The sequence below is a fragment of the Doryrhamphus excisus genome, chromosome 19 (genome assembly GCF_030265055.1).
Source record: "Doryrhamphus excisus isolate RoL2022-K1 chromosome 19, RoL_Dexc_1.0, whole genome shotgun sequence".
Taxonomy (NCBI): Eukaryota; Metazoa; Chordata; class Actinopteri; order Syngnathiformes; family Syngnathidae; genus Doryrhamphus; species Doryrhamphus excisus.
The window spans coordinates 8,689,779-8,833,957 of record NC_080484.1 but is presented as its reverse complement, the minus strand read 5'-3'; the positions used below and the strand labels follow the sequence as shown (position 1 = coordinate 8,833,957).

The following is a 144,179-nucleotide window of genomic DNA, read 5'->3' as shown; positions in this document are numbered from 1 at the left end:
GCTCAGCAGTGAGACTCGACGTGTCAACGCCTGCACAGCAGATTAGCCAGCAGTGACTGACACTAAGCATTAAGGCGCTTCTGCTTATGCTAACAGCATTTAGCAACACCCCCTTTATCTGCCTTCTCTATAATACCCGCTGGTGCACATGTATGACATTGTGGGAATGCTTAGCAGATGAAGTCACTCACATTCTCTTTTGCTTTCCCAGAAGAAGAAGAAGACGAAGAAGAGGAGGAGGAGGATGATGACGATGAGGAGGAGGATGATGAGGAGGAAGATGAGGAAGAGGACGAGGAGGAGATTGATGTGGTGACGGTAGAAAAGAGGCGCTGCACAATCAGCAAACCCGTGGTCTTAAGCAGTGTCCCCAAAAGCCACGACCAGAGAGGCGCCACCTCCGGGTCGGGTGCGCCAGGCCGCTTTGTCAGTCGAGCCCCGCAGGAGCTCATCCTCAAAAGGAGCTCGGTGCACCAGCAGCAACACAACTACGCCGCACCGTCACCTTACACGTCAGACGACGACCCGGCGCCGCCTTCCAAAAAGCAGAAAACGTCAGACAGCTCGAGACAACCCACAAGAACCACCTCCTCATCCTCCTGCGCCTCTGTCGCATCAGGTCCACGCAGCAAACGCAGCTCCAGCGGGGACAGCAGCCCGCGAGGAGGATCCGACTCAGAGGACAGCGAACGCCGACGCAACCACAACATCCTGGAGCGGCAACGTCGTAACGACCTTCGTTCCAGCTTCCTGACGCTGCGCGACCATGTACCCGAGCTGGCGCGCAACGAGAAAGCGGCCAAGGTGCTCATCCTCAAGAAAGCCACCGAGTACGTCAGCTCCTTGGAAACGCAGGAGCTGAGGCTCCAGCAGGAGAAGGACAGGCTTCAGGCCCGCAGACAGCAGCTGATGCGCAGGCTGGAGCAGGCAAGGACTCGCTGACAACGCTGACACCCGCCATCCACCGCCAAAACAAAACTCACACACCTTCCCGTGGGTGACTCCGCCTCCCCCGCAGCCACCACCAAAACCGCCAGTCTGTAGATTGGTACACTGTTGTCGGCCTAAACACTTAAGCACAGACACACAAGGCCTGCATGTACACAAACATCTCAGAGGACGTTCATCACACACTAACTTGACGGGGAGGGCGGGGCTTAAAGGAGGGATACTCGGACTTTCACTGCCGCCACTTTTTTTGCACATTTGTTGACGTTAAGAATGTTTAGGGTTTACTTTTTCAATCCAGTCACATTGAGGAAAGATAAAGAACGAGGAAAGAAAAGAAAGAGGCTTTTTTTATAAATATATATATATATCATGTTTTTGGTATTATTTGTATCATTGGTTTTGTACTCACTGTGACACCAGCCGGGAGTCGGTTGTGATTCCTACAGGGACCGGTGTTCGAGGGCACTTTGTTTGGAGCGCTCAACTCACTAAGCGTGCACGTGCAAAGACGCCGTGCACACTTCTAACTTTGCCTTCACCACTGCAAAAGCGGACAAACAAAAAAAAAACAAAAACAAAGACTTCTACGGACCCAAGCGATGCCACTACAGGTTCTCTTTCTCTCCCCTCACTCCTCGATCACACTGGTGCTCAAACCAAGTCAGTGGATGTATAACTGTGCACCTTGCTAGCCGACACTTTTGTATATAACAACAGTGTACAGACAAAATACACTCAGATCTGCCTTGTTTTGTAATACATTTTGTCTTTGCTTTTTTTTTTATATAAATATATACATGTCAGGAAGCTGCCAATAATAACTAGACTGGAAGTTTATATACCTTTAAAAAGTACTGTAAGGCCTCAATTTTTGAGCGTCATGAACTTTGTAATATAACAATATATTGTTTTTCTTCCTTGTTTTTCTTTGTATTGTATCATATTACTAATTCTACACATCTTTTTAGTGTGAACCTGATACATACTAAATTTGATACTTATATTTTCGTATGAAAATGAGTTCTCAGTAGATATCACTTTATCTTTTTTCATCTTCTATCTCAGACTTTTGTACAGCAAATGTGTTCTATCATGTACCTGGACTCTTCTTTTTTTTTTTTTCCTAACTTCCTCTCTTTTTGTTTATATTTGTAACTATCGGGTGCATAGAATTGGGTTATACGAATATAAGATGTTTTTCTTCTCTCCTCTCCCGATTTTTAAAATGTACATTTACTAGTGCTGCAACTCATAGCACTTTGAAATACCTCATTTTGAAAAATAAATAGACATCAACAAACAAAGTCATGTGTTTATTTTGTTGCTCATCCTGACAAAGAAATAAAGATTTCTGCTTCTGTAGCCTCACACCCACCCACACACCCACCTACACACACTTCAAGTGTGTTGGAGCACACACACCCACACACACACACACACACACACTCCCTCTCGCGCTCTCCTTCGCTACGTACATTGTTCGGGCCGTTGCCATGGAAACTGGAGCAGCTGCTGAGTGGCAGACACAGAGTGAGTCTTTTATTTGTCTGTTCCGTCTGTGTATTTCTGCCTTGTGTGCATGAATACAAATGTGTGTCTACCTTTTGTACAACACCCCTCCAAAATCACCACCACCTCCCTGGTCTGTGTGTGGCCCCCGGGCGCCCCGATACCCTCGACCTTGCGCGCTGGAGGCCACAATGCCAGGACAAGGCTGGATACTGTTTACCAACATCAGCCACATGGCTGTGGCCTCCTCCCCTTCTCGTTCCTCCTCCCTCCGCACCGTCTATTGCCGGGCTTTAGCCCAAATATGTGCCACTCAGGGGCAAGGCCGGGCGTTCTCTGGAGATGGCTGAAAGAGAAATCTGTTGCCACGGTCTGAGTTGCCATTCAGCGGGACGGCATGCTCACAGAGGGGGAAAAGAAAGGGAGTCGGTGTGGAGGGAATTAAAAGCACATAAAAACACACATTGCTGATGACTTTGATTAATCCTTTTTTAGCAAACAAAGCCCCTTCCTCGCTTGACTTTCTTCTTCCTGCTCAAACAATATTAGCCAACTCTCTTAGATCCCCCCACATTCAGCATCCAGAGGTATGCGCGCTACGTAAGACGCACCATGAAGTCGGATGACTTTGTTTTGGACCTGAGACAGCTCAAAGACTGAGCCTCTCCGCGGGGGAGTGGAATTGGTGGATTACGTAACAGGGGTCTGGTGTCTGCGTGCACGCTTAGTGTGCATGTGTGCGTACGCTACAGGAGTCTGGTGTCTTTGCAAAGTAAAGTGTGCGCCTCCCCTCATGGGATGCCCTCCCACCGCCCTCCCCTTCCCTCGCCATCTGCCTGATGGCTTATCCTACTAGGTTACCGGATGAAAACAAATCCACGAACAATAACATCTCCGGTAAACATAAAAAAATGGCATATACTCACTTCCAATCTTGAGGTTAATTGTGAGTCTTAACAGGATTTAACAATGGCTGACCCATAGACAACAGTGACAAAAATACATTTCAAAAGATTATTTTTGAATAAGTTTCTACAGTCTTGGTCTTGGGGTGTCAGAAGTGGGGGAGTTAGCCATGAAGACTATATCCTTGGGACATGTAACTTTATGTAATAGACTCTGGAGAGAACAATAATTAAACCCAAAAGAGCTGGTTCAAAACTGGGTTGGGAGTACGACTCTTTTGTAACAAATGGTGTCAGAAGTGGGATGGTTAGCCATGAAGACTATACCCCTGGGACATGTTACTTTATGTAATAGACTCTGGAGAGAACAATATTTCAACCCAAAAGAGCTGGTTCAAACTTGGGTTGGGAGTACCACACTTTTCTAACAAATGGTGTCAGAAGTGGGGGAGTTAGCCATGAAGACTATATCCTTGGGACATGTAACTTTATGTAATAGACTATGGAGAGAACAATATTTCAACCCAAAAAAGCTGGTTCAAACCTGGGTTGGGAGTACTGCTACTTTGTAACAAATGGTGTCAGAAGTGGGATGGTTAGCCATGAAGACTATACCCTAGGGACATGTAACTTTATGTAATAGACTCTGGAGAGAACAATATTTCAACCCAAAAAAGTTGGTTAAAACCTGGGTTGGGAGTACTGCTACTTTGTAACAAATGGTGTCAGAAGTGGGATGGTTAGCCATGAAGACTATACCCTTGGGACATGTAACTTTATGTAATAGACTCTGGAGAGAACAATATTTCAACCCAAACCTGGGTTGGGAGTACTGCTACTTTGTAACAAATGGTGTCAGAAGTGGGATGGTTAGCCATGAAGACTGTATTACCAGGACGGATAACTTTTAGGGATGGACTCCGAAGAGCACAGGTTATTTAAACCAACAGACCCCAAGTTCAAACCTCGGTTGAGGGTATGGCTCCTGTGTGACAAATGCTGTCAGAAGTGGGATCATTAGCAGTGAAGATACACACGGTGGGCTCATTTTGAAAAACCCTGGCAACAGGTAGCTCTTGTTTTTTCAATAAAACAGCGGCAGTTCAAATCTGGACTGAGGGTACTCCTCGTTAAGAGTTAAAAGGGAATAGTTAGTTGCTATATTGGTAAAAGTCACCCTTGTGTGATGAACCTTGAAAATGGTGTCAGAAACGGGATTGTTATCTGTGTTGTGCCTATTTTGAAGGACGTTTGGGATATAATAAAAGGGCCTAGCCAAAGTCTTGATTAATTATAGAATCCACACATCGTATTTTGTCTCTCTGTGCCGTCTGAAATAAGTCTAATTTCACAGAGTTAAACAAACATATGGCGTGGCTTTTCCCTGATTAATACCCATTATCCTGCCTGGACTCCCTGACTGGCTGGCTGACTGACTGACTGACTGGTGGGATCGTCCAGACACACACACACACACACACACACACACACACACACACACACACGACACTTGTTAATGGGCTTACAAATCTCTTGACTGCTACACATTAAAGCTGTAACGGAGATAAGGTTGCATGCCTTTTGTTTTGTTGTGTCACTTCCGATGACGACACTTGCAACATTTTATTGTCTTGTCGGACAGGGGATATGCATTCAACATGTTAACCCACCCGCCCCCCCTTATGGAACAAACAATGGTATCTGTATGTGTGCATACACAACTGCGTGTGTGTGTAATGTGCCCAACCTCTGCACAAAAGCATGCCTGGGCTGTCACCCATTGCCAAGTACTCTGCCATGTGTGTGAAGGGAGGGGGTCACCATCTGTTGAGGGGTCCAGTGTGGTCGCAGGTGCTCGGAGACAGTGTGTGAGGGGCATTTGAGAGAGGGCATCATGGAACATGGATTTGTGTGTGTGTGTGTTTGGGGGGGTGGGGGGGGGGGTATAGGATGATGGTCACTTCTTCTTCCTGGGAGTCCATCGCCAACATATAGATTCCACACAAAGAGATGCCAAGCTTACAGTAATTGCAGAGCACATATAGTGGACCGAGAGGGGTGGGGGGTACAAGGGAGAAAAGGAGGCCTGAGTGTTTGATCAAAGTTTACCAAGTCTGAGGGCATTTGCATACAGATGGTACTGTAGCGTGGCCCCCCCCGGCATACCTTTCCCTCTCCTTATTTGTCTTTCTCTGTGTCCCATTCCCTCTCTCCCTCGCACACAAATGTAATAGGGTTTCATTGAACAATCCATGAATAGCCTTTCAAGAGTGTGCTCTGAGGAAGAAAACGGCCTTGGCCGCACAACACAGCGCCTGGAAAGAGAAAGCAAGGCCGGAGGGAGCGCGGCGAGGAAAGAAGGGGAAAAGAGGAGAGATATATAAAAAAAAAAGTGGTGATGATTAGGACAGGATTAGGGAAGGGAGAGAGAGGGCCGACAATGGGAAGAAAGAGGCGGAAAAAGCCACTGTGAAGTACTAATTATTAAAACAAATTCCAGCGAGGTTTACCTACACATATCTATGCTAATTCCCGCTCATTCACTCACCGAGCTTGTATTGATTTTCAATGGCATTGTCGCGCCGTGTCGCTCTTATGTAAGTAAGCCATACCTCTCTTTGAAACCTTCTTGACATGGACCTCGCTTGCTGTTCCAAACACGAGATGTTCGCCCAACAACGGTCGTGCTGAACCCGAGCTTGACCTCACCAACACAAAAAATATTAAAGAATTCTATAGAGTCTCAAGTTACCGCGTTATTTTAGCTTTTGAAAGTAGCCGTTGGATCGTTTGTAAAGTGAAAACAGTTGTACAACAGTCATTCAAAGATAAGCGATAAGACAGATGGGGTGATGAACCACAGCACACCAACGATTACAGACACAAAATGTCAAAGGAAGGATGGAAAGTCTAATAGTAAAAGCCTCAAAGTCAAGGTTGTTTTTTTTTTTTATCAAACTACAGGGGAAGTAACTAGAATAGCGTTTAAATATAGACCGAGAAACCATAGGCTTGCTGAGACCGGATGGATCCGTAGACCTCCACTGAAGAGTCAATGGTATGTTCCTAAGACAAGTGTTCCCACGAGTATTTAGGAGATGGAAAAGATGAAAACAAAACGGATCTCAAACATTTTGTCTATGAAAATAGTGTGTTAGCATTTTTAGCGTTAAGTATCCAAAAACGTGTGTCAACAATAAACATTTCTCCTGATGCGCTCGTCCTTTTGTACATCATCTCAACAATAACTGCCTCCATGACTATTATCTATGCTGACACCGCTTGGAGCGGCCTTTTATTGTAGCCAGCCTAAGGTACGCCTATGTGATAATCATGCCATGTAAACAGCATCTTGATACGCCACCAATATTATAAATAATATAACAATATTTAAAAGGAAAGGGCTTTGTGTGTACACCGAAACATTTCTAGATCTTGTTTGTACTTTTGTTGGGTGTAATATAGTTATTAGTTAATCTCACTGCTGCAGTAGACTGCACAAAATGCTTGTTGCTGTTGGGTGGCCTAAAAAAATATATAAAAATAAACAAATAATTTGCTTGTAAATATGATTTATACTTCCAGAAAGACTCGTTAAGGAAATGTCCATATTGACATAGACACACTATTCTAGTTAATATGATGACTATTCTCATAAAGATTATCAGAAGGTCCGGCAGTTTATATGGATGTGTAATAGCTTCTGACTGTGTGTGTGTGTACTTATTGTGTGTATTTGGAGTAATCACTGTGTATGTACATATGCATCGCGGTTGATTCATGAGTGCTGCTGCAGCGGAAACAGATAAAAAAAATGCTTTTGGGGTCCAATAAGCAAAACCATCCTTTATATGAGCACCATAGCAGTGCAGCTGGGAGTTCGAGACCCTTAACATCAATGATTTCAAAGCAGTCGATGTAAAAATGACTACGTTGTTGCTTCAAAGCCGTAAAACACTGTCATTCATGAAATAGATGCTCAATTTCCGACAGCCAATTGGCTTGTTTCATTAACTTCTAAGCAGAAAGAAGAAGAAAACATAATTACAAGTGACAAATGTGTTGTTTGACTGCAATTAAGCAAGTCATTCATGCGTACCGTGTACACCCTGAGGTGGTTTGCGGTCTAGAGCAGGAAGTATGGAGGTAGAAGGCCTTTTGTAGCCATTTAACATAACATGAATATGGTTGATAAGGAAATATTTAATCCCTAACACATACAAAAGTTGATATCTTGGTGTTTCTGTAGCTCTTCGGGGGTGACCTTACTTCTCGACAGTTATCTGTCAGTTTGATGGCAGGCTCGAGGATGGGCCAGGCCGAAGCCGAGGCCTTGGCTACACCATCAGAATCCTCAGCAGGTGCCTGGCTGACACATGTGGGACAGAGCCGAGTGGAAATCGGGTTAATGAATCGTAGAGCGAGGAAAACGGCGGGGTTGCTCGTCTTTCAATACCTCCCCGTCACTATCACTTGGACCGGCGCTCATCTGCAAGCCGCCGGGAGAGGACGAGACAGGCGGGTCAGTCGGTAGCAAGATTGGGGAACAATAGATGTGTACGGGACAAAGCGAGCACTCTGATGTGTCATGGTCGTTTTTTTTTTTTTCGGAGGTTCTTTTGTCCGTGTCGACTGGTTCTGATATTTAATAGCTTGTTTGATATTTTTACCCTGTCTAATGTCATCATCTCCTCCAACCGCTGTACATATGAGCCCGTGGCCCATGACCGCTCCATTACAGGCTTGTCTGCTCGCTGTCACTTGTCTGTGATGGATCAGGAAGCTCCAGACAGAACCACCAGTCTTCATTTTAATAATATTACTTCTTTCTGCCTCATAGAGTGAACGCAGACGCAAACGGCTGCTTCTTATTGGATTACGAAGGAACCCATCATCTATTCCCGGTCGGTGATGACGAGATTGAGCCAATTAGTGCCAAGAACCCAGACCCTTCATAATTGGGCCTATCTGAGAGGATAAAAATATATATTAGCATGTTTAATTGCAGGCTTATGTCAATATGTTTGGCAGCTGTTGAGTCAGACAATGGCATTGTGCACATATAAATTGGAGCACCCTAATCTAATCGGCCAACCTTGGTCAGGGATTAAGTCAGTGTTTCGGACATCAGCACACTGCCCGGATTACATACAGGGTTAATTATGGATGAATTCAATTTGCAGGGGACAATGGAGGAATATAGGTAATGGTATTCACAAGGCAACAAGGCTGTAGGACTCACCAAATCAGGCGTGACGCTGATTACTTTAATTGGTGGCAGTGGAGGACATGACGGCGCCATCCATCACACGTAGGTTTGATAGAGTTCACCAGAGAGATCGAACCCTCAAATGTCTTTATTTCTATTGAACGACTCACAATGTGATAGCATCGGCCAATGACCTATACACTAGATTAACTCAGACATACACACTAACTCAGACATACAACGTACCCGGTCATTAGCATAATGCAAATGTGCAATATTTCCATCACTGCCTCTGTTACTACCTCAATCATATTTATTTATTTAACAACCCAATACAATACACTCATATGTGACTTTACTCATCTGTATACACCAGTCATTATTTGCACTATGACCCATTTATCATTGCACTAAAATTAATATATCTGCAATACGTCTGCTCCTGCATATGCTCCTGTGCAATACTATGTGTATATTTTGGATATCTTGTATATATATTGTATATATCTTGTTAAATTGTCTTTTTTACTCTACTTTTATATAATTTCTTTTTTTAAAAAACTTGACAACTGCACTGAAAGGAGAAGCTCTCCAATCTCGTTGTACATCTTGTATAATGACAATAAAGGCCATTCCATTCCATTCCAGATTGTTGCGGGACAACGAGACAACTGAATTTAACCGACAATGCATTTTCACATATAAACAACATAAGCTGAACTCAAAGATGCAAAATCTTTTCTATCATGGCAGCATGATTATTGCACAGGTGTGCCGTAGACTGGCTACAATAAAAGGCTCCTCGAAAAACAACAATATGTAATACAGGCTTTAAAAAAAAGTGAAGCTCATCAGGGTCCACTTCGAGCTTCACTGGAAAGACACCAAGGTGTTCCCAGGCCAGCTGTGAGATATGCATAACCCCTCCAGCATGTCCTAGTTCTGCCCTGGGGCCTCCTCCTGGCTACACAAGCCCAGAACACCTCACCCGGGAGGCATTCGGGAGACATACGGACTCGATGCCCGAGCCACCTCAACTGGCTCCTCTCATTTGAGCCGCTTGTATCCATGATCTTGTATCCATCATGGCTGTATACATTTACTAGTAAATCAAATATTATAGAAATTTAGCATATTTACACTCCACTAAGAGAGACATCCTATCCCGTCAAAGCACATTACAGGTTGTCATCGTAAAGCTAAACCAACTTGGCGGTTGGAAACGTTGCATCAATAAGACAACGCCCACTCAAAATCCAATCTGGATGATTTACTGCGTGCGGCATCTAGTGCACACATTTCCTCTTTTGTCCCTCTGTCATTTGAATGTCTGGGAGTGATTCATGTGCGTCATCGGGATGGTCCCTTCTGTCTTTGCCGTAAAACTAAGATCTCAATACAGGAACACACAGAGGAGGGATGCCACTGATGCTCTGATGCGGTGTCATCCATCACTGATAATGGCCTAGGACAGCTGTGTGTTCTCTCTCTCCCCATCACACTACAAGCTTTAGGCAAGCCAATAGATGGGGGGGAGGGGTGTATTTAGTCTATCTCCGAGCAGTGTCCGGCAAACCCACATAGAAAACACCCGCCTGGGGCGAGACCCAGATAGCCAAAAGCGCCCGCCTGCATGTTTTGCCGCTATCTAACTTCCCCAGGAACCAGTGACGTACCCCTGACACACAAAACAACCTCAAGCAAATTCTATGCATGAATTTCTATGCATTTTCTCATTATCAGACATGTGAATAAATCCCCACACAGACGCGCTAAACTGTTTAGACTGGAGTTAATGAAGAGATAACAGCTGATGTGATTAGTTTCCACATGAACTGACTCAGACGGCCTTCTGTGTACATGAGTGGAAGTGGGCTCCGGCACACACCGCTGTCCTTGAAATACCTTATTTATGTTAACTAGGTTGCTTCACTATAGGCAAATTGAAATGTTATCGCGGGAATACAGAGTGGAGATTCCATGCCCTTAAACAGCTGATGATCTCCACTTGTAACAACCTTCTTGATGGGGAATCCATACAGCACATGGAAGGGGCTCAGGTACCTCTAAGGTTGGAGAAAATCTATTCTGGAATGCTGGTTGACTTTTTGTTGTGTCAGATCCAAGGCTGCTGGATAATATTATTCCACACTTTCGGTCATTTATCCGGCAAGACATAAGGCATTAGGTATATTTCAGTAAACGTGGAGTATATGTTGCATTGATGGGCCGAGTATCCCGATCTTTGGGAATGAAAATATGGTCACCCGATGTAACACGTAAAAATAAGTTAGCCACTTTCCCATCTATTTGTTTTAAACTGTCACAAGTATAAAACAGTGTAAAAAAAATCATATGCTACCTATGATAGTAAATGCGAGAAATGTAATATGGAAGTGGCAGGACTGGAACCGCACATTAACTGCTGTGTGCACACAATAAACCTTGCAATGCAACCTGCACTGAACACATTTGCTCGGGTGACTGTTTTTTCCCCCCACTGGAGTTGAACAGCTGTCGCCGTGTTAATATCCAAGAAGAAGCTGTGGTAATTCTACACTTGATCAAACCTACTTAAGATTTGTCGGATCGAAATATGATCGCTGCATAATCAAAACATGTAATAGTAGCATCTTCTACTTTCTGGTTCCACATTTTAAGCATCATGGAAACAAACAAAAAACATCTGATGGTAAGTGCTAGAAACGCAATATGGAAGTGGCAGGACTGGAACCGCACATTAACTGCTGTGTGAACACAATAAACCTTGCAATGCAACCTGCACTGAACACATTTGCTCTGGTGACTGACTATGTTTTTTTTTCTCCCACCGGAGTTGAACAGCTGTCACTGTGTTAATGTCCAAGAAGAAGCTGTGGTAATTCTACACTTGATCAAACCTACCTAAGATTTTTCAGATCGAAATATGATCACTGCATAATCAAAACATATAATAGTAGCATCTTCTACTTTCTGGTTCCGCATTTTAAGCATCATGGGAACAAACAAAAAACATAAACATAAAGCTAGTCTAGTACTAATCTATTTTAGATGTGCCTTCGTAACTACGTGTTAACATGAATGATTAGTAGTAGCAGCTACAACAGCCGTCATTACTTTAAAGTGTAATTTTAAGTTTTCTTTCACATACTTAGGTCATGCGTGCATACCCATAGCTGCTTCAAAATGGGCTCAGTAAACAATCCATTTCACACAAATGAAGGGTGAATGAATCTATTATGAAGGCCATCTATTCTGAAAACTGTAAAAGAGTGGCAAGCATAACCAAATAACATCACAATATATGGCGTCAAACCTTTTAAACAAGCACGGCCCTTTATTTGTATGAGTCATTACACGTATTGTCGCTCCGGTAAATCACCACAGATGGCAAGCTTATGTTATTCAATTAGCAGGTGATGGCTGCAACCCGATCCCCAACAAAACAGCAGCCCTGCACACTCCCTTCTATAAAAGACACCTGTCAGAAACAAGAGCTCCACCTTTTTTTTTTTTTAAAGGCGTCTGTAGAAATTCACTCTCCTTGTCTCATCCTCATTTAAGACGTGAGCACTTCAAAGCTGATGTGGTACAATGGCAGCAAGCAGGCCGCCTTCAAAAGAACAGCACAAGTTATGGCGGGGGCCGGCGAGCGAGAAGAATAGGCCAGTAAATCATAATAGGGAGGGAAATATAAAAGACGAGGCGAAGAGACGCAGTTCACCTGTTCGGTGTAACACAATCACTTAACGATCCTCAAGGCCAATTGTAAAGAGGGGAGCGCTCCTGGAGCTCGCAACCTGGCTTTGTGCGCTGCTGCAGATCATCTTCCCTCTCTCTCTCTCTCTTTCCAAAAAAAAAAAAAAAGGACCTTCTCTGTGTTCCACTTACACATACACACCCATCAAAATTACCCTTACTCCTCAAAGATTAAGATCAGTGTCATTCAACGGGTTTAGAGTATCAGCCTTTGATTTGGACCAGAGAAAGGAGTGAAGGGAGGGCACAATGGAGGGGATGTCCATTAGATATGGAAGATATTTGTTTACATTTGCCTGGATAGAATATATAATTAATTATTTCATTATAAGTACAATTAACTGAGAGATTTTTCTTGTCCTCATCAATTGTACAAGGCACTGATATGGGTCCCAGAAACTGATGAAACAAGAAAGTAATTATACTATTATTTTTCAGCAATTTGCATTACATTTTCCACAAACAGGAGTTGCAGCATATCTTCTTCATGAAATTCCTGAATAATAAAGACTTAAAGGCTAAAATGCCACTAAAACTGTGAAAAACTAGGCTGCACTGAATGCATCACTCAGGAGGAGACACGCAGGCACACGACAATGGAGGACAATGACATCCTCTATTTACTTCTTCTAAGACATTGACACACATGCAGCATCAAAGGAGAGTGCAGTGTCAGTAACAAAGGAGGTGAATGAGTGAGGAAGGCAAGTAAGCGAAGGGGACATATTTGATCCAAAAAGAGACTGAGGGCAGCATGTAAAACGACAACTGTATCAAAGATTGTGGATTATCAACAACAATGGCGGTGTAAGAGGGGTAGCCTGTATTTACATTACTTAACGTAAGTTAAGGGAACACATTTTATTCAAGAGGAGACTGAGGGCAGCAAGAAAAAAGGCTGCAGCATCCAAGTTGAGAATGTACATCCGGTAACAATGGAAGTGAACAAGGGTCTCCTATATTCACCTATAGTCAGGAAAGGGGACATATTTGATCCAAAAAGGAGACTGCGGGCAGCATGTCGACTGACACGGTGGAGGTGTAAGACGGGTATCCTGCATTCACAGTTGGTATAGTAAGGGAAAATGTTTTATGTAGGAGGAGACTGATGGCAGCATGAAAATAAAGGGGACATACTTCATCCAGGACTGCACGGCCTCACAGCTAGGAGACCTGAGTTCAATTCCACACTCGGCCATCTCTGAGTCGAGTATGCATGTTCTCCCCGTGCATGCATGGGTTTTCTACGGGGACTCCGGTTTCCTCCCATGTGAATGTTTTGTTTGTCTATATGTGCCCTGTGATTGGCTGGCGAATGAATGAACATACTTCATCCAAAAGGAGACTGAGGGCAGCATGTAAACTGACAGCTGCAGAATAAAGATTGTGGAATATCAACAAAAAGGGTGGTGTTAGACCTGATATCCTGTAGTTACATTACTTAAGGTAAGGTAACATCTTATCCAAGTGGAGACAGAGGGCAGCAGTAAAGCAGGGCACTGCATCAGATAATGTAGAGTATCAACAACAATGGAGGTGTATCCTTTAGTTACATTACTTAAGGCACGGTACTTGAACACATTTTATCCAAGATGAGACTGAGGGCAGTATGTAAATTGACAGCTGAATCAGAGTAAAGAATGTAGAGTATCCACAAAAAATGAGGTGTAAGAGGGGTATACTTTACTTACATTGCTTGAGTTACAGTAAAGGAACACATTTTATCCAAGATGAGACTGAGGGCAGTATGTAAACTGACAGCTGAATCAGAGTAAACAATGTAGAGTATCCACAAAAATGGAGGTGTAAGAGGGGTATCCTTTACTTACATTGCTTAAGTTACGGTAAAGGAACACATTTTATCCAAGAGGAGACTGGGGGCAGCAAGAAAACAGGCCATTGCATCAAAGTGGAGAATGTAGAGTATTGGCCATAGGGATGAGAATGAGGGTCTCCTGTTTTTACTTTAGAGGGTGACAATTTTATTCAGGATGAGACTGGGGGCAACAAGAAAACAAACTGCAGCAAAGTGGAGACTGTGGAGTCAAATACTGCTGTTTTCACAGCTTATTCACAGCAACAGGTTCATTCAGTGAATTTCTTAAACCCTGATGAGGAAATACTTTTTTTGGTATGAGAGCTGGAAAAACAACTTTCTCTAGAATGGTTGAGTGTCCAGTTCATAAAACGAGTTAAGTGTTTAAGTGCATTCCTGTTGAACGAGGATGCTAATAGTGGAACTAGACTGCAGTACTTGCTTATTTTCTATCTACCTATGTTTACTACCACCAGTTTTTGTTTTCTGCAGTACTCTTAGAACGTAATGCATAAAAGTCATCACTCAAAGTCCCCATGCTTTCCACGATACACTGAGCTGATGTCTCCTAACCCCCCAGTCTATTCATCTCACCTATATATGCTTAACCCTGCTGTCAGTTCAGGTAATGATGCCCAACAAACAAGTTATGTTCTATGTTGTCCGTCCTGTCTGCCTTCAAACAAAACCCTACTGACCTCTGTCTCTACCACAAGCATTGCTCTGTGTGTCTAGTCCCTGACCTCCGACCTGGCCCATAGGTAAGCTTAGCTTTTGGACAGCATTGACCCTTTTCTATAGATAGCTTTTTTTCCACCATTGAAGTCCCCCCCACCGCTATCTCAGCTCTCTTGCATCCCCCGCTTCCAATATCCCCACCCTCAGAATAACCAGGGTATGTGACGCTCTAAATGCCCCCCATTGTTGGTAGAATGGACCTTTTGTCCGCACCCCATGCATTTGCTGACTACGGACATCCAGTGAGCCTACTTTTTGAGAGGGCTGGAAACAAGAGGGTTAGCTAAGCCATGCAATACAACCCCCCCTTCAACACATACAGAACGTTTGAGGAATTTACTGATTCTAGAACTTTTTCTTTTAAATAGCTCAGCCCCATGCTGTTGGACACTTACAGCATTTTTCCACTGGAAGGTAAAATAATAACAGAAAAATAAACAAATGATAATTTGAATTTAGTCTGCGCCTTGCTGCAGCCTTGCACGCCACAGTGCAATGCATTGGTATGTTTTCTCATTGCCCTCAGTCTCTTCTTGAATAAAATGTTTTTCTTTACCTTACTTTCGGTAAACAACCGTTCATCTCCCCTATTGTTGATACTTCACAACTTCTAATGCACCAACACTCCTCCATTCTTGGTGCCCACAGTCTCCACTTGAATAAAATGTGTTCCCTTTCCTTACCCTTAAGCGAATACAGACAACCTTGATACACCTCCACTGTTGTTGTGCCACAGTCTCCACTTTGATACAGCGGTACTCCTCCATTCTTGGTGCCCGCGGTCTCCACTTGGATAAAATGAGTTCCCTTTCCTTACCCACATACAGGAGACCTGTACACAGCCAATGTTTTTTTTATATCCTAGAGTCTCTACTTTGATGCAGCAGTACTCATCCAGTCTTGTTGCCCGTAGTCTCCACTTGAATAAAACATGTTCCCTTTCCTTACTCACTTGGGCAAATACAGAAGAGCTTTGCACATGTTAATATCCCCAAGTTTTTGGACTGTGTGATCCAATTTTGATGGACTGTTACTACTCAATTCTTGTTCCCCGAAGTCTCCTCTAGAATAAAATGTGTTCCTTTTACCTTTTTGTTTACCTCCAATGTTGTTATCCCACAGTGGCCCATTTTTGTGTTGCCCATAGTTTCCTTGAGTAGAAATTCTCCCATTCCTGTATTTTCTGTGAGAATAAAGGAGCTCATGATCCTCCATTGTTGTTGATACTGTTAGTTCCCACTTTGATGCAGTGTCACAGTCTCACTACCTGAAGTAGGGAAGATGCTGTCTATTGTTAAAGTGGCATGGTTTCCAAGACCAATAGGGTCTTCAAGCTACATTGCTACTGTACATTATGCAAGCGTGTACAAATTGACTAAATCACAGTAAAGACAGCAAAAAAATTGAAGCGGCTAAGTACATACGTGATCTCTGAAAAGTGCCTTCAGCATAAGGTCAGAGGTTATGCATGTGAGAGCCTTTCAAGAGAAGACGGCGCATGGGAAAGAAAGATAGTAAAAAGATAGATGCATCCATGATGGTGGCTGTATTAATCAAAATCAGCTCACACAGCAGTTTGTGGACTGGTAATGAATCATTCCAGCATGCTGTTTTAATAGACTTCCATTAACATGCTTTTAAAAACGCTGCCTTTAAACGTTCCTCGACGCTGAGCTTGCATTAGTGCTGAATAGTATTTACTGGCCATCCTTTAAACATGTCCCTTTAAAATCCAATCTGCTAATGTATCCAAATCATGTGGCGGTGCCGGCCCATATATCTTTAATTGTACGTCGGTTGCACTGTTTAACAAGAGTCAGATATTTCTTTTACATGAAAAAAAAAAAGCTGCAGGCCAACACCTAATATCCTCCGCTGTCACAATGCTGCTGTTCCACCACCCGTGTTCATAAAACAGTACCCACTCTCTCCCCCCTTTCACTTTGATTGGGCTAATTGTGTTTCCTGCTGAACGCAGTAAAGAAAGCTAGGAAGTGCATATGCACATACCCTGCAGCGTGGACACCAAGTCAAATTCCCAGTCGTAGGCGTTTTGTTCTAACAAGAGGCCATTAGAGACAATAGATAGGCTCGTTCACTTTTTGAGAGTCCAATTTACACGCTAGTGCCATGTAGTATAAAGCCTTCTCCACTACTGACACCTCTCACTTTGGTTATGTGCTAGAAATAGCTCATTAGCTCTCCATAATGTTTATTTTCAGACTCCATACTTAATAATGTAATCTGTAATAAAGTGTCTGCAGTCAAACAGATTACTAAGTGAGGTACGGCGCACATTCGAGCAGAGGTCACCCTGTGATGATATACGGTAGTTAGAGTATTTTCCTATGTGAGAATGACTGCTGTGAAAAAGGTCTTTAAAACAACAAAGCCAGCAGTGGACATAGACTTGTGCATACTACTATAGATGACAGCGGTGCTCCATGAGGTTTCAATAAGGGCTCAAGTGCAAGTGTAGCACACGTCTCCAGGGGTTGCAACATCTGGCCCGGCCGGATCTAACAACTCGTCGGCGTTCACCCGTAGAGCCATCACCCGACCGCACTGTGGTTGCCTTTGTTATCACAGCCTGTCACACTCTCTCCTCTTCATCTCTCTCTTTCTCTTTGTCAATCTGGGCGAGCTCCTGTTGACCCTGGGGGGGGCCCTCCGTGCGGTGGGAGTGGGCCGTGCCGGACCACTTCAGAGAAGCAAAACCGCACTGAGCTTCCCCGTGTGCCATCGACGGGGGTTTATTTCTCTCTGTGTCTCTTTATCTGAAACCTCATCCCTCACTCGGTGTGGTGACCCGATCTGGCGAGCCGCGGCCCTGGCTGAGGCGGGGCATTCGCGGATGGGAGGGAAGTCATATGTTTGCAGTTTGAACCTACAGCCCCAATTAGAGGCAGCTGTTGCTTCGCTATCGCACCACAGCATCGAAGAGGAAGAGGAGAAAAAGGGGGGGTTGGATTTATGGTCTGCGTCTCCGTGGCGGCCCCTGTTTGATGTGCAGATAATTAGGAAGTGAATGACTTCCTGTGAGTTGCTGCTGGTAGGCGCAGTTCTTTGCGATAATACAACAAACAGAAGAAGAGGTGAGAGGGATGCATATAAAGTCTAAGTAGCATCGGTTGGTGGTCTTTTAGGTGACGGGTGGCCGGTCCAAATAAGGTTTCCCCGAACATGACTCGGCACGGAGATGAATGTAGTCAACATGTTGCCGTTGAGTGTGTCTTTTCCTTTTGACCTTTGACACCTATCTGTACAAGTCAGAAGGCCGGGTCATGGATTAGTTTGAGTAAAAAAAAAAGGTTCTCCTCGCATTCGGTGTGGAAGTGGTACATGTTGGGCTTCTTTGTACTTCTTCCCTGAAACACTTAAGTTTTACATAAATAAATTGGAGGCCGGCGGCACGGCGGTCGAGTGGTTAGCGCGCAGACCTCACAGCTAGGAGACCAGGGTTCAATTCCACCCTCGGCCATCTCTGTGTGGAGTTTGCATGTTCTCCCCGTGCATGCGTGGGTTTTCTCTGGGTACTCCAGGTTTCCTCCCACATTCCAAAAACATGCTAGGTTAATTGGCGACTCCATAGGTATGAATGTGAGTGTGAATGGATGTTTGTCTATATGTGCCCTGTGATTGGCTTGCCACCAGTCCAGGGTGTACCCCGCCTCTCGCCCAAAGACAGCTGGAATAGGCTCCAGCACCCAGGGAAAAAGCGGTAGAAAATGAATTAATGAATGAAATTGGAGGCTAACGGGTTAGCTTGGTAGCATGCTATGCTATGTTTTTACACTGAATAAGATTTCTCAAACGCGGTCTACACTAAAATACCTTTTACTTGTCCATAGCAACCTCTTCTTTTTCTCTTTGGGTTCATCACCACCTTACATGTCATTACAGTTCTGACCCCTTAAACCAGAAGTCATGACCCTCATTCATTGCCCCGCCCCCTTCAACTTCCCCAAAGGAAGCTCAGAATCCCAAAATCTGAGCCGCTTGAATTTAAATAAAAAAGTAAATGATTCCCGGGATTCCTCACAGTCAAGTGTTAAGTCAATAAAAGTTCCCTATGGACTCTGCTGGTCACTGTATGAGGAACAATAGAGGCAGATTGAGACGCTCTGTCTCCTTTGTTTCTCTCAAGCTTTTCCGGTGAATGAAACACAATAGGAAGGAATGCATTGGTTTCTGCTTGAGTGCTAAACCCAATCAGGATTATAACAATGTGCTTTAGAGGACCATAAGAGTCCTTAAGTATCCTCCCTAGCATCAGATTAGCCTGTTACCATCAACCCCCTCTGTGATGCAGCATTTTAAACAACAACATAGGAACAAACCCACCCCACCCCCCCATCACATCAGTCTGCTCATATGCGCATCCATCTGCTTCATCAGTTAGATGATTACAACTCAATGAGAGACTCAAGTTTGCATAAATGTGTTGTTTAAGACTCCTGTGGAGAGAAAGCAATAGCTGGGGAGAAACATAGAAACGTGGTTTTGTAAAGGTGAGCTGTGGAATGTCTGCCTGTCTGGCTCCAGGGTTCCCCCTGTGGTTGATGAGTGTAATTGCATTTTTACATGCCGTCAGTGTCGGCAATCCGTCAGATCATACTAATGCAAAAACAGAATTTTTTTGTTTTTTTATTTTATTAAAGTGATAGCGCTTTGCCTCTGTCATCCAATCAGGGCCTCTCTCACACTGATTTACACCATTCAGGGTTGGCATGGGGACAACCCAGGGTATTTTTCTTTATTTGTTCATGTTGCTGCACCTCCCTTGTTATCCTCTGGTGCCCCCATCACCTGCCCCCAGTTTTAGACCACTCCGACAACAGCGATGCTCCACATACAGTAAAGTAATCCCTCATTTATTGTGGTTAATTTGTAAATTTCTACATATTTTTTTATAGTTAGAGCACAGAAACCCTGTTTATGACTTAGAGCCCCGTAGAGACAAAATAACAACCCTATAGTCACTTGTATAATTCTTTGTTTATACAAATTTCCCCACTGAGGGACGAATAAAGGCATATCTTATATTACATTGGGCAGGCTATGTGATCATTGCAGGGACAGACATGGCTGCTGCTAGCCTATGCTGCTAGCTACTGAGCCTCTCATGTTTACTTATTCTAAACTCAAAAGTGTTTCAAATGGAGTGGGGGAAAAAAAAAACAAAGAAGCCAGAAACTTACCACTTCCACACAGAATGAGAGCTAATGCCATGTCTCATAACATTACAAATGTCTAGTAACCAGAATATCCAACCAGGACACAGCGATATATTAAGACATATATTATTATATAATATATATTATATTATATTATATTATATTATAATATATAATATTATTATATATTAAGGTGAAATATTCAGAAATGTACGATGAAAGTGGTGCTTTTCTGCATTGCGGATGAACAAAGAAGACCAGAAAATGAAACATTTAAATATGATACTGAATTTACATCAGTGTTCAGCAGGGCAATGAAGTGATGTAAAGGTGGTCGCTCCAACGGTTGAATATCAATAAGGGTCTTTAACGACCGCCTTTAAATCATCTGACATTCTTGCTTCCAGATTATGATGTCATTAAGGATGGAAGATAAGAGAGCTGGGTGATGCAACACATGCACACGCACACACCATCTATCACAGTCAAAATAAAACCCTCGTACCAAGGTCCCTCTCAGCTCCGACCGGGACAGGAGAGAAAAGCAAAAATATCCCCCCTTGATAACAAGTTGTTTTCATACAGGCGTCTAGGAGGGGTTGTGATAGCTTTTGTTGCGTTTCAGTTTGTTTTACTCTTGAGAAAAAGCAACGCGTCTGAGTTGTTATCTGTACATCCCATTACGACATGTGCTTTGTTGGCATGAGAAAAGCATGGCTCCCTGCTGGCCAAGGACAGAAAAAAAGAGGATTTGGGTTGGAAATATACCTCTAAAGTAGACAAAGTAGACATGTATTCCAAATAAAGAAGCACCTGTCAACATTGCAAACATTGACAGTGGTTAGTTTTAGCAATATTGGCTTTTGTTTTGTTTGTGACGAGGTCCGCGTCCAAATTTCACCTTGGGGTTGTAAATATGGTATTTGCAAAGACTGTAAAGTGCTGCAAAGGGGGAGTAAGGCGTCTTCCTGTAGCATAATATCACCCCAGGAACAACCACCAGCAGAGGCATGAGAATGAGCCCAGTTTATGGTTTCACTGACTGTACTACCGTATTTACCATAAAGTGCACCCAGTCTCAATTAGAATGTCTGTTTCTGTACTTACAATACAAATTAATATACAAATCCATCAAAATCCTCATCTACTGTATCAGAATTGAACAGCAGGGCAATTTTGCCATTAAACATGCTGGGTTCCCTCTCATCATTGTCAGGTGTCACTTTATGTACTTAATGTTCTCTGATTGGTTTATCGCTGCCAGCTTACGTATTATCCTACATATTACGTTTTACTAAGTAGCACAACATTTTTATAGATTTTTGGAACTCAGTGCACACACAAAGCGCATCAAATTATAAGGCGCACCAAAATTTTGCAGCGCATATAATACGGTTGGCTAAACATAGAATATGTAAATATTTAACTGTTTTGCTCCCATGAGATGCACAAAGAGGTGATGATCCAACTCTACAATACAATAGAGCATGTTTGGTGCAGTTTTAAGCTGAAAAATGGCCACAAAGTGGCAGAAGTGCATTTTATAAGAGCTCGGCCTGCATCTTTCCCCATTGAAGTCCATGCTCCGCAGCAACCGGGAAGCGAAAAGGCATATTGGCGTGTTGCGCCAAGGAGGTTACGCATTGATGGGGACATTTTAAGGCATGCACACACACGGTTCAGTTGCAAATGTGAACATTTTGAATAGTTCATGGTGTTATATTGGGCAAATAATTATTTTTATGTGAGATAACCATCTATTGTGTGGTTTATGTTGTGACAGAGTTGTTTAGACATTTTGGCTAAATATTTATGGATACATTTGTCTCAAAGTGAAAGTTATATTTGAAATGTATCTTTTCACAACAAAAACGTTTATCTCACGTTTTGTTGTTGAGAACGGAAAAAGGTCAAAACTAGATTTTTTTCATCTACAACAACACAATAATCTGTGTGCCTTGAAGAATCACTCAAAATCAATAATGGCCAGTATTGAGAGGGACACCTTTTGAAAAATGGCTAGGAGTGAATGAGTTAAGAGTGGCTAACTTCTTATTATCAGCCATGTTGTTTGGCCTAGAGACAGCGGCAATGAAGAAAAGACAGGAAGCAGAACTGAAGGTAGCAGAGATGAGGATGCTGAGGTTCTCATTGGAAGTGACCAGGATGGATAGGATCAGGAAGGAGTACATCAGAGGGACATTACATGTTAGAGGCCTTGGAGATAAAGTCCTTTAGGCCAGACTGAGATGGTTGGGACATGTCCAGAGGAGAGATAGTCAATATATTGGTAGAAGGATGCTGCCAGGTAGGAGGCGTAGAGGAATACCAAAGAGGAGGTTTAGGAAGTGACCAAAGAGAAAAAGAAGATGACATTCATGTTCAAACCTATTAGGCAACTCACCTTTACATGATGTTTGTTACTCATCTTTAAGGCTAAAATTGAGTGTTTAGTTGTGAAAACTATAATATTGAACCGGTTCCACTTATGAAAGTTAAGAATGTTAAATAAAGGTTTTATGATTTACATTTTCATCCTAGAATAAATAATTTTGTAATTCCAATACTACCAAAATGGCAAAGTGAACCTCAACAACAAACTTAAGTTGTATACCCACTTTGCATTTACTTTTAAACCATTTCTCCCTTTTACTTAAAAAAAAAAAGAAAAACTCACTGGCCTCTCCCCCCTCGGCCTCTTTTCTGTGCCGAGGGTCGCCGACAAAAGGAATTGTGCAAACGAGCCTTTAAAATCCCTAAATGGTTGTGGTCGGCCTACAATGGGCCAAAGAATGCGGCGCTGGACAAAGGCCTGCCCTTGCCCCGCCACACCAGCGCTGCAATGATGGATCCGAACGGACGCATGAACGTGGGCTGGATTTGGGGCCAGAGAGGCGCCACCTCGCCCCCCCCACTGGGCCGAGCAAAAGGGACAGGGCTCGGGGAGACACTGGAAGCCCAGTCAAGGGCCTCAATACAATCAGGAGCCGCTAACTAGCCTCGCCAGCCATAGGCCTTGATTGATATGGGAAAAGCATGCGTTACCTCTTCATACAGCGCCCTCCATCACTCTTTATCATCCTCAAAGCCTTGAAATTATTCAACTTTTCAAAGCCACAGTGAACAGTGTAGATGCGGGTAGCCATTAAATGTATGTAAAATCAGTTCATGTACGTAAAAAGGCTTAATCGTGTTTGATGAGCATCCAATATGCCTCACAGGGATGAATGTGTGTGATGAATGGCAGAGAAATATAAAGGAGAAATGATGAAATTAGAGATTAAAAGTATGACAAAAATGACAAAGCATTTTATTAGCAGGGCTTGCCCCCTCTTGGCGAATTGAACTAAAGAAAATGGTCATTTGCATGCTTGGAAGCTGTGGAAAATGTGATCTGACATCTCTGATTATTACAGTACAGGATGGTGCTTTGAGGAAAGGACCCTTACAAATGCTGTGTGGATGCTGGGAAATGCTCATACATGCGTCATCGCATATCATAGCATGACAGCAGCATGGAGGATGAAAGCAGCAAATGGGATTCAATGAGCAACACCTGTAGCTGCGGGTTGGAGGTATAGGAATGATTCAATCATTCCAATATTGTAAAAAAATGAGTTATTTAGAAGAATGTTTTTTATTATATACAATTTTGAAGTTATATTTGAAGATATTGGAATGTTAAACATATTTATTATTAGCACTGCACATGGTCAGCCAGAGCATGTCTGACATGACGTAGTGACAAAAAAGTTATCCTCCCTTTCTGTGTGGAAGTGGTAAGTTCTTGGCTCTTTACTTTTGTCATTATTCCCCACTCTGTTTGAAACCATCTGTTTTGACTAAATAAGCTGTAGGCTAACTTGTTGTGCAATGAGCTGTAAATAAAGAATAATAATTTTGACTAAATAAACTGTAGGCTAACTTGTTACGTGGGAAGCATACTATCCTTAAAGCGGCAATCCTGTACCCGTACATTAGAGTTGTGCAATGAGCTGTTAATAAAAAATAATAGGAGTGTAAAGGTGGCTATAGGGGTGTTATTTCATGTCTACAGGGCTCTAACAATGTTGAAAAAGCGCATTTAGAAACTCATAAACAGGTTTTCTATGCTTTAACTATGAAAATATACCATTTATAAAAAAAAATCCTAAAACTAATTAACTGCGGTAAATGAGGGGTGACTGTATATTATATTTTAGATACTTTATATTATTTAACACAAAATCAAAGACAAAAAAAGCATAACTGAACTAAAACTGGTATGTGTAGTGGCTGTATCTCTCCAAGCCACTGGTGTGTGTGAGTGACAAGAAGAAAAGCTTGCTTTAAGTGGGTTCACATGTATAAATTTCTCTATTATGAATATAAGACGACCAGTCTTTTTAGTAGGGATGGATACGGGTTTATCCGAACAGAAATAATGGCAGTAGGCCGCAATTTGACCGAATCTTGTTTTGCATCCTCAAATAACTAAAATCAAGATCTCATCACACAGGTTTCCACACCAGTGTTAAATAAGAATAATAATCTAATAAAGCCAATCCATACAGACCCAGTTGCATGCCGCTATTTCTACTTCACCAATTCCTGGTATTGTAATACCCTGGCTTGTATCCTAGGTGGTCGACATACAAAACAAAACACTTATTTTAGTTGACTTCATGTCCGTGAATAGATGAAATAAGACCGGTAGTCGTAGACAAAGCATGCAAAGCTCAAGGGTTGTTTCAAGGAATAAAGACTACTTTTCATGATAACGTAATTTATATCCACGATCCATCCACTGTGGGAACGTCTCTAAGGCATTGAATGAAAAGTGACACTGCACTTAAATCAAAATATGTTTTTAAAATTCGGTATTAGCGATCTATCAGGGAGCCTGTAACCAAAAGATATTAACAATAAATAAAAGGATTGTGTGTAATTACATCTACACACAACAACATTGCAGGGAAGAGCAGTCACCCTCATTCAGTTCACCCAGCGCTCAAAGAGCTCGCCACAATAGCATATGACTTCTTTTTTAGCCAAACAGGGCCTTGTGACGCTTTTACGAGTTTTCCTTCAATCAGACAGCTGAGTATTTGTATGTTTGTGTGTGTGTGTGGCTGAGCAAGGGCAGCGGAGTCGTAACATGGCACAAACAAAAAGGGCACTCTCTGTTGAGTGCATAGTAGCACCGTCAAGGCCAATGTAAAAATAATATATGTGGCTTTTCACTATGTTAAAAAGGATGTGCTGCTCAATTTAACGGCTTGCTACGTAGTTTATGTTGGGCCGTATTTCATTTAAATGAACATGGTAGATTTTGGATAAAAGACTTGCCATCGTGACTAGCACGGGACAATGCATCCATGCTGTGATGTATGGCGTTGTTATTATGGATGTACCGTTTATAGGGATGCACCCACATTTTTTCACGTCCCATCTCGATACCTGGATCTGCAGATACCGATACGTTAGCTTGAATTTGCAAACACGGCAAAAGAATCAACAATTCCGTTCTTTAGTAATCAGCAGTAGGACATAGCTAAGTTTCAGGAAAATATCAGTTCCCGACTAGAATAGAGACATAACTTTGGCAAATATAACATCGTAACAGTATTATAGTATATTTACAACTATAACACCAAGAACTAGTTACAATTTTCACATTTGGAACTGAACTGTGTGTGTGATAATGTGTTAATATAAGCTAGCTAACAATGCACATAGTTGGGATACACCCATTTTGACTGTGAAGCCCCCCAAAAAAACCTCTAAACAACATTGCAAGGTTTGATATCCATGCCGTGATCGCATTAAACGCGTACACTGATGATAAAATGTAATATTTGTAGTATCTTGCCATATTTTCATGATTTAAAAACACTACCCAAACTTCTTCCCTAAGGCACATTGATACACATACTTATGCTAGCTCTGTCAAGAACAACAGCAGCGACAACACTTACGATGTCCGCTCTCATTGGGATGGCTGTATCTTCCAGCACAGGACGTGTGCTCCAGTCCTCAGGTAAAAAAAAATGCTGACGGAAAAAATATCCTATTGTCGAGTCTTTTTAGCGAAATGGTGAGCTAGGTATCCACTCTTCTGTCTGTGAATGACTAGCAATTAGCGCCGAGTCATGGTAGTCCGCTACGATGATATTACCGCTTGTGTAAGTGGAACACTTCGTGTCCTTCAAAATATACCAGATAATTATTGTAGCATATTATCGGTAGCTATGACATTGATGTAAAGTACTGAGAAGGAGCATTCGCATAGCAGCCTGCTTTTTTGAATTAGCGTTAGCATGTCTATGTCAAGGGCTGCATGTCGGTCATCGGCCATCTCTGTGTGGAGTTTACATGTTCTCCCCGTGCGTGCGTGGGTTTTCTCCGGGTACTCCGGTTTCCTCCCACATTCCAAAAACATGCTAGGTTAATTGGCGACTCCAAATTGTCTGAATGTGAGTGTGAATGGTTGTTTGTCTATATGTGCCCTGTGATTGGCTGGTGACCAGTCCAGGGTGTAAGTCGCCTTTTGCCCGAAGGCAGCTGGGATAGGCTCCAGCACCCCGCGACCCTTGTGAGGATAAGCAGTAGAAAATAAATGAATGAACGAATGTCTGTCAGTCAACAAATGGCAGCATAATGAGAATACACCTAAGTAACTTTCACTGGCCTTCGCTTGCACTCAAAGCAGATGGAGCGTTTACTGTAAATGCAATCAGCGGCTTATCAATTAGACCTTTACAGTCCCTTTTTTTATATAAGGCTTTGTAGTTCCTCGCTTTCTCACGCCTACTCAAAGTATTCCCACGCAAACCCCATTCCCTTTCTTTACGGTGCCAATCATAAAAAGTTACAGCGTGCCGCTTCCTGTACTGTGATAAGATACGTTTTTATTGCGTGTTTGGAATTACTTGCATTTTCTGTTGCAGCGTAGGAATAAAGTAGCGTATCACAAGGAGGCATTTTTGAAAGTTGTGACTTTATATACTTCTCACTCCTTTTTAGTCAAGGGGGCCCAGTTTCTGAAATGTCGATGTAAATCCCCTATACATACCTCAGCTGCTCTGTATGCCGATTACATAACAAAACAAAACAGAACTAACGTTTTGATGCCTGGAAAACAATCGCCCTTGTTCTAGTTCGTGTTTGACAAATTTTTCCGCCAGATTAATGCGTTCCGTGTGGTGTTTTCCTTTTAATTCTCATAAACCGCAGCAGCCCCACCCTGCACTTGTTATACCGCTTTTGAGTGGGCGATGTTAGCGATACGTCTGATTCATACTCTTATTTGAAGTAGGATCATTTTTCCAGCTGTGCACATGCCATTCAAGCAGGTATCCCCCCGTCCTCATTACCTAGTAAGTACGCAAGTTTGGAGATGAGAGAGCAGGTTGATGGCAACCACATTTCACAAGGATGTAACACCAGCACTGATTGTTTGGTCATGCTTCCAGATCAGATTTCTCCTCTGCCAGTTTACTGTAAATCCAGTCAGGGTGAGTTGTTAGAACGAGACCCCATATCAGGTGCCTGGCATTCATCCAGCTAGCCGACGCAGGCGCCGTTAATCCCTCAAGTGGATGGATGGACGATAAGCAACCCGTTCTCACAAGATGTTATGAAAAGTTGAGTGTCTCGAAAGCAAATCCTGCCATTCTTAAAATACTTAAGGGTACATATACACAACTAAAAACTCTTCAATGACCTGCAAAAACAGCTAAAAAAACTGCAATATGCATGTCAGGCCAGTAGTTGGCGAGACCTGACCATGCTAAGTCAATACCCATCTTTATAAACTGACTTTTTATTAGAAAACCTTTCTACGACCCTGTAAAAACCTTTTATTTTAAACACTAGAGCCCTCTAGACATGATATAATATCCCTATGGTCACCTTTACACTCATATTACACAATATAGTAGACATCAAAAAATTAAATAAGCCATAACTAGGATTCATGCTAGTGTGTGCCGCTATTAATATAGAAGCTGAGTGGCATTACTGACACCTAGTGACCAGTGTAGAGTACTACATATTCACAACATATTTGAATGCATCTTCTGCATCCATTTTAGTTAATTTAGTAAATTTTCAAAAATGTGCATATTTTTGCACTAATAATAGGCCGGATTCAGCCACAAAACAGCATGATTTATTATAAGTATTAATATTATTAATATATATATTTTTCAGCATTTACACCCAAATTTCATGCCAAGTGTGTAAGTGTCTTTTTTACTGGAATGACAACTAAACACCTTAAATTGAGCCCTGAAACAATAAAGCATCAACGTTACAATGGTTTGTGTTAGGGATGGGTATAATAATCAATTAACACACATAAATGAATTCAGCTTAGCAGATTTGAAAGATGTTTTTTCTTTATTTTTCTCAAGCTGCTGCAACTTCACCGTCTTCTGGCACCCGCTGGGTTGAAAAGAGTTTGAAAACCGCAGGCTTGGTGGCTCATTCATTGACAGAATGGAATTGAATGGAGTGCACTTCTTGACTGCAACCAGCAGAGGCGCTGTTGAGTCGGTCAAGGATTTTTTTTTTTTTTCTGAAGTTCAATCCCATCTGAACACTGGAAATGCTTGTGTGCCAAAATTAATTCATGAAAGGCCAACCGCAGTACAGTGGTTGGCTCATGAGCACTTCTGCAGTAAATTACATTTACTTTGACCAGTCCCACTCCCATAAGTTCGTATGAACAATGAACATATTGTTGTCTCTATGTGGGGGGAAAAAACATTGCAAAAAAAACAAATGTGCATACCCCAAATTTGAATATTTTCCATTGCTTTCCATTCTAAGTTTTCCCCTACTCTACAAATAAGTGCTTCACACACCCACACACGCATACACACACAAGTAACCTTTGTCCAAAACTATAAATGTCACCTAGGAAAGGTTACAAGTGTGCACCATTATCCGCCCCATATTTGAGCAATTATTACCCCCGCTTAGCACATACACCCACACAGCTTTGACCTCAATGTTATAATAACTACTTTATTTGCTCACTTGTCGGCTCTCCGTTTCAGCCTTGGAACACTTTTTGAAAATTCCATTCAGGCTGGCTTAACAATTTCTATAAAAAGGGCCGGTAAAGAAATGAAATTATGACGGTGTCTCACAAATCCACTAATCAGGAACTTCCTAAAAGACAACATCATGTGTAGGCAGCTTATATCGCAGTAAAGATCAAATCTCAACCTAAATGACCTTGAAATAGCTGGCATCATGATCTGCACGAGCGCTGCTGGCACTGGAGAGATGCGGTTCATTGAGAGGAAAATGATTACAGCACGTGCTGGGACATTGTGAAGCACAGCATGGTCCCCTCTCTTGGGAAACCGGGCCACATGGATGTTTTCCAGCTTAATAACACACCTAAACACACCTTCAAGGTGAATGGTACCTTGCTAAGGAAGGTGAAAGCTAACACGGTGGCTACATAGGTTCTCCCATAAATGTATGAAAAATTATTTTTTTTCGGTAATTTTGGTCAAAGTCAAAAAAGTCAAAAACCATTAGATGTATTTCAAGAAAAAAATGCCTCTCAGCTAAGTAAGGAAGTTTATTATTCGTATAATCTTCAGCTTTTGCTTTATTTTCAAATATTTTTACCCAAAATATTTCAGTTTGTTTCCTAAATGATCTTCAAAAATATAATTTTTGTCATATTGTGACTTTATTCTCACAATTTTACAACTTTTTCTCTCAACCATAATATTACAATGTACCTTTTATTATTTCAACTCTATGCTGCTAAAATAACTTTTTTTCCTCATATTATTACAAGTTTATTCTCGGAAAAAATTGCAACTCTTTCTCTTGTTGGAATACAACTTTTGTCTTGTAATATTTTGACTTTATTTTCGTAGCTGTTTTTTCTGTTTTTTTCCAAATTTGTCAATTTTTTTTCTTATAATTCTGACTTTATTACCATATTTTGACATTATTATTGTAATAAAACTTTTTACACAAGGTAATTTACCAAAAAATATAACTTTATTCATTGATTAATTGATTGATTTCTTTCTCGTAATATATTTATTTTTTAATTTCAACCTTATGCGTCTAAAAGGATGTCATTTTTCCTTCTAATATGACACTATTGTCATAAAGTATAAACTTATCTTATCTTATTGAGACTTTTTCTTGTTGGAGTACATCAACAGTATTCATCAAATTACTGATGATTTTTCCTTTTTTTTTTTTATTTAAAATTACATTTTTAGCATGTGTGAAATTGGCCCTGGGGCCACACTTTGGATAGCCCTGCTCTGTTTGATTCTGACGGCTGATATATTAAATGATAAGTAATGTATTGTAACCTCTTGTTGTAATGAGGGGGTCGATCAGCCATGCCAAAACAACATCAGCAAATACAGCTGTCTTCTCTGCATGCAGCCACACACACACAGTCAGGACTGGTGTCACATTCACAGACAGTCAGAAAAGTGGCTGACAGTAATAATGAATTAGTGTACTGGTCTTAGAATTGAAATGAGTAGCATCAGGAAGTGTGTCTAGCATAGTTTCTAACGCAAGTAAAGTTTATATACATGGTATAGTGGTTGTATCATATACGATACAGGATCATGTGACTGTAACATGCTTGTCCTGTGACCAAGACTTGAAATTATTTATCCTCCGCTGCAGGCCATGATGGAGGCCTCCTACACGCTCTTAATGTTGGCCACACTCCTCGACAGAACAAGGAACAAAAAGCAACACAACACCCTAGTCATTCCGTGGACAAAAAGTCACGCCCGCGAGGCTGCGGCACAATAAATTAACGTCCGATTAAAAATGGCCGCCTCGCCTACAGAGCCGTCATGGCGTGGCACCACCGCGACATCACCAATCATGTGCTGAATGAGGAAAAGAACTCAAAACATTCTCAGAGATTGGTGGCGGTGGTGGTGGTGGGGGGGGGCTTAGGTTGTAGGGGTATGTATAGAGGTGGACATAGGGGCTCACATGAGGGGGGGTATAGGAGGAAGGGCCACCCTGATAGCCCAGTCAGAGTGGTGCAACGTGGGTACTGGAAGGATGGAAGGCAGAAGCTGGAAAGGGGGGGTGGGGGGGTCTCCCTCTTCAAAGCCTTTCCGCTGGTTCTGAGGCTCAGTGGATGGAGAATGTAGGTGGGGTGGGGGGGTGTGTAGGGTAAAGGAGAGAAAGGGAGAATTAGGGAGCCCTCTCTTTGTGTGCTGGCATTAAGGGGAGGGCGGTTAGACACTGAACGCCTCGGGAAGATTAACCGGCCCAAGCCTGGTCGGAAGCTAAAGGGTGGTTGGTTGGGTGGATGTGGGGGTATATAGTGGAAGGGGGGGTCCGCTTTGTCTCCGGGCCATGATGGGATGCTGGAGAAGAGTGATGGAATGTAAAAAATGGGCAGTGATGGATCTGTACCATGGAGTACACCAATGAACTGTCAATCATACAGAGAACTTCAAATATGGAGGAAAGCCAGAGTTGTATAGGGGGTGCGGATGAAAAAATAGAAAGGGAAGGCTGTTAAGGTGGAAAGGAAGGAAAAGTGTGTTGGGGGGGTGCTTTTCCTCAATACGGATTAGGGAAACTCTGCAGTGAAGCGGAGGGAGGGATCGGGGTGAGGAGGAAACTAAGGGAGGAGAGGGATAAAAGTTGGGGTGAGCACCGAGGGTGAGAATGAAGAATTGCCATTCGCTTCACTCACTTCAGTACACAGGAACAAAGCATGATGGGAGGTACTTGACATAACACTCTTCCAGGCCGTGTGTATGTGTGTGTGTGTGTATCTCATGTTCAGAAACCGTTCCTAACTAAACCTAACACCTAATTTATTGTGACTTATTGCTAATATATTAAAACACTATGGATGTTTATATAGTACAAAATGCTGTATCATATAGTATTATCGACTTACATATTGGAACACAGTGGAACCTATGGACAGCAATTCAAACCACATTTGGGGAGGGGGGGGGCTTCTTAACAAAATGCCTATTGATGTTCCAAAATATGACAAGTGATTTAAAAGAAAAAACAAACAAATGCATTTGCTTGGTTTGACTTAAATAAAAGCAGAAATAAATACATTTAAATTGACTTAAAAAGTGGAAAAGAATCCTAAAGATATTTTTTTAACAAAAAGAGTACAAATTAATAAAAAAATGAAAAAAATATATATTTTAAGTAAAAAAAACATTTACATTTTTTTAATGAGAAATACCTACACACATACTGACTGAAATACAAGTGTAAAAATATATATAAATAAAGATTTATAAAAATGTATAATGTAAATGTATATATATAAATATATAAAACATTTAAGTGTAAAAAAAATTAAAAAAAAACAAAAATGACTTAAATAAAAGTGTAAAAAAATGATAAAAATAATTGAGTTAAAAAATTTATGAATAAAATGAGTTAAGTCAAAATAAAAAATGACTCAAATAATAGCATAGTAGTAATAAATACAAATTTAAAGTGATTGAATTAAATATGTATAAAATAAAATAATTACAATTACTGAAATAAAAGTGTAATAAAACATGAATAAAAATGACTTGTGTAAAAACTAAACTAAGAAAAAAAAAAGTAAAAATAAAAAAAGTAAAAGTAAAAATGACAAATAAAAGTGGGCCGCGACTTAATGAGCACTGGAAAATGTGGGTTGAGGCCGTTTCAGAACTCCTGACCCAAAAGATTAACCTGACAACTGAAAAAAAAATGCAATGATTTCCATGGAAGTGTATGGAAGAGATACAAACACATCTCTGTCCTGGTTGCTCAGTACAAAATATGGCTAAGTAGGTGACAATAAGAACGAAGAATGAAAAGAACACCAGAAAATGAAGTGAGGAAAAGCAGTATAGAAAATGGATGGATGTTAAAATGCTACTGAAAACATGGAATCATTAAATGTTCCATTTTGCAAAAAAGTTTTAAAATCAGATGTGTCGCTCGTAAAAGCACAAAAAGTTTAACCTTATTTATTCTTTTTTCTAATATACTTAATATCCCAGTAGACTTAGACCTATTCAGATGAGGAAATGACCTCGTAAATTTTATCAGGGCTCCCTCCCAGCTCTGAAACCCTATGCTGTGCTTAAAAAAAAAAAAAAAAAAAAAGAAAGGTATGCAACATCTGTTCCAAGTAGCAATATCATCCCTTCCCACGGCGGATGACCCGGGGCTGAATTTCAGAGGCATCATTAGGAGCTCATTAATTACAGTGCTGATACAGATTATCTCCACAGGTGATCGCCCACCGGGGATTCACTTTCCTTAGAGCAGTAAAGACATACAGTATCTGCAGGTAAACTTTAATGAGGATGGCAATGACAAGCTATAGTGTGCCTGTAATGCGGAGGTATGCATTCACACATTAGGTGCGGGTGCTTGTGACACATTCTAAAAGTGTTTGGCTCCAAGCCCACAAACAGCAAGGGTTATTATTATTTGCAAGGGGACGTCTTGTCACAAGTGTCATTTTCTGCGGCAGCTTGTCCCCGAAAAATGGATACCCTCAAGGCCCTGCAAACAAAAACAATTTGGCAGCTGGTGATGGCTTTCAAATGGAATTCTCACTTTCCATTTCTCCTGTCCTGGTGCTGTGTTTACTGCACATCATTCAGTGTGGTGAAGGTGAAGTGGGTGTGGAGGGGATGGAGAAAAAAAAAAAATGGAGGCGAGCCATTGTGCGTGGATTATACCAGGAACCAAAAGTGGACCCCTCTCGCTGCCTTAAACTGCATGGAGCTCCCCTGCAGGTACAGTACCCAACCACCCTCCAGCAGCGCCCCTACAACCACCGCCGCCCCCTCTGTGGTCCTCCTTCTCACTCCTCCCCTCTGATCAACGGAGCTGAAACAAGAAGGCAAAGAGGGGCCTCTGATTCCCACATCAGAAAACCTCTTCCTTTCCCTCAGACTTTACTGTACTGCAAGAATGTTCTCTGACAGGAAGTTACCAGAAGCTATGTATTGGTGGCCATTTGTTTGGAGAATGAAGGTCTTCTGTGTTTGATGTGGCTGTGAAGGCAGCAATAAAAAGGCCCACTGCAACAAAGTGGAGACTACGGAGTATAACACGACAACATGCTGGGATAATGTTTATTTTTATGTCTTACTGTGTTTGCACTGGGTACTAGAAATAGTAACTGGTAGTTACCAACTGTTGCCAATGGTAAAGCATCAATAGCGAGTAGAGACTTGTTGGTATAATGCAGAGGTTGGGAACCCCTGTGGCTAGGAGGGTCATATATTTTTTTATGTATTTCCATGAGAGCCATGTCATATTTTTTAACATTAGAACAACTAAAAAGATGCATTTTTAAAGCAAGACCAACAATTGTACTATATAATATGTAAGGTTGGGCGATATGGACCCGAGCATATATCACAAACTTTTTGGGATGTATCACCATATGATGATATAACATTTAAATACAGCATTTAATATTATATAATAAATATATAATTTAAATTCAGAGTCTTGTCGAAGTGGATAACTTTTCTAAACTAAGCTAAACTAAGCTAACCTGGCGAGCTTCAATTTATGCTCCGAGGTTCTGCCAACTTTCGCTTTGTGTTTATCGCCTTTTAGTTTCTCTTTGCTGATAGTGAGAGCAGTCCGCTGCACAAACGTATATATTTTTTTCTGCCATCTTCTTCGTCAAAAGAATTAACAAACTCGAGATTTGGTGTCTGATCCAGAAAATATCAGAACGACAGCTGGATTAAGAAGATTTTTAACTGTTTTTAACACTGATTTCAGTCATGTTTTAATTTTAACTGCAATGGAGCATAGGCAAGTAGCCTACTATCAATCATTCATTCATTCATTTTCTACCGCTTTTCCTCACAAGGGTCGCGGGGGGTGCTGGAGCCTATCTCAGCTGTCTTCGGGCGAGAGGCGGGGTACACCCTGGACTGGTCGCCAGCCAATCACAGGGCACATATAGACAAACAACCATTCACACTCACATTCACACCCATGGACAATTTGGAGTCGCCAATTAACCTAGCATGTTTTTGGAATGTGGGAGGAAACCGCAGTACCCGGAGAAAACCCACTCATGCCCGAGGGTGGAATTGAACCCTGGTCTCCGAGCTGTGAGGTCTGCGCGCTAACCACTCGACCACCGTGCCGCCTACTATCAATCAATCGGACTGAATTTTTCTTCATTTTTGTTGAGGTCTTCAGTAGGGTTAATTAAAGAACATGTCTTTTTAGTGCAACATTTTCATTTTATATGCTAAAGATTCTGCTAGAAATCAGCCTAGTGTGACTATAAGGTGTTTATATACAAAATTCTTACGAGTATTCTTCACTAGGAAACCAAAATAGTGTGTTATCAAGTACAAAGGCATGTTCTATGAACCTGGATATTCTATTCTAAGTATATTTAGAAATTGAGAGTCAAAAGTGAAATGGAAATTGCATGCAGTAAAGTTATTTAGAGTGGAAGTCATCACTGATATTGATGGGACTTTGGAATTCTAATTTCATGTCCACCACCATCACACTCGTTAATAAACATCGGAAGCGCCTCCTGTTTTGCTTCTAACACACCATACCAGCTTGGGGCCAAATTACTCTGTGTGAATCAAATGTTAACTTTATTAATATTGAAATATCACATGGTGTCCAATCATCACGATTGTTATCACTGACATCAATGCCACGATCTTTTTACATGTTGTTATTTTTATTTTTTTATTATTATTATTTTTTTTTAATGGTGTGAACTTTAAATTTTGACTCCCTTGCCAGTGTTTGAAATCAGCAGATTTGGAGAATGTGTCCCATTTGTCCAAAACTGTGATTATACTGACCGTACTTTAGTCCCCGCAATTGAAAAGCCTAGTCAAATAATAGCTTGGATACACATGTCGGACACAGTTGTAACATTTCAAACACACACCAGCAACAAGTAATTAAGCAGGATGTGAAAAGTACAATAATCCCTCCCACTTTGGCCATTAACACCGCCTGGAAGAGACCACTAAAAGAGAAGCCCTCTTGAACCTCTGCATAGTTCTTTCCCTCAAAACAAAAACTGAAACTTCTTTCTATCTCCTGTCTCTGTCTCTCTCGTCTTTTTTTTCTCTCTCCCCCTCTTGTTTCTGTCTTCTGTAAAGTCACTGGTCCGATTCTGTCAAAGGTACCCAGAGCCCCCAGCCCGCTCCCATTGGTTCCCACTTGCTCGCACACACCGAGTGCCCACGGCTCCTGAAGTGATGCTCTTTGTGTGGGGTTCAGGGGTCGTGCCTATTAGCGTGAAGAAAGCCCTGCTGGGTCTTATCCCGACCTGGAGAAGGACGCGGGCCCTTCACCCCAACCTCGGCTCGGGCCAGCCCCCTCCCCTGGACAGGACACTTTCATCCTTTGTTGGGAGGTCAATGAGCGGACCCCCAGAGGGGAAGGAGGGCCTCCACCAATAATGATATGCATGACAGTCATTGTATGACCCCCATGGGGGGGTCATGGTTGGTTGAGGTGGGCTGGGCGAGGGTGTGGGGGGCGTTGTGGGGGTACATGTGTAAGTCAGGATGGTTATTCTTATCCAAAAGTTGCAAATGTTGGCGTTAAATCTTATTTGGTCATTTCAACCCATATGTGGGGTTGTTTTCTATTGCAGCTTTAACACTAATCAATATGTCAAATCCTGATGTATGGAACTTTAAAACACCTGGCTTAACGAGCAGACTAGTCCAAGGTTGCCATGGTGACACAGCTCACCTATTTAGCCATGGTATTGGTGGATTTTCCGCCAAACTGCATGCCTGACATGACAGTTCTCCTCCCATTCGGTGTGGAAGTGGTAAGTTGTAGGCTTCTTTGTCCTACTTCTTTACTCTGATTTAGAATACAGTCATTAAATTGGCCGTCTCGTGTGTCACTGCAGTGATACCATAGCCTGTTGAGCAATGTGGCGTAAACAAAGAAGAATAGGAGTGGAAATGTAAATACAGGTCTCTAAATATGGCAAAGATTATATTTAGAAAGTCAAAAACAAAGATCTTTCGATGCTCTAACTACATTTATTCCTATATCACATAAATTCACTTATTGCGGATGGGTCTGCAACCAACTGACCGTGATAAATAAGACATGACTGTACTCCAGGAAGTTGTATTAATTGTCATGGCCAATGAGCTGAACCTCATAGCTATATACAGTAAATGACATCAATGTAAATGGCCTGGAGCACAATGCCTGGATAATGAATGGAAGGGTTAGGCTCAAGTTTTACAGCATCAAGTTGTCCCACTTGAAGTCCAATGAGATGAGATAAAATCAATTCAGAGTGCTCAAGGATGTTCATTCCCGAGCCGGAAATCTGCGCTGAGTGTAAAGTGTCCTTTTATCGATTTGGGGATATGTCATAGCATCATGTTCCGAAGCTATTTAGTAGCTATAAGAGACCTGGAGCATATCTATTATTAATGTTCTCGGCAGTCCATTATGGTTGCTTCATTAAACATGAAAACTCCTGCTGGGTGGATCCCTGTGCATTACAGATGGCTGTTTTATTTTCCTACCAAGATTCGTTGCATGTACGGTCAACTGAAACGGAAAAATCATTTATTTTGGAATATAGTCACATAACAGTAGAGAGCTAACCATGACAACAGGAAGTAAGAGTTTAGAAAGCCACCTTCACAACATAGGTTACTAATCATAATGACTGTAATGTATGCACTAGGCTAGGTTTGAACACAGTAATATAGGTGACGTGGCCTGCATTCAAATTCATGCAGACATCCGTAAATAACAGGCCAGTCTGACTACACCACACTCCACAAACATGGCAGAAATGCAGTACTGTAAAGCCACAGTTGCAATTAATTACATACATCCATCATTTGTTTTACCGCTTTGAGCAGCCGTAATGTTAAACTGCACATTTTGGAGTGTCCTTTAATTATAGCCAACCCAACAAACACCACACCACATTGCCATAACCTCATTAGTTCATTAATTTAAAAAAATGTATTAATGACATTGCGTTTTCGCAATTCTTTCCGATGACTGTATATCACAAAACTACAATGTTGTTTCTTTTCTTACAATCTATATAAATTCTCATCAGATATGATATCTAAGTCCAAAATCCACAGACGGACCCAAGTGGAAGAGTGAGGTTACAGGGAGAAGAGATACAGTTCAGAATAAGGAAGATGAAGAAGCGTGTGCATGCAGGCAGGATGGAACGGGTGGAGAAAAGTGTCAGGCGTGATGTGATAGAAGAGTTTCAGCTAAAATGAAAGGAAAGGTATACAAAACTGTGGTGAGACCAGCCATGTTGTTTGGTCTAGAGACAGTGCCGCTGAGGAAAAGACAGGAGATGAGGAGGCTGAGGTTCTCATTGGGAGTGACCAGGATGGATAGGATCAAGATGGAGTAAATCAGTGGTGAGACCAGCCATGTTGTTTGGTCTAGAGACAGTGCCACTGAGGAAAAGACAGGAGATGAGGATGCTGAGGTTCTCACTGGGAGTGACTAGGATGGATAGGATCAGGAAGGAGTACATCAGAGGGACATTACATGTTAGAGGCTTTGGAGATAAAGTCAGTTATCGGCCAGACTGAGATGGTTGGGACATGTCCAGAGGAGAGATAGTCAATATATTGGTAGAATGATGCTGCCAGGTAGGAGGCGTAGAAGAAGACCAAAGAGGAGGTTTATGGATGTAGTGAAGGAGGACATGAGGGTAGTTGGTGTGAGAGAGACACATGCAGAAGATGATTGATTTGCTGTGGCGACCCCTGAAGGGAAAAACCGAAAGAAAAAGAAGAAGAATCTAATATCAAAGCCCTTGTATTTGTGTTGTCTGTTCTATTCATCACACATGATAAATAAAGTTACAGAAAACAAAAAGGTGGACAGACTTAAGAGATGTTGACTAGATGATATAATATTCATACATAAAACATTTGATTATGGATGAAAAAAACACCCTGTGCTGTTCTGCTACACGTTGTGCGGGAAGAGTGGCTGTTTCCCGCCAAAACTCTCTTGGCGGAAAGATGGTGTTAATTAGGTGAGCTGCAAAGAGAGGAGGCGAGAGGCCGACAGACCGGCAGAGAGAGCAACAGCCACTCGACGACACCTTCTGCCAGCCGAGTGACTTCCTGGCAGACTTTTTGGCTGGCAGGGGTCACGGCGGCCGTACCATTCTCCCGTGTCTGCCTGTCTTGCGGCGTGTTCTCCAGACGGCGATGTGTGCGTGCCGTGAGGATGAAGAGTATTAGCCCGCTCCCCGCTGCTAGAGTTGTGAGTGTGAGCTGCCAGAGTAGAGGGGGTAATTATGGGACCTGTTGTGCTGAAGGGAAGCCAGGCCACCAAGGAGGGATTAGGCCCTCTTCTGCTCTTGTCTGCTTTAGTCTCTTCTTTCCTCGTGCCCTTCTCTTTCAGCCCATTCCTAAAATTGTCCCAAATCATCTATTTTAAAAGACATCAATGCTGCAAAGCAACTAAGGACGTCAGTTCAAGCTCTCATGGATGGTGAAGACTCTAACCAAGAGACGTACACTATAACCTTTCTACCGGTCTACCGGTGTGAAACGTCACGAAACTGTGCTGTGTTACCGAAAATCATCCAGAGAGACCACCGTTAACTGCCTCATTAGCGCTGAGCGGCGCCGGTCCAGCCGCGCTATTGTCGGTGGACATATTGCTCACTTTCAGGGTCACCTGACATGCGATTCAGAACGAGACAGGAGTCGCGGATAACCTCAACAATAATGTATCATTTATGGTGTGACCTGGTTGAGCAAGGGTGTGCAAATTGCGGCCCGTGGGCTGGAAACAGGACTTGCGGCGCTATTGTGGCACACTTGAGTTGCCAAAATAGTCAGATGCTATCTGTTACTTGGAGAAAAGGCAATCCAAACCCAAAATCACAGTCATCAAAAGTAAACAAGGAGTTAACATACCCAGCATGACTTGCGGGCATTTGTAAAATAAGTTTTAAGTCATTACTGGACTTCCTACTCTTAACAAATAAGCCACGTACATCAATGGAAAAGTGAAGCTAATTTTTGGTATCCTTCTGATGGGTGTGTCCGTGCTTCACTTGTGGATGGTGCAAGATCGGACAATGACATTTGGATCCAGGATTTCCGCTTGTGATCACAAAGCGGAAATGTTTCCAATATTCCCTGCTGAATAATGCATTCATCCTAATGATACAATTCAGGCATAAGCAAGGCTTACTCTCAGAATCAATGTATGCTGAATGATGTGTATACATGATGCTAATGGTTATACCACTTCTTCTAGCGGTCTCTTGTGGGCACCTTAAAGTCCCCACCAGAGGAATGCAAGGGCCCAAACCTTTAGGCCTCATGTTAAAAGCCTGTTCCTGCACATACATTTACTTAGCATGTGCTCACGCCCCCACATAGACCCAAGCACACAAATGCCATTGTGCCGTGAAAGAAGAGCCCTTTGACGGCTCCATTATGAAGCCCGCTCAGGCCAATTAACTTTTTTTTTTTTTTTTTCCAAGAGTAACTGTCTGGCCTCCTTCTCTACCCAACCACCCCTCCCCGACCGCCCTTTCATCCCCAGCATCCCTACATGCATCACTCATACACATCAGGTATATAACGTTTCCACTCAGGTCGGTATTTGCTGCAAAATGTTTCCTGTCTTTTGCCTGAGCTGATGATTCATGGATCATTTCGCCTCTCGTCATCTTCCCTCGTGGGGATTTTTGGCTGAATAATGTTGATTGTTCGAGGCAGACGGCAAAAAGACTTAACAGAGGTCAGTTGACAGAGAGAAGGGGGTGAAAGTCGGAAAATATGGATAATAGAGTCAGCGAGAGCATGACCGAGGTCTCCGTTGGTGGTTTGTTTGATCAGGGAAGAGCAGTAGTTATCCCCCTCCCCCCCACCCCCAACCTCCCCGAGCCCCAGTCATCAGTGCCGAGTCGTCCAAATGGATGCCAGAACACCTCATGGTAGCCCGTAGTACAGTCAGTGCCTTATATCCCCGGACAGAGCCTTAACACAAGCCAGACTCCTGTAATCACACACACAATCAATCTGCTGGTAATTTCTCAAACTATTCGGATTAGGCCGTCATAAAAGCGACTGAATACAACCAATGCTCAACTACGAGTGTGTATGTTTTTTAGGTTTTTGCATGGCTTGTCTAGGTAGCAAAGCATAATAAACTGTCCCGGAAAGGATAACTTAGTTATCACAATGCGGATGGACTTTCTTCCTGTTATCATTACTACCTCCTTCAAATGCAGAAACAATTTACCCAAGATTATTTGTATATCACTCTTAGTTTATTGGTCATTTTAGCTAGTGTGCAGGTTTAAATGGTACATAAACAACTAGAAAGACATTGTGTAGAGTGCAGAAAAGTAAGAATATTTGGTTTGCATAACAACATAAAGTAGTAAAAATGTAGTATAGAAGTGGAAGTAGAGTGGCATCATTAAGCCGATATTCTTCAGTTCCCAGTCCCCAGTGTGTGGATACTTTTTTTGGGCACTCAACTGCTTTGTTTTATGCCATAACACGGACAGTGTACATATATTTTCCTCAAAAAAATGAATTCTACGAAAACCATGGCTTATGAAAAGAGGTTCCACTATACTGGGGGTGTCCGAACCCATTTCACTGTGGGAAACATTGTGAAAAATGAAAGGATGCAAGGGCCACTTAATGTAGAAATGATGTTATTTGTAATTAATTTAAAAAAATTAAATAATCTCTGTAAATCTTTTAATATTATGACTTTATTTCCATGATATTTTCACTATTTGCTTAAATATTGTAACTTTATCGCCTAATATAATTTTCTAAAAATTGCTTCTTTTTTTAAATTGTTTTTTTCTCTCTATGCTGATAAAAATTACATAATTTTTTTCCTCATAATGTAAGGACTTTTTTCCCCTTTTTTTCTGTGGTTGTTTTTTTTGTGTTTTCTAACTATTTCAACTTTTTTTTGGTAAATTTTCCTCCTCGTATTTATGACTTTGGTATAATATTTTCACTTTACTCTGACAAGCAAATTTTCCCAAAATGACAACTTTATCGCCTAATATCACCTAATATTTTCAAAAAAATTGCTTCTTTTTTAAAATTAATGTTTATTGTCTATATGCTGCTAAAAATGTCATTTTTTGTCATAATATCAGGACATTTTTCCGCCCGTTTCTGAGTTGTTGTTTTTTTTCCCTAACTATTTCAACTTTTTGAGGGGTAAATTTTCCTCTTGTATTTTATGACTTTGATATAATATTTTCACTTTACTCTGGCAACCAAATGTTCCAAAAATGACAACTTTATTGTTTGCCTGTGTAATATTGAAATTGTTTTAACTTTATGCTATTCCTCACAACTTTTTCTTGTGAGATTACAACTTTTTTCTCTTCATATTTAGACTTTATTTGTGTCAAATGACTGCAGATGTTCCCTTTGCTGTTTTTTTGTTTTACATTTTTTTGTTAAATTCTATTATTAGAATGTGCTGCGGGTCCAAACAGGACTCCGCCTCCACCCGTGGTTTAAAAGAGGGTCTTTTTCATGTAAACATATCCAGTGAGTGTCAGGTCTATAGCTTCAAAAGGAAAGTGATACAGATGCCAAAACAGTATGAGAGACTTTCTCTTTATTTGCCTGCGTGTGTGATCAAAGGGCAGCGGTGAAGACACCAGAGCGGCAGGGATCGGAGCATCCCCACAGCGGTGTAGCGACACACAACCCGACAGCCCACAAAACAAAACCAAAAAAAAAAAACATTGAAGGGAAAAAAATGTCCGCGTAACCTGGGCAACCCTGGCACCGAGCAGTACCCCATCGCCACCCCTGCTGCTGCCTGCCTCGCCTCTTCCCTATCCACAGGATCCTTTCGGCTCCATCCAGCAGCATGTCAAGTTCACCCCCCCTCCTCTACAAGCTGCTGCCCAGCAGGCTCTTGACTGGAATTGGCGCGCCCCGGAGGCTAAAGGGGGCCTTCTGCGCTACAGAACCACCCCAAAGTGGGTTTAGCCTGTGTGGGGTACATCTCAATCAGCAGGGGTACGGCCTGAAGAGGCCCCCTTTTTCCATTTCTTTACCACCTTAGCGCCACCTCTCACTGGCATGGGCGCCTCCATAGCCTCCCACTGACTGGCGCACTTGAGGCAGGGGGTCTTTACCCCCCAAATGTCTTTTCATTTCCCCTACTGTCTTCAAGTGAATGCAGTGAATCACGCTCTCGGAGTCTTTCTGTGAAAATGAGGAGCGAGGAAACAATGCCAGGCTGAATAAACACTTTGACAAGCAGGCGGCGGGTGAGGAGGACAGACGGCGGAGGGACTTAACAGGGATACTGATGGCTTTATACAAGCAAGTGGAAGAAAGTGTTCCTTCTCTCACACATCCACGTCTCTCACCCCTTCTGGCTGCTTCTCCCCTGCTGTCGAGGACACAGGCAGGACACAAGGAAGAAGGAAGGAGCTGGTGCAAGCTACGAGAGGAGAAACGAAAACGAGGGGTGACGTTATCACAGCGGGAGGTGAGGACGAGAGCGGAGACGGTGATGCCCCTGTCCATCTCTTCTCATTACTATTTCATTCATCCCTTGCTTCACTTACTTCCCTGTTTGAGCCCTGCACATTATGCCTTTTTGGCACTGCCGCTCAAGGTCAAGTCAAGTTTGGACTCAAGTTGAACTGATTGAACTTTAGAATTCAAACCAGCATTTTTTTCTGCATTTTTTGACTAAAAAATAGATACTCCACTTGACTAAATCTGAAGGCTAGTGACATCCCAACGTTGTTCAAAGGCTGCCTTCATACAAAGGTTCCGTCAAAAGTCACCATTTTTCCTTCACCGCTACTTGTATCGCAAGATACTTCTACTCAATTTTGCTAAATTTGGAGACCTATTTCATAATTACATCAATTAAACTTTGCAAAATTTGAAGTTCAATTACATCATGAAGTTGTTGAAGGTTGTCCAAATTGGAAAGTTCCTTAAAATACACCATTATTTTTGTATTTTGTGAAGGATACACAAGTACTTTGTGGTCACACATATCCTAAGATCTAGTACCACCAGATATTTTGTTTTCCAAAATCTGAAGGCCATTTGCATCAGAAGCTCTCCCAACTTTATGGCTCCTTCAAATGTGGCCATCACTGTCCATCATGGCCATTTATATTCTTCTATAGAACATTTTCTCATCAGATACTCGACTTGGCAAAATTCTAAGGCCATTGACATCCCAAAGTTGCTCAAAGGCTGTCCCAATTCAAGGGCACCTTCAATTGCCACCTTTGTTTGCCATCTTTTTGGAAGCTTACATCCTTTGCAATCACTCATATCCCAAGTTGCTCAACTCAGAAAGTCAACTTTCCAATTGGGACAGCCTTCAACAACTTCATGATGTAACTGACCTTCAAAGTGTCTTCAAATGCAACCTCCTTCGGCCTCCAGTCTCCTTCAATTGTGGCCTTCTTTTGTCCTATTTTCCAGAAGATAAACCACTACTAACCTTTGTAGCCACTCTTACCCCAAGATGCAACACTGCTCGTTGATACCAATACAACACTGTCAATGTCATTTTGTCAGATAAAACATCTGACCAATGGTGAATCACCCAAGGCACTAAGAAAAACCAACACACTTTGATAGCTCGCGTGCTACCTTAACAAACAACCATTTTGATGTTTTTTTGGGACACCACTGCAGAGGTTCAAGGGTTTAATGTTTCTGCATGAGTAGAAAAACAGCATTCACAATTCACTTTACTCCCATTCCCTGAACTACTCACCCCCTTAACATGCACGCGCCAGCCAGTACTGCTCTTCCTAAGCTTTTGCTTCCCCGGGGTGTTTGACACTGACCCACTTTCCCCCTCCTCAACCCAAACAATTCACACAGCAAAAAAAAAAATGGCTGATGTCTGATTTCCAGTCTAGAAGCTGAGTAGGTGTATCAGCAATAATGCACCAAGCCCCTTTAGTGAGCTTTCAGTGCGCTTTCATTTATTCATTGTTTTGATTCTGCAGCAGACGACAGACGACATGAAGAAACACAAGTCATGACTTCTTTGGCCTTGGTGAAGGCACAATTCTTGTGTGCAAAGTTCCTTTTCTCTGCAGTTCTGTCCTTCAGTCACCCTTGGGTGAACGTTGTCATTGCGGGTGTCAACCATCGCCACAGGCTGACCGCCGCCGGTAACAAAGCCAACATGTCAGCAGATTTCCGGAGCCTAAGTGTCACCGTGTGAGAGTGTGCGTTTGCCCTCGTCAGCCTCTGTGTTTTCTCTGTGTGACGCACGCAAAATGCAACAAAAACGCTGCGTCGGGACATTCTACGGCGCAGAGGCGGGTTGTCGGCGGTGGGCGACCAGTTTAACATGAACTATCCCAACATACAGTAAAGTTACGGCCAAATATTTGAATCTAATTATATAGAATGAATGCAGAAGCTTTAGCAATCTTGGTACTGTAGTGAATCAAGTTTTGATGGACCCTGGAAGTGATCGTTATCAATATTGACTCCGACAGACGGGCGGACCCCCACATTAAAGGGAGGAACCCCCAGCCGGCCGGGTCGAAAGGGACCCAAGGATGGCACCCCCTCAGCAGACCCGACACAGCCCCCAGTGTGGAGGACCCCCCCCCCTGTGGAAATACTGGAGTTAAAAGCTAAAAACTAAAAGCATAAAATAGGACTAAAAAGATAAAAACATAAGAAAAGTTTAAAAATATTAGTTAAAAGCCTGATTAAAAAGGTGCGTCTTTAATCTTTTTTAAAAAATATCAACAGTCTCCGCAGTCCTGAGGCTCTCCGGCAGGCTGTTCCACAGGTGGGGGCCATAGTGGCTAAATGCTGCCTCACTGTGGGTTTTCGTTCTGGGTTTTGGTATTGTTAAAAGGCTAGTGCCGGAGGACCGAAGGGTCCGCAGGGGCTGATATGGTAAAAGGAGATCAGATAAATAAGAAGGTGCAAGGGCGTTAAGACATTTAAAAACCAGTAAGAGAATCTTAAAATCGATTCTGAAGCGGACTATGTCTATGAGAAATACATTCTTCAATATAAGGAATCAATTTATCCTTTTTGGGAATTCAGTTTGTTTTTTTAGGGCGGCACGTCGGTCTAGTGGTTAGCGCGCAGACCTCACAGCTAGGAGACCAGGGTTCAATTCCACCCTCGGCCATCTCTGTGTGGAGTTTGCATGTTCTCCCCGTGCATGCATGGGTTTTCTCCGGGTACTCCGGTTTCCTCCCACATTCCAAAAACATGCTAGGTTAATTGGCCACTCCAAATTGTCCATAGGTATTAATGTGAGTGTGAATGGTTGTTTGTCTATATGTGCCCTGTGATTGGCTGGCAACCAGTCCAGGGTGTACCCCGCCTCTGGCCCGAAGACAGCTGGGATAGGCTCCAGCACCCCCCGTGACCCTTGTGAGGAAAAAGCGGTAGAAAATGAATGAATGAATGAGTTTGTTTTTTATAATTTATTTCAATTTGTAGTGTATATATTGTGTTTTTTTCATGCATTTTTGGGAATTCTAACCGGGAAATGGAGAAACCAACTCTTCATGGACCAGTTTAAGACGACAACTAAAGCACCTTCCATACCCCATCATAAATACCTCCACCAAATCCATGGCTTGCCAATGTGTCATGCATAAATGTTATGAATAAGTGACTGAAACTAGCCTATACCAGCAGTGTTTTGTAGGCTAACTGCCTTGATGCTAAAACTACACTGAAATGTTATCCTGTGGATTGTTTGTCATTTAGCTTTGAAGCCCACCGAAGCTAAGGACACGCCTAGAAAGAGGAGAGCATTTTGTCTTTTTCACCTGCAGGGTGGAATCTGTAAGTGGATCTAGTAGGTATGTTTCAATGGGTTTGATTTGTCATGTAAGTTGTGTTATGACATCCAGGATGAGTAATACATCCTCAACGTAGAAGGAGAGGCTGAGTTGTCACAAGCTTTGCCGAACTGTTGTATAATCTGACAGTCACAAAGCAACTTCACACAGTGACTTTTTTTTCTTCTCTTCCCTAGGCAATATCTCGCTATACAGCCTGTTAACAGCACCTCCGGCTGAAATAGTGTGTGTGTGTGTGTATATGCACACATTCTGTTGCAGTACTGGACCTCGCCAGAGGAACAGGGCTTGGCGTTCACTCCAACGCTTCACAGCCAAACTCAAGAGAATGTTCTGCCAGCTCTACCTAATATCTTCTCAAACACGTTGCATTCCTACTTAACTCGCACAACAACTTCTGCTACAAAAGCACTCTGCCTATTCCTCACCCCCCCCCGTTGCTTTGCGCCATGTCCACAAACATTCTATTGTTCCTCTTCAGTTTTTTATTTAGCAATATAAACTGAACAACGCACCTTTGTTACTGCTCCTGCATCCTAAAAGACGGTAAGGGTGCAAAAGACTACTCAACAGAAGTGCGCTAATATAAACAGTCCTAAAACACATTCAAAGTAAATCCAAAACAGGTATTTATGGAAGGAAGTGGTGTAGCATGCATGCTCTGATGTCTTTCTGTAGCTTTTATTTTTGCAATACTCAGGGTTTGCGCAGGACTTGAAAACAGAACACATCATCCCTGTGGTTTGAAATTCTGCTGCCCCAAATCCAACATTTGTTGTCTTCTTTTTACACTTAAAAATCTGTCCGAATGTGATTAAATATGATGTGGTTAGCTTGCGTGACACACTTTTTGCCCGGTTATTGGCTGGCGACCAGTCCAGGGTGTACCCCGCCTCTCGCCCGAAGACAGCTGGGATAGGCTCCAGCAACCCCCGCAACCCTTGTGTTTTTTCACTTGGATGACCAAATGCCAGTGGTGGGCTGTCAGGGCCTGCAAGACCTTCTCTGCTGGCCTAAACACCATCAGAAGCACTGACCTGCATTTAAAACTTAAACTATGATATTAGTTACAATTGTGAATCGTGACATTTTTTTGTCCAATCAGACTTTATGTCAATGTAATCTTTCCAGGGCCTTCACAGTAAGGGGTGCTGGCCCGATGTCACTTTTAGAAATTGAGATGTTTCGTTAACCAATCAGATTTCAGATTGGCATTGTAGGACCAGCTCACAGGCGTACAGTGACTAATTGGTCGATTTCTGAAAGCCTATGCCAAACATTCAGAGTTATACAGTGTACGCTTGAACGCCTCATCACGTGAACAGTGCTTAATTGAGGATTGGATGGATGTTTAAAAATGTCTAAAACCAATCCAATGTAGGTCAATATATGCTAAGCTATCAAAACAAAACATCTTAGCTTCAAATTAACAAATGTGTGTAATACGTAATATGTCATTGATATAACATTGATATTTAATTCAATATGCCAATAAAAGAATTAGGACACCCCTGGTTTAAGGCAAGAGCTACGAACAGCACAGGAAGTTCAAGTCATGTTTCCCCTCAGGGTGTTCTAAACCGTTAATCAATCAACTCTTTCTAACGTCACACAAAAAGAAACAGCTTTGGGCTCTGATCCGCCCCTATCATCATTCTGTCACTTGCCCCGACGGGGGCACACCTCCTGCCTCCCGCCTCCCACCCACCAAGGAACACATTCATACCAGCCTCCTCCCCCGCAAGTTTCACTCTCAATCACATTCTCACTCTCCAGGTCGCTCCGCAGCTCGACCCATAGAGGCGCAATGCTTATCGGGGATCAGACTTCCGTTCAGTGGAGTGTAACGTGTGGAAGTTGGGGGGCTGCAGGTGTGAGTGAATCATGGCGGGAATCGGTGTGCCTCTCCTCGTCCCTCATCGCCCGCAGGAGGGCAGGGTTTACAGTGGAGGGTAATCGGATTAAAAGACCCCGGTGTCCTCCACAGCTTGACTTAACACACACACACACATAACCGATGTATGAAAATCACAACAGTCGCTGAGACATCACATAACGAACCGTGAGAAAGCACAGGCGCTCGCTTCAATATGACATCAGGTATGCAAAACGGGAATGAACAATTGCTCAAGTCTTCCACTCCTTGTTGCCTCATTGTGCTGCGGGGCATCCATCATGCAACTGTCAACCGGCTGGTGTTTTAACTGGTGCGAAACAAAGCTGTTGAGAAACAGCTCCGTAATCGGTCGCAGCACATGAACAAACGAGCTACTTTTGTCAGGTCCCGCCCTCCTCGCTCCAAGGTTCACACACCTACCCATTTCCCAGTTTTTTCTTCTCAAACACGCACCCTGCATACCATCCTCAGCCTTGGCAAGCACCAGCTCATCCAGGTTGCCGCCTGCCTTCTCAGCTGCGTGATCAATCACATGATTTTGATGGTTCTTATTACAGGCTAAGCTCCTCTGGGTCAGGAGGCGGGAGTCTTTATAGTGGTGCATACGGGCAGCTCGGAAACTTTACATCCTCTGGAAGACATGGCCGCACAGGTGTGATTTATCATCCTTTCCTCCTCCTTTTTAATAGGGGAAAGTCAAATAGTTTGGCTTTGTGCGTCATCTCCTGATGAAAGGCGCTTTACATTTTAATTCATTGATTTTTTTTTTACTTCTTCGGGGTCACAGATGAGCCATATCCTCACAATATCGCTCACTTGTTTGCTCCCATTTTGAGAGAAGAGTCGCTCAAAGTTCTCTGTGTTCATGATGGAAACACCTTCTGCAAAAAAAAAAAAGTTATCCTCCTGTTTCGTGTGGAAGTGGTAAAAACTTTTGGCTTCTTACTTTGTACTTTTACCCCACTTCGTTTCAAACACTTTCTTGAATGTAAAATATATAACCGGAGGCTAACTACTTAGCTCGGTAGCATGCAATGTTTAAAGCAGTGGTCCTGTGTTATGTCCCTGCAGTGATCCCGTAGCCGGTGCATTACAGTTGAGCAATGTGTTGTAAACAAGAATAATAACAGGAGTGTAAAAGGTGACTATAGGGGTGTTATTTCATGTCTGCAGGGCTCTAATAATGGTCAAAACAGGTTTTGTTGTTCAAGCTACAAAAATACTCCATGTAATAATATTGATTCCTACTTGGTAGATTTGTCTTATAGCTGTATTTATAAATGTTTTGAATTTCAGTGAATGACGTGTTTTCTGCGGAAAAACTTGCCTCTCCGGTGAGGAAATAAACAAAATCTTTTCTCAGAGGCATTTTTCATTATCGTAGCATCAAACAATGTTTTGCTGAGATCTTTCCTCACAGTACCCTTTGCTCTAAGGTGCACTCTGCCTCAGTGCAGTTAAGGACTTGTAAACACACACTCCTGTGGCAGTCAATCTTAGTTTTGAAGGTAAACTATGTCCTCTTTACTTTACAGGTAATTGTAGCTACCCGCACGCACTTACATGTGCGGCGCACCATTTGTCACTTGGTGTCAGTTAACCAGGTACATCGGCTCGTCCTATTCACCAGCACCTTAAGAAGTATTCTCACGTTGCAGCTCCTTGGAGAGGCACCGTGTTAACAGAAACAAGAAAAGGGGGTGCTGAAGGGAGGGGGGTGGGGGGGTGCCTGGCTGAGGTGAAGAGCCCTGATGAGTCTTTTAGCAGGTGAGGCGCTGCTTGGGAATGCGGCCCGTCATGCAGGCGTATTCAGCTCCTGCAGACTTTGCCTGCTGGGGATGGGATTGATTTATACAAGCGGGAGCATCTTTTTGATTTACATAGCAGCGCTGCAGTACCGTGGCTCATGCTTGTGCCAGCAGGCATCCTGCATACATATCGCCTTGAAGGCTTTTTGGTTTGTTTTTTTTTCTGTCCACCACTCCCTGCAGCTATTATCACGGGGGCTGATTTAAAGAAGTGCTTGTAAACAATGACCTTTGGTATGTGGGTCAAACAACTGGTATCCACTTGTTTAGTCAACTTACAGTAGAGCCTTCGTCCAAGTATACATGCGCTAATCATGTAATGGAAGCGAATGACACAAAGACATAACTCTTCCACGGGTTAAAAATCACAGGGCACCTATTTTGAGCGACGGCGTGACCCCTAAACTCCGACCTTTACACAGAGTGACCTCCGTGGGCCAATAATGGAGACAGGAAGGTATTAGGAGCGGGGAAGCGAGCGCCGGGGTTCAAGGGGTGTGAGGGGTCAAGCCCAAAATGATGCGTTCGGAGGGGAGATGAGAAGAGGGCCCACTGTGTTCCACCATGGCACAATAAGGCCTCAATTATTGCTTGAGAATTCGACCAGTTGATTCAGAGGTAATTGTTACCATAACGAGCTGGTGTGGATAGCTGTCAGTTGGTTTGCAAGCCCACTTTAGTGAATGAACATCATCGGGCAGACTTCGAATAGTGCACACATTTACAAGCAAACACAAACAACTGATTCATTCATATACTTAAGGCTACATTTCACAGGGTCTGAGCATTTCTGAGGTGATATTAGTGCCAAAAATCTACCTTTTTAACTCATTCAATCCCAGCCATTTTTCAAAAAGACAACCCCTTTTTTTGACACACTGACTATTGTGTTCTATGGCTATATAAACATGGAACCTACCGCCTTTTGTCTGGAAAAAAAAGCTTGTTTGTACCATTTTCCATTCTTTAGTAATCAACAACATAGGTAAGTTTCAGGCAAATGTCAGTTCCCTACTAAAAAAATTTTTTTTTGTTTGTTTTCTCGTTCTAGTCATGTGTGATTTTGTCCCTTGGCATGAACCCTGCCAAGCTTATATGAAATGCATTTCTGCTACATCATGGCTATTTATGTGGAGGCTTACAAGTGCTCTGAAGTGAAATGCAATTGTGGAGAGTTGCATCATCACCTCTTTTTGCCTCTTATGCAAAAAAACTCAAAGTAAGTTGTTGGGATTGGGCGTTTGGGATTAGAAACTGTATATATATGTTTTTGGTATTGAATTAGTTCAGCACTTGAGTACTGTTACTGTAAATATGCGAGATGTGCCGGTTTTCATCCTTTACACAATATGTGGTCCTGGTCATTTCATTAGGTACACCTGGACAACAGTGTACGGCAAGCATCAAAAACCCACATTAGTGCTTCAAGTATGATTCAGGGCAGTTCTACACCGCTACAACTACAAAAATAAATAACTCAATACATAACCAACATTTTCCACATAACTGCCTCATTATTGTAATACTAATTCCATAATAGCCAGCATGTGTGTGTGACATTTATGCCCAATTGTAAACACCTATCTATACAATTATTTAATTTTTTTGTACTGCAGGCGACCCAGTGTACTCCGCCAGCGGTACAGCTATTAAAGGAAAAGAGAACTTAGACTGGGTGTCGGAGGGAAACCCCACAGCCGTAAACCCCAAAGGGGAAACCAGAGGGCACATACTGAGGTCCAATCAGAACCTATCAGACGGCACAAATGATATTTTGCACGAAAGGGGTAGACCAATTGTGCATTTGTGTGTGTGTGTGGGGGGGGGGGGGGGAGGGGGTGTTGATAGACTAGGTCAGTGAACATGTCAACATCAATAGTAGGGGGTTGTATAGTGCGCTGGTTTGCCCCCCCCAGGGGTTTACATGGCTGACTGGAGAGGGTCTGCTTTTTGACTTTTACAAACAAGTTTTTAATCACCGTGATTTACGACGAGTTTAACTTCACCGCAAGTTTCTAAACAATCCAAAATCTAGATTGATGATATACTGTATTTTGACAAGCCTGAGATAGCGGTACAGTGCTAACATCCCATCTCATCTGTTCCGGTGACCCTCTTGTGTATACTGGAGGAATGCCGTCTCATTCCCAGATTTCCTGCTGATAAATCCAGGTGAGTGACAGGGATGACATGGTCTTATTCCGACAATTACAGGCAGCCCCTGGAAGTCTGGTTCCAGCAAAGCACCGTGAACTTCCCCAAGCTTCCTGATCCCCTGTACATCGCACTCTCCTTATGACATTCCCAATTTTCCCCATTCGCAGCATTTGGGCTGTAGCATCTGTTTCTTCCAGAAAATGCGGAGATTACTACTGAAAGCTCACTGAAGGGTATCACATTAGCCTACATTTCTACCATATGTTCAGCCATATAACAGATACAATGCAAAAAAAATCATACTCCTTTAACCAAGACAGTGTGTTGTACCACCATAAAACCAAAAACATGTCAGCAAAAGAGCGTAAGTAATCGGTGTAACCATTCACAACCACAAAACCTGACACCACTCAACAGTGTGTACATACACAATCCATACATTAATTCATTAATTCATTCATTTTCTACCGCTTTTTCCTCACAAGGGTCGCGGGGGTGCTGGAGCCAATCCCAGCTGTCTTCGGGCGAGAGGCGGGGTACACCCTGGACTGGTCGCCAGCCAATCACAGGGCACATTTAGACAAACAACCATTCACACTCACATTCATACCTATGGACAATTTGGAGTGGCCAATTAACCTAGCATGTTTTTGGAATGTGGGAGGAAACCGGAGTACCCGGAGAAAACCCACGCATGCACGGGGAGAACATGCAAACTCCACACAGAGATGACAGAGGGTGGAATTGAGCCCTGGTCTCCTAGCTGTGAGGTCTGCGCGCTAACCACTAGACCGCCGTGCCGCCCACAATCCATACATGTGCAAAAAAAAAAAAAAACTTGACTGATAAAAAAAATTACACATTTTTGGAATGCAAAAAGGTATTTTCAAGTGTTTTTCGTGTGTCTATTCTTTTAACTTTGAATGTAAGTAAGCGCCACACAAAGCCAAAGAAAAAGCAAAAGTTAATCTTTAGATGTTTGCCAAACTGAATACATGCTTGGACATCTTGCACGAGACACATTACACCTTGACATTATGATGATGGAAAAGAGTCCCATTTTAACATAATATCATGCCAAAAGACAGGAAGCAGAACTGGAGGTAGCAGAAATGAGGATGCTGAGGTTCTCATTGGGAGTGACTAGGATGGATAGGATCAGGAAGGAGTACATCAGAGGGACATTACATGTTAGAAGCCTTGGAGATAAAGTCAGTTATCAGCCAGACTGAGATGGTTGGGACATGTCCAGAGGAGAGATAGTGAATATATTGGTAGAAGGATGCTGCCAGGTAGGAGGCGTAGAGGAAGACCAAGGAGGAGGTTTATGGATGTAGTGAAGGAGGACAGTCGGTGTGAGAGAGACAGATGCAGAAGACGATTGATTTGCTGTCTCGACCCCCTGAAGGGAAAAGCCGAACGGGAAAGAAGAAGATCATGCCTAATATCATCCAACTGTTGGGCTGTTGAAGGTCATCCGAACAGGCTTCATCAGTTCATGCTCAAAGACTAGGTAGTCTGACTTGATAGGACAGCTCTAGTCATGGCTGCTGCTCATACATTTGGAGGACTAGCGTTCTTATTATTTGAAAGCTGATTCCATGCACTTTCCATGTTGAATCCTTCTCCCTTGGAGCCAGTGCCAAGAAAGCAAAACAGTCAATTTGATGTTTGCTGAACTGAGGCCTAGCAAGGTATGTTGACATTTTGCATGACGGCAGTTTTGCTAAAAAAAAAAAAAAAAGGTAATATTTTGACAAACTACACGGCATAGCTTGGGATATGATTTCCAACTAAATTGCCACTTCATGTTCTTCTCATACTGGAACAAAATGTGCCCATGTGGATATCTACAATTACACATTCTAATGCTGCTAGCTCCTTTTTTCGTAACCATGGGAACAGATCATCTTAGACTTCTTTGAAGGTGATATTCTTGTGGTTTGGTACATTGGTAAGTAAAGCTGAGGAAGTTTGACTTCCTGTGCGCCTGGGTCACACATAACATAACATGCCAGCAGACGGTGCCAAAGTATGTAGGCATGTCAAAGTTGTCCCTTCCTTAGCCTTTAAGGCTCTCCTGATGCCTATAGAAGAGGCTCCATATTGCAGCCCATAGGTTGAGTGCTCCCTTGACCTCAAGAACTAATGAAAAAAACTTCCAAATTACTTATAGAAAAGGCTTCTACCTCCTGCCTCCTCATCTTCCTCCCGCCTCCCCTCCATCTTTACTACCCTGCCTCCTTCAGTAGCTCTCCCGCTGCGATGCGCTTGGCTCCTTTGATCCGGCCCGGCGCTCTAATTAGAAGGAAGTGAAGTGTAGGCCAGTGAGGTCACCATTACCCGCGACCCCTCTCATCGACCACTCCAAATGTCGTTAGGGAGCGAGACGTTCTCACGGCGTTGACCCGCTGGCAGCGATGGCGGGAGGAGATCTGGATCACGTTAGGGACTCCCGTAAAAATCAGGCACAATTTACATCTAATTTGAGCCGCTGCAGAGGTCAGTGTGCGGCGACTCGTTAGTGTCCGACTGAGGGGAGACTATATTGCTGCCGGACCGAGCTGGCAGAACCCTCGTTAAGGCTGGCTTTAAGGTTAGGAGTTCATCATAAACACAACTAGCAGGTCTTGGTAGGACAATTTGTCATAAAGGTACTATACAGGAAATAAACATTTATCATGAAAGGAACTTGAAGGTCTGGAAGCAACATGGCAGAAGAATAACCATGAAAGCAAGTTGGAGGTCAAGTTGGAGACTTGTCATAAAATGCTATGATTGGCCTCATTTATAAGGATAAGAGTGATGAAACAACATGACTACTGCTTTTGATCATGGCTATAAAGTAGCAGGGGCTTTACTGTGTGTGTGTTGAGGGATAATGTGTCATTACCTGAGCGATGTGACTCACCAGAACAGGCCGGCGCACATAAACCCAACAGACATCAGGAAAAAATGAAGGCTAATCACATTTTGACTCTGCTTGTTAGGGGGTATTTCCTGTCTCAGACTGATCCAATCTCGCAAAGCCTGCCTGAATCCCAGACGCACCGCGACGGGAAAGGTCGGCAAGAACAGAGACTCGAGGGCTGCAAACACACTTCCGCACGTGCAAAAGCGTGTGCACAGCATACAACTACTTCGACCACATACATGCAAAACCTAGTAGAACAATATAGAGCAGGGGCCTCAGCCAAATGTGGCCTGCAGGACACTAGTTTGAGGCCCCCGCCTTGATATGAAAGTTTAATGTTAGTGCGGCCCGAGCAAGTTTGATATGGATGCTGTATGGTATCATGTACCCAGAATAAATTATTACGTTTGATTAATGTTCATGTTAAAGGTTAAATAACTGTTAATAGTTATCCTCCCTATCCGTGTGGAAGTGGTAAGTTTTTGGCTATTTAAGTTTAAAGGAAATAACTTGAAGGCTAGGTCGCTAGCTCTCTAGTTTGCAAGTTAGCATGTGTCTCAAGACCCTGCAGTTGCGCAACATGTTATAAAAATATAACATATAAATATTATATAAATATAATATATAAATATAACTAGAGTATAAATGTGACTATAGTCGTGTTTTGTCATGTCTACAGGGCTCTAATAATGCTTTGTTCATTTTAATCTGAAAAAAATAATTTGTCTACCCACCAACTATATGTGGTTTCTTAAGTTTTTATTATTTGCTGTTTTATTGTTATTATTTTATTTATGACTGATTGATTGATTTTCTTTATTCTTGATTTGTTTATTTATTTTTCATCTTATTTTGTGTAGAAAAATAAAAAGTAAGATATTTGAGAACAGTGGAATTTTTTATCAGAGCTTTAGTTATATTTAATTTTATTCATTTTTAATAAATGCGTTTTTTTGGAGGGGGGGAAACCTGATGCGGTCCAGTCTCGCCCAGACCTTAGCTCCAGTGGCCCCCAAGTAAATTGAGTTTGAGACCCCTGATATAGAGAGTCACGGTGTGCAACAATCTGTTTCCTACTTACTGGCGTGCATATGACTGCTGTCCATGTTTGATACGGATATGTACATTCTAAGTTTCAGTCCAGGTCGTCTTATATTTGAATCAGTATGGCAAGAGTCCGACACCTTACTGCCATCTGGTTGGTCAATGAACTGTCAATCAACAGTGAGAGTCTGGATGCAAAAACAATACTTTTAAGTCAAGGTGAAACAGTATGAACATTTCATATCATGAAAAATTATCAGTTATGATCAGTAATTTAATTTAATTTAAGTGGGCAACCTGCTATTTAGACCCCAAATTATCTCAATCAATTGTTTTGCCTTCTTCTACGTTTTGTGACAGCAAAATAATGAAAAGTCATGAAACGTCTTCCTACATAGGTTGTGTAGCTGCCTAAAAACTACAGACACCAAAGAGAAAACTTGCACGCCGCCAGGTCGCGAGGCCAAGGCAGAGGAGTGTGTGGGTCTCAAGTTTAAAAGTACATTGTGTACATTGGCTCTTCGCGCTGTACACTCTGGTTCTCCCGGTCACGAAAGCCGTATAAAACCAGTACGCCCATCCTGCAATTGAAGGGAATGAGGAGGGCATGAGCCTACGTACTACGTTCCCTGTGAGTAAAACATACGACAGTCTTACATGAAGCGCACCTAACACCCACGAGTCACAAGTCGCACTCTATCCAAAAGCTGCCAATTTTTGATGGAGGGCGAGAGTCAAGCACGTGGATGCCACAAATCACATGCACGACACACTTGCAACACCTCGGACTACACTATAGGTCCTCTCCCTGCTGGCCAACGCCATCATTCATTCATTTTCTACCGCTTATCCTCACAAGAAGTGAGAAAGTTAGATGGTGCATTCAAGGACCGTTGAGGCTCTAATTGCAGCAAACGACATACATAAACATACAAAACTGTTGGATTTGAATCATATCATAACCTGTGTATCCAGATGTGTATGGAACTTTATCACATACTACAGTATTAATTGGCCCTGTACCCTAGAAACCGCCCATGAATGATACGGGAAAAGGCCAAAATGATACTGTGTCAAAGCCCAGGGCAGTGATACTGATAAAATATAGAGTTTAACCATGTCCAGTATCAGCCCCCGTAGCTGTCCACTCACTGCTCTGGTATCGTGCCCGTGAAACAACCAATCAGAGAACAACGCACGTGCGTGAACACACAGTTTAAACTGTTTAGATATAATACATGTAATAAACTGATAATTTTCTGGAAACAAAATGGTCTTTTGATTAAATAGTACGTGATAATAAGCTCATGATTAAATAGTATGTGATAATAAGATCATTACATGGTTTGTCTGGTATCAGGCCCAGTATCATGCCCCCAAGTGTCAGTATCAGATACTTGGCCTGATACCAGACAAACCATGGGATAACCTATAAGTCCACCACAATAGTAGTAGTAGTAATCGTATTTTGTTATGTTTTCACCAATGGAGGAGCAAAAAAATGTTTATTAAACTTCATAGTGGAAATAGTGCTTACAGGTACTTACGACGAGGAGAAAGGAGGATGGATTTAAGGTAACACATCAAAGCTAAAGCATATTTTTTTAAAACTTCACATCAAACGAGCAGTCATCCTTTGGCTTTGGCTTGCATTGTGTTGTGTTAAACACGCCGGGGGGGGCGTGGTTAAAAAAATCCATATATCTGGCAGGTAGACGTCTGCAGCCCGACACTTCAAAAGACATAGTCAGGGTGGAAAGGGCAATGATTTAAAATGCAATGAAATCTACACCGTGACTACATTCTCCCACACAATCATTATGTACTCGGTCATTACTTTTTTTTTGGGGGGGGGGGTAATATTATCAAATTGCCGGGTGTGATTGCTTAAGGTGCTACGAGATGTTCAGCTGTATGCAGGTGTGTAGGAGGAGGATGATTTATTGTGATATTTATACGTGGAGAGCCACTCACATGTAATTAGGAGTTTTCGAATAACTCCAGAGGGGTCCTGATCAAGGTGGATTATATTAATCCCTACCTGTTGTGTGTTTAGATGATCTCTGACTATGGTGGCCTGACCTCAGCAGACGTTTAAAGCTTGTAGATCTGTTCAATCAAATATTCTACGAAAAAATGGAGCGCACATGTCCGCCTTTATGGTCACAAAACGCATCAGGGAGCTTGAAGTCGTCATTTTTATGTGCAAACAAACACATGAAAGGTCCTTGGAGAAGTGCTGTACAGTACAGTATATCTTCCCTGGTTTGTATTAAGAACCCACATGTCAGAGGACCTGATTGCTTCAGGAAAATAACAGCTCCTTCTCTTGTAAAATAAAAATGAAAAATCAAACGCTGTATTTTTTTTTATTGCACCTCTCCGACGTGAAGAGGGAACATTTACAACATCGCCTGGCCGTGTGTGCTTCCGTGGAAGGAAAGTGATTCACTCACTGATGGCTGGGACTATGAAAAAGCCTGAATCTACACTACTTTTTTTATATAGACTGCATTACTCAAGGGCACTGTGGAAGTGTTTGTAGGGTGAGTCAAACCTACGATCTACTGGTTTTCTATCCATAGATAAAAAGTCCAAGAAATGGTACACTGAATGGAGAATGGAGACCTGGGTCCCATTCTCTGCTTGGCATATTAATAAACAGCCGTCCTTTGCTCCATAGCAGTTTGCGTTTTTTCAAAAATAATGACTGCTGCTTTGTGATTGGCGATGGACTACTATTAGTCAAAGCATTTTTAATAAGTTATATGTTGTATTCTGGTCCGATATCACATACTAAAAAGAAGTTCTCCTCCCATTCATTGTGGAAGTGGTATGTTTTAGTCCTTCCCCACTCCGAAAACCCTTTCCTACGTTTGAAATAAATAAATTCTAGGCTAACTAGTTAGCTCAATAGCATGCCATGTTTAACGCGGCCCTGCAGTGATGCCGTCGCCTGTGACTATAGGGGTGCTATTTCATGTCTGCGGAGCTCTAATAATGGTACAAATCATATTTAGGAAGTGACTAACGAGTTCCCTATGCAGTAACTACAAAAATATTCAAACCTACTTAGCGGAAATTCAATTATCATGGTCAGGTCTGTAAACAAATAACCACTAGTGGCTTATTTAAATACCGTACATAAATAAATAATTAAACAGTAATTCATATAGCTATCAATTTTGATGCCAATAACAAAATTATTTCAAAGTGTCACCTTTGGATTGCAAATATGCAATTTGTAAAGACTGTAAAAACGTTGAGAGGGTGCAATAAGGCGTCTTTTTTTAGAGGTTTGTTTTGACAAAATGCTGCAAAATAATGTCACTTATTGTATAACTATTGTATCATATGTTGCAAAATATCGGTTGATAAGGTTGACGATATCAGGATATTGCAAAAAAAAATCGTTTCTTCTAGGTCAATAATTTCAGATTTCAGTGAATAAGCAAAAATAAGTGTTTTTCACCATGACTTCCGATATTTAATCTTGCTTATATTTGACTTATTATATTTGCAGTCTATTTCATTTTTTTATTGTTTGTAGGTGGTTCAACCTGCAACAATATGCCCCCCCCCAAGCCAAGATGATATGCCATGAGTTGACTGCACATCTCCAGTGGCTCACTAGCGGTCTGAAGAGTGTGGGTGGTGTAGGTTTAAAACTTGCCTTGAAGAGATTTGGGATGAGTTTTGAGTGGGTGAATTCCTTTTCACTAAATCCCCTCGCTGCCTTGAACACGGGCCAACCGATGGCACCGCCCTCCAGCGTGAAGACAATTATTAATATCATAGAGCACCGTTCTCTGTCGCTAATGCTTTGATCCCGATAAAAACACCGGGGCGAGATAACGTCCGTACACACACCCACCAGTGTGAAGGCTTTCATTCATTCATTCAACAGTTGTCATTATTACACCAATGCTTCCTGCTGCTCCCTTTATAAGACTTGAAGGGGAAAGTTCAAGACATCTAAAAGGAGAAGCGCCGGGAAAATGAAAGTGCAAATGCAAAGCATAGACAGCTTGACAAGATGATACAAAAATAGTATAGTCACCAATTCTTACAACAACAACATGATTATAATGATGGTAATAATGATAAAGATTATAACAATAATGATAATGATAATAACAATAATAATATTACAATGATAATAACAGGGGAAAACAAGACAGTGGCATGAACATGATTATATCTTGCAAAAAGGGGTAGGCATTTATAAGCTTTTGCTTCAGCCTACTTCTTTTGGGCTTGTGATCAGAAAGCTGAATACAAATGTAAATAATGGAAAGTTATATTTTGATTGATGTAACAAATGCACTGTAATGTTTCATATATTTGCCCCAAAAAAAAAACACGGTTAATTGTACAACGTGCCAAAAAAAGGCAACTAAATATCCAAAAGATTTCTTTGTTATGACTACAAATGAGGAGAATGTCCAAAAAGTCATGACTGCTGGAAAAAAAAAAAAGAAGGCAGAGACCTTCTGACTAGCCGTGTTGTCAAAAATTCTTCTCTCAATAACACCCCTGGCCTCCTGCCGGTCACCTTTGACCCTCACCTGTCTCCTCAGGGCCTGCCCAGCCTATCAGATGGCTTCCCTGAGGTGGCTCGTTGCTAAGGACACCGGTCACCTGACAGGGGTGAAGCCAATCACTCCTGCACACACACACACACACACACACATTCTGGCGTATGCACACCTGAACACTCGATACTGTTGAGTCAAGGTTTTGCTGGTGTTTCATTTCTTTACCTTGGTTTCTTTCATGCATGCTTTTTTTGTGTAGTTAAATGAACAGCCTTAAGGGGGTCCCCCCCCACACCGGAAGAAAAATCACAGTGACTTTTTAGGACATAAAAACACAAGAAAAGCATGTGATGAGCTACACTGGCCTTGTGGAAACATATCGTGCACACGTGTATACACAGCGCATAGATCAAACACTCCTTACAGCATCATAAAAACTACAACACCTTTATTGTTTAGCTTGCCCAACGTACTGTGTCAGACTATCCCAATCATACAAACACAAGAACACAGAGTGCGGAAATGCTGGGTCCATTTTAAAGGAAATTATTTTATCGCCCAAACACATTTTTGTCTTTTCTGTGTGTTATAAAGCTATAAAAACAGCTAAAAAAAAACAGATTCCACCTATAAAGCCTCCCAGCTTTAATGTCTGTCGTAGCTTTGTGTTGAGCACAAAGTACACACGCAAATACGCATAAACACACGGGAACATGGTCCATTTGTATGTTAATGATTAGGGGACAGGGCTGTTTGCTAGCGATGGGAATGTGGGCAGTGGTTTCCTAAGTGGTGCTATCTGGGTCACAGGGCCAAGGCTACCGACTTTGTATCATCGGGTTCCACACTCACCGCCTCGCTTCACGTGGAAAAGATGCAAACTTTTGGAAACACTTTGATCCCATTTGTTTGTCTCGAAGATTGACATAAACTTAGCTAAGAAGATCTCAACCAAGGGGTGTCCAAACTTTAATTATACTGTTTCATATATAAAAACTTTTTTTTTTTTGCAGAGGCACACATAAATGAATCAATATGACTTTTAATGAGATGGCAGAATGTCTGTCTCTGAATGTTCTGAACTCCTGTTTCAATGCCATTCATTTAAAGCAGCTCAACTTCTTATATGACTGAACACTAAAGTAGTTGAGACTGAATCAACAGCGCCTCTGCTGGTCAAAGCCAAGTAACGCACCGAATTTTGCCTCAGTTCTTTCAAGATGATGCCCCTTGCTAGTTCATAGTACAACATACAAACAATATGACACATGTAAAAGTGAGTCGTGTCACGCAATTGCTATATGCAGTACACAAATAAATCATAAATGTAATGGAAGACTACAGTACTTGTTGAGAGTCACCGTGCAGTAACTGCACTACAAAAGTTACTGCCCTCCAAAATAAGTTGAAAATAGACATAAAGGACAGCAGAAAAAGCAACAATAGGTACCTTGGTTGCACAATGGCAGCATTTGTGTGAAAAGGTGATAGATAGCATAACATAAAACAACATACCATTACAGGAGTGTGGACAAAAAACCTGAAGGCAACATTTTCATTTCAATGTTCCTATTCTCACAATATGAACATTTCCTGCCAGTACAGGCCAGACATACGAAGCTAAAAGGTCGTGTTAAGCAGCAAAGTAGCAAAAAGTTGCAGAAGCATTCTCTTAAAACACAATATCTTTGCATTCATTCATGTTTGGACACGAGGAACATTCATGAACACATTGTGTGCATGGCTTTTTCAAATGTGGGTCACTATGAAAGAAAAGGCTCTCTTTGTCATCTCACGCTATGTTTTTTTAAGTAGACCAGGGCCTGTGAGGAGCTGCGTCTGCCAACAGAGCATATGTAAGCATATTTACATAAGTCTAAGCGTGAGTGACGGCTGTGTCGGAAGCGAATGACAGGGACCAGTGTGACTGGTGAATCGTCGTGACAGTGCACGGGGGATGAAGGAGCGCAATCGCTCCAGTGGACGAGTAACCTCTGACCTTCGGTGTCAGAACTGAGGCATCCCCGAACAATAGCATGAAGAGTCAGTGAAGCTCGGTCAGAAGATTTCTTTTTTTTTTTTTTTCAAAATTGCTTGGGGTGTCTTCTCTGGCTTCCTTGATCCAGCGGTGGAGCCATATCACTGTGTCCATCTCTGACACTAATGCTGTCCTAATGAGCTCCACCGATAATGCTGGCTTAACCACAGGGACGTGCCGGGAGGCGCAAGGTGTCAAGGGTTAATGGGAGGAGGGGTGAAGGATTCGGGGGAACATCCACAAAAATTGTACTTGAAACCACTGCCTCTGAAAAGCCGACGTGGAAGCACCTTCAACCTCTAATTACCAGCCGGGGACCACTTGTATCACTGTTAACGCCCACTTTCAAAAACCGTTTTGTGACAGACACTGATAAGTAAAAGCAGCGAGATGTGCCATCAATCTTTGGGTACTTTCACATCATGATTACGCAATTTTCTAAAGAAACACAAAATGGCACAAAAGTCTTAGCTAAAAGCATGTTTCAATGTCAAAATCTTCATTTTTGTACAATATTGGCCCTGTACTGTATCACTCGGCTGCCCTTCACTGTCCTTGCATTTTTTTTTAACCAACAGTGAATGCTAAATAACCCGCCATGGGGCCAAAAAAAGAGAAACACCCAAGAAAGACTCAATCTGCAAAGTCACCAGGATGTAACGGAAATCTACGTCAACACTAACTTCCATCCATTAGTCTTTATTCATATCAGTATTTTGCATTTTTAATGCATGTTAAAGTATAATTATTGCAATACTACGCAGTGTCAGGCAAGCATTCTAAACCTAAAATGTTTCAAACAAAGTGGGAAAGAAGAACCGAGAAGCTTACCACTTCCACAAGGAATGGGAGGAGACCGCTGTGTGCATACAAAGTTACAGTATGTCTAATCAAGTATTCTCATTTCTTAGGACTACTTGAAGTATTACATTGTCTGTGTTCATTCAACAACATCTATTAACTGTGAATTGTAATGTGATGTCATTCAAAATTAATTACCATCACAATATATTGTGGCTGCACGGCGGTTTAGTGGTTAGCGCGCAGACTTCACAGCTAGGATACCAGGGTTCAATCCCACTCTCGGCCATCTCTGTGTGGAGTTTGCATGTTCTTCCCGTGCATGCGTGGGTTTTCTCCGGGTACTCCGGTTTCCTCCCACATTCCAAAAACATGCTAGGTTAATTGGCGACTCCAAATTGTCCATAGGTATGAATGTGAATGTGAATGGTCGTTTGTCTATATGTGCCCTGTGATTGGCTGGCGACCAGTCCAGGGTGTACCCCGCCTCTCGCCCGAAGACAGCTGGGATAGGCTCCAGCACCCCCGCGACCCTCGTGAGGAAAAAGCGGTAGAAAATGAATGAATGAATATATTGTATAGAGATATCCTAATGTGGCATCCGTCCTGGCAAATGTCTATCACTGAGAACCTTCAAAAAGAGCAGTGAATGAGTATTGCTGCAACCAGAGCACCAACAGGTTATGCCTTGACACAACCATAATTAATCGAGTTCACCTGAAGTGCTAAATGCTGCATTGACTCACCACAGATTGGGCAACATTTGATTTACAGCCAAGAACAGCCTGCAGATCGTATCTAAATCGAATTAGCCCTAAAAGTCAAACTTCCGCTGTGCATTCTCTAAGACATGAAAAGCTAGAATGTTTAATATAATACGATTACGAGAACTGCACTGTAGACTTGAAGTAACATTGTATAAAGGGCCTTTTTTCATCCTTGCCCTCTTGTGTGCCGAAAGCAAACTCATTGCTTAGACTGGAATCTGCTGTGTCCACACAGTGCCTCTTTAAGCAAGGGGAGAGGCAGGCGAAGAAAGACCAAATGCTGCAGTATTGACTCACCGGCAGGCACCTTATCACGGTGAGAACCTATACAGATGACGAATGAGTCTATGGAGCAGCTGATAAGACGGCAGGTAAACGGAAGGTTCATGGATACAGGGGTTAGACTGTCTCTGTACGAGTGCAATATATAAACTAAGCATACATATCTGCTTTGTCTCAGTGCCACGGTTTAGACAAGAGGTCAGACACACGAGACTGACAGGGCAAGGACGCCGAGTGGAAGCTTTAACAGGTTAATCTGCGTTTTTAAGAGCCTGTTAACCACGTACAAGCTGTCAGAAACACGTCCGGGCTCTCTGTACAACCCACATGTGCATAAGAGGAGAAAAACGCACATAAACACACAAGTATGTGTATGCAGACTCACACACATTGAGTTCAAGGGGCCACTGAGTACAGGGCAGTAGGTGTTAGATTACAGGAGCAGGGCCATCCAAAGCACCGCCTGCTCCTATCTTTATTTAACCGCTGATTAGACGGACTCTTTGAAGGCCCCTTTAATTGCCTCAGTGATGGAGCTCTTAAAACCGGGAGGCTTTTTGCACCTCTTTTATTGATTTCTCCTCTCATGACACCCGTAAAAAAACGCCCACACAGCCGCCTTCTGTTTCTCCGATGTTCACTTTTTTTTTTTTCCCCCCCCTGTCGCTTTCACCCTCCTTCCGCCACTTCACCCCAAATTCCTTCAACCAATGCATGCAGTGAAAATAAATAGCATCTATTCTTATTCGAAGCCAGTAACCCCTTAACATGGCAGTTTGGAATAATCACTTCTGTTTAAATGCTGCCTTTTTATAAGATCATTACCCTCCGTTTCATTATTCCAACATTTTTTTTAATCAGTGAACACGCATTACATTTTAAAACCCATTTAACAACATCGGTCCATTTGGCAGTTTATATGAAAACTAATAAAAAAAAGAACAGCTAAACTGTAGCTGATTCACACTTCGACACTGAAATCCTGAGCAACAACTGTTTCATTTCTTGATAAGCTTCTTCATCCGGCCATTGTTTTAAAATTCAGCTAGATATTACAGCATTGACCCAAATACAGTTGGTCCTCGGATGTGTGTTCCCGTAGATTACTAAAAAACGTCATTTTGTTCCATAAACGCTGGAGTCTTCTTGCTCCGTATGGATGAAAACATTCTGTGCCTCATTCGAAGCAAAGCGGAGCGAATAACATTGCTTATTAATCAACTCCATGCACTTCATCATGTCTCTCAAGCTCCCAAGAAAATGCACCACGGGAAACCATGGAAGTGAGAAGGAATTTTGCAGTTGTTACCGTTAATTCCGGGCTATTGAATGCACCTGAATAAGATCTGTACCCACCAAATTCATTAATTTTCTATCACTTATCCTTGCGAGGGTCGCGGGGGTGCTGGAGCCTATCCCAGCTGTCTTTGGGCGAGAGGCGGGGTACACCCTGGTCTGGTGGCCAGCCAATCACAGGGCACATATAGACAAACAACCATTCACACTCACATTCATACCTATGGACAATTTGGAGTCGCCAATTAACCTAGCATGTTTTTGGAATGTGGGAGGAAACTGGAGTACCCGGAGAAAACCCACGCATGCACAGGGAGAACATGCAAACTCGGAGATGGCTAACCACTTGGGCGCCGTGCAGCCCCACCCACCAAATTTAAAGAGAAAAAAAAGTGGACATACATAAGTCATTTAGACACAAAGACACACTATAAACCTTGCAATCCTACTTACACGCGATGTCTCGGCTACAGCTGCCCAACCAGGACACTTAATCAAACTTAAGATTTGTAGGATCAAAACATGATCGCTGCAAAACATGTGATATTAGCTTCTATTGTGGAAATTTACTACTTTCTGTTTTGATACTCTAAGCATCACTATAACTCCATAGATATTTGATACACCTCAACGAGAAACTCATATTTCGAGCAGCTCGGCAAAAATGTCATAATAAACTTCATCACTTAAATAAAACAACCAAGGCAAGATAAGAGAGATGAGGAAAAAATATATATAATAATAATAAATAAATATGGAACATATATATAATAAGGTTATATGTCTTTCAGTGGAGCAGGACAGTGACAGTAATCTGCCACTGAATTTCATTCTAGTAGAACAGCGATAGTAATCTGCCACTGAAACTGAAAATGCAATTGTCTGAGCCATAAAGTAGCACCATTGTTAAAGCCTCAGGGTTCAAAACGTGTGAAAAAAGTATTTATGGTAATAGCAGGATAGTATTAGAGTTGGGTAAATCCAGTTTTTAATCACCAATTTATCAAACCTTCATGAAGCTGGCAGCCTATTCTTTGGTAATAAACCTACCAAAGAGCAGAATGACTATTCAGCTGCATGTGAAGTTGAAACCAACGATCATTCTCACGATCCTATAACCATCAGTGCCAGCTAAACCTGCATCCCAGGACACTAATCTGGAAAAATAAGACCTTTTGAATTAAAAACAACTTCAAAACTGAACCATTGCCAAACAGAAGGTCTTTTCATAAAGACTATTTATTGGACTTGCTTGATACGACTTAACCGAGCGCCAGAAATCAATAACCTGATTAACCAGTTCAAGTCAACGCACTGTGTTTTGAGGAATACATGAAACAAAAAAAGACAACACTTTAAAGAAAACTGATGAATGAAATGTTTCAAATACGAGTAGGTTAACATTTAGTGGCACCGCCGTCATATGTTCCTGACAATCATTGGCATAATAAGTCCCTCTGCTAATGAAGGATAGTTTATAGCCGTCTGGAGTGCAGAGGGCAGGAGGAAGACTTTGACCTCCTTGATCTTTGGACCCTGCCATCCTCCTCCTGATTGTGACCTCTGGTGATTCAGCTGCTCTAGCTGCTAGATCGTTAAGACACGGCTCAACTCCGCAACGGAGAACTCCCTGTGTCTCTCATCAAATAACATTTGTACTGATTATCCAATAAAGCATTAACCGCACACCCCCAGCGTGTCAGTGTATTAGGCTTCATTTACGCTTCATTTACCGAACGGGAGAGTGAATGTCGACGGGTTTCTGCTGAGATTCAAACATTTATCAATTTGGGAACTATTTTAGAGACTTGTTAGATCACACCCTTGCGTGCATGAGCTTCGTAACCTTGGCGGCGTTATGACAACAGCAAGGTTTTGATCCCATTAACACGCCCATTGATTCTTGTCTGGCTTCCATCTTGCAGCATCAGCACTGGAATTGTATTGATCCCCTAGTAGAATCAGCAGAAGCTATCTTTACCCAGCCATCAATGACTCTCTTGCAGGATTGAATGGAGACCTGCTGTGATGCCACTGGACAGGGAGGAGTCAATACCAACGGATATCTGGCACGACTAACTGTAAGCTAACATCATTAATACCATTAGGCCCTTGCAGGTAATGGATGTTGACTGGAAAACGTTCCGTACTGCATGTAACAGCCGAGGCAGAGTGAAACCAAGACTTTGATTTATAGTGATCCCTCTTTTACCATGGTTAATCTGTTCCAGATCAAACCGTGATAAGTGAATTTCCACAAAGTAGGTTTTCTGATTTATAAATAGAACAGAATTTCATAGTTAGAGCATGGAAAATGTATTTCCTTATCCTATATCCTTTTTATTGCAACCTACCAGCTGTTATTGAACTGAATTGACAGCATGAAAATTCAACAAGCCTTGAAAAATACATTGTCTTATGTTTAAGTCAATACGATGTATAATTATTGTCAAAAATGAGGTTCCCTTAATCTCATTTCCATTCACACTTCATTGCCTACTGGTCCTAAAATCAGATTTTCCGATTAAGTTAGAGATTTGGCACTCGGACAAAGATTAGAAGTGTGCAATTAGGGATTTGTAATCAACTAATTTACCGGCCAATCCCTCACACCCAGCAAGACCTTTGACCTGACCTAGAAAGGTTTGACACATTGAAGTCATGGATGGGCAAGGGTGTCTAATGGGTGTCAGCAATTGAGGGGGGCATTGGCGGCGGGGGAATTTGTAAGACTTAACGCGTGAAGCATTTGGGAAGTTAGGCCGTTTGAAAAGAAGGTTATGGAGGCTGATGTCAAGATTGCAACTGGAGGCGAACGCAATTAACTCTTTCAATACCAAAGATGTATGTAATCCCAACAACGTATTTAAACATCATTTACGATGCAAAAAGAGGTGATGATGCACTTATGCAGTAATGCATTAACATTTCAGAGCACTTTTAAGCCATGAAAATAACCACAAGGTGGCAGAAGTGCATTTGATAAGAGACACATGACAGGAAAGAAGAAGTGAGAGGCTTGTAGATTGCACATGGTTATGCACTGTAGAGAATTTTTAAAACATGCACACACACTTAAGTTCCAAATGTGAAAACTGTAAATAGTTAATGGTGTTATTAATAAATAAATGATTATTTTGATGGAAAACAACACCTTTTACACCTGTTATGTTATGTTGGTATAATAGTTTAGGTGTTTATTTAGGTGTTTCTAATTGTCAAAGTGAAAGTTATGTTTGAAATGCTTTCACAAAAAGGTGTTTTCTTTTTAGTCGGGAACTGATATTTTCCCGGAACTTACCTGTGATCTGCTGCTGATTTCTAAAGAACTAAAAAAGGTAGAAACAAACTTTTCTTTTTCTGATGAAAGACGGGAATTTTGTTTATTGTTTTGTTTATATAGTTATATAGCCACAGAAAACAATATTCTGTGTGCCTTGAAGTATAAGTCAAAATCGGCTAAAATGGCCCTTGTCTTTTGAAAAAATGGCTGTGATTGAATGAGCTAAAAATGTTTGAAAAATGAGTGAGTGCAGCCATACATTAAGGTCTAGAAACCATCCCTGAACAGAGGGGGAGGTCTGCGAGAGGGGGAGGTTTTGGGTGATGCCACCCAAACCACCATTGTTGGCGGGCAGAAGTCCCACCCCCATGAATCCCATTGACCGTCATATAACGCAAATGCCTCCTTTCGCACACCATTGTATTTATACACATTTCAAAATTATATTACTTCCAGAAATTTGAATCTATTGGTAGTGTATGTGCCTGTACAAATAAAGACTAGGTGTTTATGATGTAGATATTGAAGTGGGGTAGGTGGGATGTACGTATGTAACAAGGGTGATTAAGTAATCCAACTGACCTGGTTTTATAAGGTCAAATAACGATGAATGATGTTATGCCAGCTGACTGATTCAGCACCCCCTCGTCTCTTCCTGATACCATCAGCTGACCGACCCCTCCACCCCCACCCTACGCTACGTCAGCTGAGGGATGCCACCCCATCGCCCCCCGCCTTCAGACCCTGACAGCTGACAATCTACACCCCACAACCCCCACGCCAACTGCTCACCCTTAAATGAGTCGTGCAATTCACAAAGAATCAAAGCAATTTTCAAAGAAATGCCAAAAACATTGAAGAAAACCACAGCTTGGATTAGCGTCCATATACTGTACCTTGACCCAGCGCCAAACCCGAATGTTCATTTGGTGGTTTTAACGTGGATATTCTTGTAGTGAAGACAGGATTAGAGAGGTAAAATCTGGGTTAAGGACACTACACAAACCATCTGTTGTTTTGGTTTTTCCCCATGGTTGCCCATAGGCGCCCACCCTTTAACCCCCCCTCCACCCCAGTCCTAAACCATTACATCCATAGATAGTTCATAATGATTAAAGAGTAGCGGGTTTTTCTACCTAATCCAAAAGTATTACTAAACAGCTCATGGAAATGAAAAAACAACAGTTTATGGTTAACTCTCTATCTGCCTTTTCTGTGCACCTTTATCTTAGCCCATTACAGTTTCCCAGGCTCCTAAAGCTGATAACCGGGCTTAGTGACTTCCACTCACACACTGGGAACAAACCCTTTAGTACCTAACACACACTTCTGCCCTCTTCACGCACCACTCCTGACAAGAAGACACCATTCCCCACGCAGTGTCAGAACGTTAGATCAAAGAAATGCAGGACAGTTTGCACATATTTTGTGCATATTTTACTGAATATTTAAAGTGTTTTCACAGTTTCTTGAAATTTGAAATTCTTGAAATGTGTGAAATCGGGATTATTTCGGATGAAATAGACTGGAACCTCTAAAAATGGATCACCACGATTCAAAATGATCACAGCAGGACAGATGATCAACCACTTTACCACCTGAACATATTTAGAAGACTGTAAACTGTTTTTCTATACTCTAGCCAGAAAAAAAACATTCAATTTATACATAAGGAATACTACTTTGCAGCAGTATTGATTTTGACAACAACAGTATTTCATTGACAAATATTGCTTTCATGACGAAAGCGATACGATGACGAGATAAACATTGGTAGAGTTTTCATTGACAAGATGAGACTGGGCGAAAATGTTAGGGTGGTCTATTACGGTGGTACCCAAACTTTTTCTGATCCATGGACGGAAACATGATGAGTGAAAGTGGGAAAGGACTGTCGCTCGGAACAAACAATCATTAATTTTCTACCGCTTATCCTCACAAGGGTTGCGGGTGGTGCTGGAGCCTATCCCAGCTGTCACATTCATACCTATGGACAATTTGGATTCGCCAATTAACCTAGCATGTTTTTAGAATGTGAGAGGAAACCGGAGTACCCGAAGAAAACTCACGCATGCACAAGGAGAACATGCAAACTCCACACAGAGATGGCCGAGGGTGGAATTGAACTCGGGACTCCTTAGCTGCCAACCACTCGTCCGCCTTGCAGCCCTCAGAACAAACAATCATGCAAAAAATTCCGAACAAATTGAAGCAGGAAAGGGGCTGTGTTCCAGTTTGAAGGTTCCCCTGTAGTCTGTTATGCCTGATAGTACGTATGAATTCTCACCAGAATTTAATGGCGGCATCCTTGGAAGAATACCAGTCATTTCTACAAAAACAAAACCTAAATGTGCAGTCGTTATCAGTTACGACACAAGACTCTCTCCTTTCACCCTGTGGGCAGTCAGTCAATCAAACCTGCAGATTTCTGAGCGCATAAAAACCAAATGAAACAGACGGTTAATGGCCTTATCCTCTCATGAAAATAAATGATACAACTCAAAGTCAACATTACGTAACAGTGCAATTGTTATTGTTGTTTTTTTGCAATTGGTTTACAACAAAAAAGACTAAGTACGTTAGGGGCTCTAATGTGTAAAATTGCTTACATCTGTCTGTTTGGGGCCTAAAACAAATGTGTGTGTGTGTGTGTGTGTGTGTGTGTGTGTGTGTGTGTGTGTGCATTCAAGCTCCCAGGACCCAACACAGAGGCAATTTTATGCCATTGACAAGACAAAAAACATAAAACTGAGAACGACAGGATAAATCAAGGTCGTAGAAAGACAAAAGCAACTGGGCGATGGGGCCCAAAGTGTCATCTTGCCTCCACTTTGGCTGAAAAGAAGGGAGGGCGTGAAGAAAAAAGGAAGTCTAGAATTTACCAGAGGAAAGTTTTCTTTCTGTTCCCGGACAGCTGAGCGTCTTATTATGGGATTAGATTTAACCAGTGCCCCCCTTGGAATGTGGAACAGAGGGGATGGTGGTAATGGGTGTGGATCGGGGTGGTGGGGGTTGATGTTTGGTCGGGTGCTGAGGTGTAAGAAGGGGTGGGCCTGTATGGTTTTTGGTTGTGGTTGGTAGGATGGGTCAGGGATGTAGCGTGCGGGAGAGCTTGGCAAGGTGCCCAAAGATGGGGGTGGTTGGTGGTTGTGAAGGGGGGGCAAAGGGGGCGGGGTGTATAGCCACAGCGCTGGGGCCCATGTGGAGTCATGCCAACAGTGCAATTACTCCTCATTCTGAACAGCTGGCACATAATGCCTATTCAGGTCCTTGTAGTGCTCACACAGGACATGGAGCTCACAGGTCGTCCCCTCTCGTGTGCCTCAACACACTGGGACAACCAGGCATCGGTGCTAAAGTGCTGGCGAAAGGGCCAAACCATGCCACGACTGCCTCTTCACATGTCAAGATGTGCTATGTATTGTACCCCTTGGATATGGGCCACTTCAAACATTTTGGGCGTATGGAAACGTGCCTCAAGACCCATTTCTAATGAGGAGGACTGCTCAGTTCAGTATGGTACGTATGCATCCGTAACAGTGATGATGTTGAAAATAGAAATGCAGAAAATATCTGCACTGTCCTGTTGGGTGCAGTACATTGGGTCCAGATAATATCAGCAAGAGGCACCAGGTGTCACACAGTGAGTGTTGTCTTATATTCGGGGTCCAACAGGTGTTCTTCCCAAGAAAGTCAGAGCTTTTCTTCCTGTCACTCTCACACGTACACACACACACAAGAATTGGACTGTATTCTTAACTAAACTTTCGTCCCTTTTTTTTGGAAGTCGTTCAAACTTGGCGTTCTTTTTTTATACATCAGAACAAAACTGCTGAGTTATGCAGCTGCAACATTGCCATATTTATGTATAGCGGTTCATTGGTTCCAGATTTGTTCAATGACAAAGTTATAGGATTCCTTATTTATTATTATTAGCATTTTCAAAATTATAGTATGGGTAGTATGGGTTTTAATGCTATTAGAGCCCTCTTAACATGAAATAACACCCCTATAGTCACCTCTACACTTGTTCATTCATTAATTCACTTTCACTTTCACTTATCCTCACAGGGGTCACTGGGGTGCTGGAGCCTATCCCAGCTGTCTTTGGGCGACAGGCGGTGTACACTGGTCGCTAGCCAATCAAAGGGCACATATAGACAAACAACCATTCACACTCACATTCATACCTATGGACAATTTGGAGTCACCAATTAACCTAGCATGTTTTGGAATGCGGGAGGAAACTGGAGTACCGGGAGAAAACCGGGAAGAACATGCAAACTCCACACAGAGATGGCCGAGGGTGGAATCGAACTCCAGTCTCCTAGCTGTGAGGCCTGCGTGCTAACCACTTGGCCCGCCGTGCAGCCCTTCTACACTTACCCAATATAGTAGACATAAGAGTGAATTATCCATACATTGTCCTTGTGTGCAATATAAATGTCAAGGTGCGTGTTGGGCAGACAGGATGTGATGTCATAATTCTGTTTTTGTGAGATGATTCAAACATGCAATAAAAACCTGTTGTTCCGGCAATCAAGTCTGGAGTTTGCGTGTCACACCAAACATTACTGTGGCATTACTGACACCTAGTGACCAGTCTACAATACTACATATCACAGCGTCTTTGAATGTGTCTTCTGAATGTCTTAAATTCGTATACAAAAAATGTGTCAGATTTGCACACTCAGCAGTAGAAAGTGTGTTGTTTCTAACTGAATATAGATAAAAATCATTGTAGACCTCAAAACCTGCACATTTCACAGCCAACCAACGACTGCTGGCCTGCCATGTATACAACGATGCAAGGAATGTCTGCACATTAAATTTTTCAACGAAATATTGTCAACGCACCCCGGGGTTTGAGAGTTAAATATGATGGGCTATGCTACTTTTGAAGTAGGTGCAAACACAATGCAAGCACAGACACAAAGTCAAAACATAGACCCGGTCTGGGTTTGATCCAAAGTAATATGCGAGCAGGCCAAGACCCGCGTTGAGAGTGTGTGTTGGGGGGGTGGATGTGAGGGGAATTCTGTGTTTATAAGTTCAGTCCGTTTGAAACTCAGTCCAAGTTTATAATCCACCCACTGTGCGGTGGCTTTGTGCTTTCCCTCAAAGCACTCACACAATGTAAACACCACATTTAAAAAGGGGAGATCTACTCCCCCCCTCCACTTTTAAAATATACCATCTAAAACAAAGGGAGCACAGGAAATGGACTCCTTCTAAAAAGGGGAAAACAAACAGCGCGCCTGTCAGTCATATGGTACCATGATGTCATGATGGACTAGATGTTACGGGATGGCTGGCCACCAGGCACCCGGAGCTGCTAAACACATGGCGAGGGCATGTGCACTGCAACGTCTGCGACATCCGCTGGCCATACAGCTGACTTCCTGTGTGTGAGCGCTTCTGTTTGGCAGGTGTTGGTGATGATTGAGGGCTTGTGTGAGGTGATGAAGCACTGAGTCATCCCAGGCCCACCACTTGCAAAAGGCCTCACCCCTTATTTGCTCCTTCATCAATCGGTGGTGAAGGTTAGGACGCGGACATCAAAACTATGGCGTGTGCACATGTACGCCTTTACAGCTGTGTGGGGTGCACAACGGATGACAACCTTATGTTGAAGTACTTAAATACACACTGCCATCTGATAGAGTTTAACTGGTGTCTTCCGTTTTACAGCAGCAGCAGCAAACATGATGACTCCAAAGCGCGCTGCTCTTTAAATATGATAACCGTTTTGTTTATGCATCTGCTATGGATTATACAGCAAAACAATATTCAACTTGATAGTCTTTGAAATGTTTATGCATTCGATCAACAGGAAGGAGGCAATGAAAATGACAGTTCCTTCAAAAATAGTGCGTGAATGCAAAGATGCCGCCTGCAGCTTGAACTATGACGCGATTGATTCATGGCTACAGTTCCCATGATGCTTCAAGTGCAGATTCAGGAAGTAGTAAAATCGATGCCAACATCACGTTTTGAAGTCTTATGCAGCGATCGTTTTTTGATATGACAAATCTTTTTGATCAGGTGTAGAATTATTACAGCTTCTGCTTGGACTGCTTCTGTTGAACACGGTGGAGAAGTGGTTAGGATGTAGGTCGCATGGTCAAGATCAGGAAGACCTGGATTCAGTTTGTATGTTCTCCCCGTGCATGCGTGGGTTTCTACTCCGGTTTCCTCCCTCATTCCAAAAACATGCTAGTTTAATTGGCGACTCCAAATTGTCCATAGGTATGAATGTGAGTGTGAATGGTTGTTTGTCTATATGTGCCCTGTGGTTGGCTGGGCACATATACGTACGTATATACAGCTGGGATAGGCTCGAGCATAACCGTGATAACCGAGATAGAAAATGGATGGATGGATGTCTCACACCGCAGCAAAGACGTGACTCTGGGAACACCAAGTTTAGGTAGGATTGCAAGGTTTATAGTGTGCCTTTCTGTGTAAATATCCCATGTTACCACGTGGACACCTGACACTTTTTTTTCTTCTTTAAATTTGGTGGAAGTGGCTTATATTCAAGGTCAATGAATAGAATGTAAGATCATCACATAGAAAATGGATGGATGGATGGATGTCGCACACACCGGAGCAAAGAAGTGACTCTTGGAACATCGAGTTTAGGTAGGATTGCAAGGTTTATAGTATGCCTTTCTGTGTAAATATCCCATGTTACCTGGCACATTTTTTTCTTCTTTAAATTTGGTGGAAGTGGCTTATATTCAAGGTCAATGAATTGAATGTAAGATCATTAAAAATGTAATTTTGGCTCGTAAATACGATTTTGGCTCGTCACGTCCACAGCAAAACACACTAGGTGCAGCAACACTAATCTCTACACACTGTACTGTTACGTCTATCCGGACGTTGTAAGAATGATGAGGAGGTGGTCGATCAATAATGTTAACAACAGAATCTGTGTTCATAATAACTATGCAGCATAATGATCTTATCATTATTATTAACAATTTCTATTGTTTCTATTTTGTTTCCAAAACCACCTCTTATACTGAATCTTATGACACTGAGTCTTATATTCAGTTCAATATACAGTAGTAAATTGCCTATGACCGTTATGAAATATTCTGTCAATATTCTGTCATGCAAGCCAGACCACCACCACTCCCCAACCCCAAGTTGTTTATAAACCTCATTGACCTAGACAATAAAACAATCATTATAAAAGGAAACTTCCATCGCATCATTCCATCACTGGGAGCTAGAGGCTGCAGAGTCAAAGAGGCGTAACATTGGGGGCCGTGCCAAGAACATCAGCTTTCCGCAGCCGACTGTAATATGATTAGCAGCCCACAACATAAGTCAGTGCAAGCCTGGGGGGGCAAGAACCATGACTCCTATGCTCACGGGCAGGATTATGATATGATAGTGGAGGTTGTATTTGTGATAGGAACAGTACAATTACTAGGCCCATTTGAAGATTGTTTTTGCATCCTGTCATTTACAGTACATAAACTCCTTTGTACGATTAATATTTCCAATCATTTTTTCCATTTTATGGTGGCACCAACGCATGCCTCCCCACAGAATTTTCTGTTGTATGCAGCGTAAATATTTGACATGCATGCACAACTGCTATGTTTGCATAATTGTACAGCCCATAAAATTAATAAGGTAATAACACCATTTGTTTAACAGCTTTCCCGTCTCACTGTAATGTATTTATTAACTCGATTATAACTGTCATACAGTGTAAAAGTATAAAAAGAAGTTAACTGCTATAATTATAAAACCTAACAGCAAACATCCATATGATATTTTTCTTGAAAAAAAACGGTTTTATTATAATGTCATATTTTATTACCTATTGGGTACCACTTTAACATTATTAACTGTCAAAAGGAGTGAACTGCTGTAAAAATATTTTATATCGTTAGTATTATTAACAGTTAAACAAGTGAGAACTGAGCTGCCACGACAGAGACATGGGTACGACTTTAGCAAAAGTTCTATGGTCATCATCACATTTTCTGGCATAGGAATAATAATTTAACAAAGAATGGTAAACAGTAGATTTTGTCACAAAAATTATTTGGGGTGAGAGTTTAGTAGAAATAGTTTAAAGAATGTTTGCACATATAATGATGAAAATATAATGTAATGTTCTTAAAGTTCTATCATGGGATATTTTAGGCATTTTAAGACATGAGTGTGTGCAATCACATGAGATTAGTCAGTGCCATCTTGATGCTTCAAACGGGGCGATATTTACATAAATCAGTCATGATAATGACTCATTTCCATTGAGGTTGATTAGTGCAACTCAAGGACATGTCTGCTTATTTTAAGGTCACGGTGACTTGGGGGTCAATCCATGGCCGCAACCAAGTGCACCTTCCCCTCCCCAGCTGCTCCTATGCACACACGGTCCCACATTTGGCATCTAAGACAAAGCCTGACGGGCTTTTAACACCCAGCGTGACACAAACAAAGCCTGACCTCGGAAGCCGGCTAACTACGTTTCTAACCACCCGGAGACGTCGAGCCAGGGAGGTCAGCAGGGCCAAACCCGACACTGGCTCTCAGTGTCTGGGGACATTTATGACGTCTGGGTCCCTGAGCGGGGATGACTGCCATGACTTACAGCACTAATCTCAGGGGTTATTCAACCCCTTGGAGCTTACAAGCCTGCAAGCTTTGATGTCCTATATTGTTATGGCATCTGACTGCATTCCACGGCGCCCAGACGTGATTGGATTGGGTTGTGTTCGCGGCACATCTGTGTGCTAGCCTGGCTGGATTAATGGGCTGTTGTGTCGCACTTGATTCTGGACGTTTTCTGTTTTCACCCAACGGATCTAACATCATAAGAATCTCTGTCACTCATACGCACTTTAAGCTACAGCGAGCTGGGGTCCGTTCAGGGTTGGGAAATCTCTTAAGTTAAATGCCCCGAAGATTGAACAGTGAAGAATTGGACCAAAAAGTCGCTTAAAAGTCGCAAAAAATTCAGACTTGAGGCAAAATAAAGACCTGAATTATAGCATGTTTTGCTTTTTCGTTGACTTTTTGTAGCGTTTGTGATTTTGTGATACATATATTGCATGAGCATATCGAACAAGACATTAGCGTACTTCGCAAAAGCTCAGTTTAACAGAGAAATTTGCTCTGCTTGTGTGGTTTTGCTTTTCGTTTGGCATTTCAGAAGACAAAAAAGAATGCAATGACTATAGATAATAGATACGATAATACAAAAATACAAACATAAGGCATTTAAATGTTGTCATATGTAGTGAATATCTGAGACATTGTGTGTGCCTTTAAGAGGCAGGGCCTGGAAGTGACTTGTGTGTGCTAAGTTGCTAAGTGTTAGCATGGTTGACTGGCAAGTTGTGGCTGACAGCAGCTTCTGTGTGAATGTTGTATTCTGTGTTATATATATATATATATATATATATATATATATATATATACATATATATATATATATATATATTCTGTGTTATATGTGTTCTCTGTAGTATTCTACTACACTGGCCACTATGTGTCAAGAAGGTTACATTGATGAGACAATAGCCACACAGTATGCTGGCAATGCTAATATGTACATATGTCAAAGACGCCTTATTTTCTATTATTATGTCTACTATAGTGGCTAAACAAGTATAAAGATGACTATAGGGGTGTTATTTCAGGTCTACGGGGCTCTAATAATGCTTAAAACTATATTTAGAATGTGTTAAACGGGTTTTTTATGGTCCAAATATGAAAATATTCAATTAAAAAATTAGGAATTCACTTATCACGGCCGGTTGTGGAACAAATAAATCACGATAAATGGATTATTGTAAAATTTTTCTTATAACATTATGACTTTCATCTTGTAAAATTGCTTTTTTTAATCTAAATATTACTGCTTTGTTCTCATTAGGGAAAGGGATTAATGTTATACACTATTATTATTATATATATATATATTATTATTATTATTATTATTATTATTATGGAGACCTGAGTGGGTGGCGCTCAACTTCCTGTACTGTAGCTGACATGCTGTACTTCTTTAGACAGGAAACTGCATGAGACTGAATCAACAGCACCTCTGCTGGTTACAGCAGAGTACTGTACTCCATTTTACACAAAAGATATATTTTTAAAAAATCAATCAATGAAAAGATGAATGCCGACCATTTAAATATAGAGAAGTTAACTTTTTTTTTACGCTTGCAAAAATGTGACTTAAATCATTGCGGATAGAGTCTATTGTTTCCTATGGGAACAATTGTTTCGCAATGCAAACAAATGGGATTGTCATGATGATGTCAGGTGACTTCAGCTGCATCTGAGCCGCATCTCTGCAATCCGTCCAGCAGCTCAGAAACATGGGCGCTCATTACCATACAACTCCCAGAGGAATCGTAATTAATTTTCATAATTACTTCGGGGAGCTCTACTCAGGCAAAACAATGGGGAAAGTAGGCTATTGTGTTCCTACATGTGTGACGTCATGGGCTCATTGTGACAAATTCCTGATGTATGCCATTTTTTTTTTATTTGATATCAACCAAAATCACTTTTGCTCTCACGTCCATTTCCTGTCAATTTTATTTCTTTTTCTCTTTATTCCCCCACTTTCAGGCCAATAAAAGCCATTGACCTTGGGGAGCTCCCCTTACTTTACCACATCCCTGGTGTTTCATTGCTCTCTATTGTGGGTACAATCTGCAGGTCAAAGGTTATGACAGGAGGTCACTGCGCAGTAAAAGGGGTCCAGACAATGCTTATTTTTTTATTGGGGCTTCTACTTGAGTCCTTACAAGGGTGGGGCTAACGTCTGAAAATAATACATCATTTGGGGGATCAAATGTCTTTATTATTAACACTGAAGATTGGTGGGTTTTATGAAGGCATAAAATGATACACCCAATGAGATTTTAAAAGGATAGATTAAAACTGTAAAACGGTATGAGAGATAACAAAGAAAATTGGCTATATCATCATTACAAGCCCTGGTGGCGCACTTGAGCCAAGCTTAAGCTGTCGTTGCGGACTTACAGCTCCCTTGAGCAAAACTGTCCACACAATAATATGAAACCCATACAGTCGTCCTTCATTTAAAGCAGTTAATTGGTTCCAGACTGGATTCAATATTAATAAATGGATTATGTTCATAGTTAGTGAATAGGAAACCTAGTTATGACTTTCAAAATACAATTAACATTATTAAAACCCAGTGGACATGAAATAGCACCCCTATAGTCACCTTTACAATCATATTATTCATTGTTTATCTTTTGTTTATTATTATTTAGGCAAGGTACACACTGGACTGGTCACCAGCCAATGGCAGGGCACATACATATAGACAAACAACCATTCACACCACATTTCAACACATTCATATCTTTGGACAATTTGGAGTCGTCAATTAACCTAGCATGTTTTTGGAACTTGGAGGATACCGGAATGCCCGTATAAAACCCATTCACATATGCAAGCCAACTAGTTAACCTCAAATTGAACCTTACCACTTCCACACGGAATGGGAGGAAAACTTGGCTGACTTTATTCAGTGTTAAGGAAAGGTTATATTTCGTCAGTGTTGTGTGTCATTACTATGTCCTAGTGCCGAGAATACTGCATATCACTTGTATTCCAATATGTTTTGACAAATAATACACAATAGTCTACCATGAAACAACTGTCATTTATTAATTCATTTCTGAAAAAACTGTGAGGGAGCAAAATTGCAAAATGGTTGTGTATTTATTTGTCATTGTTAATCCAAACATAAGACTCACCCTTTCCTTTGTGTCATTGTGTGTGTATTTTATGTATTTATATTTGTTTTAATAGTTGCTTTTAAATATTGATATTGGCTGGGCTTTTTTTACCCTGTAAAAAAAACAAATATAATTTTAAACATTTTTAAATATACCCATAGGCTGTAGACATAGCCTGTGTGTGTGTGTGTTTGTGTGTATACAAGGAAGAGGACGTGGTGATGAAAAACGGCTTAGATAATCTCTCCCTCGGACGTTACAGATATTTATTGTTCAAGATAAGACTTGCCGTTGGATTCAATTGCTAACCAGCCGGAATCCCCATGAGTTGACATGCAGCTGGCAGCAGTGAAGGTGCCAAATAGGGGAAGGGGAAGCACTGGCACAGGTGGGGCTCTACTCTGTGGCCCCCGTCCACCCCACACATTAAAGTGCACAGCAACGGGAAGTGATATAATCCTCTGGACATTAGCCAACATTTCCTATCGTGTACCTTCCGCAGTGCAGAGGAGTACAAGTGTGTGTGTGTTTGTGTAATACTGTAGATGCGGTTGCATTGTTAGGTCATAAAAGAGCCATGTGGCATCATTGGGGAAGATGTGCATGACACTGGGGAGCTGCTATCCTCCAGGGATGGAGCCGCATTCCAGCACCCCCCCACCCCCGCCCCTCCGTTTCGCTTCTCTTATTCACTTTGCCACCCGCCCACACAAAAAATCAACACTCCTGCACACGACAGGTGCAGGCTTAAGTGCCCCGGCTCCTTCCTCCTAACGCGTCTGCAATATGCTCAGCCACCATCCTAACAGTTGAATTACCATAACATAATTATGATGCAGTGTTAGCCACACATAATCATCCTTTGTCAAGAGTTCATTCATTTTAAGGAAATCATTAGTAAGTGAGGAGAAATGGAGTGAATTGCACTGTTTGTTTTTGTCTCGACTCGTTTGTAATACAAAGGACAACAACATGACGTCAGCTGTGAGACCACGCAGACTATTTTTTCATCAAGCTTAAATAATATATATAAATTAATAAAAATTTGGCTGTAATACAAGAAAATAAATCAAATTTTACAGGAATATGAAGTATTTTTCACAAATATTTTAAGATATTACCCATAGAATACATATGAGCGAATTCTGTTGTGTTTAGGTTTGCCTGGGAATTTTCACTATAAATTTTTTGCTTTTTTTGGCAAGTATTCTCGTATAATTTGGATTTACACCATTCTCTGTACCGCTTGTCCTCACTAGGGTGGTGGGTATGCTGGAGTCTATCCCAGTTGGGGTATCGCCACAGACACACACGCATATAGTATATTTTTGATATATGTTCTAAACACAAAGAGCCTAATTCCATTTGTCCTACATGGACTCTGTGCACATCTGTCTTTAAATCTGTCCAGCTCTCCTTTTTGTTCTATATTCGTCTCCTCTATTTTTACCTCTTCCCTGGTTTTAACTCCACCAATCCCTCATGAGCATCCCATTGTGTCTGTTCCATCGTTCTCTCTTACTTCATCATTCTATACATCCCCCCTCCAGCCCCCTCCATCTTCCTCTTTCTGCTGTTTTTTGCATTTTCTTTGTCCTGTTTTTTTTTTCCAAGCATCTCCTTCCCCTCCCTTTATTTCTCTCCTCTTCCTCCCGCTCTCTCTCTCCCTGGTGTATCTTGTTGATAGCCAGTGCCAGACTGTAGTGAGAGCAGTGCAGACTCCAGGCGCTTTCTGTTCCTGTCAGCCGTTAGCCACACACACATACACACACACACACAGAGAGAGTCAACGAGGACAATGTGTCTGGTTTGTGGACAGACAACACACACGTCTACACTGCCACCCTGAGGCAGCAGGAGGTAAGGCAGCAACACAGGGGGTTCATGGTGAGTGGGGGGGGGATTGGAAGGATGATGAAATACTGGCAGCTTTTCAGTAACGGCTGGATCCAGGTGGGCGGGGCTGCTGCTGCAAGCTCTCAGCATCAGCAGCTATTATGCAACAGAAAGAAGGCAAAGGAGGGAGGACGGGGTTAGAGTGGGGGTGCCATGCGAACGAACAACAGGAGGCTTAGAGAGGATGGTGCGCTCGGTGCTCCACAATGTACCGAATGCCATCAGCGTCGGCGCCGAATAACACTCAATCGAGACCGCCTCTTTGTCTCCAAAAAGAGGTGCCACCTTTCTTTTGATGTTCTTCCTTTTCTGTTCCAGGAGAGAAAAATGGTCATGTCCTCGGGCACAGCAGGTAGCTTCCACAGATAAATGCTTTTAATTAATCTGGCTGAGCATATCTCCCAGATATGATACTCCATGAATCCATGAAATATGATGAGAGCATCCGTGTTTAAATTGATATGCAAATTGTCAACTGTGAGGCAAATCTATTCAAATTCATATCCCAACACTTAAAGGATCGTGTGTGTGTGTGGTGTGTGTGGGGGGGTGATTTAATCGCACATGAACGCACGCACACAAGGTGACCCGGGACAATGGAGAACACTCAAGTGGCAAAAGCAGCTCAATATCTATTTTTAAGGAGTCAAAGAGATGATGGGAGTGACAGTCAAGGACGAGAAAGCGCCGTTACGCAACTCTGAAGACGACGCCGATGGAGGATGAACACAGTGGTTGGTTCTTTCCATCGCGCAACAACACCTACACAATTTAGCTAAGAAAAAATGGTTTTCTATGACCCACTGCATTTCAGACCTGCATTCGATCCAACTTGAGAAATAACGACTGTATTGAACTGAATAGAACAAGTTGGTGAAATAACTGGTTGGTCTCAACAATAAATGCTGATTGACAGTTCGCATAAACACACCTCCTGTGTCATGACTGCATCCCTCCAGGTCACTGATGTATGTGTGTGTGTGTGTGTGTGTGTGTGTGTGTGTGTGTGTGTGTGTGAGTGACAGGAAGACAAGCTTCGACTCGCTTGGAGACCAATCCTTTTTTTTTTTTAATACAACCCAGTCAACTTAGGACAAAAGATACTGGTCACCAATCAATCACAGGCATGTATAGCAAAAAGTACTGCCAGCTGGCTGCATGGAAGTCAGCCAAGTGAACCACTACACTATCAGGGCTGATGTTAACTGAAGAAGACTGGATGCAGATGACAATGACTTACGGTCTGACATTTTCATTGTTGGATAGTTCATTCATTCATTTTCTACCGCTTTCCTCACAAGGGTCGCAGGGGGTGCTGAAGCCTATCCCAGCTGTCTTTGGGCGAGATGCGGGGTACACCCTGGACTGGTGGCCAGCCAATCACAGGGCACATATAGACAAACAACCATTCACACTCACATTCATACCTATGGACAATTTGGAGTCACCAATTAATTTGTGGGAGGAAACCGGAGTACCCGGAGAAACATGCAAACTCCACACAGAGATGGCCGAGGGTGGGATTGAACTCGGGTCTCCTCGCTGTGAGGTCTGCACGCTAACCTCTCGACTGCTGGCACAAGACAAGTTAAAATATGACAACAGGGCAACTTCACATGATTGGTCAAAGGGAAACAAAGCTAATTTATCAAATGTATCAAATGATTCTGATCAGAGAAAACAGACTACAGTCAGACAAAATGTTGCCTCAGTTTTTGTTCGGTATGGCACATAAACTAGCAAATTTTACCTATACTGTGTCGCTATACTTTTTTTATTAAGAACTGATATTTTTCCTGAAACTTACCTATGTTCTTCTGCTGATTACTAAAGAACGAAAAAAGGTAGAAACAAACATTTTTTTCTGATGAAAGATGAGAGTCTAATCTTTCTTTGGGTATACAACATGTCCATACATCCCAAGAACATAATACTCAAGTTAATAAGGAAAATTAAGTACCACCATATAAGATAAAAAGCTACATTATACACTATCAGACCTCCAATTCCACCAAAGGTCATATTGTTTTGCTTTGCTGACTGTATCTCCTCACCTTCCCAGGCCCTTCTCCATCCGCCCAATCACCGGCATGGGAAAATCTCAACTGAATTCGAACCTCAAAGCGCCACCCATTAAAAGACAATCATAGACGGCGAGGACAAAAGGGGTTGAAGACAAAAAAAAAAAAAGGGAGAAACATTTTTCTTTTCACTGCCATCTTAAGACGGTTTAGATGGCCCCGGTTTCTCAGAATTGAGGCTGACAGGCTTCCTCGAGAGCCCAGTGGGGTACTTATAATTTGTCGGGGGAGTAAGGGAGGGTGGGAGCTGGACAACAATGGCGTTAGCCTGCTGATTGTTAACAGTAATTTTCTTTATGCGGAGTAAGAGCAGGGTCGAGGGATGAAGCGAAGGCGTCCTCTGCAGGATCACATGACCTTATCTGATCACTCATAAGAGAACGGAGGTTACATCACCCTTGTCCCGGCGACCACCCAAGGCCCCGGCTGCCAAGCGGGACGAGATTACAAGCAACTGGCATCAGCAGGAAACATTAGGATTAGCGTGTACTTCGTCCAACACTCGCGTGACGCTCGCATCCTTACGCCGCCCAAGCTGGGCTTCACGTGATTGATTATGGCTGATCAATAGCAGACAAACAACCTTGGCGTGACACAAAACCTTAATCCAACATTTGCTTAAGAGCTTGTACAAAAAAAAGACGCTTAATGAATCCATAAATGGCAGATTGTCCACATGTGAGCATTTAGTCGATATTCCCAGGCTTCATTAAAGCGTAAGAGGAACGGAGAGTTGGAAATAAAAAAAATTGGCACGACTAATGCAGCAGGACAGTAGCTTTGTACTCGTCATTGTGTGTGATAGCTTCCCTCCGGCCTCGCTGCCCTTCGTTGGCGGTAATTTGCCGTTGTCAGATTGGGTTCATATCAAAGCCGTGCTACAGGCCACGTCATATGAAAAGGACTTCCACGCTTTCCCTTAGTTCTCCGGTCGGAGGCCCCACTGAGGGCTTCAATGGCTGACGGTGACAGTTAACAGCTAGCCGTTTGAGGAGGGCAGCTTGGATGCTCCAGAGGTTTGCAAGGCAAGACCTCAAGGTAGAGATAGATGAGGGGGGGCACAGCATGCAGGGTTTGGTGAAAGCTGTATTGTCACCACCCATCATCTCTCATTGCCCCGCTGAGGGTTGAGGAGCTCGGTCCACATATTCCTCCTCGTTTCTCAGACTCATGAGATACACCGATGTAGGTCCTGAATAGCAGGCACAACCCTACGGCTGCTCTAATCAATCACATCTAAGGCCGATGACGGACGCATTTAGACGGAGCGCTCCATCCGCTGGTATCCCATCGGCTTTGATGTTCCATTTTCTCATCCGACGAAGATTGATGTTTACATTGCATTACCACCGATACACAAGCCGGAGGGACCATATGTGCATACACATGCACACACACACACCATCAGCAAGTGGTAGTGACACCTCCCAGAGGGGTCCTGGTGGTGCAAGACATCCTGTTCACCAGACCGCAGGGTCATCATTATTAGTGCACTTTGCAAAGAGCAGGCTACATCACTCACATTCAAGCCGTCATGTCTAAAGGGAAATGTGCTCCATGGTCAGGGTGTAGAGGGATGAAGACTTACCAGGAATAAACAGTGACAGTAATAGACAAAGATACAGGGCACAACAAGATCAATGTTTTCACTTGTCTTGCTTTGGAAGGGTGAATTCTGATCTGTTTTGGTTTCCAGCACAGGATGTGTACGTCTATGTCTTTACCGCAATAAATAGTATATATAACGACAGCTGGAAGAGGCTCCAGCAGGCTCGTGACCCTTGTAGAAAATGGATGGACAATAGTTTCTAAAATTTACAATTTCAGAGAATTTGAGGAAAAATAGAATGCAATACTTGGCTGCAACCAACAGAGGCACTGTTGAGCTAGATTACAGAGAGATTTAATTTCCCTTTTCTGTGCATTACAAAACGAGTTAATTAAGATAAGATATGCCTTTATTCGTCCCTCAGTGGGCTAGCTACCTAAAATGCTGTCATTGGGATACACCTATTTCGACTATGAATCCCTCTAACGTCTAACAATGTTGCATGGTTCGATATACATGTTGTGATCATGCATTAACACGTACGTAATATTTGAAGTATCTTGCCGTATTTTGATTATTTAAAACACGACCCAATCGTAGTTCCTCTGTGAATTGATACACATGCTTATGGTAGTTCTGTTCATAACAACAGTAGCGACAACCCTTATGTCCGCTCTCATTGGGATGGCTGTATCTTCCAGCACACAACGCTTGCTACAGTCCTCAGGTAAAAAATGCTGACGGCAAACGAGCATCTTGTTGTCTTTGTAGCAATTTTTTTTTTTTTTCATGAGGGCTTTAGCGGCAAAATAGGTATTTCCCATGATGCCCGTTGCTCGCTAGCTGTTTAAAAACCTGTTTAAAACCTCAATACGTTTTCTTAACATTATTAGAGCCCTGTAAAAATAAAATAATGCTGCATAATAGCCTTGACCCTCATATAACCAAATATAGTAAACATAATCCTGTACTACTCCGGTTTCCTCCCACATTCCAAAAACATGCTAAGTTAATTGGCGACTCTAAATTGTCCATAGGTATGAATGTGAGTGGGAATGGTTGTTTGTCTATATGTGCCCTGTGATTGGCTGGCCACCAGTCCAGGGTGTACCCCGCCTCTCGCCCGAAGACAGCTGGGATAGGCTCCAGCACCCCCGCGACCCTCGGGAGATAAGCGGTAGAAAATGAATGAATTAATAATCCTGTACTTTACTGCCATACAAAACAATTAGACAAACAATACAGTAGAAAAGGCAGCACGTTTAGTAACCATTGTGGAGTTTGTATCAAATTTCTCAGAAATCAGTCCCTCACAAGGGCAAATATATTTCCTGCTGGGTAACAATTTAGAAACCACATGTGAAAGACAACATGAGAGTGGATAATGCATGCATAATGAGGGTGAGCCAATCAGTGCAAAGGAAACCAAACAATAACTTCCTGTACTGTATAGTACATGTACCCAGGACTTGTATAGTCCTTCATTTAGTCATTTTTATGCTTGAAAATACCTTTAGGTTGACTAGTAATAGGCCATAGTCTAAACAGTGATATAGTGAGAGAGTAATAATCGAACCCTGAGATTGCGAGGGATTACTGTATAGCAGTTGAGGCAAAAAACACAATTTAAAAAAATAATATCATTGCACAAAAATGTAGATGCGTGGCTACAAGCGCCACCCTTCAGAGATCATTCCAAAAAGTGTTTTTTTTTTGTTGTTCTTCATCCAAAAATTGTGAAGTGAACTGCACAGGGCAACAAAGAGAGGTAACAGGAAGAGAAGTGATGCCCTGGACAAAGGAAGATGATCCACCACCAATGCAGACTGTCGCAAGAAAATCTGTCTGGTCTCCCCCCTCCCCTCACAGAGCCCACTAAGCTATTACAGTAATGAGTGCAACCCGCCAAAATGACGTCATGTACCTACAGCATTACTGCATCTACTGAACATCTATCGAACAAAGAAGAGGATGTGAACGGGGATGTAGGAGTGCGGGGAATCGATGGGAGACCCCTCCCCCAGCTGACTTGGGGTGGCTTTGTTACATGAAGGTGTTAAAAAAAAAAAAAAAAAAAAAAAAACAATCCCATCATATTATATTATATTAGATAACAGCAGCGGTCAGTCCTCGCCTCCCCCTCCCCTCTTGCATTCAATTTCCCTCCACGGTCCAACTGAGAAAGACAATAAGGGGCTTATTGTGCATGTTTGGGTGGCTCCTCCCCAAAACATGATTAGGATAATCAACAACAGTGATAATTATCTACTTCTTCAACTCTAATTGGCTGGAGATCAAAAACGCTCTCTAAATTGGAAGTAGTACAGTCGAGTAGTGCTTGTGTGTGGAGGCTTTTTGTACTAATCACATGACGCCATGAACGCCACCCAGCCACACAAACAATCAAAGACAAAGTGATTGGATCAAATGGTAATGGTTTGATATACATGCTGTGATCATGCATTAAAACATATAATGATAACATGTAATAGTTGCGGCGGCACGGCGGTCTGGTGGTTAGTGCGCAGACCTCACAGCTAGGAGACCAGGGTTCGGTCCCCGCCCTCGGCCATCTCTGTGTGGAGTTTGCATGTTCTCCCCGTGCATGCGTGGGTTTTCCCCGGGTACTCCGGTTTCCTCCCACATTCCAAAAACATGCTAGGTTAATTGGCGACTCCAAATTGTCCATAGGTATGAATGCGAGTGTGAATGGTTGTTTGCCGTGTGATTGGCTGGCGACCAGTCCGGGGTGTACCCCGCCTCTCGCCCGAAGACAGCTGGGATAGGCTCCAGCACCCCCCGCGACCCTCGTGAGGAAAAAGCGGTAGAAAATGAATGAATGAATGAATGTAATAGTTGCAGTATCTTGCCGTAATTTGATGATTTAAAACAAGAGCCTTAGTTGCTCAGCGCATTGATAAACATACTAATGCTAGTTCTGTCAACAACAACAGCAGCGACAACACTCACAATGTCCGCTCTCATTGGGATGGCTGTGTCTTCCAACACAAGATGTACAAATGGTAATCCTTCGAAATGTAAATCATTGATTAATTGTGACTCATTGCTAAATGCTATTAAACCCCATCCAAAACACTTCAAAGGGTGCAATTACTTTTTGTAGCATATTAGAATTAGAGTGTCTTGTAGGCGATACTGTCATAGTCTGGGGCTGCAGACACGGAGGGAACATGAATTGAAAAAACACGTGCTATAACATTCTGAAGAAGAGCGTGATCCCTTCCCCTGGAGAAACCGCGCCGCATGGCAGTTTTCCAAAATAATGAGACCAAACGCACCTTCAATATGTCATGTGTCTTTCTGAGGAAGCAGAGTATGTCTCCATCCACAAGCAGACAAAGTGAACAAATTCATTAGAAAATGTATCATTTACGTCTTTGGAGGTGGCACAGGTGTATCCTATTACGTACAGTCATGAAATGTCTCTTTTTATCTCTTTATATCTTTAGAACGCACAGAAACAACAAAGACATACGTGTCATCGGGATGACATCAGGATTGTGGATAATGGGCAAAATACTTTTTTTAAAAACATTGTTGCTTTTAAGAACACTGAAATGAATTTGTGTGTGTGTGTACGGTAAACACATACATATGAACAAAAAGTACCATTTTGGGCTTCGGAGGACGCTAATGCTACTGTTTGTCTAAAACAGCTATGACCCTCGTCATGTAGGCATTGTGAACTGCAGCGTTGTCCTGTTGAAAAAGACAGTTATGACCACACAGACGAGGGCCTGAAGTCAGGAGGGATGCCCCCCCGTAACATCTCCACATAACCAGCTGCCGTTTGCCGCCCCTACACAACCTGAAGCTGTTCCACTGAAGGATCATGATGTGCTGTGTAGAAAAGATCTCAGGTGGGATCTCCTTGTCATGCTAGTAACATAAGTCAGCCGGGCCGTGAAGGTTAGTTTTTTCTTTCTTTGACCGTTCACTTTGCCATGTTTGGTGCTCTACTGCAAATTCATTCATTCATTCATTCATTTTCTACCGCTTTTTCCTCACGAGGGTCGCGGGCGTGCTGGAGCCTATCCCAGCTGTCTTCAGGCGAGATGCGGGGTGCACCCTGGACTGGTGGCCAGCCAATCACAGGGCACATATAGACAAACAACCATTCACACTCACATTCATACCTATGGACAATTTGGAGTCGCCAATTAACCTAGCATGTTTTTGGAATGTGGGAGGAAACCGGAGTACCCGGAGAAAACCCACACATGCACGGGGAGAACATGCAAACTCCACACAGAGATGGCCGAGAGTGGGATTGAACCCTGGTCTCCTAGCTGTGAGGTCTGCGCGCTAACCACTAGACCGCCGTGCAGCCTCCTGCAAATTCAAAACGGTTATTTTGTGTTTCTGTATTACCTGTGGGAAATATGACTTTGTACTGCTTTTAAAATAATGGTAGTCAAACATCCATAGCCCAGTACATTCTCGTCAAATGTAAACAAATATCAACTGTAGAAATGAAAGGGACAAATCCATAAAGTGTCCCGCAAGAGGATTTTCCCTCAATGCGATTTAAACGATTACCGCTTTCCTTGCATTTGTGCCCCATAAAGGCCTCTGTTGGCAGCTGAAACACAAGCTACTTCACTCAAGTATATCACTAATGTTTCCAGAGCACAAAGACAGAGAGCCTCTTTATTTTGGCCATGCCGTGAAACTGGGGGGTGGTGGGGGGGGGCCCCTTGAGCGCGACCACCCCCAAAGACGACTCGTAGTCGGCATTGACACTGGTGAGAGAACCCGCGTAGGAATTTACCTCGACGGCGGAAACGGGCTCTCCTCGGGCGGACCTTGCTAATGATGGAGAGAGGCCACGCATACACACACACACACACACACACACATAGACGCACACATTCAGACCTTGGTGGTGAACCCTGTGAAAGCACGTCACCCCTTTCACCTTCCTTGGGGGAGTTCTACAAAAACGCAAGGTTTTCCTCACCTTTTGGATGTTCTCAGCATGTGGCAGCCTTTGTATGAGATGACATGTACACACTTTATATTAGAAATGTGTATTTAATAATAGGAATCACATGCAATTTGTCCTATTAGTAGTTATGGTCTCTTCCTTGGCACATGCACTACCTCTCTACAAAGTTTCATGCAAATCGGTAGTGTATTTTCAGCCCAAATCCTACTAAAGTTTGTGTCCTGCTATTAGCTCTTTTACTATGTCAAAATGACTGCTGTGAAAAAGGCCATTAAAAACAACAAAGCAAGTGGGGGGCCTAAGACTTTTGCACGGTGCGAGCACAAGCATCGTTTCCCAGGGGCATTAGAGGGGCAGGGAGAGGGTGTGGGGGGGATTGGCGGCATGCAGGTTGCTTAAACAAGAAGAATTTGAAAGTGAAACCGCGCAAGGTTATTGTAGAATCTGGCAGATACGGTTAGGAAAACGAGAGGTAGAAGCTGGGGCATGCCTGTGCTTCCTAATGAGAGGGGCCCCTTCCACTGCACAGTACCTGGGTCATTCTCCCGAAAGGGGTACCCAAATCATGACATAGCAAGCAAAAACTATTTAAGTATCACTTGCATGTGTCATGTCATGTCATGTATCGGCTGATATCGGTATCAGAAATTGAGAGTTGGCAAAAAAGCTAATATCGGACATCCCTAGTTAAAACAATTAAACATTTTTAAGAAGTTGCATCACTTCACTCATCCACTACCAAAGATGTATTTATACATTTTTGAGAATCCGCAACAGGCTAAGAAGTGATGATGCAACTGTGCACTAATAGATGTCACTTTGAGAGCAATTTTAAGCCATGAAAACATCCACAAGGTGGCAGAAGTACATTTACTAAGAGCTCAGCATGTGAATGTGAATGGAAAAAACATACATGACAGCAGGGGGCAAGTGGAAGAATGCGGAGGAGTGTAGAAAGTTAACACATGCAAATGTGAAAATAACCCTTTTCTGTATGTTTATGTTATGGTATAGTTGTTTTTACATATTTGATTTGTTATAAAAGCCAAAAAAATGTGTCAAAGTGAAAGTTATGCTTGAAATGTATGCTTTTTTTGTTTTAGTCGGGAACTGACATTTTCCTGAAACTTACCTATGTTCCTGGACGTTATGCCATATTTCAGATTTGGAATGTGCGGGGACTGCTGGGGTGCTGGGCACTTGGTGGGTGCACTCAGGGGCTAGGGGGGTCGGGGCCTGGTGGGTTGGTGGTGTGGTTCGGTAATGTCCTGGGGTTTTGCTGGGGTGTCCGATGTTCCCACTCTTCTTTTGTTGTTTTGTCTTATGTAAGATTCTGTGATTATATGTGTGGAAAAAAATCACTTATTGAATTGGTAACTGCTATGGCGTGGAGAAGGGGTAGGATTTAATAAGCTTTGCTTCTTCCTGCTCCTTTTCAAACATGTGTAGTAATGAGGTGTTGTGTGTGTGCATGTATGTGTATATATATATATATATATATATATATATATATATATACATACACATATATATATATTGTAAGTGTATTGTATTGTAAGTGTATATGTGAGAAAGAATAATGTAACATAGTATGCATGTCTGAAATAAATTAAGAAAGAAGGAATCGTTATTGTCAGAATTTTCAGGGAAACCGCAGAAACAACAAGAATATTACAGAGGTTGGCTCATTTGCATATGCGCATAACGCTAGTCACATTTGTGACAAGTACAGATTTAGTCAAAGTACAGCAAAACACATTTGGTGCACAATGAGCTGTTATACAGCTAAAACCCAAGTTTCGTATTATATATTTCTTCGTCTTTATGACACACTTGCATATCACTATACCAGTGTATATATCATATACACTGCATGTCACAATATGACGATATGGTATTGGACTGATATTGACCTCAAAACTTGTTTTAGCTGCAAATCACTGTTGTCTTCCCCGTGAAGTGATAGCATCCTCTGTGGTAACCCTTTCGACTTGACTTGACATGCCTAAACTTGCTAATGACACGGCTTCACTGACAAAAGCAGGTACTAGTTCAGCCAAAGGGACAGCAGCCTACGCAGGGAAGACCAGAGTTCCCACTCCGGCTACTTGGTCCAGCTCCCCCCAGGCCTGTTGAGAGACATAGGCACTCCAGCTTGTCCTGTGTCTTTCCCAAGGGCCCCTTCCAAAACCTCATCTGGCTCATCTTTAGTAACATTCCCTACTTCTGATGGCGGTAAATCAGAAATTGTGAGCCCCGGTGACATGGTCGACATAAAAACACCACCCATACAGGTTTTCATTTACAGGTATTTCCGGAGTACACCCTGGGCCCGTTTTACAGTGAACCCACATATCAACTTCCAGAATGAAAGCATGCGCACTTAAACGCACCGCTTTGCCATGTATGATCTGCACATGTGTTTCTGATGAGTCAATATAGATCTGCATTTCAAATAAAGATAATGGGAAGCAGAGGAAGAGTGAATGAAAGGGAGATAGGCGGAGAGGAGGCGGAGTGTGCCATGCATAGGTAGAGGTGGGCCAGCGGGTACGGGGGGTGAGGGGTGGGGGGTAATACATTCTTTAGGACTGATGTAGGAGGGAAATTAAAAATATTCCCGGCTGCTTGGAGGGGGTCCAGGTTGGCGGATACACACACATACATACACACTCTCTCACACACACAATGCTTAGTCAGGAGCCTGGGTTGCTGATCCAGTAAGCGCTCACTCACGCTCAATTATGCTTCCTGTGATGTGTGTTCGACCCCCCCCCTCCCTTTTCACACAACCGCCCACCGCCGCCACCTTTCTGCCCCTCTAGCGACACCAACCTGTGAGAGCTAGCTGTCAAAGCACCGGGGATCAAACCTCCAATGAAAAGGCGGCTGTCACACAGCCAGGTGATGATTAATGGCTGATATTCTTGACCCGGAGAAGAAAGGGGAAGCAGAAAGGCCGCTACAGATGGGAGTTTTCAACTCATTACAAAAGCACTGTAACATATGTTTGAGGAGAACGGGCGTCCTCGCCTGCGTTTGTGCGGCCCGAACAACTGGACGGCAATTACCGTGTTAAGAGATGAAAGCCTCGCTGCGTTTGCAGGAGGCGGCTGTCAAGGTTTTCTTTGCTCCCGGGCAAATTAACAAATTAGATACAAGGGTGCATGCTATTCACCTGTGTCTCATTCTCACACACATGAGAGCAGAGGTTCTTCCCCCTCCACTCCCAAACACCCCCCCCCCGCCTCCCACACACATTGACAGTGAGAGTCTAGCCACTGGCGTCTGACCGAGCTCTGTGGTGGAAACCAAACACTGGCCTGTTTTGACTGGATGTGATCCTTGTTTCCGGGAGGAGCGCTGCCAGAGGTGGATTGATGCCGCTCACTCGCAAGAAAATGTTTACAGGAAAATACTCACAGTTGGAATTCTTCTCTTTTTTTGTTTTTCATCAGCGCGGTCGAGGCAAAGTGATGATTAACACACACGGCCACGGTTACAGCTGCTCAGGAACAGCTGTCCTACCACGAATTTAGGAGGGCTTTAGATCAAATGTCAAACAAAATGCTAAGACGCTGTCGATGAATAAAGGGTATATCTCTGCCAAATTTGAAATGTTGAAACGGTTGCAACATATCATGCATTTTCAGTCATCCACCTGTTGGTTAGCTAGCTTGCGGACAGGAGATCATTTGTTTTTATTGAGTGATGGGCATAAACTTTGACACATATTTAAATATGCTGACAATGTGGTACTGATCGTTGATTAATCATGTCTTCAAGTTGAGGCAAAATGAACATATCTGCCTGTAACCAGCAGGGGCGCTGTTGACTCTACTAGTTTATGTTTACAAAGTAAATATGAATTAAACTAAAATAAATATAATTATATTATTGTTGTTAGCATTAGTAGTAGTAGTAGTAGTAGTAGTATTAATTGTTAAGTATAACAATAAATAAATAATAACAATAATTAATTATTAATTAATTAATTACCAATTATTTAATTATTAATTGTTAATAATTATTGGTAATATTAATAATTATTAATAATTGATAATAATTATTAATAATTATTAATAATTAATAATTGAATGTTGATTTAAATTATTAGTTTGTAATATTTTGCACAATGTGTATATATGTGTATATTCACTCTTGGTTAGTGCACAGGCCTCACCGCTAGGACACCAAAGTTCGATTCCACCCTCGGCCATCTCTGTGTGGAGTTTGCATGTTCTCCCCGTGCATGCGTGGGTTTTCTCCGGGTACTCTGGTTTCCTCCCACATTCCAAAAACATGCTAGGTTAATTGGCCACTCCAAATTGTCCATAGGTATGAATGTGAGTGTGAATGGTTGTTTGTCTATATGTGCCCTGTGATTGGCTGGCGACCAGTCCAGAGTGTACCCCACCTCTTGCCCAAAGACAGCTGGGATAGGCTCCAGCACCCCCCAAAACCCTCATGAGGATAAGTGGTAGAAAATAAATGAATGAATAATAATGACGCAATTATTTTTATATACGTATATATACAACATTCTTATTTACAAGCAATAATTATAATAATTCATGTCATTATTTTTTTTAAATTTTCTATAAATCATAATTATTGATAATTATTAATCATGTGAGTGTAATAGTAAAAATGTGAAATAATAGTAAAAAATGTTTTATGAAATAAATGTAACAAAAAAATAACTATTAGTAGTTCTGCCCTGTCAAACAGATGGGTGGGTGAACGAGTATATTAAAATACTGCAAAGACACCATTTATTAACCCCAGTCTTCTGAATTATTACCCTTTACATTCTAATAGGCTCAGATAGTGCAGACAATTAGGAGCATTTAATGATGCTGACATGCAGTAAACCAGATATACAACCCCTTTCAGTGCACAATAGGAACAGTTAAGTGCATACTGCTTTATCCCTGCATGGATATGTTGAATCCATCAATAAAAAAAGCTTCCTTAGATTCTTTACACCAGTTGATTCCGAATCAAATCAATACGGAGGAAAGTAAAACCCGAGGATGGAACCAACAAAGGCATCGTAACAGGATGGAGGATGTAAAAGAGGGCGGGGCAGGATGTCGGGGCATCTTATAAAAGCTGTAGTGAACAGATACTGGTCATTAAGGGGTTTTGCTGCTGAATATTTCATACGACCTCTGATAATTCTGATCAATCAGATTGTGTTATTCTGATTGTGATTGTGTTAAGCATTGTCAGGATACTGACAGGGAAAGAAGTGTAAGAAAATGAGCCAAGAGGGGACAGGCTCATGAAGAGAAAGCATGGAGTGCCAACATGAAGACGGGGAGGGGGAGCGGTGACAGTGATCGAGAGCGAGTGGACTCCTGGGACGACAGCAAAGGCGAGTCCATCGATCCAGGAGAGAGAGCGGGCTCACATTTCACCTCCTCAGCAGTAAAGCCAGCGCCCTACCCTGGGAGTCTGGACAGGGTGACCTCCACGAAAAAAGCAAATGTGATCATCATTCGGGTGTTGGCATCAACATTTATACAAAGTCAGGCCGACAGCAGGGATTCTCTAATGGGCTCAACCTGGTCATTCATTGGTCTTTAAGTTACAAACCACTTTATTTAGCAAGTCATTTTTTTTGTTTGTTTTTTTTTTATTTTGATTTTTTTTTACACTTGTCATTTTTATTTTAAACATTTAAGTCATGTATATAGAATATATATAGATAGTATTATAGAAATAAGTATTATTTTAAGTCATTTTTATTTTTATATATTTGTATTATTTTCGGCGGCACAGCAGTCGAGTGGTTAGCGCGCAGACCTCACAGCTAGGAGACCAGGGTTCAATTCCACCCTCGGCCACCTCTGTGTGGAGTTTGCATGTTCTCCCCGTGCATGCGTGGGTTTTCTCCGGGTATTCCGGTTTCCTCCCACATTCCAAAAACATGCTAGGTTAATTAGGTATGAATGTGAGTGTGAATGGTTGTTTGTCTATATGTGCCGTGTGATTGGCTGGCGACCAGTCCAGGGTGTACCCCACCTCTCACCCGAAGACAGCTGGGATAGGCTCCAGCACCCCCGCGACCCTTGTGAGGAAAAGCGGTAGAAAATGAATGAATGAATGTATTATTTTCTACTTATTTAATTTACTATATTTAATTATATTTAAATATTTGTTTACACTTCAATTAAAGTCAAACCAAGCAAAAGTATTAATACACATAATTACATGCCAAAAGTACATTTTAGTGTCTGGAATGGGTAAATTGGATTATTATTATTACATTACATTATTTTGTATAGGAACATTTGCTTTGGTTAGAGTCTGTTTTGGTTTGAGTCGGACCTTCTTGGACAGATTGACGTTAACCAAGGCACCAGAGTATAAAGGTTTTATCATAGCTAGGGATGGGCATTTGATTATATTTACATTACCAATTCATTGGGAAAACGACTTTTTGAAATAATTTGAGCATGACGGTCTTTAGTGAGGAAAGTGAGAGTGAAACTAATTATTAATTATTTGACCACAAATAGTTTCAAAATCTGAGTTTGTTGTCCTTAGAGGTTCCACTGTAAAAACTATTATGGCAATGAAGGCTATCCCAGTCACGACACATTATTGCGGCTACACTGTGACCAACTTGGATGCCCCCCCCACACACACACATCCCTGAGGGGGAAGGGGACAGGGGACCCGCGTCTTGCCTCTCAAAGCCGTACACTGTCATCAGAGCAGGGCCAAACCATGTGACAGACGACCGAGCATGTGGCATCTCGCTGACCCCTGACCCAGAAACCTTTTTCCCGATCTAACCCCCCCCCTCCCCCACTGTGGCTAACGGGCGGACCAGAACCCTTTAGTGACCACAGACTACTGGGGCTCTTTTGTGCTAGTGGTCATTCACATCAGAGAAGGTCATGCGGGGGTCACATGAGGGACAGGTGAACTTCGACCTTCATGTGCGGGCCTTAGGTTGCGGTATTTGGACAGGGCGTGGAGGAGCACTGACAAGATTGAGACTCGTGGAGGAGATGACAGATCAGACAAGAGGAAGTAAAGAACATGGTGGAAAGAGGACCACACAGACAAGACACTTGACAACAAGAGTTGACTTTTTTTTTCAAGTTCTCCGACTTGGAGTAAGTTACTAAAAAGTATCCCAGACTGGATTTGGTCCAAAACATCCAGGCCTCTTTTCTATAGGTTCATTCACACACTCATACTTATATTGGCTGTGTCCCACTGAAACCAAGAATCAGCCATCTGACTGAGAATATTAAATGTCAAATAAAAACCATCACCTAATGGAGCATTCAGGAAGAGTAAACCCTACACTGCACGTACGAACACCCAAAGTCACCAATAATTATTCATGTTGTAATTGAATGGGAAGTAAAAAAAATAAAATAAAAAAAAAAGCTGAGCAGCATTTTCCTGGAGTCTGCCCAAAAAATTTTTCAGCGTCAGCGTCACTTTATGGCACACCTGACGAACATGACCACCCAGTGGGTCACTGACATTCACAGCAGTGGCGTGCTGCGATACCTTGCGAGCGCCATGACCAACAGGCGCAGGATTTAATGGAAGCAAACAGGAATTTCGACCCACTCCCATGCGTGGAATAGGAAATATAGCTCCCGACAAATGCTTTCTTCATCTTAGGACTGGGTTCCCCAGCCACCCGGCCGTGGGCGGGGCCATATGCAGACTTCCTAGGCCAATGAGGAGGATAAGAGGGAGACAGGAAAGAAAATGGTTTTGCACCCAACCACTTGTGTGTGGTGAGAAACAATTGATATTTTGCTTTGTTTTAAAAATCGTTTTTATAGTACTGGCGCTACCGTAACGGTCTGTCAGAGGTTTGATTGTGCACTCAAAAGATGGAGACCACTGTCTTAGTGTACATTAGGGCAACCAAAATGCACTAAGCATTGGAAATTAATACAGTAATCTCTTGTTTATTGTGGTTAACTTGTTCAAGACCCGACCCTGATAAGTGAATTTCCACCAGGAAGTATTCCTTATTCATAAATTGAATATTTTCAGTGAGCACATACAAAACCAGTTTAACATTAGAGACCTCTAGACAGCAAAATAACACCCCTATAGTAACCTTCACAATTGTTTTACATAATATAGTAGACATAACAACAGTAAATAAGACATAAATAAGAGTTACACGTTAGCATGGGGAGAGTGCCTTGTTTTTTTCTGGACAGCATACTTCCAATGGTACTCAAACATACTCCACATTATATTGAATATATTGAATGAGTCCTCTGAATGCCTAGTGTTTGTATTTTTGTTCATTTCATTAGTTTCATTTGTTCATTAGTTTTGACTCTGAAACCTTCGAATGACAAAGTTGCAAGGGTTGACTGTATGTGCATCGATAATGAGAATACACAGCTAAATATATAACCAAAACGGCTAAAACCAGTTCTGTTGGAAGCAATCCCTAAATCCTTCTATCATTGTCCGCTGCCGCCATGTAAACCAGGGGTCTCAAACTCAATTTACCTGGGGGCCACTGGAGCTAGGGTCTGGGCAAGGCTGGGCCGCATCAGGTTTAAAAAAAAAAAAAAAAACGCATTTATTAAAAACAGAAAAATATACAAACTTTTTCAGTGCTTTGGTTCCGATTTTCTACAATAAAAGCTCTGATAAAACATTCCACTGTTCTCAAATATCTTAATTTTTATTTTTATGCACAAAATAAGATGAAATATAAATAAACAAATCAAGAATAAAGAAAATCAATTAATCAGTAATAAATAAATATAATAATAATAATAATAAAACTGCAAATAATAAAAACTTAAGAAACCACATATAGTTGGTGGGTAGACAAATTATTTTTTTCAGATTAAAATTAACAAAGTATTATTAGAGCCCTGTAGACATGACAAAACACGACTATAGTCACATTTATACTCTTTTTATTTACAACATATTGCGCAACTGCAGGGTCTTGAGACACATGCTAACTCGCAAACTAGAGAGCTAGCGATCTACACGGTAGCCTTCAAGTTATTTCCTTTAAACTTAAATAGCCAAAAACATACCACTTCCACACGGATAGGGAGGATAACTATTAACAGTTATTTAACCTTTAACATGAACATTAACCAAACGTAATAATTTTTTCTGGGTACATGATACCATACAGCATCCATATCAAACTTGCGCGGCCGCACTAACATTAAACTTTCATATCAAGGAGGGGGCCTCAAACTAGTGTCCTGCGGGCCACATTTGGCCCGCGGGCCGCGTGTTTGAGACCCCTGATGTAAACAAATGTAAACAACAACAAAATTTCATGACTTTTACGTTAAAACCAACCCCAAAGTCCTGCTGACGTCGAATGTTCTTGTCAGAAAAGGCCCAAGCGCCCGACAGGGACGAGATGTCATGACCGATGTTTAGACTGCATCAGAGTTCCCCTCCTACAGCGCCAACCCTGAACTTCGGAACTGACACTGGCTGTAAAAACACAAAGTGCCTACAAACCTCACAGATGTCTCGTCCGCGGATCGGCCGCACAACTCCAGGGACGTTGTTACAGCAGTGCTAAACCAACACTGCGCTGGTCGCGGGTCAGCTAATAAACACAAAAGCAACGCAGTGGAATTCCAGCTCGTGTCAGACGCTGTTAATTGGCGGTTTATTTTTTGTTCGGGGGGCCTGAGGACTGGCGTGTGAGCTAAACGTACATTTATATAGCGCAGCGTAGCTTACAGTGGGTATCACATTCAATCCACTTTGGGCGTTAAGTGTCTTTTTTTGGAACATTGTTGCTGCAAGTCTGGGAATGTGCCACAGAGTGATTATGTAAAAGCTACCCGTTTAAAAAGGAGATGGAAAACTTATTTCACATATTTAGCGAATTTCTACACTGCATCAAATCGTTCTGATTTTAAGGGGGACCTATTTTGCTCCGCTAGAGTCCACAACACGACAATCAGCACAGAAAGCGATAAAGTTCTTCCAGAATCTGCACCTATTCATTAGTATTTCTTTGGATTTCGTGCTTACTGTGAAAACGATCCGATTTCTTGTGCCGCTACCTGATCGGCCAGCCGATGTATCGGTCGATCCTTATTTAAGACGCCTATTAATGGTAAGTAGCTTTAACATTTCTGCGTTTTCTAATTTTTTTGCAGTACTAAAAAAAAAAAAAAAAAATCCCTGTATGCACACTCTATAATGCTATACAGACAAGCGTCATTGCTCCATGACTTACACAAAATAAATAAATAAAACACAGTTAGGACACATAGAACATAGGATAAGTTGTTACTTACGGTTTGCTTAATGTTGAAAAGGTATCAGGCTTCACGAACAGACGTTCTTGTCGACTAGTCCAGCTGCATACTGGCCCATGTCCAGTTTTCTGGGTCAGAAAAGTGGAAAACAGATCATCAGTCCCCTTTAAAATATATTGCATCATTACCTGCGTATCTAAACTGGAATCGAATCATCCATCAAAAAGATTGACATCCCTTATGTCAGGGCATATATTATATATATATATTGTCCGAACATATATTTAACAGACAAACACACACTATTTAATACTTATAATTTTCCTTGAATTATTTGTCTAATTTTATCTGTAAAAGTGTTATACTATCATCTGTATGTTCTCGTGTCCCTTTTTTCAGGTGCACTTTAAACCATCAGACCACATCAAACTATGTCATTTAATTTTACAGTTTTGTTGTTTTTTTATACTAAATAAGACATCCGACTTGCAAGTCATGTTGCCAGTTTGGGTGTTAAAATTTGAAATACTTAGAAAGCAACTGGCGGGCCAGATTGACACATTTGGTGGCCCGCATGTGGCCCCCGGGTGGTAGTTTGCCCCACTCCTGCTTTATGTGGTCCATTGTGACCCTTGTCAGTAGCGCTGCACTTATCGGTAACGTAAGACACTTCATGTAAACGGGAAGGTTTGGGGGGGAAGGGGTTCTTCACACAACTATATTTGTGTCTATTTGTATGTGCCAATTGTGAGATATGCCAGCACGGTGCCCTTGAAAGGTGGGCCGGTCAAGGGCGTGAGTGTTTGAGCGTACAATGAAAGGATAAGTGTGTCGCCTGACTCTGGGAACTCTTACACCCCGAGCCCTTGACACAGTGAGTGTGTAACACAATGTACGTAGGAGCCTATAAAAAGACTTGTTGGAATGGAAGCGGAGCTGTCCTCCTTGTAGCGATAGCGAAGCAGATAATGATGAAACGCTCCTGTTGGACAGGAGACAAGGAGGGGGGGTGCCTATGGAACAGCGTGCTAATTATAGCAGCTGGAAATGTGCTATTCCCTATTCCCCATTCCCCAACACTGACTTCTGCACAATAGCCATGTGTATATTCACTCTGTTAGCGCGCAGGGCTCACAGCTAGGAGACCTGAGTTTGATTCCAACCTCGGCCATCTCTGTGTGGAGTTTGCATGTTCTCCCTGTGCATGCGTGGGTTTTCTCCGGGGACTCCGGTTTCCTCCCAAATACCAAAAACATGCTAGGTTAATTGGAGACTCCAAATTGTCCATAGGTATGAAATGAATGTGAGTGTGAATGGTTGTTTGTCTATATGTGCCCTGTGATTGGCTGGCGACCAGTCCAGGGTGTACCCCACCTCTCGCCCAAAGACAGCTGGGATAGGCTCCAGCACCCCGCGACCCTCGCAAGGATAAGCGATAGAAAATTAATGAATTAATGAATTTGGTGGGTACAGATTTTATTCAGGTGGATTCAATAGCCCGGAATTAACGGTAACAACTGCAAAATTCCCGTTTCCCGTGGTGCATTTTCTTGGGAGCTTGAGAGACAGAATGAAGTGCATGGAGTTGATTAATAAGCGATGTTATTAGCTCCGCTTTGCTTGGAATGAGGCACAGACTGTTTTCATCCACACAGAGCAAGAAGAGTCCAGCGTTTATGGAGCAAAATTAGTATTTTAGTAATCTAACGAGTGTGAATGGTTGTTTGTCTATATGTGCCCTGTGATTGGCTGGCGACAGGTCCAGGCTGTACACCAAATCTCGCCCGAAGACAGCTGGGATAGGCTCCAGCACCCCCCCGCGACCCTCGTGAGGATAAGCGTTAGAAAAAGAATAAATGATTGAATGAATATTCACGCTCATCCAAGCCATGGTAGCCAATTGCTAAATGGATGACAATTAGCATCATAACTCGACATACTGTTAATCCTATAATGAATTGGTTATTATGTCAACCTATAACAGTGTGGGGAAGTATTCTAATACCGCCACAGAAACCACAGCAATCAGGAATCAAAGCGACTGCAGAGTATCTGCATGTGCATGCATGTGCCGTGCAAATGTGTGAGCGTATGCAGAGGAAGCCAAAGATAAATGGAAGCAGAGTTGGGTGGAAACCACCTTTGTCGCTGCAGAAGCGAGTAAGACAGCACGTCTCTGAAGTGCCCGAGCGGAGAGAGGAAAGAGGCTCTTTCATTCCGCTTCTTCTCCTTGGAGCCCCTCATTCCGAGAGAGAGAGAGAGAGAGAGACCATCTGAAGCCCATTCCATGCCTCTCCTCCCCTCTTCTCCGTCACCCGCAAATATAACAGCGCCCCTTCTTCTTTTTTTTTTCCTGCTCCTAATTGTGCCCAGCCGTCAGCGAGAAGGAAGAGGTGAGGAGGCGGGATGAGAGAGGGGGCAACAGGAGGAAAAGGAATGGAGAAGAAAGGGAGGAATGAAAGATGGTTTGTTCAGGACGGCACGCTGACACATTCCTCTTATCTGCTGCCCAGCTCCTACCATATGCCCTTGGCCACCGGGTGTGGAGGTGGGGGGGTGGAAAGATGAGCTCTAAGTGTGTGTGAGTGTGTTAAGTGTATGCTAATATGTCTTTGGAGGACACCGTGCCATGTGTACTCTAAGAAAGACTCATTCAAGGTCAGCCATTAAATATGATCATTCCCATACCAAACGGGCCGTGACCCCGCAGCTCCAGCGCTCACCTACGGTGCCTCCGTCGCCTGTTGACCACACACACGACACCAGCCCGGCGTGATGAAGCTGGCAAGGCGCGTACGCCAACACCGCATGACACGGAGACGCCATCAATAGCCTCAGACAGTCCGGCAGCAGGAGCCATCATCATGCCTGGCTGCATAAATGAAAAAAAAAATACATTATAGCGTGATATTCCGTCTAAAATTATGAATGTCAAACACGGCTTTGATTGCTACTGTATTTTGGGGAAACGTTGGTGTTTGCCTAGGGTTGTGTTACAAGCCATAAGCCAGCAGAGGTTTGGATTTGTGTAGCTGAATAGTGACTTTAATGTATACATCCTGATAAAAGTGGCCGTAGGGGCAATGTGTGCGAGTTACTGGTCCCACATGTTCAACTCCCACTGAACCGTGCGTCCGATCGCACTGTTTATTGACTGAAAACTGACACCTTTAAGGGCTTCATTCATGCTAACACACGAGGTGGCGATTCAATAGCTCGCATATAGCATCATGATTTTGGCTCTGGGTGATTTTTAATAGGTTTTCTTTTTTTTCCCCCACCCGCTGCATTTGCCTTCACAGGAGCCCTTGTGCTTTATTTTTTCTTCAGGGCCCTCATTTCTCAACGGCACCTTCGGCTGAGGCCACACTGTGTGTACGCTTGCTTTAAATCACTGGGAGCGTCATGCACTTTGGTAGGCACTGACATATACGAGACTGGGAGAGCGGGGGGGTGTTTATTTAGCTAAACCGCAAGGAGAACGGGGGCATGCATTGGAAGATAGCTATAATTGGAGAGAAGCTGGTAATTTCTTAATTATTTTACTTAAATCATGAGTAGCGGAGCAGACATTTGAAAGCGCATGCAGAGGTAAATAAAGCTGCTGGATGCATTACCAATGCCGCCAGTAGATGGCAGTGTTGTGGAGCAAATGCACTTTTAAGTTGATTTTAGGCATTTGTTTGAATTTTCTGTACCGTCTATCCTCACGAGGGTCACGGGAGTATGCTGGAGCCTATCCCAGCACCCAGCACCCTGGACTTTGCCAGCCAATCACAGTGCACATCTAGACAAACAACCATTCACACTCACAATTTAGTCGCCAATTAACCTAGCATGTTTTTGGAATGTGGGAGGAAACCGGAGTACCCGGAGAACATACAGACTCAACACACAGAGGAATCAAACCCAGGTCCCCTAGCTGTGTGGCCTGCGCGCTAACCACTCGTCTACCACGCAGCCAAATTTGTAACAAGTTATCTTTATTTATGGATCAGTTTAGTACCAGCTAAATGCTTTAAGAGTTGTGTCTTGCATAATCAAGTTTTATTCAAACTCCCAGCAATACCCGCAATACACCACTAGGTAGCAGTGTCATACTAACATGGGGTGGCCCTTAGCACATTCTAAAAATAAATTAAAAATAAAGAAAAAGCAAAATCAACACAAATCAGCGATAAATTTATATGTATAAAGTCTAAATATTCAGAACAGGTTGTAATCTAAAGGGAAAAATTGTTACAAGAATAAATTCAGAATATGAAGAAAAATAAGGTCCCTTTTGTAGCATTGAGTTTAAATATTGGAAAAAACTATAAGCATTTTTAAGTCATAATTTGAGAAAGAAGCAAAACAAAATAAAGAATGGGAAAAATTTATATCGGAATAAAGTAAAAATATTATGGGAATAATATGACGAAATGAAAATGTATAAACATTTAACTTTTTAAGAAGACATTTTGAACATTTTAACAACTTTACCTTCATACTTAGTGACTATACAGTGGTTGGCTTTAGTGACACTAAAAACACACAAACAGTGGAAAAGCACATGTATGAGCGTGCTTTCTGTAACTCATGTTGTGAATATACAGCACACCCCCATCTGTATACTTCCGACCCATCACACACACACACACACACGTCGTGACAGAAAGGTGCGGTCCTTATCACTGTGACATTTCCATTTCGTGCACAGCCTTGGAGGTCTTACGCTGACGTCCATGTTTCCTGTGCCCCACACGGAGGTACACAGGCCACTTAACATTTAGCGACGGCAGATCAGGGCTAAATTCCTCCACTTCCTAACCCTTCTGGCCATGGGAAAAAAATTCTAATTAATCTTTGACTCAAGAGCGAATAATATATGAACTACTACTAGTACTTTTAGATGTATGAGGGTACATGCTGCTCGTTGAGAAGAGCGATACATGCTTTCAGGTCAGAGTCACAGTAAGAAAACCCACAACTTTTACACGTTTATGTTTCAATGCTGGCTGCACGAGTGGTAAGCGGGCAGGCCTCACAGCTGGAGACCTGAGTTCAATTCCACCCTCAGCCATCTCTGTGTGGAGTTTGCATGTTCTCCCCGTGCATGCGTGGGTTTTCCCCGGGGACTCCGGTTTCTGCCCACATTCCAAAAACATGCTAGTTTAATTGGCGACTCCAAATTGTCCATAGGTATGAATGTGAGAGTGAATGGTTGTTTGTCTATATGTGCCCTGTGATTGGCTGGCAACCAGTCCAGGGTGTACCCCGCCTCTCAACCGAAGACAACTGGGATAGTCTCCAGCACCCCCCGCGACCCTTGTGAGGATAAGCAGTAAAAAATGAATCAATGAATGTTTCAATGCTAATGTTTTTCCATCAAGCATTAGGTTTTCACACTTTAGCGACCCTTGAATGCACCACGGTTATGTACAACGGGACAGGAAACAAGCTCAAAAATGTTGGGGATCACTTTTTAACAATAAAAACAAAAGCCACGTGCCATACCAAAGTGAATTGAAGTATAATGCATGGAGAAAAGGGGGCTCAAGAGATTTGTATACCACAAAGAATCTCTTGTAGGTTAGACCCAAGCAAAGTCCTTAAGCTCAGTTCAAATGTTCAAATAATGTACGAAAACACACCAGTATATATTTAGAGGTATTTCCAATCTACTGTATATACATTTCAAACAGACATACACCCATGTGACCTTAATATAAGGAAGGCAACAATGTCCCCACTGTTTCTATGTCAAATGAATCACAATTCCTTGGTTTTGGAGGTTTTTGTACTGAGTGAGAATATGATTTGCTGACCTTTGGACTTGAACCTGTCAAACCATCAAATTAGTAGCCCACCATACGGGACGCAGTGAAAAGTAGTGGGCTTCTGTGCGTGACTGTATCTCACCTCTTCTTTAATGTAAACCAGATGTGACGGATGATGACTTTTCATGGACTGACCGAGGCTTTGCTGACCCGCGGGCATCGTGGCTGACTGCCCGGGGTCACCGTCGATGGAGGCCCCGCGTGCCGCCTTCGCACCACCGCCCGAGGGACGATCAGCTCCGGGCGCAAACACGGTGATTGATCATGCACCATGGCGGGCATGCTGGGATGAACACCTCCACGGAGGCCCGGGGAACTCCAGTGTGCACAGAGGGTACTTTGTGCCGTGGAAACACAAGCCATTGTCCGACCCGGCAGGGGGGCCATGAAGGTAGACTTCTTGCCTGTGTTGACATAACCTCGGCCGAGCTTTCGACTGCAGCGTGACCAACACAGTATTTCCGATTTCATATCCTGGCAAGCTAACAGGATTACAATCCATGTAACTTTATTTTTCTTGACTTGTAACACACAGTATAATCAACATAGCAGCCCGTAGAAAAAAAACAATGTTTCAATTATTTACGCTACTTGAACACACTTGTGATCTGTTAGCTAACTTATCAACTGTCATTATATCCCTACAAATGGTCTTACCCAATATTTTGATTCAATCAATATAATTATATTTTCCAAGCATTAAGACACTCCAAATCCTCCATTATTATTCTAATGGTATCATCCTGTCGCTAAATGGAGTAAAAGTTAACTAATTGTACTTATCAAAGCTGAAGTGTACGTGAACACCCCCCCTCGTATTCTCACAAATGGTCTCACCTAAAATTTAAATTGGTTGTATAAAACACGTCATCTGCTAACCTGCTATCTCATTTAACAAATGTATGTATGTTTTTTTAATTTAACTTGAATCTTAAATAGATATTGATTAATTGGTTGATCAATTAATTATATACCAAGTATTAAAACACCTATCATCCTGTTGTTTGCTAGCATGCTAACAAAATTAATTGATGTATTTTAAAGTTTAGCTAGTGTGCTTAATAAGCAGACATAAATATTAATTGTCAGCTTAATAGTTTAGTCTAAAATGTCTTATAGGCGGACCACATCCAGCACATGGTTGATTAAATACTTTATTAATAAATGATTGTCAGTGGTTTGGACTATATAGGGTGTAGATATATAGAGATTGGAGTGTTCCCATATGTGCATGTGTATCTAGAAACACTTGATATCTAACAGGGAAGATGATTCTGGAGCTGATCCAATCAACAAGAACTGTCAAAAGATGCTTTTCACAGGCCCAGCAGGAAGCAGAGCAACAGCAATGTCTGTGATGGTGACACTCCAGCCTGGCAGACATACAGGCGGGGTCGGGCCGGGCCGGTCCAGGCTGCGGCGCCTTGGCAGTGTGGAAGCGGTGTCGGCGGAGGAGGAAGATCACACACACAGTGGTAGGGAGGGCTCCTTTTGTCTAAAGATGGCTTTCATCTGAAAGGGGACCTTAATAGGCGTACGAGTGATCCTCCTTAGTTGGGTTTTAATTAATGAGCCATGGTTGAAGGCTGTAATGCACTTTAGCATGAACAGAGTATTGTGGGGATAACACTGTAAAAAGTGTTGTGGCTTGCAGGGGTTCATGCATTTAAACATGGTCAAGCCTGGCATTTGGATGGGTTGTTTTGTCTCAACTGCACAAATAAGCATATTTTAACATTAACTCTCTGGTAGTGTAAGCACAAAGTAATGCATAATCATCCTGACATAATGACACATAACAGAGTGCAGGATCCACAGACTGCAAGAAAAAGGTCCCATTAACTACAATTAATGGAGTTTGCAAGGCCAAGTTTGCCACCTTGTGGACACAGACTGGACCTGCAACCTAATGCCACATTTATCGGTCCTTGTTTGAGCGGTGTTAACAGGAAACATAGAAAAGATCTTTGCTACACATGAGGTGAATTATTTGTGCCATTAATAAGATGGATTTGTTATTCTAAAAGTGTAAACCCCAACCAGGAAACAGTTAAGGACAAACGGTAGTAGGACATCTTACAGCAAAGATCATTTTAATGGTCCCAAATATTCTGAACAACTAATACACTCATGTAAAAGGAAAAAACAAAGAAAATGAGAAGATATGACAAAATACATCACATCTAGAATTCCACTCAATCTTTAATCAAGACGGGATTACAAATTTCTCCAAAAAATCTGCAGTTTCAAAGGGCAAAAATGGTAAAACTAGCTCACCTACTGAGGTCTTAAAAACCTGTTCAAGTGTGACTGAAAACATCCTGAACATTTAAAGGCAGGTCATCTTTTTGTTGTCATTTACAAAAAACAAAGAACAGGAGAATGGTTTAAGCGAGACAAATAAGAGAAAGAAAATGAAATGAAGAAAGAAAACTGCTGGCTTTTTTTTTTTTTTTAATTCTCCCTCCTTTTGGGAGAAATGATGTCCGCTGAGGAACGACAACACTGATGACATCATCAAAGTACACCAAAGACAGCTCTCTTTGCCACGTGCTGCCTCCTGCCTGCTCCTGGATGCCAACTTAAACAGGACAAAGAGGAGAGGAAGAAAAGAACAAGTGGATTCTGGAGAGGTTATGAGGGGATGAGTGTGTGAGTCTGAATTGGCTGAACCATTTGGGCAATTGATGTCCTTCCCTGAGTGGAGGGGGGTCGGGGGTCAGTGGGGTTATGATCCAAGTCCACAATCTCTTGGGGGATTTCAGCCTGCAATATACATGTTTATTTTGTACGTTGTCATCTCCTCCAAGAGACCTTTGTGGTCATGTCCGAGACTGCTGAAGAACTCTTGTGCGACTGTTCCCACCCCCTTGACTTGACCTTCACCTTGTCTGTTCACCTCAAGACTTTTTCTGCCTTCTGGCCTCCTGATTGGCACTTGTTTGAATTGGGCTGGTCGGAGGAAGAGGAGGCTTTTTTCCAAATCTGTTCAAGTCCGTCTCCTCTTGTGACCACCAGCAGTGTGTGGCTTTCGTTCATTCCATGTGTTTACAAGTTTGATCATTCCCGTGTGAAGAAAGTCTGTTCAGAAACTGTCTGAGAGTGGAGCGCTACACCGACATAGTTGCGCGTCTTTAGGAGTTCAGTTTGGACTTTTTTGAAGGTGGCGGAGCATCGTCTTTACTCTCTCCTTCTTCCTCATCCTCCTCTTCCTCATCATCGTCGTCATCAGGATAGTCCACCAGTCCCACTAATCCTCCCTGCAGGAAAAGGTACACAGCTCTTATGTATGAAGTAAGGATCGGCCGATATATCGGGACAATATTTGCGTTTTTTCCTTGAATCGGTATCGGCCGATACACGCATGGATTCGCTGATATATTTTCCGCCGCATGATTTACAGTCAGGCATCACAACAAGGGCGCTTTTTCACAAGTAGAAGGATTAGCTTGCTTCTTACACCTTACCAAGCCCATCACATTTCACTGGGTGATTGCTAGGCATAACAGTTTAAGTCAACGAGAAAGCCCAAAAACATCACATACCAACGCAACAGACGAATAAAAGCACTCTCACTCCGAGCACACACTAACACAGACACACAGAAGGAAGTGGAGCAGCCGTGTCTGCTTATGAGAGGTCTTTAGCGTGCACGACACGAACTTTAATGATGAGAGAAATGTTTTATATATCATACAAAATTGTGTCAGTGTGATGTGTTTGTGTGTGTGGATGCGGGGGGGGGGTTGCGCGTCACGCTGCATCGATGTCATCGATGCTAGATAAATTTAAACTACGACAGAAATGTTTTGCACATGGTTGAATATTTACATTTCAATAAATATTTGTTTAAACATGAGACCTGTAATATTTATCATGGTCATTTTTTCATGTAAATTGAGGGAGCAAAAGCAGTATCGGCCACAAATATCGGCCCAAGCAAAATCGGCCATCGGCTAAGGGTGATGGAAAAAAATCGGCATCGGCCCCAAAAAAAAAACATATCGGTCAATCCCTAGTATAAAGTATAATTTTTTTTTAACCAATGCTGATAACTTAGCTTCTCATTTTTTTCATATCTTAGTTTTTTTTATTTTGATCTAGCTATAGTTTTTGCACACATAAATGTAAGACTCAAACATATTTGGATTTGACTATTTGTGCCTATTGATTAGTCCTCATCAAATATCATTCCAATACTACCACCATGTCACTACTATCAGGAGAACCAGAGTTAGAGTGAAAGAAGCCACCTGGCATGAAAAAGTGATCGCCTGAAATGCTCACCTGCACAGTACGGGTTACCTCGCCTCACGGGAGCATCGTATTTAAATCAGTATGACATCATAATTCTCACATACAAATCAACTGTACTGGCATCATTTACACACCTTTGTGGTTACTGCTGGGGTGGGAGGTGAGCTCCGTGTCCCTGAGCCAGGAGATTCAGGTGAACCGGGAGAACCAGGATTCAAGGAAGTGGATGAAGGAGGGCTTGACAGGCTGGTTTTGGTGGAGCCGGAAAAGGAGAGCTTGAAGCTGGGATTCTGCCTGCTTGACAAGCTTGACTTGCCCAGAACTTCTTTGTCGTCTGTGTCTTTCACTGCAAGCAGAGGGAGACCAAAGATGCTACTAAGAAACAGTTTACAAGACATGGCTCACCATTTCGTGCACTCAAGAATACGTCCAACTTCTGTGGTTATCAGACTCAAGTAATGCTCAAACTCTAAATGATGTTCCCCATGGGTAACAGTTCATTTGGTCAAAAATATTTTTGTCTGAAAATCGGTCAGTTTGTCTTTAGGAAACATTGCATTCACCCTCAGCCGTTATTATAAATATACATCCATTTTGTATGCCACTTATCCCCATTAGCGTTGCGAGTTTGCTGGAGCCTATCCCAGCTGAGCCGGTTGCCAGCCAATCGTAGGGGACATATAGACAAACCATTCACACTCACATCCATTTGGGGTTGCCAATTAACTTAACAACACATCAGCATACATTATTTCTGTGAAGTAATCGTGAACGCACCGCGACCTATGCCTAAACAATGTGAAGGCAAAATGCATGCGAGTGTAAACACTGCTTATCAATTACTGATGGAAAAAACAAAACAAAACACAAAAATAGAAACGTACATTTCTTCCTCTCCATGAACTTGCTTATAGGTTCCATGAGGTCCTCCTCATTCTTCATCTTGTCTGACGGACGTACTACAGCCTCGCCATCTTCAAGGTCTTCTTCATCCGTGTTGAACCACATCTCCTCTTCATCTTCCAGCGTCCGTGCGTCACGACGGAAGCGGTGGTTTCTCAGGATTGAGCGCATGCTATTGAGTAATAATAATGAAAAAATAATTACATTTTAGATGCTTTGCAAAACACAATAATATTGTTTTTCTGAGTGCAGGGTACTCAAACATGATAAAACACCAAGGTTATGCTGACAATATTGTATTTATGAAAATGGCATCCCGAGAGTGGTAAATAGACCCCTCACATACTTAACTCACTGGAATAACTCACCTGTCCAGTTTGGGGTTGTCTTGCCTCTCTCGTTGCTGTTCATACCGGAGCTTGAGCCCCTTGAAGGTCTGGACATAGTCCACGTCCTCTAGAGCCTTCCAGTAATTTTCTATTATATGAGCTGTGAGAGATTTCACATCCTCCTAGGAAAAATGGAAGAGAGGAAAGGGGAGGGGAGGATGTGGGGAATTGAAGTAAATGTATGGAAAGGCGAGAACAAGGGTAGTTTGGAGTGTAGGATAATGATGTGGATAAGATGGAAGAGTGGCGGGTATGCGTGTAGGAAAAATAAGAAACAGCAACAGAGGAGGGGGAGGGAGGTGAAGACCAAAAACATTAGTATGTATCAACAAGGCCACATTCTGGTGCATAAATGTTTGTTCATTAGCAATTTGATAGTACTGTACTTGATATAAACATTTATAAAAGAGTGTTACTGGCAAGTTGCACGTTCTCACATCAAGCAAATAAATGTGCTTTGATAGAAAAATACTCACCACACGGACATACTCAAACATTTCAATGATGGCCGAGTTCATGAGATTGTAGCGTGAGCCGTTCTTGAGAAAGGCCTTAACGACAGGTTCAAAGAGGAAGTTCCTCATTATGTAGCGGTTGTAGAATTCATCCTTCAGACCGATGATTCTTCGCATGAAGCGCAGAGCACCTAGCCACAGCGGAGGCAATATTGAGAACATGAAGGTGCGAACCACATTGGAGTCTGATTTTGCTGGAGCTCAAAACTCACATAGTGCCAGGAAAGCGTGCTGGGAGGCAGTGAGTACCAGTACCCTCCTGAGAATGTCCTTATTGATGATGTAGTTCTTGATGTGATATGTGTGATGCTCAACACAAAATGTCAGCAGCTCCAAAATTAGGGCTAACAACTGGGATGTCTGGAAATCATCTAAGAGTGATGACAAGGGCAATGGGGGAGTTGTTCAGCCGTTGATTTGAGACAAATAAGCACATGACTTGTTCACACATTGAATACCTTTGCTCGGCTTTTCCTCTGTGGTGTTGGCCAGTAGTGGAGCTGACAGGACATGCATACAGTGCTTGTAAAAGAAGCTGAGGAACTCTGTCTTTTCTGTTTTCTGGCAAAATAGCATACAAGACAACATGATATAACCAACTGCATATTAATCAATGTATTACTTGATGGCAACCACAGAAGACCCAAAACACACTGTATGTGTAGCACGCAAACTCACATTTGCGGTAGCGAGCATGTTTTCTGGGTCCACCAGAGTCCGGAGCAGACCCATCAGCTGTACTGCCCCCCCTAACTCTGGGTCTGTGTCGCAGATCATGTGTTCTATGATGAGGTTGATCAGGAGGATGTCCTAGGGGGGTAAAAAAAACACTAATAAATTTGTGTAGTCATAATTTCACACTTAAATATCAGATGGGTCATCCTCCCTTACTTTGCGGTACAATCTAATTTAATTAATAAATTATTGCTGTTTTGTGGTTGACTAAGGCGTAATATTGGTCAAAAAAATATTGAGGTCTTATGTTGTATTCTGCTCTCAAGGCATAAGTAATGCTCCATTGATGAGACATTACATTGCCTTAACAAATGCAGTCAGCCATGGCATGTCCCACATGACAAAGTGGGGGGAAAAAATATCCTATTCCATGTGGAAGTGGTAGGTTTTTGCTTTCTTAAGCCTTAAGTTTATGCTATGACATATGTTGGATGCTAACTATTTAGCTTAGTAGCATGCTATGCGTAAAGCAGCGGTGGTCTCATGTACATGCATCGACAAACAGTAAACAAACAGTAACAGCAGTGTAAAGTAGACTACAGGGTGTTATTTCATTTCTATGGGGCTCCAATAATGGTTAAAACCCTATTTAGATAGCTATAAAAAGTGACTTGTTGTAACTACAAATATATTGCATTTATTAATATTGAATCCAACTTTGCAGAAATGCACTTATTGTGGCCGGGTGTGGAACCAATTAACTGCAATAAAGGGACAACTGGATGACATATTAGGATACAGAAAAAAATGACGACGGTTCAACACTCTTGAAGTAGTATTAGGAATATGAGACATCACACAAGCTGTTGACTTATTTTTACACATGTATTGTTAAAAATATACTAAATATCCCCTGTACAATTAGTAAATGTTTTACATAAAATGTATTATTTCTAATTCCAGAGTAATTAGATTCCACTGTAATTCAGAGCAATTACACAGAGTACTCACGTCATCATTTTGCTGAGACTCCTGCATGACAAATTCTCGTACCATGGAGGGGTTGTACTCTACCAGATAAGAGAAGATATCTGTGGCGGCCCCTCGCACTTGGACATCATCCATTCCCTGTTTCACAAGCAAAGGTTGTATCAGTCACTGGACTGTAAAGTCCAGGATTAAAAAAACACTCATCTCTCGCCTTCTAACAAGAATTGCAGCTTAATAAAGAGGCAAAAGAGGAACAAACAGTAGTTATTTACATTACACAATCCCATTTAAAAAGGGATTGCAACACACACCCTGTACTCACCAATATGACCTCTAGTGCAGGTAGAATCCCCATGTTTGACAGTGTCTTGAAGAAGGCATCTCTGTTTTGAGGTTGTAATGTTTGTGAGAACGCGCAGAATTCCTTCAAGAAGTTAACCTACATGGGGAAAAGACATGTATGTTTTATATTTGACACATTTAGAGGTTTGAACAGTTTGGTTTTATTGAAAGGAAACAAGTGTTAATACCAGTTCATGTCTTTTGTCATCATCTGTAGCCTCGTCTGTTAGCTGTGCAAAAAGATCTGTCAGGAACTTCTCATCGTCCTGAAATCAAATAGGAAGGAAAATGTGAGCACCATGTAGCCATTAACCCAAAAATGCATTACATAACTATCTTGTTTTATACAAGCAAAATAGTTTTTCCTGTCGTTTGTTTAGAGTTTAGAAAAAGTAACATCGAGAAGTAATGCAATTTACATTTTGTCTGTTCTGTGACATTTCAAACTCTAATCTCGAGGAATACGAATTTTGTCCTCAAGACAACTTCATGCTAAGTGATGAGGAAAAATGGGGGTAAACTTCTGCAGGTCACCTCAGGCAACAGCACAAATGTTTCACTTTTCTTCTATCACGGCATGACAGGTTTACGCAACACCTCTTAGTCGCTATGGTGACAACTGCACACAATGTACAAAGGTCACATGATCATTGAAAAAAAAATCTAACAGCAGCACCAATCAGCTTGATAAAAATTCATTCTGGAGAACCAAACTATAATAGTCAGCATTGGATTAGTACTGTGAATATTCAGTATGATTTACATGTCTCTTATCTTTCAACCCACCTTTCACCTTTTCATGATTTAAAGAAAAACCCATACCTTTCAGAAGAAAAGCAGATTAATGTCACCAAGCTCACCTGAAGCATGCCTACAATTTCCACCTTGTTGAAGAAGATGAAGGAGTGCAGGGTGGACAGCATGTTCTCCTCAAAAACAGAGGGAGTTGGCAGTACCATGTCCTGAATGTACTGTACCCGGTAAGTCTGGTGTATTTTCTGACGCAGTTCAGGGTCTGAGATAGGGATCACTTCCTTAAAGCGGGCCGTCTTCGTAAGAAACTCACGGTGCCGCCGCGGTTGTGGGAGCGCCGGGTCGAACTCCAGACAACCAATGACGTCCATAATGCACTCGTCTGAGAACATGACCTCAAAAAGTGCGGTGCGATTGAGTAGAAAAATGCCTTTGATGATTTCGTACAGGTGGTGCAGTCCTTCCCGGTTCTCCAAGTCCTCGCACACGCGGAAAAGCTCGAGGAGTTTGCGGATGTAGCCCTCGTTTTCCACGGCTAGCGCCAGTTTCTCGCGCCGCAGCGGCGATGGGAGTGAGGACGCCACGAGCTCCGCCAAGTCCTCCAGGCGGCTCAGTTCACATGGAGGCAGCTCCAGACCGGGCGATGACATGTCATCAAAGCGCTCCTCTTCTAACTCGTCCACCACATCTTGAGTGATGTCCACTGACGGGTCCTTTCCTTGCACCTTGAGAATGTAGCCAAATCATTAGTGTTTACAATAGTACTTACAAAAGCACTATAAAAAGTAAATGTCATGTATTACTGTGTTATCATAAGCGGATACTCTCATCACTAACACTGAAAGTAACTTACTTTTGATGCAAGACTCTTATTGGTTCATATAACACACACAAACGATGAACAGCTCCATAACCGTCCTTTGTGTGAGAGCAGGACTGAACTAGCAATGTTCTCTCCATGCTAGCCAGGCAATGTTCACATGATGATGGGTACATCAACTCGTAATGCAGAAGCTACAATTTGCTGTATTTAGGTATGCTCAATACACTTAAAACATGTTAACTCAACTTATATTACATAGCAAATTTGCATGCAATTCCTCATTGCTCATAACAGTGATTAAAATGTTCTGCTGCTATAAAAAGAGCCTAGAGACGAGCTGAAATTTTCAGTTCATTTGGAGAAGTTCCACTCTGTTCATTTTGGTGAACAATCCAACCATGTCACAAATTGAGACAATGGCATTAAATTTTTTGCAGAACTAATCAAATAGGCAGAATATTTGAATCCAATGATTGACAAAAATGTAATCTTGCTGATTTAAGACACACGTAGAGGCCAACTTCTCCAATGTTGTGCATTTTATTATACAAGATACATGGATAACATTGTTCAAATAAACCAATATTATCATTCAACCGCTGCATAATGATAATCATTGGCAATATTTTGAGTTACGCTGTAATTCATGTCCTACACATGACAGCCAAAATAAACAAAGGTAGCAAACATAAGTAGAGGCGCATTCACCTGGCAAATTTTCTCCCAGATCTCATCGCAGCCGGCTTTCTCCTGGAAGCTGAGGGCCAGGTCATAGTTTTCAGCCTCTGACCACACAATGAGTGTATCCTGGCAAAGGACCAGCAAAAGAAATGTACATCAATACACGGTGTCTGGTTTATCAGCGTGGACACTGCACTTGAGATTTATAAAAAGCACTGACCTGCTGTTTCTGGTATGCTGTGTTTGTGTTTATTTTGGACTCCAGTAGTAGGGAACCTTGGCAGCAATACAGACAATACCAATGTTGGCCATTCGATGAAGGTGATCTCAATGTATACATCCAAGTGCAAGTATGTAAGCAAGGTGCATGTACTTACCGTCGCTCTCAGCCCGCACCAGAAGAGACGTGCCTTTCAGTCGGTCCACATAGCCCGACGAGACGTGTCCTGTTCCACGGTCGTCCCACTGTCTGTCCTCGTTGAGGGTATAGACTTTGACTCGTCGACGGGTGTCCGTCATCCTGACAGGTGTTTGCAACCGGTCCCCCCCAACACCCCTCCTGCCGAGCCTCGCTGGCTGTTACAGGGTGTCTGCTTCACCTTAGTAACGCCACAACTTCAAAAGCAGTCCAAATCGTTGCTATCTTGCGTCCGGGGTCAAGCTGACCAACACGCCTTCCTCCGTACGTCCAACCTGTTCAACCTCCTTCACTCTTAATATATTTACACTATATTATGTCGATGTGTTACCAACAAACTTCTAGCAGATGATCACGCACTACGGAAAGGCAGCTTGAAGACTAGCACAACATCAAAACATGGAAATGCACCACGCAGAGGGGACTGCGTTCACGCGACTGCTACACAAAACAATGTTGACATTAATTATGTCGCGTTAATGTGACAATAGTTTTACAATACTTTTATTCCCCCAAAACACTCTGCGCCGCTTAGTTGCGCTCTGGCGGACAACGTTAGCTAATAGCTGGGCTAACGCGTTGACTTGCCCCCATGTAAGCCAAACACCAGCGTTTCGTATGTTAACCGCGTTAATGCGAAATAACCACAGCTACATAACAAAAACATTATTTCACAATTGCGGACAGTACTGAGCGTTTTTAATCCAGAACAATGTTTGTAAATGTCACTCAATAATACGCCAGCTAGCTTAGCGTTAGCCGCTATATCTTCCCAAACTGTTCCGCCATGTTCTGGCTCGGGGCCGCGGAGAGAAAACTCTCTCCATACTGGTAGGCATACATTCCGAAAATAATGCAAACCAACAAGACCGTAATCGGAAAATTAGTTCGAGCGTTTGCTTTACACCATAATGCTATTTGTCATTCATTCCCGATGTCTTGCTCGGTTATTTGCTAACAGTCCCCCGTGAGTATTCAGCCATCTTGGGCCCCAACAGTCTGTACGGGGTTTCCAGCACAGCAACAACAGGGCAGCCCGCCACATTTAAAGAGACAGTGCGTGACGGAAGTGACTTTATTACGTGTACTGTGCTGCCTTTTCAGTAATCATTTCATAATGACGTAGTAGATATGTAATGTTCATGCTAATAAATGCTTATGTCATTATAAACTTTCCATCAGGGATTAAAATTAGAAAACAAAAGCATGCCACATTAAATTACAACCAACAAAACCTTTTCACCCAGGTCTATTTATATTATTTTTGACTTCATTCTTAAAATACGAAATAATCCATATGAATGAGGCTCTGAGTATTTTCTTGGTGTAAAGTTCAGAAATAAAACAATAGCAAAAATAGCAGTCTTGATACCAAAACTTTATTAGAAAACAAACCGCTGTCGCCATTTCCCTGAAATAACATACAAACGTAAAAACAAATGGTTTACAAAAACAGCATTAAGCAAGGTTTAAGTAACCACTAGAAGTCAGAGTAACATCAAAACAAATAGGCTCAGACTCATCGGTGACCCTGATGAGGTCAAGCGGTAGAGTAAATGGATGAAGATGTATTCCATCTGCATTTAAATGAATGAAATCCAATTGTGAAAGTAAAAATTAAATACAACCAAACATGAATTTGCTTCTAAAGAAATGGGAGGTCAAATGACTGTGAAACAGCAAGTTTAAATGTTTTCATTCTGCTAAAGGTGTCTAGTTTCAAAATGTATCCGGTAACAAACGTGTGCTGTACAACCTAAGCCTTCCACAAATAAAACATGGGCATCCCCCCATTACAGTACACAGTTGTCCTATTACACAGATCTCCAGAAAGTCTTTGCAATGTAAATGTTTTGTACAATACACTCCTTTCAGATGTGTGTAGAAGGACAATATCAGTATCACATCTCTCTACTTTCCTGCTTGCTGAGCTTGGCGTCTCAGCAGGACATAAATCTTCTCCTTGATCCAGTCTTTGTTGTATGGCTGGTACGTCTGGGTATCAGCTCTGTAACTTTAGAATAAAAAGGACAACTCATTGAAACAATACACACACGTTGAAATCGGTGTTTTAGTTGTATGATACTTACACAAGACAGCTGAGATCTGCCAAGTCGTCAATAAAGTCAAACAACTGACTAATATCATATGTGATAGATGGGCTGTTTGGATTCATCCTCTTCAGATGCTCTTCATACATTTTGCACACACCTGGAAGAGGTACAGGAAGGACTATAGTTACACAAATTACATAAATTGTATAGGTTGACTGCAATTTTTTAAAATCACAAAGACTCACCTTCCATGCATTCATTCACAGACTCATAGTCTGCGTATGTCCGGCCTTCGGGTCTCTTGGTGGGCTGTACCAAAAGGATTGTGTGCGACTGCAAAATTATAATACATCAATTAGAGTTGTTTGAAATGGAATATTATTTATATTTCTATACCCTAACTGTATAAGAAGAACACATCCGACTGGACAGTTTTAGCCTGCGAGCATGTTAGCCTAGCAACTGTGGCTCATCAGCAGCAGTCGGTGATAATTATGTTGCAAATTTACATCCACAGGTGGAAAATAACACACCCACTTACCATATCTGTGCTGAATCTGGACCTTTGGGTTTATTAGGACGAGGAAAGTAAGCTAAAACAAAACTCGAAGCTTTACAATCACCCTTACGTTGTAGCTACTAGCTACTTATGCTAAGACTAGCTAAGGGAAGTGGAATGAGTATATTTCCGGTTGCGAAGTCCACCGGCTTCAAAATAAAGGATTAAAATTAAAAGTGTGGTCTGGAAACAGCATCGCAAGGCAAGTAAACTGAAAATGCTAAAATAGTGAAACGGTGTCTTTATTGGTGTCACATTACAGCAACGAATATATTGATGAGTTATTTAAAATTGGTAATTTATTGAATCCCATGGACCACAGTACACAAATTACAGTCGCCAGCATGCAAAACTTGCAATGGTTAACATCACAACCAACAGCATGAAACAGGAATTCACTGTATGCTTAAGAAAGAAAGACATTTTAGGATGTAGCGGTACGTCTGAAAGGGCCAGAAGGAGGCTCCCTGTCCTCACACTTTCTTTGACACGCCGCCAGAGAAAAAAAGTTATTAGAGTTGCCTTGGCAGCCTCCAAACCAAAACTCTGTACATTTGCGGCTGCTTGTGTTGTAATAGAAACGTTTCTTCCAGGTATCACAGGGGCCCTCGTCACGTGGTAGGGAGCATGAAGTCTGTACAGGTGGAGGGGTTGGATCTGCAGAGTGCTGGATGGGAAACAAAGGTGAGGGAATTAGATAGAAGTTGGATTGAAAAGTGAACAAATGTATTAAACTTTATGTAGCAGGTCTCATGTGTCATGATACAATACAAGAACAGACATTCCTACCACAGTCTGGTACTCGGGGCACCCAGCTCTTCCAAATCCTTGAGCAGCAGTCACTCCATCCAAACAACATCCATACCTAAAAGTGGAAGGTACTTTACTTGAAAAAATGCATATTGACAGTATATGGTAGGAAAAAGAAGTTAGAAGACCTAGTGTGAACACAGTCAGCTTGGGAACAGCCCTCATTTGTGGGTCCAGTGGCAAATGTATGGCCATCAGGGCAGCAGCCATAAGTAGACCGTTGACAGTCAGGAGGGACGACTGCATCACTGTCAGTGTTTGGTGTGGAAGCAACTAAATGCAGAGCGTAACATCACAGTATAAGTCATAACATGGATGAATCCCATCCAAATTTACCACTTTAATAGCATATTCAATGTTCATTTTAAACACACCTGAAGACTCACCTGCAGGAACATGTGGTACAAATCCTGTCATGGTGCTTTCATGCACCCCTGGATCCTGCAGACTCGGGACTCCTACAGGGAGACAATATCCACTGAAGTCATTCAGAACAATCACATATGAACAAATGCAAAGTTGCCTCACTTTGAGCCTCATGGCAGGGCTGTGTGTTGCATGGCTCCACAGTTACTGGTTTGCTTGTGATTCCGCACCTGACCACTGGGTGGGGTTTTAGATCGGAGTCGAAGCAGCCCACCTGCCTCTCTCTCACACCGCCGCCACAGCTGCGAGTGCACTGCAAAGTTTTAGACAAAAACACTTTTAGGCATTAATACTGCGTGATACTGAAGTGACCTGGGGGGCATATGCACATGCAAATATGATTTATCAAAAAAAACAGCCAAAATGTAAAAATCTTTTCTAAAAAATGTAATTTTACAAAATAAAGTTGAAATATTACAAAGAAAAAGTCGTTTTTTTACGTATTTTAATGTATTTTTTCATATGTTAGTGGCATAAAGTTGAAATATTAAAGAAGTAATTATTCTTTTTTTAACATTCTAGTATTATGAGAAACAAAATAACAAATAAGGTTGTAATTTTTTGAAAAACTGGGTTACAGGAAAAAGTTCTCGTATTATGAGAAACAAAATAACAAATAAAGTTGTAATTTTTTTGATTTTTTGGAACTGGGTTACAGAAAAATTTCTATTGTTACAAAAGTCCTGATTTACAAAGAAATCAGTAGAAAACCAGCTGTAAAAATGGGCAAAAACAACTTAATTTTTACAAGAATAAATTCAAAATATGAATAGAAAATAGTCAATTTTATGAGCAATTTTACGTGCAATTATACGGGCATAAACTATTGAATGAACTAAAATAATAGGATTTTAGTAGCATAGAGTCAAAATATTAAAGAAGTCCTATTATGAGAAAACAAAACAAAACAAAATAAAGTTAGAATATTGCGAAAATAAAGTCAAAATATTATGGGAATGGAGGCAAGAGAAGAACATTTACAAAGGAAGTTGAAATATATTAACATTTTTGAAAAATATCCAGCAAAACTGGGGGAAAAAAGAGCAAAGAACGGAATTCAAACTAATAATACATTGAGATTTTCTTGAAATACATACATTGTCAGTATGTGACCCTCAGTGGAAAAAGTTTGGACACCTTGCTGTAGTGGTGAAATTATTTTACACTTGTGAGTCTATGTATTAAAAGTTGTATGGTTTTATGATGTGACAGTTTGACCTTGGAAAATGGGGGGGGGGGGAGTATTGAAATTCTATAATTACCAGTCCAAAGGTTGCCACATGCCAGCTGATGTGTGTGTGGCAGACTCTTCTCCTGCACGTTTGGACCGAGGGAGGTCTTACCAGGCCTACGCAGGCCTCGTCCGCCAATTGTTGCCCTCCGAGACCGTCACAGATCACTTCTCTTGTCTGCTGGCCCTCCCCACAAGTCACTGAGCACTAATCAGGATACAAATCACAATGATTTTTCTTCACGTGTAGTGCACCAAAGTCTTGCATTTGAACGATACAAACCTCACCAAAGCTGGAGACGGTGTACTTCGCATCACACGGGTGCATGTTGCACACCTGCTGGCACTGGGGTCTCAGCAAGCGCTGCGTAATGCAGTGCGTTTCATCCACCATATGGGGGTTCACCGGGTCCTGAACCCAGCATTCAACGCTGCGATACTGCATTCCTCCATCGCAGGTGGCAGAGCAGTCACCGTAGGCGCCAGTTTTGTACACATATATTTGGGTCTCCGACGGGGGATCGGGATATGTGTCATCTTCCATGCCCAAAATCACTCCTTGGCTTACTTCCTGCAACAAATAGTTACTTACTATCTCTTTACATCATCATTTACCATAAAATAATCCATCGTCCTCACTCTGCAGATGCCGTCCACACAGATGTCACTGCGTCCCACATGGCACAGTGTCCCGTCCTGTACTTTGGGCCAGTGACGGTAAAAAATATTCTCTTCTCGAGTGACACAGGTCAGTTCACACGGGTTGGCTGCAGAAAAGAACGAAACCCGCCTGAACAATCTTCCATCCACTCATCTCATTACATCTATTTTGTAGTATTTCGTACCCTACCTCCATAATATGGCACCCAAGTGTGATGTCTGCCTTGAAATTCCATTCGGTCAAATTGGGAGCACTGCTCCTCCCTGAAGTCCCTGGAACCCACTGGACATTCCTATAATAATAAAACACATTCATATTTAGTGTTTATATGGTCATGCTTAGTTTTGAGTGCCAAATTTTGCATGGAAAGTAAATATTTACATTTGTATTACAGATCTGAAAGGACTTGGATGATCCCACGCAGTTATGACCTCCATCTGTCCTAAAACAAGACAAGGGAAGCAAACATTAAGTGCAAATATAAAGAATGATCATAATGCAAAATACATTATGAAGACTATTATACATAAATAATAGCATTTGAGGGGTTTTCAAAGTGTGGGGCAGGTATCCACTGGATGTGCAGCAGAAAACCAAAACCAAAACATACAAAAACTGAGGCAGTTTTTCCAATAGGAAGAATCATTATAGTTTTAGGTGCAGAAAACAATATGAAATGATTCTAAATGATGAATGGATGAAAATGATTTGACTTTATTTGGCCCCATGGCAGGTTATTTAGAAGTCAAACGCAATAGAAACAGTGTGTTAGTCCATGCAATATGTACAAAAGCTTTTTTTTTTTAATGAAAACTGGGGCGTACCAAAGCCGAGGTTTGGCTGTATACTGTAAAAGTGGAATGAAGCGGAGACCCCCAGCCGTGTCAGACTTTGAAAACCCCTGGTCTAGCCCTATAGCCATGTGATTAGCGTTGCTATTCCATGCAAAGAAGGATAAAAAGTGTGCAAATACCTTAATGTAATACACGTCCTGGTTCTCATTGCCACGCCTGTGCCACAAGAGCGGCTGCAGGAGCCAAAGGGGCCAAACTCCCCCCAGTGATCATGCAACGGCTGTATCTGCTGCAAGTGCAAAAGCATCAAAAGTCTCACGTACCCGACACACTATATACGTACACACACTGGGACATTTTTTAACCACACAAGTCTGCGCTTTCATTCAGAGGAGGCCAGCACTTTGAAGAATGTAAATAAACATTTTAGAACATACTGCACTGAAAGTTGGAAAACATTGCCAGATGTGAGACTCACAGTAAAGACTGCGGGTATCGCCAGCAACTGTAGGAGAGCCAGGACTCTCAGCTTCTCCATTTTATTGGCAACTACAGAAATAATGACAAGGATTGGAATTACAGGTTGAGACCATTTGGACAGATCGAGCCAGAACTTCTTAGGTTGTAGTAACAAAGTAAAGTTCATTACATAATACTTTCAATACATTTTTAATGCTCTCTTTCTCTAAGCATCATACCTAGGTGTCCCAATACTTTTATCAACACAATGTAACATCAGTCTTACCTTCTAAATGAGAATGCCCAAGAAATGCGTCCAATCCCCGTGTAGGTCCAAGCAGTAATGCCGTACACAAACATCCAGTGTTCTATACTCTACACTCTGTCAGCACAGCACAGCCAATCAGGTATCAGAGCTCAGCCATACACTGAAAACACAGCCTCTTTATATGCTCCAGTCCATGTTTGACTATCATTTATGGATGTTAGAGGCTGTTTATGATTTGGGGACGATACTGATGTTGCAGCTGAAGGTGCTTTTCATTTGATACCAACATGTCAACGCAAAATGAGGAGGGACCATATTGAAGCATTTACATTATTTTAATGATTTGAAGCATTTGTGGACAATCATGATGTATGACATGTATTGACCCGGATATAAGACGGTATTACAGTCATCCCTCACTATGTCAGGGTTCAAATTTTGATCACGTTTAAAAATATACATATATAAAATATATGTTCATTAGTGAGTGTGAATGGTTGTTTGTCTATATGTGCCCTGTGATTGGCTGGCCACCAGTCCAGGGTGTACCCCGCCTCTCACCCGAAGACAGCTGGGATAGGCTCCAGCATGGCCGTGACCCTTGTGAGGATAAGCGGTAGAAAATGAATGAATGAATGCATGGTCTTCAATGGGGGCTGCACAGTGGTCGAGTGGGGAGAATGTTGGCCACACAGTCATGAGATCGGGTTCAATTCTCCGATTGTCCATAGGTATGAATGTGAGTGTAAATGAAGAAGTCCACTGTTATTTTACTGATATCAAAAACACAATAAAAAAATTTTCTCAAAAAATATATTTCTTGAAAAAGAGGTGTCGTCTTATATTCGGGTCAAGCACATGAGCTAATCTTGTCACTCATCCTCTTAAAGCAATATTATGTAATAATTTGAGTCCAAAGTAACAGCTTGTGTAATGGGCCAATGGTGTGGCTGCTTTAAAGGCCGTAGTATTAGTGGACCAGCCAGATAGCTCCCATGTTGTGCTTGTCGTTTCGTTATGCATACATCCATTGGCGTCTTTGGTAGGTTAGCAAGCAAAGCAAACTACATTTCACCCCCATAAGCAACAAAACCTTCCTTATCCTACTTTAAAGCCATTAAAAGACAAGCTAAACAACGTCTCAGACATTCACATCTAAACCAGACCCATCAGTCTTCCTTCCATGAGGATTAAAGTCGCTTTGCGTCCCTCAGAACTGCTTGCTCAGTTTCTGCGTTTCCTGCTCTTTGGCTTCGAAGGCGCTCTTGGTGTTGAACAACTCCTCCATGGCATCTACAATCTCCTGCATATCCCGGGAGAGCTCCAAGTAGCTCTCCTTCAGGTCTTCCTGCTGCTGCTTGATCTCCACGGCGGCATTCAGCAGGTCGCTGGCCTGGTTGCTGCAGTGGCTCCTCAGCTGCTCCACGTCGGACAGCAACAGCTCCATGCTCTTCATCAGCTCGTTCAAACTCCCGGTGGTCATCTCGAACGTGTCGTCCGACGTGTCGACGGCAGCTGCCTCTGTGTTTGTGTCTGGCTCCGGAGGCGGTGCTTCTGCCTGGACCTTTGAGTCTTCTTCCATGGCTTAGTGATTCGTGGGGTCAGTCGCTGGAAGACAAGAGAATCATTCACCTTCAGTGGCGTTCAGCTGGTGAAGACCAGCTGACCAGTTTAAGCTCTTTGCACAGGGTGAAAAATGTACTAATCTGTTCTGCTTGTGTGCTTCACCGGTGTGTGAAGTGTGTTTGTGTCGACGCATGTGTGTGTGTGTCCAGGTGCCCTCTCGCTGGTCCTGTAATCCGTTTAGGGACGCTATCCCGGGAAACACCCTCTCCTGTCCAGACCATCGCCAGCTCAGGCGAGCAGCAGGCGGGACGTCAGATTAGGTGATTCTTCCCTCCTCCTTAAGATCGCCACGGCCATGACCGCAGACGGATTAGCAAGCACCTTTGTGACCACACACCTTTATATATTCAACAGCTCAGTTCCAATTCTAACATTTTGTCTTTCTTTTCCACGTGTGCTGTTTGATAGATTCTATTGTGTCCAGCCATCAGGCCGCAATTGTCAATGACACAGACAATAAGTGGGTGTGGCTTGCCTGTCAGCCAGTGTTTCCATTGGTCCACATTTTTTTCCTTCCTACTTTGATATTTTGTAAACAAACACATGTAGATATGGTGATAGAGGTGAAAAAGTGTATTATTTTCCTAATTTGTATACAAAATATTTCAACGTTCTTCTTAAATAATGTTCATGAATGATCTTTTTGTAATATTAGGACGTTATTCCCATAATATTATGACATGATACATTGATTATTTTTTATCTATGCTATTCAAATAGCATTATTTGAATTTATTCCGATCAAATCGGGACCTTTTTTCTTGTTAAACTATAAATAATATTTTGACTTTATTCTTGTACAGTTACAGATATTTTTTTAAAGTATTTCAACTTTCTTTTGGGAAATTTTCATCTCATAATGATGACTTTATTCCAATAATATTTTTACTTTATTATCATTTTTTAAAATCAAAATTTCCAAAAATTCCGGCTTTATTTGCTGTTGATTTAGTTTCACTTTTTAAAATTAATTTATGAATTTTTCCTCATTATACAACTAAAATTATATCAACATTTTCTTGCTTGATTTTTTTTCATTATTGCTGATTTTACCAGATTTGCTGTTGTTGTTGTTATATTTTTAGAATGTGCATCAACTATATATCAACTCCAAGCATGCACTTGGAGCAACTATTTACAAAATGTTGCCGCAAGACATGCCAGGAGTGATTCCAAGCATGCTTTACAACACTTATTGCTAACGTTACATTGTTGGAATTAACTTAGTTGATGCCCTGTGTGTGTTTACCTACCTGTTGAGTTCTGTGCGGATTTATTCACAACTTTTGGGAACCAAATATCATAAATGAACCTATTTTTTATCACAATAAATAAATGTAAACACATAAACGCACCATCTATCATCCCCTCATATCAAGTAACTCAAACAGAAAACACATAAAAAGTCTCTACGTGTGTGAAAACCATGTTAAAGTGCTGCAAAGGCACCTACCCTTTAAATGGCAGTCAAGATAAGAACTGAATGACGACCTCACTGCTTCAACTCTCTTATCAACACAGACCAACTTGTTCTGCCAGGGGCGACGACCGGTGACTTTTAAATACAAAATTGGCACCAAAAGCATCAAAAAGCTTCGACATGAAGCACCTTCTTTGTTTTTTAAATTAAAGATCATAATTAAAGCAATTAGCAATGCCTCTAGCATATACATTCCCTTTCGTATAGTGTGTGTAGTATTTTACATCATAAAATAAACAACCTATCATGCAGTGACAGTTAATTTGCAGCAAATACACACATGATTCTTATTATTATCAGATAGAACAAAGTAGCAAAGTGTGCAGCAAGGCACTTACTTGTTTCTTTAGTTGTGAAGTGTGTGAAGTGTGAACATCCAGGATGCTGCAGCATGCACACTGAAGATAAGCCGAGTCCGTAGCACGGAACCTTGTAGGAGCTCGCCCATTTGTCAGTAAAAACGGTGTGCACTAACACTGAAAAAAAACAAACAAACAAATGCTATTAAATGAAAAATACATGTATCGTCATATTTCAACCAGTCACAAAAATGCCATTCATATTATTGATTTTCATGTACAGTAATGACATATTACAAGTTAAAATGAATAAATATATATTTTTAAATCTTGTTTTAAATTATTTTAAAATTTAAATTGTGTTTTTATTTCAATTATTCTCCAGTGTTCTTTTAATTTTTTTATTTTCAGATTTATATTTGAATAATAATTGCTTTTATAAAAGGTTCTATCAATATTTTCCCATTCCCAATCATTACAATAATTAATATTGATAATATGGCAAAACAAGCAGTCATGATAAATCAAACGTTCGATTTTATTGTAGTTCCACAAGATTTCCACAAGAGGGCAATGTTGTTAATAATACTGATGATACTAATGCACTAATGCAGTGAATACAAAGGATATGTACTGCAGGTGTTTTATATTCATATTCATATTCTATACATTAAGGCTCAAATGGAAAATCTTGGATACATTCTGTACCCCTTTGTGTTTCAGTGCAGGCCTAATACTTCATAATAAAGTTCCAGCATTGTGTATTTGTGTGTTTAAATATCTGTCAGTGCATGTGAGACCTGGGGGGCGGGGGGGTTATGGATTATTTCGGCAGGGATGGTATTCAGGGAGCCCAGCCAAGCATGATGCAGAGAGGGAGAAAAGGGGGCATTGTTGTGGTCCAGATGAGTGTCAGAGGTGCATCGGAGAATAGTTTCACTCGTGAGGGGGGGCCTTTAACAAAAACACACTTGCAACAACTGCCTGTCAGTCTGGGAGCGTTTTTGAAGCTCTTTTTTTTTGGGGGGGGGGGGGGGGGGGGGGGGGGGATTAGATCACATATAAACGGCAGATATGAGTGCTGCAGTACAAAGGACATTTGGAAAACAAAACTGGAAAAATTGCCATTTTTGACACTCCACTTGCCTATGAACTCATCCCTGTCTTTATTTATCTGCTTGGAAAAACATCTGCTTCATCTCCACTGAATGCTTTCAGACATCCCGTCATTGCCACCAGTTACTGCGGCAGTAAAAAAAAAAAGCGTGTGACACTGTTTCCCCTCTGTGATTTACTTAAGTAAATGAGAGCGTATGAAAAGCTCCCTGTCACAAGGAAGAATGGGAGAGTTATGGGCCGGCAGTTTGCTCCTCTGGGCCCTCGGTAGAAGGGTCCCTTGAGGGGGAACCATGGGCTTGCTCGAATGAACACTACTTATGGACTCTACTAGGTGTGCTTGCAAGATTTATGGATCTCCATCTGGTATTATATTGTTGTTATTGCTTTAAACGCTAGAGTTAAAGCTGTTTAAATGAGCTCAACAAGGATCACACTTTTTACACTTTACCACTGGTGGGTGTTAGCATGCTAGTTTTAGCATTCTAGCATTTTTACTTATGTGCATGGGTAGACACATATACAAACACTTAGCACTATCAAGGTGGGTGTTAGCATGCTAGTTTTAGCATTCTAGCATTTTTACTTATGTGCATGGGTAGACACACATATAAACACTTAGCCCTATCATGCTAGGTGTTAGCATGCTAATGTTAGCATTCTATCATTTTACGTATGTGCATGGGTAGACACATACATAAACACTTAGCCCTATCATGCTAGGTGTTAGCATGCTAATGTTAGCATTCTATCATTTTATGTATGTGCATGGGTAGACACATATATAAACACTTAGCCCTATCATGCTAGGTGTTAGCATGCTAATGTTAGCATTCTATCATTTTATGTATGTGCATGGATCGACACATATATGAACACTTAGCCCTATCATGCTAGGTGTTAGCATGCTAATGTTGGCATTCTAGCAGTTTTACTTATGTCCATGGATAGACACATAAATACACTTTACATTATCATGTTCGGTGTTTGCATGCCAATGTTAGCACATTAGCATTGCTAGTATGCTAACATTATCACAGTAGCATTTTTGGCCATTTTCAGAGCTAGATACATTTATAAACACTTCACACTGTTATGCTATATGTCAGCATACCAATGTTACCTTGTTAGCATTGCTAGTATGTTTACATTAGCACAGTACCATTTTAGCCATTTTTATAGATAGACACTTGCATAAACACTTACTATAATTATGCTAGGTGTTAGCATGCTAATATTAGCAGGTAGATAAAATAAATGTAGGATTCAAATTTATGGTTTAAATGACAATACGGGGGGAACATGGTGCTTGGCGGAGGTCGATCCGCACTCTCCAGGTGCTTTTCTAGTTCTCTTTTTATCTAATATTTTCATTTTTTTTTTCAATTTCTGTTTTTTTCAGTAATATGCCATTATTTCCCCGGCAGTAATGTGTTTTAGTGTTCATGTTAAATTATATTTTTAGAATGTGCTACAGAAAAACAGCAGAGGGGCGCAAATGGCCCCGGGGTCGTACTTTGAATGCCCCTGTGCTAGACGGATGTGGTGTCACAATCCAAAAGAGTCGCGAACAATCCCTTCCAGTGTCTTTAAAATATGAACTTAGCTGATGCAGACTGAATTACTTGAGATAGGAGTAAATGTTTCTTTGCAGAAGGGGCTGCACAAACAACTAAAACAATGCTCCACTCTGAGCCTTCAAATGTGGATCACTTTCCTTCTTCTGGTAAATGGGTGGGATTCCGGATCCCATCCCTCCAGGGCGAGCACAAGTGCATGATTGGCTAATTTTTGCAACAAAGAGAACGATCCCTTGCTTTCTTTTGATGCCGGAGAAGTTCTCCTCCACTGTCAGTGACACAACACTGCCAAAAGGCTTATAGGAAAAAGAGTGGGCACCTGTTGGAATAGCTCATCTATACTTTTAACATAAATAAAGACCGTAAAGCTGTCGAGCACATGGCAGGGACCATCTGAACACACACCATCCTGCTCATGCAAGGTCAAAAGACAAATAGAAGTACAGTACGTGCATGTTTTTTTTGTAATTACAAGGGTGTCCTTTAAGCTGGAATGCATCAAGTGAAACATTTGCACCCTGTGTCAAGCCCACGTCTGAGAGAGTCACTTTTCCAGCCTGTTCGGGAACTGCTGGCCCTCAAGTGAAACCACATGCTAACCAGAACCGGCGAAGGCCTTTCACATAAGACAAGAACAGATGTGCGTTTCATGCTTGCTTCAAAAGACCTAATAAATTAAATAAACAGTCCGAGCTAAACAGCAAATTTGAACCAGTTCTCCTTGTTTTACTCACTCCTGATTTCCTTTCAGAGAATACCACCACCACCAAAAAAAAAAAAAAAGATTCAAGACCTCATTTAATTTTATTCAGGCTGTTTTAGACACCAGGGGAAATCTGGTTTGCCTCCGCTCCTCTCACAGCTCATTAGCGTGTGAACTAATTGCATGCTAACTTTAGCAAAGTGGCAGCCTACTTCCATCTGTCGGCTATCTATAAAGTAGGGTGGCTCACAGGATAACGTCCTGACTTCTTCTGGAATGTTCTAGAGGGGTGTCCGAATGCTTTCCAGCTATGGCCAAATACATATGCTAAGAACTATACCCATCCATTCATCCATCCATCCGTTTTCGATGCCGCTTAGCCTCACGTGAGTCACGGCTTCGGCGAGAAACTTATAGACCAGGGGTCTCAAACTCAATTTACTTGGGGGCCACTGGAGCTAGGGTCTGGGCGAGGCTGTGCCGCATCAGGTTTTCCAAAAAAAAACAACAAAAAATGCATTTATTAAAAACAGAAAAATGAATAAACTTTGCTTTTGTTCCGATTTTCTACAAAAAAAGCTCTGATAAAACATTCCACTGTTCTCAAATATCTTCATTTTTATTTTTCTACACAAAATAAGATGAAAAGTAAATAAACAAATCAAGAATAAAGAAAATCAATCAATCAGTAATAAATAAATATAATAATAAAAATGTCATTCATTCATTCATTTTCTACCGCTTTTTCCTCACGAGGGTCGCGGGGGGTGCTGGAGCCTATCCCGGCTGTCTTCGGGCGTAAGGCGGGGTACACCCTGGACTGGTCGCCAGCCAATCACAGGGCACATATAGACAAACAACCATTCACACTCACATTCATACCTATGGACAATTTGGAGTCGGCAATTAACCTAGCATGTTTTTGGAATGTGGGAGGAAACCGGAGTACCCGGAGAAAACCCACGCATGCACAGGGAGAACATGCAAACTCCACACAGAGATGCCCGAGGGTGGAATTGAACCCTGGTCTCCTAGCTGTGAGGTCTGTGCGCTAACCCCTAGACCACCGTGCCGCCCATAATAATAATAACAAAACACCAAATAATAAAAACTTAAGAAACCACATATAGTTGGTGGGTAGACAAATTATTTTTTCAGATTAAAATGAACAAAGCATTATTAGAGCCCTGTAGACATGACAAAACACGACTAAAGTCACATTTATTCTCTTTTTATTTACAACATATTGCGCAACTGCAGGGTCTTGAGACACATGCTAACTCGCAAACTAGAGAGCTAGCGACCTAAACGGTAGCCTTCACGTTATTTCCTTTAAACTTAAATAGCCAAAAACTTACCACTTCCACACGGATAGGGAGGATAACTATTGACAGTTATTTAACCTTTAATCACCTTCTCCCCGTGCATGCGTGGGTTTTCTCCAGGTACTCCGGTTTCCTCCCACATTCCAAAAACATGCTAGGTTAATTGGCGACTCCAAATTGTCCATAGGTATGAATGTGAGTGTGAATGGTTGTTTGTCTATATGTGCCCTGTGATTGGCTGGCGACCAGTCCAGGGTGTACCCGGCCTCTCGCCCGAAGACAGCTGGGATAGGCTCCAGCACCCCCGCGACCCTTGTGAGGAAAAGCGGTAGAAAATGAATGAATGAATAAATCATCAAAGGCCCCAAACAAATAACATTCATGCCAATGACGGGCATATGTTAACTTCTGGCGGCATGTATAGTCCTTTGTAGATAGACAAACGACATTGAAGTTAGAAATGTGTCATAATAGCGACAAGACAATGGTTTATTTAACATGGCAGACATTTCTATATTTAGCATCTGAACTGTGTGCCCTGCATATAAAAGCCCTACTATTTTCCCACCTAATCAGCATAATAGTGTAGCTGTCGGGTGCCACGCGGGCAGTGATCAGTTGGCATTACACGCCCTCTCAGGCATTTCCTGCTTTCCTCATGACCTCATGTGCTAATGTCCATTAATCCTGGCAAACTCTCGACAGGCCATTCTGTCTCAGGCTATGATATCACAAAGGCTCCCCCACACACAGTCAGCGGACCGTGACTCCCAGTATTTCCCAGCTGATGGCCGAGATAAGCCCTCTGATGGGTGGAGGTGTCTAAAAACGTGCCTGTACGGGGAGGGCGAGCCTGCAGGCTTTACAGTATAGCTTGGCCCTGGGGAACAGCGTCTGGAACTGCCTTTTCACTAATGCAGCGCTAATGTAAACAAATGTACACGAGGCTAGCTGCAAAATACAGCTTGAGTAAACACGTTCAAATGTTTTGTTGAAAGTGTGCCTAAAGTACAATTCATACCATGTTTGTAGTAACATTTGCTAACATACGGTTTTGCACATAACAAACTAGTTTGCCCTGTACTGTGTCGTTCTGCAGAATTGAGTTGCTGACGTGTCCGTGCATTTTTTTTATAAAGCCCGACTTCTAAATAACCTGACATGTAGCCAAGGAAGTTGCGAGTACCAGTACATTGATAAAGAAAGTGAGAAACGTCTGCACCAACTATAAGTTCCATTCATTCATCATTTATAATTGCTTTGCATTGCTTTCTGCATATGCGACTGTAATTAGATGTATTTTTTAAAATCATTTTTAATGGGGAAAAATACCACGTTTCCATATGATTCGGTTTTCGTCAAACTGAGGTTGCATTGTATTTTGATTCTTTTATTCACTCTCAGTACAATTTCTACGCTAAACAACAATGACATCGCAAAATATCTGGGAAGATAATAAATGATTTAATGACAGCAATCACACAAGAAACTGAAATGAATTTGCACATTTTGCCGGCTTCTATATATTGCCATGTGCATGCGTGTGTATTTTCCTCTGTGCAAAACAGCCCCCCTAAAATGTTCTTAAGTCCCCCTAAATAATTTTATATTTTTTATTTTAAAAAAATTTGACTATTTTTTTACTAGCCTACTACTACTAGTAGTAGCAGTAATAATCAGAAGAAGAAGAATGATGATAGTAATAATAATAGGCTAATTAATTATATAATAATGATTATTATATGATTGATCACTGTCCACTGGATAGAATGGTTGCAGAGATTGAGCAGCGGTTTTGCAGTGTAGATTGTGTGTACTTGTGTCAATTTAATGGTGGCCTAAAACAAGTATCTGTTTGCATGTTCTCCCCGTCTTCGGGTACTCCGGTTTCCTTCCACATTCCAAAAACATGCTAGGTTAATTGGCGACTCTAAATTGTCCATAGGTATGAATGAATGAGTGTGAATGGATGTTTGTCTATGTGTGCCCTGGCAACCTGCCTCTCACCCGAAGACAGCTGATATAGGCTCCAGCCCCCCCGCGACCCTAGTGAGGATAAGCAAAATCGAATTTGCAAATGAAATTTTGCCGGCTTCAATATATTCAATATATGTTTTCCTCGTCTCGTCATTGGTTTCAGCCTCTTGGTGCAATAACATCACAAGACACATGCCATATTTTACACTAACCAGAAAATGAATGCAAATCGAGACAAGTTTTCCTGTTTCACCCTATCCTATATATTTTCTCTCATTACCCCTTGTAACTGATCTGCAGCTCTCCCTTATCTGGAAGTGTCAGACAAATTTTAGCTGCAGCAGTACTATTAAAGGGACTGAAAACTGCAGTCCACTTTTTGCTGCTCAACAAAACACCTGGCATCTTCAAGCACGTCCAGGACCATAAATGTTTCACTTAAACTCCAAACTATTTGGACTATGAAACATGTCTGTTCACGCCGAAAAGTTAGAAAAGAAAACTATTACAGCCGCCATCTATAACGTCTTTCACTGTGGAAGCCGAGACGCTGACATGTGGAGAGGTCAGCAATGTTAATAGACAGCTTTGGCATTGTTTGTCTGTTCAGCTGCTACCTGAGGCCAAATGCTTATCACTGTCAGGATATTTAGTGGTTTCAGTTGACAATGAAGTCATCTCGCTTTGGGAAAGATGATATTGTACGTAAAGCCTTTTAGGCCAAGCCGGCCAAATGGGCCGCAAAGTCGCCAGCATTGTTGACTGCATAGTACTGGGACCTATAAATCACATTTATATTAACAATACAGTCACAAAACAAAAGGATATGCACACCCACTGAACCACAGTTTATATGCTATTTCTCACTGGAATAAGATTACATTTCATGTGGGAAAAATAAAGCGCCCAGAAAGGCGGGGCTGGGATATGAATAATAGACATTTGCCAGTTCTCTCCCTGGGGTTTTTCACTATGACCCGATTTCCATACAGAAGGAGCAAACAAATCAAACACCTGTGTGTTTGTGTCTCAATGATGGGCTTTTATTTCAAGACAAGAGGCTGGACGTTGGTTTTGGGTTACATTCACTCGTATGGGAGGGACTCAAATCATGGATGCTATCATCATTTGTCATGTATACTTTAGAATAGTCAGCATAAGGCCTGCATCGCACTCTACTGTAGATTTACTACCCAATGAAAACAACTCAACACACTGCCAATAGTGGCTCAATCATGGCCACAAGCTTAAAAACAAAAGAAAGTCAGGACCACTTTGGTATTCTGTAAAGCAATACATGTACTAGATATGCTAAAAAGTTATATATTTTGTTTAAAAAATATGCTTTCTGATAGAGGTGGAAAAGAGTTTTACTTGTATGACCTTTGCTCTTTTTAATAAAATGTTTTGGTCCTACTTTGTACTTAAATATTCTTGGTGAATTATTTTTTTAGGTCTGTATTCCCATAATATTTTTTAATTTATTCCCATAATATTTTTTTAATTAAATGTGTTTGGAATAATATTATGACTAGGAATGTCTGATAATTATGGGTACTGATAATTATTGGCCCAGTATCAACATGAAAATATGACATCGGTCGATATCGGTATCAGACACATACTATATGTGTTCATTCTGCCACAGGAGATGTGTCATATTACACGAACTTTACCGGTATCGGCTGATATCGGTATCGGAAATTGAGAGTTGGACATCGGTTTACGGCAAAAAATATCAAACATCCCTAATTATGACTTTTTTTAAACAGATAAAACATTTTTTATGAATATTTCAACTCTAAATGCTACTAAAATTATTTTTTCTCATCATATTACGAATTTATTCTTGTAAACTACAGCAGTTTTTTCCCATTTCTGCTGCAACTTTATTCTTGGAAATTTGCTTCACTTTATTCCCATAATATTTTGACATCATTCTCGTAACATAGCTTTTTCCCCATCTTAATTTAAAAAAAAATGTTATTTTTTCTTTCATTTCAATTTTATGCGACTAAAATGACACAATTCTTCGTCATAAAATTACGACTTTAATCTTGTAAAATCACAACTGATTTCTCAATTTTTGCTGTTGTTTTTTTTAGTTTTCTTGTTAGAATGTGCCACGGGCCAATAAAAAAACCATCTGCGCTACACAAATGGCCCCTTTGCCGCACCTACAGTAACACCTCGGTTTTTGAACGCCCCTGGTTTTGGATGATTCTCATACAATGCCTTAGTTATCATCTGTTTTAATTTACCTTTTGGTATATTGAATCTTGTGGTATATCTTGTTTATTAAGCCATGCCAATAATTAGTTTGCCAAATTCCTATGGTATCCTTTCTGTCTACAACTCTACATCATTTTTTTCTGAGCAAAGCAGTGATCATAACATCATGTTTTTACCAGAGGTAAAAGTCTCACCTACAAGCACCTACAGGCGTCATTAATTACTAAGCTTTCCCTGTTAACAACCTGGCAGGTACATAGACATGCAGGTCATGCTGAAGCTTGGATCAGCCTAAAACACTGATTTAAGATAAGGAAGAGAATATTAGGGAGCGGTAGATGTATAGTTGGTGATAGACATGTTTATGTTCTTAATAGCTGTTTCACGACGATGCCCTTTGACACTTATGTTCCTATATCTGATGTTATGTAATGCAATGTTTCAGGAACAACGAGTGTCAAAATTGAATTTTTTTAATATTGGCTGTTATGTAACTGTAGCAAAAGGCTGAATGAGCACATTTTTCATGGCGGTTCCCTGATATCTTTCAGGAAAAAACATTTAAGCTCCTTCATGTCTTTACCCATTAGCTTAGCCTAGCCAGCTCATGTAGCCGCTGACAGCTGGGAGATGTGTAGCTAAGCTACGCCCCAAAATTCACTAAATTAACTAAAGCCAGCACTCAGTACATTTATTATTCATCTCCCATTTCAGCTGAAATGAATGTGAAATTAAGTGCAAAATTAATAATTCACCACAAACCAGATGGGTATATGGCAGCTAGCAAATCGCAATCACTAATGTAAATGGAAAAACATTCGGAGAGCGCAGACCTCCACTCAGTGCCATAGTTCCCCCATATTGTGATTTACACCATAAATATTAGCAGTGCTAACATGCTAACAATATCATGCTAACACCTGGCATAACAGTGGTGTTATTCTAAGTGTCTATCTATGAAAATTATACTATGATAATGTTAGAATGCTAGCGAAGCTAACACAATGTCACAGAGGGGGCGGACTTTCATATATAAACTCTCTGCTTTACTTGCTATCAATGGCTCATACAGGAAAGCCACATTTGCTTACAATTGCTAAAAACACCACCATCAGGCACAAGTAGTTGGAGTTCCTGATTCCCTACCAGTAAAAGAAATACATTTTAATCTGTCAATGTTTTGTGATCATAGACCAGTATGCAGCTGGACTAGCCGAGAAACTTAAGAAGAGCAGGCAGTAACAATTTAACAGTGTCTTAAGTGTGTTTATTTTGCGTAAGTCATAGAGCCAATATAGGGAGCGGGGTTGCTAATAGCCGGTTCCCACTACAATTAGTGGCCATATTAGACGTTAACGATAAAATGCTAATGCTAACCTTGTTTGTTGAGAAACTTCAGACTGTCCAGTCGCTACTTCCGGATTGGATTCGGAATCAGACACATGTGGCTGTATGTGGTTCTCAGCTAGCCGCACAAACCAGAAGTCCTTTTGGGGTGGGCGTACCTGCAGGAATACATTAAAACAGACTTTTTTCACGGGAACCATGAAATCCACAGAAATACAGCTCAATAGGTGCAGATTCTGGAAGAACTAGAAAGCTTTGTGTGCTGGTTATCGTGTGTAGCTGCTCTATAGGAGTCCACAACTCAATACAAAGGGCCAAAAAAACGAGCATAATAGGTCCCCTTTAAAAGAGTCTGACAAGGAACGTACACCCCCGTTGACCTCATAAACCTCCAACATCTAGGGTCAGACTTCTTTTCCAGTGAATAGCGAGCACAAAACCATAAAGCAAAAGTCTACATCTTCCATACCACAGTACTTTCACCTTTCTCCTGTCATACAGGTGACCTGATGATAGGATTTACAAATCCAGCCTGATGAACTGGTTGGTGTTGAAAGATGTGATATCCGCTTGTTTTCCAAAAAAAAGCTTTGCTCGCGGCTAAAGCTGAGCTCGTCTCAGGAGGGCACTGGGAGTCGCGACCTTTCACCTGCGGCCGGCAGCCTCCCCTGCTAGGAGGTCACATGTAAGAGCTGAGGCGTGAAGGAACTGACAAAAAGGGGAGTTGACAGGGAGAAACTGAGGAGGGAAAACTAAAACCTGTAACAATACTATAGTAATCCCTTGTTTAGCACGGTTCTGCGAAGTAGGATCCAACATGACATAAACGGAATATTTTCGCAGTTAGAGCATAGAAAACCTCTTTATGACCATTTTCAGAGCCCTCAAGACATGAAGTAACATAGTCTCCTTTAGTCTCCTGTTATTCTTAATTGTTATTGTTATTCTGTAGCATGTACAACGTCACGTCAACACACGACACACAAAGTAACCTACGTGCTGCACCATTTGGTCATACAAAGAAATATCCCTGCCAAAAAAACACCCATATATTCCCGCTGCAAAGCATGCTAGGTAGCTTGTGGTACTTTTTCTCCCAACATTTTGCCATGTTTGTCGCATTTTTGCTTGATTGCAAATCATGTTGAGGAAGTCGACAGAGAGGTAAACGAGGAGGCGTTAGCATACTCTTGCTAGCCAATGTTTTATAGTTGATATTTCATATTCTTGTTTCAGCTGGACTACCCAGCATGCCTTGCGGTCATGTTTAGTGTTTAGTTGTTGATTCACAGTATGTGTGGTGTTTTTTTTGTTGCACCATTTGCTTAATCTATCTATCTTTATCTATCTATCTGTCTATCTATCTATCTATCTATCCATCCATCCATCCATCCATCCATCCATCCATCCATCCATCCATCCATCCATCCATCTCTCTCTCTCTCTCTCTCTATCTATCTATCTATCATCTATATACGTATAGATGTTCCCCCCGAGCCAAATTTTGTAACACCATGTGGCCCACGAGTCAAAAACATTTGCAATAAATCCCTTCCAGGCACCCAAATGGCGGCGAGGAACAGCGAAAGAGGAAGCGAGGGCAGACTGTCGCCAGTCAATCGCTGATATCCGTCATCTCCTATGCTCTACTTTCTGTTGGTCACATACATAGGAAAAAGAAAGGAGCGTTACTAAAAGAAGCGAAGCGTCTAGGTACTTGTTTGTGGATGTTCACTACATGACAGATTCCGAAAAGAATGGTTTGTTAATCTGCGATGAGTTATGTATCTAAGAACCTCACCACTAGCAGCTGTGGAAGATGACGTGGATGCTCAGGCATGATGGTTTGTGGTTGTTTTGATGTATGCAATACGTTTCCTTGCATGTTCCAGTGACAATTTGGTAGAAATTATTATAAATCCATTTTGTTTGAACTGGAAAACCAACAAAACTGTTGTATATCATGATAATTTTAAGGTATGTATAAGATAAGAGTACAAATTACAATCTAGAGTGGAGGAGACATTAAGGCTGATGTTTCCTGTGTGGTTAGACTTGATGGATATGGGGCATTTGTATCCTGTGTAGTCGGGTATTTACAGTATACGTGGGGTATGTTTTACCAACCTGCTCTGTGGTGAAATTCTGGATTACTCCAGATTATTGATGGAGTATCCTTTTCTGACAAGAGCTGCCTTGCACGGCGACCGAGTGGTTAGCACACAGGCCTCACAGCTAGGAGATTCAATTCCACCCTCGGCCATCTCTGTGTGGAGTTTGCATGTTCTCCCCGTGCATGCATGGGTTTTCTCCGGGTACTCCGGTTTCCTCCCACATTCCAAAAACATGCTAGGTTAATTGGCGACTCCAAATTGTCCATAGGTTTGAATGTGAGTGTGAATGGTTGTTTTTCTATATGTGCCCTGTGATTGGCTGCCGACTAGTCCAGGGTGTACCCCGCCTCTCGCCCGAAGACAGCTGGGGAAGCTCCAGCAAACCCCCCCCCCCCCCCCCCCCTTATACTATTTCAAGAAAAAAGATGCATCTCAGATTTGTGATATTTTAGTACAAAATATGGTCTTTTTATTGCTGTTTTTTTCCGAATATTCAAACTTTGTTCTTAAATAATATTCATACATTTATTTTCTTAATATTATTACTTCTTTCCCATGATATTTTGAATTTATTCACCAAGCTAATCGTCCCAAAAAATTAAAAATAATGTATTTTGTCTTTAATATTTCAGTGCTATGCTACTAAAATGACATTACTTTTCCTCACAATATTACTAGTTTACGTTTTTTTTCTTTTTTTTTACTTTATTCTCATAAAATTAAATTTCTTCTGCTGTAGTTTTTGAATTTTCCAACTATTTCAACCTTTTTCTTTAACAAGAAATAAAGACTTTATTCTTCTAACATTATAACACCTTTTAAAATATAATATAAACCCTTTCTCAAAATATGACAATAATGAATTAATGATTTATTAAAAATATTTTTTCTTTAATATTTCAACTTTGTGCTACTAAAATTAAATTTTCCTCTCCTTTTTCCTGTTAGATTACAACAATTCTTGTTACTGCTGATTTTTCCATTTGTCAAATGATATTTTTAGAATGCAAATGACCTCCAGGCTGCACTTTGAACACCCCTGATTTGAACAATTACCTTGTCTTATCTGCAGGAGTGTTGTTATTTTTTATATTTTCATACCACAGTTCCATGTTATGTGGTTAACAGAATGTTGTTTAATTGTAAGAATGGATGGTAGGTAGCATAATTTAGGTTGCCTCAAGGCTAAAAATAGAGTCATCCCAGGTTTTTAGGTCACTGTGCATGTTTTTTTTTCCACACAAGAAAAACAAGCCGGAGACGTTTGAAATACTGGTGGCACCACTGACTTGATCTGACCTGTCGAGGTAACACACGGCAGCTCATTTAATGCATGCCTGTTTAAAACACAAACACACACGCGCACAGACACAGGGTGTGATATTTGTTGACTGTGCACCGTATGTCACAACAGATCCTGTGCATCTGCTGACAAATGGATGTCACCAGGGAACTGCATTCCAGCGGTCCCACCTGTAAACTGTGATTTGAGTACATGCTGGAGCTTTCTGTTTTTCTTCCAACCGCCACTTACTTTGGAGATCTGCTGCAAAAACATGTTTCTTGTAATTATAAGCTTTTGAGAGGTGGAGAGGGAAAGTTTGGTCCCGATGGTAATCGTGGAAAGTATTTAAACGTGTTTTTGAAAGAGGACCATGACACAGATTGGAGTTACTTATAAGAGATATTTCAGTGTGATCTATCTATCTATCATGTGACATAATACTAAAGGGGACCTATTGTGCTAATTTTTCAACCCTATAGAGCAGCTACACACAATAACTTTTTAGATTCTGCAGAATCTACACCCATTCAAGCTGTATTTCCTTTGATTTGGGCTTCCTGCCTGTTTTAATTTATTCCACCCAAGCCCCGCCTCGGGGCATGTAATTGGTCACATGCCCAAAGTTCTTCCTAACTATGAACCATATAAGGAAATCCGAGCTCTGTGACATCACAAAGGAACAGTTTCACCACACCTTTTGAAACAGAGTGTTTTGAGCCATCCTAAACTTCTTTCAGGGCTCACTTGCAAATGCGCATACCTCAAGTGGTTAGCGTGCAGGCCACGCAGCTAGGAGACCCGAGTTCGATTCCATGCTCGGCCATCTCTGTGTGGAGTTTGTGTGTTCTCCCCGTGCATGCGTGGGTTCCAAAAACATGCTAGGTTAATTGGCGACTCCAAATTGTCCATAGGTATGAATGTGAGTGTGAATGGTTGTTTGTCTATATGTGCCCTGTGATTGGCTGTCGACCAGTTCAGGGCCAGTCCTCTTGCCCAA

At 41.9% G+C, this 144,179-nt stretch overlaps 4 protein-coding genes and 2 long non-coding RNA genes across 8 annotated transcripts in view; 2 read left to right on the top strand and 4 right to left on the bottom strand.

The window, feature by feature from the left end:
- The window catches only part of mycn (MYCN proto-oncogene, bHLH transcription factor), a 3,597-nt gene extending 2,071 nt beyond the window's left edge, over positions 1–1,526 (top strand). The window contains exon 3 of one of the 2 annotated variants that reach the window (XM_058057655.1): positions 215–1,526. In XM_058057655.1, coding sequence (XP_057913638.1) covers positions 215–942 — 728 coding nt within the window. In that variant the 3' untranslated portion in view covers positions 943–1,526. Of the gene's footprint in view, positions 1–211 lie in introns of both variants that reach the window. The other variant, XM_058057653.1, reaches the window with a different exon arrangement.
- A 41,607-nt stretch (positions 1,527–43,133) lies between these two features.
- Positions 43,134–108,651, bottom strand: LOC131107541 (uncharacterized). Its single transcript, XR_009120269.1, has 4 exons — positions 108,173–108,651; positions 104,995–105,143; positions 102,311–102,399; positions 43,134–43,545 (listed from the first exon to the last, which is right to left on the bottom strand). It is a non-coding gene; the product is annotated as an uncharacterized LOC131107541 (long non-coding RNA).
- A 1,509-nt stretch (positions 108,652–110,160) lies between these two features.
- On the bottom strand, positions 110,161–119,847 carry smek1 (SMEK homolog 1, suppressor of mek1 (Dictyostelium)). Of its 2 annotated transcripts, none has more exons than XM_058056264.1 (15): positions 118,796–119,847; positions 118,639–118,694; positions 118,446–118,544; positions 117,022–117,639; positions 116,350–116,427; positions 116,142–116,258; positions 115,841–115,957; positions 114,833–114,964; positions 114,613–114,715; positions 114,367–114,525; positions 114,116–114,285; positions 113,619–113,761; positions 113,232–113,422; positions 112,482–112,693; positions 110,161–111,350 (listed from the first exon to the last, which is right to left on the bottom strand). In XM_058056264.1, the coding sequence occupies exons 1-15, from the start codon at positions 118,935–118,937 to the stop codon at positions 111,225–111,227; spliced, it is 2,463 nt and encodes an 820-aa protein (XP_057912247.1). In that variant the 5' UTR covers positions 118,938–119,847; the 3' UTR covers positions 110,161–111,224. The 2 variants fall into 2 exon arrangements, with proteins under 2 accessions (XP_057912247.1, XP_057912248.1); XM_058056265.1 differs by having other exon boundaries at positions 113,619–113,758.
- A 346-nt stretch (positions 119,848–120,193) lies between these two features.
- On the bottom strand, positions 120,194–121,582 carry erh (ERH mRNA splicing and mitosis factor). The gene is made up of 4 exons (XM_058056268.1): positions 121,432–121,582; positions 121,136–121,223; positions 120,927–121,047; positions 120,194–120,850 (listed from the first exon to the last, which is right to left on the bottom strand). Exons 1-4 carry the CDS (start codon positions 121,432–121,434, stop codon positions 120,748–120,750), a joined length of 315 nt encoding a protein of 104 aa, XP_057912251.1. The 5' UTR covers positions 121,435–121,582; the 3' UTR covers positions 120,194–120,747.
- A 133-nt stretch (positions 121,583–121,715) lies between these two features.
- On the bottom strand, positions 121,716–126,276 carry paplnb (papilin b, proteoglycan-like sulfated glycoprotein). The gene is made up of 13 exons (XM_058056266.1): positions 126,117–126,276; positions 125,850–125,920; positions 125,551–125,660; positions 124,959–125,019; positions 124,767–124,869; positions 124,556–124,683; positions 124,200–124,487; positions 123,948–124,124; positions 122,788–122,938; positions 122,646–122,717; positions 122,388–122,532; positions 122,239–122,314; positions 121,716–122,116 (listed from the first exon to the last, which is right to left on the bottom strand). Exons 2-13 carry the CDS (start codon positions 125,907–125,909, stop codon positions 121,874–121,876), a joined length of 1,614 nt encoding a protein of 537 aa, XP_057912249.1. The 5' UTR covers positions 125,910–125,920; positions 126,117–126,276; the 3' UTR covers positions 121,716–121,873.
- On the top strand, positions 122,049–125,400 carry LOC131106826 (uncharacterized). Its single transcript, XR_009120146.1, has 3 exons — positions 122,049–122,133; positions 124,563–124,633; positions 124,972–125,400. It is a non-coding gene; the product is annotated as an uncharacterized LOC131106826 (long non-coding RNA).
- Positions 126,277–144,179: the final 17,903 nt, after the last annotated feature.

What these genes read in the sequence shown, in the direction of transcription:
- smek1 (XM_058056264.1), bottom strand. Translation starts at nt 118,937, where the DNA reads ATGACGGACACCCGTCGACGAGTCAAAGTCTATACCCTCAACGAGGAC. An exon ending in ACATGCTCGCTACCGCAAAT is followed by an intron (nt 114,716 to 114,832) that starts GTGAGTTTGCGT and finishes CTATTTTGCCAG; the next exon opens with AAAACAGAAAAGACAGAGTT. An exon ending in TGTTTGAGTATGTCCGTGTG is followed by an intron (nt 113,762 to 114,115) that starts GTGAGTATTTTT and finishes CATTTTTCCTAG; the next exon opens with GAGGATGTGAAATCTCTCAC.
- erh (XM_058056268.1), bottom strand. An exon ending in TGTGAATGAATGCATGGAAG is followed by an intron (nt 121,048 to 121,135) that starts GTGAGTCTTTGT and finishes TACCTCTTCCAG; the next exon opens with GTGTGTGCAAAATGTATGAA. An exon ending in GCAGATCTCAGCTGTCTTGT is followed by an intron (nt 120,851 to 120,926) that starts GTAAGTATCATA and finishes TTTATTCTAAAG; the next exon opens with TTACAGAGCTGATACCCAGA.
- paplnb (XM_058056266.1), bottom strand. Translation starts at nt 125,909, where the DNA reads ATGGAGAAGCTGAGAGTCCTGGCTCTCCTACAGTTGCTGGCGATACCC. An exon ending in GTGTGGACGGCATCTGCAGA is followed by an intron (nt 124,488 to 124,555) that starts GTGAGGACGATG and finishes TATTTGTTGCAG; the next exon opens with GAAGTAAGCCAAGGAGTGAT. An exon ending in GCCCCGAGTACCAGACTGTG is followed by an intron (nt 122,117 to 122,238) that starts GTAGGAATGTCT and finishes TTTCCCATCCAG; the next exon opens with CACTCTGCAGATCCAACCCC.